The sequence below is a fragment of the Labrus mixtus genome, chromosome 18 (genome assembly GCF_963584025.1).
Source record: "Labrus mixtus chromosome 18, fLabMix1.1, whole genome shotgun sequence".
In the NCBI taxonomy this organism is placed as follows: domain Eukaryota; kingdom Metazoa; phylum Chordata; class Actinopteri; order Labriformes; family Labridae; genus Labrus; species Labrus mixtus.
In genome coordinates this window covers 13,113,091-13,232,435 of record NC_083629.1, presented here as the reverse complement: position 1 = coordinate 13,232,435, position 119,345 = coordinate 13,113,091, and the positions used below count along the sequence as shown (strand labels likewise).

The 119,345-nt window shown below is 42.1% G+C and overlaps 7 protein-coding genes and 1 long non-coding RNA gene across 18 annotated transcripts; 5 read left to right on the top strand and 3 right to left on the bottom strand.

The window, feature by feature from the left end:
* Positions 1-4,099: 4,099 nt before the first annotated feature.
* On the bottom strand, positions 4,100-4,775 carry LOC132993022 (uncharacterized). Its single transcript, XR_009676414.1, has 2 exons — positions 4,719-4,775; positions 4,100-4,571 (listed from the first exon to the last, which is right to left on the bottom strand). It is a non-coding gene; the product is annotated as an uncharacterized LOC132993022 (long non-coding RNA).
* A 554-nt stretch (positions 4,776-5,329) lies between these two features.
* Positions 5,330-19,932, bottom strand: aspg (asparaginase homolog (S. cerevisiae)). Of its 6 annotated transcripts, none has more exons than XR_009676401.1 (19): positions 19,402-19,932; positions 17,854-17,980; positions 17,348-17,383; positions 15,345-15,456; positions 15,032-15,157; positions 14,851-14,934; positions 14,101-14,227; positions 13,869-13,981; positions 12,684-12,869; positions 12,481-12,594; positions 11,882-12,001; positions 11,606-11,701; positions 10,089-10,252; positions 8,615-8,701; positions 8,021-8,120; positions 7,866-7,931; positions 7,672-7,719; positions 6,586-6,666; positions 5,330-6,488 (listed from the first exon to the last, which is right to left on the bottom strand). XR_009676401.1 is itself a non-coding variant. In XM_061062500.1 (18 exons), exons 1-18 carry the CDS (start codon positions 19,649-19,651, stop codon positions 6,444-6,446), a joined length of 2,001 nt encoding a protein of 666 aa, XP_060918483.1. In that variant the 5' UTR covers positions 19,652-19,932; the 3' UTR covers positions 5,330-6,443. The 6 variants fall into 6 exon arrangements, 4 of the variants coding, with proteins under 4 accessions (XP_060918483.1, XP_060918485.1, XP_060918486.1 ...); XR_009676402.1 differs by having other exon boundaries at positions 5,330-6,483; XM_061062500.1 differs by lacking the exon at positions 6,586-6,666.
* Positions 19,933-22,489: 2,557 nt separating this feature from the next.
* arf6b (ADP-ribosylation factor 6b) lies at positions 22,490-25,052 on the top strand. Its single transcript, XM_061062603.1, has 2 exons — positions 22,490-22,644; positions 22,870-25,052. Exon 2 carries the CDS (start codon positions 23,499-23,501, stop codon positions 24,024-24,026), a length of 528 nt encoding a protein of 175 aa, XP_060918586.1. The 5' UTR covers positions 22,490-22,644; positions 22,870-23,498; the 3' UTR covers positions 24,027-25,052.
* Positions 25,053-32,831: 7,779 nt separating this feature from the next.
* Positions 32,832-34,559, bottom strand: vcpkmt (valosin containing protein lysine (K) methyltransferase). Its single transcript, XM_061063311.1, has 5 exons — positions 34,273-34,559; positions 33,885-33,998; positions 33,423-33,495; positions 33,202-33,321; positions 32,832-33,115 (listed from the first exon to the last, which is right to left on the bottom strand). The coding sequence occupies exons 1-5, from the start codon at positions 34,527-34,529 to the stop codon at positions 33,011-33,013; spliced, it is 669 nt and encodes a 222-aa protein (XP_060919294.1). The 5' UTR covers positions 34,530-34,559; the 3' UTR covers positions 32,832-33,010.
* Positions 34,560-35,029: 470 nt separating this feature from the next.
* msh4 (mutS homolog 4) lies at positions 35,030-41,770 on the top strand. The gene is made up of 20 exons (XM_061063255.1): positions 35,030-35,369; positions 35,537-35,692; positions 35,777-35,940; positions 36,030-36,140; positions 36,319-36,434; positions 36,521-36,694; positions 36,794-36,966; positions 37,085-37,152; positions 37,279-37,353; positions 37,504-37,568; positions 37,666-37,835; positions 37,919-38,055; positions 38,556-38,659; positions 39,019-39,143; positions 39,725-39,925; positions 40,008-40,126; positions 40,228-40,356; positions 40,554-40,728; positions 40,828-40,916; positions 41,200-41,770. Exons 1-20 carry the CDS (start codon positions 35,159-35,161, stop codon positions 41,395-41,397), a joined length of 2,760 nt encoding a protein of 919 aa, XP_060919238.1. The 5' UTR covers positions 35,030-35,158; the 3' UTR covers positions 41,398-41,770.
* Positions 41,771-41,894: 124 nt separating this feature from the next.
* On the top strand, positions 41,895-62,172 carry ktn1 (kinectin 1). Of its 4 annotated transcripts, XM_061063252.1 has the most exons (36): positions 41,895-42,026; positions 46,650-47,335; positions 47,580-47,738; positions 47,844-47,960; positions 48,058-48,188; positions 48,347-48,451; positions 48,576-48,716; positions 48,861-48,967; positions 49,302-49,446; positions 50,930-51,026; positions 51,139-51,323; positions 51,511-51,579; positions 51,684-51,721; positions 51,834-51,924; positions 52,156-52,224; positions 52,341-52,378; positions 52,488-52,578; positions 52,733-52,801; positions 52,900-52,937; positions 53,293-53,371; positions 53,491-53,603; positions 53,709-53,805; positions 54,900-54,940; positions 55,045-55,135; positions 55,952-56,038; positions 57,896-57,985; positions 58,113-58,199; positions 58,293-58,382; positions 58,463-58,555; positions 58,667-58,735; positions 58,870-58,953; positions 59,390-59,473; positions 60,558-60,641; positions 60,740-60,835; positions 60,929-61,039; positions 61,169-62,172. In XM_061063252.1, the coding sequence occupies exons 2-36, from the start codon at positions 46,651-46,653 to the stop codon at positions 61,196-61,198; spliced, it is 3,801 nt and encodes a 1,266-aa protein (XP_060919235.1). In that variant the 5' UTR covers positions 41,895-42,026; position 46,650; the 3' UTR covers positions 61,199-62,172. The 4 variants fall into 4 exon arrangements, with proteins under 4 accessions (XP_060919235.1, XP_060919234.1, XP_060919237.1 ...); XM_061063251.1 differs by lacking the exon at positions 41,895-42,026 and having other exon boundaries at positions 54,903-54,940; XM_061063254.1 differs by lacking the exons at positions 41,895-42,026; positions 55,952-56,038.
* A 3,009-nt stretch (positions 62,173-65,181) lies between these two features.
* On the top strand, positions 65,182-80,279 carry peli2 (pellino E3 ubiquitin protein ligase family member 2). Of its 2 annotated transcripts, none has more exons than XM_061062505.1 (6): positions 65,182-65,498; positions 70,758-70,878; positions 72,886-72,987; positions 73,858-74,055; positions 74,240-74,428; positions 74,571-80,279. In XM_061062505.1, the coding sequence occupies exons 1-6, from the start codon at positions 65,422-65,424 to the stop codon at positions 75,147-75,149; spliced, it is 1,266 nt and encodes a 421-aa protein (XP_060918488.1). In that variant the 5' UTR covers positions 65,182-65,421; the 3' UTR covers positions 75,150-80,279. The 2 variants fall into 2 exon arrangements, with proteins under 2 accessions (XP_060918488.1, XP_060918487.1); XM_061062504.1 differs by having other exon boundaries at positions 65,183-65,498; positions 70,758-70,887.
* Positions 80,280-84,738: 4,459 nt separating this feature from the next.
* Positions 84,739-110,148, top strand: tmem260 (transmembrane protein 260). 2 transcript variants are annotated; one of them, XR_009676423.1, is made up of 16 exons: positions 84,739-85,130; positions 87,892-87,923; positions 90,685-90,836; positions 99,569-99,746; positions 99,872-99,985; positions 100,463-100,642; positions 100,762-100,802; positions 102,106-102,192; positions 103,238-103,346; positions 103,579-103,751; positions 104,963-105,134; positions 105,850-105,989; positions 106,563-106,739; positions 107,880-107,938; positions 108,177-108,261; positions 108,437-108,486. XR_009676423.1 is itself a non-coding variant. In XM_061062720.1 (16 exons), exons 1-16 carry the CDS (start codon positions 85,022-85,024, stop codon positions 108,695-108,697), a joined length of 2,064 nt encoding a protein of 687 aa, XP_060918703.1. In that variant the 5' UTR covers positions 84,740-85,021; the 3' UTR covers positions 108,698-110,148. The 2 variants fall into 2 exon arrangements, 1 of the variants encoding a protein (XP_060918703.1); XM_061062720.1 differs by having other exon boundaries at positions 84,740-85,130; positions 107,880-107,933; positions 108,437-110,148.
* Positions 110,149-119,345: the final 9,197 nt, after the last annotated feature.

Sequence of the window (119,345 nt, the reverse complement as noted above, 5' to 3'; positions counted from 1 at the left end):
GAATAATGGATCATTTCTATGATTAGGTTTCTATTTGGGCTGTGATCGCTCAAATTCAGCAAACAGCAGCAACTGTTGCCTCTCCCTCCAGACGCAGGTTTGCCTCTGTGTTGTTGTTGTTGGTGTCTGGCGCCATCCTCAGGTCAAATGGCAGAACAGCATCTTTCAAATTGGCAGGGTGGAGGTGCTTGGATTAAATATTAAATTGGTAAACTTTAAATATTTCATGTGGGTGACGTAAGCGAAAGTGGCCACATGAGCTGCTGTTCTCTGAGTCTGAAACAGTTTGTCTCTTTTTCCTGCCCTCAAACGACCGAGGCTATTTATGGGGACACGGAACCTTTTGTACCCAGGTTTGTTCAACTCTGACCAAATTACGAGGATGTTCAAATGAAAACGTGTAAAGGGTCAAACACATTTTACTTGTCATTAAAAGCCTTTTTTATTGTTGAATTGCAAACATTTGGAGGCTTCAGAACGATATTTGTATGTTGGAAACTGAAAACTAAACTAATTGTTAGTCATAGATCTCAGGATAGTCCACACGTCTGTAAATAGGCTAAATAATCAATTACATTTAAATATTCGGAGTTTTAATCTTTAATCTTATTATCAAACCCTGAATGGGGCATTCTGGTCATTGGCTCTAGGCCGGGATATAGTTTTTCTGTATAAAAGTTCATCTTTGGCAAAGTCACTTGCATGCAGAAATATTGTGCACAAGTGTTCAATAATACAAAATGCGAAGAGGAATAATGTCCAAGGATGAAGTTTTGAGAGAAAAATCGTGGATAAGGATGCTGCGAGGTGCTGTTCAAGGTCCTGACAACCGGACAGGAGCCGTCAAGCGCACATCAACTGCCTGTTCCGTTATCTTTTTTCTTGTATTGTAAACAAACTGAAGAAGACACATTTTAATGTTATGATTCATCATCCATCCAGGGCACTCTTACCTTTGTTTTCCTCTTCAGCAGGTGACTTGTAAAGCCAAAAATGATGTCGGAGTCCACGAAGATCGTCCCCAGATCTATGACGTTGGGGTTGGGCTTCCCGGCTCCGGGAGACCCCGATGAGTTTGGCAGAGCCATGTGGGCTGCGTGTGTAGCCTAGAATGCACTCCACTCCTCGAGAAACCTACTTGATTTGTATATCCATTTAAGTCATTTCTCTCGTACCCTCCAGAAAGATCCACAAGGTGTTTTAATCCGGACATCCAGTGAGTCACGGTGAGCGCTCTCACGTGTGCGTAAAATCACTTCTTAGATTTCCAGTTTTCCGAGAAGATGATAAAGTGATACAATCCATCAGGCATGCAAAAAAAGAAAAAGGTTTACATCCAGTGGGACAAGTTAAAGCCACCCTGAGGCTTCTCGTGCCCTGATCTTTGAGCGCGAGCAGGTCTGAGAGCGAAGGAGCACCTTGCGCGTCTGCAGCTCTCTGTTCTCCAGCGTCTCTCTTCCCCCCTCCTTCCCATTTTCTCTCCCCCCCCCCCTCTCTCTCAGTCACTTACTCGATCATCCCCCTCTCTCTCTCTCTCTCTCCCTCTCCCTCATGATGACCTGCTCTCATACCCAATCTGCCGGTGCGTCGTTGTCAGTCTCACACACGAAGATGTAAAACACAATGACAATCCTGGCCATAACCCCTAATGACATATTTCCTGTAATGTTCCTAATATTCATATAGGTAGTCCGAGTGGCACGCAGTAATGATCTCATCATAGCTCACCTTATATCTACTATATAATGCTCTTGTAGTAGACTGTCTTGTATATATGCTTCTTGTGTTGCTTCAGAATCCTATTACTATATTTCCCACAGTGAAATATCAAAAAGGAGAAACTTATTAACATACTATGACTATACTAAAGATCATCTGTAGCGTCAGTTTTCCAAATAAAATTAACACTGATTTTTCTGATCAGTCTGTATTAAAATCTATAGATATCTGCTTTGCAATAATAATCTTACACTGTATAAAACTCTCATGAGCAACATGATGATTTCAGCCGTTTGTAGCCGCATCTGATGTCGGAAACTCAGTAAGGGCTCCTGATTGCTGATCGACACGCAGTGAATAGCCTTCGCCAACTCTAGGTTGAAGCTAGTTATCTCACAGGTTGAATGGTAGAGGCAAGCAGGCAGTTGCGTTTTTGGGGGAGTCATTACGTGAATGTGTGGGAATATTGTTTTTAATGTTACACCAGACATAACCAGAATCTTCAGAGAACCCAATTGTCATCTTAGTTTTAATGTGGGAATTGGAACTAGTTTCTCCTGCAGCAAAGAGGCATACGACTGCTGTAGTGATGATGTCATCATTCACGCGGGGCTGAGCAGTGGGACAGAACCAGCAGCGTCCATGGTGGATAATGCACATTTTTTTTAAATTCACAGCAGGAAGATGAACTCAAATAAAATTCAAACTGAGTTGTGGCATCTCAAAAATCTGCTTTTTTTGATTAGGCTAAATTTATATTCCAGTAAATAAGACTTATAAACTCTTTCATTATGTTCGAGTACTTCAAAGAGACTGATTTTTAGTTAGGCCTAAATCCAGGCTGTAGAGACTGCATCTCAGACTTTAAACCATAGGACTGACAAAGGCCAAATACACCACATTTCCCATAATGCATGAACTGGCAGTTTCGATAAACTTTCCAGACTATGATAACGATCATCTTTTAAACACCGTGCCCTCAGTGTGCGCACAGGCCGAAGAGAACACAGTCTTCTGATTCAACCAAATCCTGATTACATCACGGTGACGTCATCGCGGTTATGTTTTTAACTCCCCCCAGAGGACATTAAACGACATTTTTCAGGTTGACTTTTAATGATGATTCAGTGGGGAAACAGTGTCGAATAGCTCAATGTAAAATACATTTTAGTGTGTTTTCCTTCAACCACTTGCTGGTCCAGACGAAGTTTGGTGTGGAGCTGAATATCTGATTAAATACAAAAACTAAAAGTTGAAGGTCACTGGGACAGAAAGAAAAAGTTTGAGTGCTTTTGACGAGCTGTTTATTTTTCAACAGGTCAGACATGATTGAATATCTCATGCAACAATGAAGCGTTGACAGCTGAGCAGAGGGGGGGGAGGGGGGGGGGGGGAAACAATAAATATTCTCGAGATGAATAACTTATTTTTAATCCCACAAACACCTCGCAAATCTCTCCACTCATCACCCTAGTACACAGAGGAACACACACGCACACACGTGTTGTGATGGGAGGGGGGAAGGACTTGTCAGCAAACCGATAATTACAATCCATAGTAAAGATGATTTACCACGTGCGTCACCCACCCTGTCCTCCCCACTGGAGGAAGGTCTGGGTTTGGGTCCTTCCCTGGCCGCTGATGAAATTCCGAGGACAGTCGGGGAGGGGAGGTGGTCCCCCGGGACTGCACGTGCTGCTACATCTGCTGCCCTCGCGCACGTATAAGAGAAATCGCTCTGGGCATCTCATTAAAGCCTCTCCAATGTCTTCTCCTCTGCCTGAGACCTCTGCAGCTTCACGGACAGGCTTTGTGAGAAACGTTTAGCAAATATTGATAGTTCTTGGCGCATGGAGGAGATCAAAGGGAAAGGGGAGATGGGGGCTGTCTAAGAGGAGAGGGGGAATAATCGGTGCATAGTGCTTTCATGAATGATTTATGCAGTATAAAGTAGCCTTTACCCATTGGGGGGAAGGAGGACGGATTTTCTTGCTGGAGTCGTGTCAGCTTTTGAGGCTTTAAATCAGGTTTTCCCACGAAACTAGTCATGAAAACAAGAGATGGTAGTGCAAATGCGTGTGTTTAGAATTAATTAAGTCATTTGCAGTCCAACTTAAGCAAGTTCAAGAAGTTTGAATGTAATTAGGTTAAAGGCAGAGGCAAGTAACTCAAACTTATTCGTTTTTTAACACTTACCAACACACGTATTTCGTTTTTTTTCTCTTCATGTTAGGCAGATTGGGATTTTTAAAAAGTTAAGCAGATGCAGTTATTCCGCTAAATTAACCTTTTGCAGCAAGTTTCAGTACTTTGGACAGCGACCATCTCTGCTGATTTATACAGCCCACCGTCGCCCCATACAGGATTCAACAGAGACAAATGGCTTTTTATTGACTTGTTTTAATCAGTACTTCTGAATAGTGACAATAGTAAAGCAGCAAAAAGGTGCAGCAGCAGAGCTATAAAAATCTGTACACGTGCCAGCAGAACGAAAAGACTGAGGCCTGCTGATTTTTACAGCCCCCCCTTCACACACAGAATCTGGCCTGCAGTTGTCATTGTAACACCAGAGGGCACAAGGAGAGCAGAAGACGGAGAGAAACGTCAGCAGGAAATCACACAGTGCTTGTTGAAGTCATTAGAAGTCTTGGGAGATGTTTTCTTTCCTTTATAGATCCATACAACGGGAGCATTTTTGCCTCGACTGGTTGACAGCATTCGTCTGCCTGGTCAAGTGGTCCTAAACATTTCACAATTTTCTCAAAGAACTGTTGAACTGTTGAGAACCACTTAATCAGAGAGACCACACACTCTTTCAGGGCAAAATGCCGTCCATCAAACTCCCGAATGCACTGTTAAGAGGGAGGAAAACAGCCAAAATGAGTTTCCTGAAATGGTGAAGTGGTAGTAAATGCATCACCACGGCAGAGTTCGGCTCCTGTGTTCGAACATGTACAAATACAAGCCAAGAAAGTTATAGTCTATGTAAAGGTTCTCACCTGGAGGAGGTAGGCCTAAGCTCTGTCCTTTCACGATGGTGTTTCCTGTCATCCCTGCTCAGACTGAGTGACTGCAGAGTAAGGAGCTCTTTATATAGTGTTTTAGGGCTAGGTTCATACAAGTTTCTCATTCAGGGAGGAATGAGGCCCATGCTGGTCTGACCGGACGAGCTGGGTTAAGCACGACGCAGCAGCCGCCCCCAAGACACAGATAGCGAATACCAGCAAGTGCAGGCCGGGAAGTCACATGTACTCTATATCATCTTTGTCTTCTAAGTTTGCCTAATTTTCCATGGATTTACTTTGGGGTTTTAATGAAAGGTGTTAAACAAGCTCAGTGTGCGGGTTTGATGTTGAATTTCTCCTTAAGGCCCACAGCAGACGCAGTGAATCCAATTATTATTCAGAGCACATTTCTGCAGAGAACACAAAGGAACTGTGCACACTAAGGGAAATGACCTCTACCAATTGGTAGCTCGTGCACTAATTCATAGAGAAAACCGTGTCAAATCAGAGGGGCACATGAATCTTTAGCCAGGAGCAGTAAATGCAATGTTTCATGCGAGTTTCATGGATTGGTGCAATGTAGGGGCAATCACAGAAGACACTGCTTTGAAACACAAGATTTATTTCTGTTGCTTTTTTTCCATATGAGAAACTGACCAACATGTATCAGTTTTTAAAACACATGACCCTTTAACATTTTTGGATAAGGGAGACAATAACAGCATTGAAAACAAAGAAAAAACATTCCAGTCATTTCAAATGTGTTTACACTTTGAAGTCACGTGTAATCAACGACCATTCTTTACACTTAGTAACATCAAGGTGTAAAAAAAATGACCGACAGTCATTACAGACACTAAATCACACAAGGGCAGCAAAACATTGCACAACAAAGATAAGTAAAGAAAAAAGTAAATAAATGAAGACTTTTAAAAATATGTAAGAAAACAGAAACCGAGGCAGGTTTACTTCTTAATCTCACTCGAACAATAGTCTGGTTTTCCCCTTTCCCATCTAAAAGGGAGAAATGCGACTTTTCAAGCTCGGCAATCAACAGAAGAAACAGGCTGGATGAGTCTGGAAGGTTAGCTGCTGGTTTTTGTTGATTTGTTAATCCTGTTTGAGCAGAATAGATTGAAAAAGGTTGAGGTTTACTGAAAGTTTTACTGAAAGTCGACAAGTGCGACAGTTGTCAAATATCACATATGATTAAAAGGCAAGACAACTTGTTCATTTCAAGTTATGTTCCATTGCCTTTTTTTAAAATCAGTGTAAAAATACAATCAGTGAATGTACCCTGTAGTAACATTTATTGCTATAATAAGATAGCATTTCTTTATAAAGTCATGTAACAGTAGTCAATGTTTGTATCAGCTCAATTCATTTAAAAACAGCTCAGGTGAAGTTCACCTTAAGATCCCTGAAGGGACGTCACAGTCACAGTGTTTATTAAAATAAAATCATTTGATAAACATTCATAAAGACCATATGTTTTCTCATACATATATCACTGTGCAACAATCATACACACGTTCGTCTACTGATTGTCTTTTGGGGGCACACAAAACAATGTTGTGCTTTGAAAGGGTTTTTGAGGGAAACACGAGCAGTGATGCCTTCAAACAGAATTTTAATTTGTGCTGCCATTTAAAGGGACAGTGGACGGTGTGTGGACGGCCTGGTGTGGCGCGGCTCTACACAGAGTACAAGTTGGTTGGCTCAACGTCCTCCTGGTGAAGCGGTGAACTCAATCACTTCACTGTTCTTCAAAGACAAAAAGAGACAGAGTTAATATGGAGTGGGGATGAACATGTGTGAGGGTTCACTTCTTTTTATGCACAACACACAAGCAAATTCACACCAGTCAGCTAGGTGACAAGCAGGCGGCACAGGTTTAACGTTCACAGGCAGGTTACAGATCTGATTTATCTGATTGCTTTTTCTGAAAAACAAACACCTGAGGTATGTTTAGCTAACAATTTCTGATGTTCTGATGTAAAGCACTACAATCAATTCACACTAACAATTGAGAAATTTTCACTTTTTAGATTAATTCAAATTCAAAGGTATTTATCGGTTTAGAACGTCATCAGTCTGGCACATTGTGTCCTTAAAGGGAGAGATCTCTATCTGCGTCCTGACGCCAAGTGTGTGAAAGGTGTTCTAGGTTATTTGCAGTACTTTGTTTGTAGTCCTGTTCAGGGGCTCCAAGTCCAGTCCAATGATTTTACTGCTCAGTTTTTACCAATTTTGTTCAGAGGGGTGAGGTGTACTGTATGTTGCTCATAGAACCAGGCTGATGTATTGAAAATAAGAATTGATTCACTGAAGCACCCGTAAAAGTAAGTAATACTGATTGATGAACCTATAATAACAAAAAAAATAGTAATAAATGTCAATGAATGTTAAAAGTCAGTAAACTAATCGATGGATTTTACGGAGTCAAAAGATCCTCTTGTTCTTAAAAATACCTTCATCTTCTGAAACCTTTCTTATCTGTTTTACTGGGTATTATCTTTGTGTTATTTGAAGTTTTGCACACAGGCCCCATGGGCACCGTCACGCGCAAGGACGTCCTTGGTTTGAACCCCAACAAGGCCGACAGAACCGTCTCTGTGCGGAGTTTGATGTTTTCTCAGTGTCTGCCTGGGTTTTCCTCAGGGAGCCGTGTGAATTGGCAGCACTAGTTTCACTGTAGTTGTGAATGTGTTTGTTGTGTTTACATGTGTGCTTTTGACCAATGACAGACAATGAGCCATCTAATGCATGCTGGGATATACGATTCACAACACCGAGCATATAAAGTGAATGCATATGGGATGGATTGATAACAGGCACAAGGGGATCTGAACAAAGAAGACCTAGAGTCAATGCAACTTACTAGGAGGGATCTCATGCTCAACACTGGAAATATGAGAAACCCACACAATCACAACATCTCATTTACCTCATCGTCATCATATTCATCACACTCATTAAATTCATCAAAAACGGCCTGAAATTAAAGAAGACAAACATGTAGTTGAGAGGCAATTAAAGTCAGAGAATTATGTAGATTGTATAGAAAGTGTAGATAAAAGATAAAGGTTAAGCTGTGAGCAATGGGACGTTAAAGCAGCTTGAAAAGGGAACAACGCTAACCTTGGATTTATTGCTCATCAGCTGCACCAAAAACGCCACAACTTCTTTTTTGCCGACAGCTTGAGCCTGTGACAGATGACGAAGGAGAAACAGAATAAATATGAATATCTATCATTTTAAAAGCGTTATCCAAAAAGGGCCATCCAATAACCCACCACTTGAATGGCATTCTGTCCATCATAGCCTGGTTTATTCAGATTCGCCCCGGCAAGGCTCCAGATTTCCAGGCCCTCCAGGTCACCAATGGCTGCCAGACTTATACACAAGAAACAACAGAGATATTATGGTCAAATGCACAGCTTCACAAAAATCAGTAATATTAACAATATCAAATTATATCAAATTGACACTTGTTGGAGGACAATTGTTGTTTATAGGGACTTTTCTGAAATTGGGGTAGAATGGCAATAATGTTGGGCTTTGTGACGCACAGCATGTTTTGATTTGATCTTAAAAGAGCAATGCTAGTTGTGTCTAAACTAAAGGTGTGTGTCTGAAACTGTAAATGCAATTGTCCTGACAAAACCTGTCGGGTGTTTCAGTTGGATAAATACCAAGGCCCAGCCGGTGTGTGTGGTACACTTGCTGCCACTATAGATGCAGAGGAGATCTGAAGCTATGCTGCCAGGGGGCATTCCTACAGTTTGTGTAACAGTGAGACAACTGGTTGTACCTGCATCAACTATGTAGGATGGGCTGTTGAGAATGGCTGCGATACTGAGAATTTTTTTTTTTTGTGTGTGTCTTACCTGCATAGCTCTGTTCCTGCTTCCTCCAACTCGTCTCTGGAGAAATGTGCTCCCGTCTTTCTCAGCAGCTTCACAACCTCCTTGTGCCTGAGGTAGTAAGAGGACATGCAACAGGACCTTATATTTCTAACTGTATATGTAATGTAAAAACACTATGAGCATATCATGAGTTAAAATCAGCTTTAACTTAAATGAATTATCACAATCAATAAAGAACCAAACTCATACATTGTCCGTATACATTTGGATTTGATGCTATCAATCCTAAACGTTTACATTTGGACTTTCATTCACAGTGTCATTCTGTCAGTGGTTTTGGTTCAGCATGTGGGAACATGTTCCTTATCTCATGCAAAAAAAAACGTCAAGGCAAGAGTCACCTGCAGTGACATTTGTTGAGATAGCGAAATAAATAATTGAAAAGGCAGACAATAGGTGACCAATATGCAGCTACATTTGATAATGGCTGAGCTTGCTATTTAAAAAGGTATAGGTTCCCCAACAGATCAATTAGAAGTTTAATTGTTTGGAGGAATGCAGAGCTGCAGCCAAACAAACTATGACACGGCCCTTCTGGTTGAGGGTGAAGAAGCCAGTATCTCTCATCTGTGAAACTGGGAGCAGGTTGGTAGGACTGGTTCAGAGGACACTCCCCACATTTGTTCTGTAACCCTTCGTTCTCTTTGCTTCCTGCAACACCTTATATGGGCATTCAGGATTGAAGCGCAATAAGAAAGGTTGGTTTGCACGACATTCAAAGTGCGACACACATGCTGACTGCTTCTTAAAACTCCAGTTCTATGAGTAGGTTTTGTCTCATTAAATACAGGTAGGAAGAGAAAATCAGGCCAAGGTGTGGAACACAGGAAGTGTAACGACAGGTGTCTGAGTTCAAGTGCATCCCTCTCGCATCACAAAGGAAACAAGTCCACACTCGCAGTGCCAACCGTTAAAATAGGACAACAGCCATTTGGCAAGGTTTCCACCCGCACAACGTCTTCACCCTGAGGCTCAACATAGCACTAAAACTAAAACATTAAGCGTGGCTGGCTTCTCCCTCATAGACATTTAGCGCAATGTCACTGAAAGACAGAAATTAAAAAAAACTGCTTTGGTAAAAATAAACACAGTCTAAACTGTTGGCTGACAATTAGCCTAATTAGTTTATAATTATTGCCTGGCCTCTAAACTCCATTATGAGCTGCTCCCCTGGTTTAAGCCCCCCCTCTCTGACAGACGCTGCTCCCTTCCTGCCATTTAAGCAAAGCCACATTGCCTTGCTAGCAGCAGCTCATTTAATGAAGTCCCCTCTATAGCAGCCATTAACAACAGATTTTCAGGAACACACAGTTGCTGCAAACAGCCAAAAGGGAACATTTAATGTTCTGATAGAAACGTCATAACCAACATTGTTACATTAAGAGATAAAAACAAACACATAAAATCTTGTTGATGAAATAAAGGCAGGTCTTACCTGAAGCGTACCGCGTTGCATAAAGGTGTGTCACTGTAGCGATCTTTAGCATAGACTGAAGCCCCATGACCAAGTAGATACTGCACCAGTTTGAGGTGGCCCTCGGAGGCGGCAATATGTAGGGGTGTACGTCCATCATAGTCTCCCAGACACAAGTTACTGCCCTATGATGAGCGAAAACATCAAAACATCTGAGTGCTTCACCTTTATTTTATTCTTATTGGCAAAAAATCTGGAATAAATAAAGAATCAAAGGACAAAAATGAATGAATTCTACAAATAAGCATGAACTGTTAAAGCTGTCTCTCCTAACACCGCTCCAAAAACGAATAACAATTCACCAATGAGCCACAACTCTGCAACGCTTGACATTTTTCTTAATTACAATGAAGCATGGCGCTATAGCTTAAGAGGAATCCGCAAAAATACACCATCCTGCTTCTGTACTGTAGTTACCAGGGCAACCAATCTGCAGCTCCAAATAATCCCGAACAGGGATAATACATTCTTCTCGTTATAAAGCTCCAAGTTGTTTAAGGTAATAACTATGTCTCTAATAAAAAGGAATCCGTCTGTGTTAGTGATCTGTTCCAAAGATTTATGTTTTCTACAAGCGCATGTTGGAGTGAGCCAAGGAGAGTTAGTAAAGTATCGACAGCCAGACAAACGCATTATGGTGCTTTTTATTTTATTGTTGATTATAACAGATTGAATATCACCAGCCTAATCTTATTAAACCATCAGAGTACAACAAAGTGTGAGCAAAACAAATGATTCCTGATTAGACCACTGAACTTTGATGACTGTCAATAACTGAGTAACAAAATAAAGATGGTCTGTAGAAGCTGTGGGCTAATCCAAACACAACCGTTCAAGCGACAAACAAACATGTACATGTGACCGCCTGAGTGACTCTAGGCCTGCCTTACCAGTCTGACCTCATGTTTTCTTTGGCCGTAGGTCTGTGCGTTTACAATACCCCTCTCGCTACAGGAGGACTGACCCTGAGAGTTTGTAGTTAAAGGCGAACAATCAGTTTACCCGAGTGCTTTGACCCCACACAATAAGCACCAAAAAGATAAGCAGAGGCAAACGCTTAAATGCTGACGTAAAACTGTTACGCTCAGTGTCACAGCCTCAAGAGGCGAATAAATCTGAGAAACAAAAAAACAGGTTTGGATTTTCAGCCAAACATTCAGTATGTGTGAGAAAAGAGAAACAACAGGAGCGCTTCTGGTATCCCTCAAACAACCTGTGCTTATAGAATACTAAAGGAAAACTTAAGACCAAAACTCATGGTCCCAGATCCAGGCCCTCAGGATGGTTTCTAACTTAGTGATTTACTACACCCTAAAGAAGGCGCAAGTCGATACGCGTTGGTGTATTTTAAATGTTTCTAGCCCTATAAATGAAACCCTTTTATATTTTTCAAACCATCCTGAGTGCCTAGACCTGGATCATTCCTATTTATAATGGTTTTTTTTTGTTTGTGTGGTGGAGATTTCAGGATCACTTACCATGCCGTTTAGGGCTTCCAAAGCCTCCATGTCTCCAATCTTAGCAGCAGCACATGCCAGCGAGGGGGTCAGGGCATCACGGATTGCTTCCAGCTCCTGCAGACATCCCCCAAAACTTTTATCAGAGAGCTGCTTCGCATTTCAAACTTTACCTTTGAGTCATGTATTTGAATTCATTGATTTAATTCATTTTCCCGCATAGAAAGCTTCATGACAAACTTGACAGAAATGTATGTTTGGTGGATTTAAAGGTCAGTGTAGAAGCGGTGCTGTCACCTCTTTGCAGCTGATGCTGAGGCTCTTGGCGATGACCTGGATGAAGCGGCTGTCGCTCAGGGCCAACTTCGCGCCTGCTATGTTGGCTTTCATCTCACCTCTCAGGTTCTGAGCCATCATCTGGACACAAACACACAACTGCTTCACTTGTTTTGCTCATGGATACTATTTTTACAAGAGTTCTTATAAATCATACTATTACTTGAAATGGCTTAAGTACAACTGAAAATGCCCACATCAGAATCGGGGAGTAGAACACTATATCCAATGCCCCCCCCCCTCATAGAAAATGGTTCCTATGAGGCTTTTCATTGGACACATAATGTCAGAAGTGACCACAAGCTGAATTGTAGCTAATGTTAGCTCGGCTTGTTTCAAGGACAAGATTTGTGCAGCACACAGAGCCAGACCATATGGCAATGATGACAATCACATTAAATCTGTACAGAGTAAGTAGTAAACAGCTGGTAAAAAAAAAAGTATATTATTGCACTAGTATAAGAGGGGTACTTGATATCAGTCTGTTTAGATTAGATTAAGATAAGAAACATCTTTGATTATTAGTTATCACAACATGACTTCTGAATGCAGACACAAACCTTCTTCTTGGCATCTAGATCCAGCTCTGTTTTGGCCAATAAATAGGACAGCTTTGAGAGGGCAGCCTCTGGAGTCATGTCTCCACCAGCTATCAGCCCTGCATCCATCAACACCTGAGACGTAACAAGAATATGAGTTTTGTTTATTTTCATGACACAAATGTAGTTAATGTTGTGAGTCAGTAGCAGTTGATTCTATGTACCTTGCCAGTAGCATAGGACGCAGACACAGTCCCCCTGAGACATTGTGTGCAGTTCACGATGATGACACCAGAGTCCGTGGCCTTCTTCAGCTCCTCTAACAGGTCAGGACGGTTATCGGGGGCATTTCCACTGCCGTAGGTCTCCAGGACTACACCCTGCATGGGCGGCTGCAGGAAAGCTCTCACCTGGAAAAAGAAGGATTCACATTATAAACTCCCCAAATTGATGGCCATCTGATCTGGCTGCTCATCTGTGTGGAATCAAATTGAAGAATTAGTATTCCATGTTATTTTTCCTGCAGCCCCTTTCACAAACGCACAAGTCCGTCCACTCTCCTAAAAGCCCATCTGGTGCTTTCTATGCAACCAGTATCTCAGTCACTGGTTGGCTGGCACCAGGAGGTCCTATACCACATCATTAGCCATGGCATATGACTAGAGAGGCAGATGACTGAAATGGCAGGAAGGAGAGCAATTAATCTGAAGGTATTAGCAAGCATAAAGTCACTTGGCACGACCGAGGCAGTTACCGTAAAATGTGAGAAGAAGGTGACATTAAAAGTGCAAGGTTCAGTCAGTATTTTTCTGATGCGATAAGCAGAAATGTTTGATGCAGATTACCAGCGAAGCTCTCGGTGGGCAAACAAGAGCCTAGTGCCCAATCAAAGTGATGCCTCATAAAGGCAGTTAAAGGCTGTAAGGAAGTGTTGATAGTCGGACTGGGCAGTGGGAGCAGATTGAGACAGTAAAGCCGCTCTCCCAGCAGCCTCTGCAGGGGGAGGTGCAGATAAATGTTACAGTATCTATGCCAATCCTCCCTCTTTACAGGGTGATTGGTCATGGCCCATAACTCCTTTTCATCTTTCTCCAGGCTGAGCTTTGATGGCAGTTTACATGACCGGGAGAGTAACAGAAGACGGGTAATAGCACAATTAAATTAAAGTTAACTATTTTATTGCAGTTAGACAAAACAACAGTTTGGCTCAGACAGCTATGTTTGGAAACATAGTCAAGATTTTTGACATAAGTTTTATAGTTTCCTACTCTCATCATTTGATTGAGTTTAATATGACATAAGATTATACTTGTAAAGTATGACGTACAGTATGGCAGATATAGGTAAACATCTTTTGCACCACCATAACAAAAGCAACAATGTAACTCATATTACCCAGAATGACTTACAGTTGCAGAAGTGATTCCTGGGAAGAGCCTGAGCAGGCCTACGTTCCTGTTCAGTTCGGTACTGACATGAAACTTCGCTGTGGTGTTCGCCCTCCACACCGTGTCCCAGTTGACTAAAGAAAGAGATGTGTAAGAACAGATTTTTTTTATTTTCAAAACAGGCTCTTTTGGATTGTACAAACGTGAGATTTATTTTCCACATGAACACAGATGCATTTCACCACAGGCCTACTTGAAATATCCACTTCAGCAGTGGCCAGAGGAGCCAAGTTAGGAGAGGAGAACGCATTAAAACTTCCAGCATCCACCTTGGTCACACGATTTCCCCTGTAGAGTTTATTGTAAAAATACAGACAGACCTGAAGAGAGACAAAGACAAGTTTGATGCACAACAGTTGCTATTCAACAAAGACAAAATCCCTTCAACATCACCTGACTGAACACATACTATAAAACGTGTGTACATACATCGAAAGACTGTATGTAGCTCGTTATGAAATGCCTGCCAATGCAAACATGACACAAAGAGAGAATAAATTACACCTTTGAGTGTTCTTCCTGTTCAGGTAGTTGTTGTTCAGCATTGCGAAACACTATCCTTAGAAAGTATTCTGATCACACAGGTTGTTTAAGAGAGCTTTTGTTACCTATCAGTGCTGACATCTGTCTTTCTAGAACATGGTGTATTTCTCTGAACTAGTAGATCTATTAAATTCAAGATTTCTTCCTTTACATTACCATTTAGAATTCATGAATTGACATCTTTGTAAACTAAACCAGATATAACATTTTGATTACAATAGAGGGAAGTTCACAAAAGAATCCACAACTGCAGATAATGCAGAGCTTCATGTTTTCTTTCCCCCCCTCACATTCACAAATCCACAATTCTGAACTTTACTATGAGGCTACCAAACAACTCCTCTCCTATAATTGTATGTTTTGTAAAAGGGGATCGTGTGTGTAATCTTCTCTTCCCAACCTCAGGGATGACAAACTGGCCAGCAATCAGCAGCGCCCCCAGCAGGTTGTCTCTGCCATCGTTCCTCAACTCATAGATAGGCACCTGAAGATAGAACACATCTTATCACAAAGGGGAGTAAATAATACAGAAAAATGTTATCTCACATTGTTGGTTCGACTGAAATGGCAGCAGCTCTTACCTGTGAGCCAGTTAGGATGATTGGTTTGCCTAAATGTTCACACATGAAGGACAGGGCCGAGGCTGTGTAAGCCATAGTGTCTGTGCCATGAAGGATCACAAAGCCATCGTAGCTTTCATAGTTTTTCTGGAGTCAGACACAAAAAGGATTACATTTATTAGATCATTTTAAATGAAAATATATATCAAATTATCATTTTTCTGGCCATATTAGGTCTTATGGGCTTTATAAATATTATAGGATTATTGGATGTCTAGCATTTTAAGCAGAACTATGTGTTTTTTTTAATCTAAAAATGGAGTCAGTGAAGTACCTCAATGTCCTTTCCAATTCTTCCCCAGTCATCCGTGGTCATATTGGAGGAGTCCAGCAAAGGGCTGTACTCTAAGATATTGTAGATTATCCTTTTACTGTCTTTACTCAACCTGCAAGAGGAAGAGAATTATCTATGAGTTTCAGGAGACAAACCGAACACAGAAACTGGCAAAACAAGCCATGTTCAGTCTTTGTTAGTGTATACACTCACTACAAAAGGAACACAAACACCACATGGTTAAACAAATAATGATTCTCTTCCCTTTGACAAAATATTATTTGTCTTCATTGTGCTTAATTTAAAAGGTTGGAACAAGTTCTGGCTATATTTGAGAAGTGGGTTTAAGGAAGGGGTAGGGAAGTGCTAGAAAATCCAAGCTGATTTATGAAGCGAGACAAAGTCTATTTAGTGGGGCCTTCTGTCTCAGCAGCAGGGTGCCAGAACCTGTTTTAGACACACATACACACGTTTTAAAAGTGTAAAAGGGAGGGGCATGGCAGCGAAATAGAGCACCACGATAAAACGTGTACGTTTTTCTTTCCATAGTGTAGTCCTTCAGTTCTGTGGCGTTTCCACTGTGTAATATAAATAAAGGTAAAGCAGCGGGGACATGAGGCTGATTCGATGAGTCATATTGCTGCTCCACAGTCCCTGCCTGCGACTCTATGTGTAAGGTGTGAATGGCTTAACAGCTATGGAAAGATCTTCTTTTAAATCTCCCTTTTAAGAAACAGAGAGCACCCCCCCCCACACACACACATTACCATAGAGCAGCCTTGTTACATGCAGATCGAAGCTGAATGGAACAGCAGGTGGCCGAGCTCACATGGTCCAGTCCGCCCAACCAGGGGTCCTACAAACACCCCTCGAATTAGCCTTAAGTCCTCACAGGACCCTCCAACATATGTTGTTGATAATCTTAAAGCCAAAGTGCCACAAGAAAACACTATTTAAATCAACAATTATAAACCTATCTGGCAGGGTAGCTTTAGGTGGAGCAAAGCCACAAATTTGCATACCAGCGCTAAGATGCCTCATAGCTAAAGAATAATGAATATCTCTGTGTATGAGGGTGTGTATTATGTCCCTGTATGTGTGTTAGGTAAGGACTCAAAAAGTGGGGAGGAAGGTTTTAGATGGGAGGGGGCAAACGGCCTTGTGGTGCTGCCTCTGAGCCTCACATGAGTAAAGCTTTTCAATAAATCAATAAACTAATTCCCTCCTTCAACACAGGCTGCATACTATCATTAGTGTGCCCATTAGACTTGCATATGAGTCTCCTTCTCATGTTGGCATTAACTATTAACAAATTCAAGGATGAGCTATTATTAAAAAGTAAATCAAACTGAAAAAAAGATAAGGTAATATAAATATGCTCAAATATTAACTAATATCAGTTTTAATATCATTTCTATAGGTCTTACTAACAAATAACAAACTCAAATTATTTCTAAGTTTTTCACTAAACAGTCCTTCACTGCCTGATTATGGATATCAGATCATTACCATACACCCAACTCCAACCAGCACCTCTCACAGTAGCAGTCAATAAGAAGGGGGGGTATGGAAATTAGTGAGTAATGGTATATGTCTGGTAGAGTGCCGCCACTATCACTGACAATTACAACAGTACAGAGGCTGCTGATCAGCTGGTGGGCTCAACTCTCCCTGCTCCACAGCACTCACACCAGACGTCAAGACAACATGTTTCAAACATACAGTGGAGTAGATTATCCTTGCTTTTTTAGTAGGCAGGCAGCAACTTTACACCAACTTAACCTCAAAAAAACTTTAAGCTGTTGGTGACAGGGTTAATAGAGTTAGAGACACAAACTACTTTTGGCATTAGCAGCTCTGTGCTCCTGTAGCCTTCCTGGTATTTTCTCCTATTGACAAAGGCCACGTCGGCATGCATTTCCTGTCAGGCAAACACACCCACACATTCAGCAGAGACTTCAAATCACTTTTGGGCACGCAAAGTGCTAGCAGTGCTACATCACCTATGATATAAATGGTCCATATGGGGCGTTGGCTTCCTGTTAAAGTGACAAAAGCAGTTTAGAGTCATTAAAATTGTTATTGTTCTTAGGCGGAGAATGAGATGAATCCATTCAGTCTATGTAACAGTGGTCTTGCATTGTAAGAAGACTGGAAAACCAACTACACACCTGAGTATGAAATAATACAAGTACAACAAAAAGAACAGCTTCCTCTGTGCTGATCTTACATATTGCTCGTATGGTCATTTTTTTAAACAGTAAGTTTGAAGTGTTTGCAAAGCTAAATAGAAACAATTCAAAGTTTATTTAAGATCAATAAGATGCCCATTGAATGAAAAGTAAAATAGTTTCCAAATCAGCTATAACAGTGTTTATAAGATACTACAGCTATTAGCTGAACAGAAACTGCCAACTCAATGGACAATGAGGAAAATAAATCCTAATCATAGATGAATCACAGATATGTGCTGACAGAGGAAGAAAAAACAAACTGTAGGTGTGCTTACGGCAGGACCAGGCTGTTCTCAGATCCATAGTATTCATACATGCAGGTCTGCTGGGCGTACATCTCATCGTGTAGGATGGGCAACTTGCGCAGGCCATTGACAAAGGCATTGGCTTTCGGGGCAAGTACTGTGACAACAGAAAGATTTGAAAAAAGTTGTACTTGTAAGATTTTAAAGCTTTTTACAGGGGGGCCATGAATAATCACCTCAAGAACATACATCAGTCTCACACTGAACCCTAGTGGTGGTTGTCAGAAATGTAATTGGTGCATGTGCTGGAAGTCCATTATTGTAGCTCATTAATATTTTTTATGCTATTTTACTAGTCACTTTTTCAACATATGACATATATCCACATCAAATACAGCCTCACTTCGGCTGTAGAGCACATGTGGTATACTGTTCCATCTCAATGAACACCAGCAGAAACTCTTCATGTCAGGTTAACAAGTGACAACATGTTACTGCTGACAGTCAAATGAGCATCAGACCTGAAGTCATCTATAAAAGCCATGTTCACAAATCAAATTACTCAATTCATTTAGTCTTTAATTTACAAATTCCATCACAAGGATCTGTATTAAGATATTTCACTGTGAACTTGAAAGACCGTGATGGTAAGCCATATCTAAAGAAAATGATAACACCTTAAAAGTCTTGACAGTGTGAGACAACCCCCAATTAAGCAAACATGTGATTCAGCTCGAGGATTTGCATTGGAAGTGACAGACCTGCAATAATAGCACAATTCCTTAAGAAACATGGTGAAAACAATGACTATGCATTAAGTGTGTAAATAGTACAAAGTAAATATTTAAAAAAAGGTCCTGAACACAGGAAGTAAAATATTGATAGAAAGGACTTGACTGGCGGAACTTTTCTCAACTTGCACCTCCCATGCAAAAATGCATCCCCTGTGTTCACAAAGCAAATATCAGCAGGGACACACAAAGAAGTATAAACAAACGCAGTAAACTCTAAGTAAGACATTTGTGCTAACTTTCTCTAAAGATAATAAGACCTTTGCCTATTTTGCCTCACTCCATGCTCCAGTTGTTTCCCAACAACTCATGTCAACATCTGGTTATCCATTGAAGGAATCTGTTATGTTGTTCCAACTGCATCACATCGTGCATCTAGTACAGGATTGCCTCTCACGGGGGGGTTCACACATTTTGGTTGTCTTTGTCCAGAGTAGGCAAATTCCAAGAAATTGTAGTTTATGATATTTTTTTTTCCTTTCTAAATCTAAATGAGCTGCTGGTTGTCAACCAATGGAAAAGCTATCCATTTGGCATTTAGATTCATAAATATATAAGGACACTTTGGCCATGTGTAAACACACAGTGTGTTATGTTCAGTAGTGTAGGCTGTGTGCGGGACTATTTTAGGATGAACTGGTAGTCACGCGCCGTTTATACTCCCTCACAGTAACATAAAATGACACATGACGAACCTGTCAACACATTGCTACACATGCCGAAATCGCCAGGTCTCCGTTTGGCTGTGGATGAAAAACAACAATAAGTTGAGCTAGCTTGTTGCTACCGTTATCATGAAGTGTCATCCCAATGGTTCCTCCAGTGTTGATAACCAGCACGCGCGCCTCAGCAGTGGTCGGTGAGGTCAGCGGCTCAATGGACTCTATCGAGTTGCAGCTCGATAACTTTCTCCTTCGGGCAGGATGCAGCGCTATGTTCCGTGGAGGACCAACATCTGGCGATTCTAGTAGGTCGAGTTTTGGTTGTGATAAAGCTCGGGCGAGAGATGTCAGGTTGTTAAAGCTGGAGTCCGCCATGACGCCTTACGAGTCAACCTGTGCTGCTCCTTTAAATGCGTGTGTTTAGTGTTCACTGCACGGTGGTCTTCACGGCGCTAAAAACAACCTGAAACACGCTAACGTCGTTTCTTCTCCGTCCTCTTAATAGAAACGCATCTCCCAAAGTAACGATTTGACAAGAACTGGGAGTGAATCCATATTTAAAAATGTGTTTGTGGGAAGCCCACAAATCTTCAGTATTTCTCATCTAGGAGGACCCCTCAATAATTTTGCCCTTGAGTCGCTGATGAAAGAGGAAGACAACTCTGACGTCAGTGTGGGGGTGTGGCCTAAAGTGAAACTAACTTGATGGACACAAAATCAACAAGAAAAAAGGTGCTTTTGGGGAATTTGAATACAATTTTACCAGAACACTAACCACAAAAAACTTAAGATTTGTGTTCAGATTTCTTTATTTTTATTTCTGTATATTTCAGTCATAAAGTTTAATTAAATAAAAGTATAAGTACTTACTAATCAAAAGTTAGAGTAGGCTACTTAATTTATAGAACATCACAGGGCTTCTTCACAGTTTTATATTTTCTAAATTTAAACTTATAGGGAAGGTTTTATCATTTTTTTCTGTATTCAAATGTGGGTTTATATGTAATATAATGTCAAACTTTTGGGTATAAATGTATTACAGTGCATCATTTCAAAGACTTATTCGATTTGTCAGACCTTAATCTGTAGCTTTTGAATAGATAATTCCAGGCGACTAAAATTGACAGGTTTATTTTGAGGCTGATTAATGTATGCACAGATAAAAACATTTTTAGAGCTGAAATTGATTTCTATCAGATTAGCAAGACAACAAGTAGTGTTTGTCTCTGATTGTAGATCTAGGCAGGTATAATGCAAAGTGGGGTTATTATCACAAAATATAACGGCCTGCTGTGGCTGACATACCATTTATTAAAAGTGATGACCTGTAACCATCGATAAAGATATATGCAAGCCCATAGGAGATACAGATTTGGACGACCATTTTCTGCAGCTTCATAACTAAGAGTTTCACACTGTCACATTGTTTATAAAATGTCATTTCCTACAATGCTACAAACCTATAAAAATGTCAGTAATAACCCTTAAAGTTTTGCTTTCAATTTGTATAGAAATGTTATTATGTTATTTAATAAAAGTTAAATAACTTTAAAAACGTGTGGATCTGTATAGGTTCCCAAATGTCTTAATAACTTAACAAAAAAGGCAGTTCCACAGGTTTTCTTTTAATGTTCAATGATTGGCTGGTTAAATCTATTGGCAAAGAAGCAAAAGCCTAGTGATACAACATTAGAAGTTAAACGTGGAAGTCACTTATCTGTCACATGGCATACAGTGGTTAAGGGGTTTAGTCAACTGAAACAATGGGGTGTGAATAAATCATACTTAAATAAACATTTTCACATTATTTTATCTATTATTGCTTGTCCTTTAATTTGGGCAAAACAATCATCTTATAAGCATTCAGTTCAGACTGTATCACTAAAACACTTGTGATATGTTGTAATCTGTATTTTAGAAGGCCTACATGTGGATTGGGAGACCATGAGCCATAGCCTACATAAAGTGTGGATAAGATTTATATATAACATGGTTTATCAGTTAAGTATGAGTGATCATCATCAGTTTCGACTCGGCTCAGTTGTCACTAGGAAGCTGACTTTTCCAAATATTGCACAAATGAGGTCCTGTGTAGGAAAGCTATTGCTATAAGAAGCAAGGACAATTTTTAAATATAGCATGCATGATAAAGGAAGTTATTGGAATCTCTCCTTCAAGCATAGGAAACGAAAGGCTGTGACTTTAAGTTATGGGGTTTTATGTAACTGAATATTGTACATTTGAATCTGTTTGTTTACACAAAGGCCCAACTGGGGACACGAGTTGGAAATTAGCAATAGCTATATACTCTTTATGCAGCACATCAGTTTCATGCTTTGTATTGAAATTATGTTAAATTGCATTTTATATCAGTATTCATACAGTTCTGGTTAATTTATTCCTGTTGTTCTTATCCATCATTGCACTACGGACACTTTATTTATCTAATTTTTACCTTTACAGTTATATTGTATATATTAGTTCTGTTGTTCCATTATTCACCATGCACCTTAATAACTTACAATTTAGTATTTGCCTACTTGCACATAGTTCTGTATATATATATATTTATTTCTCGTTTACTGCACATAGTTCTGGTTACATCTGTTAGTCCGATCACTGTCCACTTATATCTACTCTTTTATATTTTGTATTTTTAAGTTAAGTTTAAGCTTTAAGTTGTATTTGAATTGACACTTTATATTTAGGTTCAAATGTTTCGTTTACTTGCACTGTTGTTAATTTACCTCTGTGTGCCTTTGAATTGCCACCCGGGGACAAATAAAGTTTTTTGAATTGAATTGAATTGAATTGTCCCTATTAAATAAATAAATTCAAATTCAAGTAGTCCAACATTTCCACAAGGGGGTGCTGTTACCCTTTACATAAATAGCAGGTCACTACTACTATAATCACATTAAAACATTCCGTACTCAATATATAATATCATCATGCCAATGTTATGTTTTTTCCTCAGTATCAAGTGACAATATGTTTTCTTATCTATTATGGTGAATAGAAAATAAACCCAGAAGAACATTTTGTTTAGTGGGCAGAGTCTACTCGAGACTAAACATTATGCAGCCTATTATCCAACATTGATGTTTGGTTAAACGTTAAATATGTGTTTTTTTTTAAAACAATGATTTTATTCTAAGTCAATCTGTGTATTTTATTGCTCCTCCGGTGTGTTGTGGATGCCCCAGACAGACAGTGAGAGCTGTATCAGTTGAATGAAGTCGACGGGAGGAAGTGGCGGTGAATGCAGCTCCACACCTTTCCGGTGTAGCAGCACTGCGACCAGCTCGACTTAAAGGAGAAAGGCGAGAGCTGGGTGTAATTATCGAGGCAGGAGGGGGAGATAGGAGGTAAATTACGTCTATTTCAATTAAGCGTTTAACTCATAAATATACAAGATACACATTTTGTCCCTGTCGCGTGTGTTTAATGTCCGGATATGGTTATCATTATCTAGTTAGCTGACGGCTAGGTTGCTAGGTAGCTAATGTTAGCTTGCTAGCCTTCTCTAGCAGCCATGAGCGTTACCTTGCTAATTTGGCATGTCTGACCCTCCTCCCAAAATGTCTTTCCAGGGGGACAAGAGTTGGACTTTTCCTGAGTGGATGTATGTGTTGCTGAGTCACTAAGAGGTTTTTCTTCCTGCACGGTGAAGTTACCCGGCGCGACGGTCCATGGACTGAGTGTTAGCCCGCAGAAAGCTGCTTTTTCTCCCCCCGTGAAAAGAACAAGGGCGCACCCGATGAGGAGGTCCGCCAGACACAAACACCAGGAGGATTTCACAAGAACGACGGATCTGTCTGGGCCTTATAAGCACAACAAAGCGTGTCCTCTGTGCGTGTTTTAATCGCCAAGGCTGGTTCGTATCTCGACAAAATGAACGTCCTGCAACAGCTGCTGCCAACTTGTTAAGTGTTATCGTGCCATGTTGTGTACAGGCCCCGCACACACTGTGATACTCTGAACATCAATGTCCCCGCACTTCACAGGACGCACACAATATCAAGTCAAATGTCAATAAGTACTGTTTGTTAGGATTAACATGAGTGAGCATTTTTGACTTTTTCCTCCACTTGTGCTCTTCACTGAGTCATGTTTTCACAAGTAAGCCTATAGGCAGAAGTTAGTTATATAGAGTACTCATCAGCACAGTGTCAGACATTTTTCTCTGTAGGAACAACGTATTTATGCACAATAGTTCAAAATGGGGAAAATGCTTTCAAAAATATTCGGCAACAAGGAGATGAGAATACTGATGCTTGGACTTGACGCTGCTGGAAAAACAACAATCCTTTACAAACTGAAACTAGGGCAGTCTGTGACCACAATCCCCACGGTGGGCTTCAATGTAGAGACTGTCACCTACAAAAATGTCAAGTTCAACGTCTGGGATGTTGGAGGCCAAGACAAGATTCGTCCTCTGTGGCGACATTACTACACAGGCACCCAGGGCTTGATTTTTGTGGTGGATTGTGCCGACAGGGATCGTATCGACGAGGCCAGACAGGAACTTCACCGCATCATCAATGACCGGGAGATGAGGGATGCCATCATCTTGATATTCGCCAATAAGCAAGACCTTCCAGATGCCATGAAGCCACACGAAATCCAAGAGAAGCTCGGATTGACCCGCATCAGAGATAGGAATTGGTATGTTCAGCCTTCCTGTGCGACCTCAGGTGATGGACTGTATGAGGGCTTGACATGGCTAACCTCAAATTACAAATCTTAATGATTGAGTGCAGACTGTTTTAGGTCAAATCTATAACAACATTGCAAGTAACAAATAACTTCTCAAAATGAGTCTGGGTAAGAAAAAAGTTGATTTATCTCCCATTAATTTTCTTAATACTACGTTTACCCCATGACTAATTTATCTTAAACTGGGTTTGCTGGCTTAAACTTTGCTTGTACTCTGTAGCAGGCCTGTATCACATTCATTATTCTGGGGCTTGCTTGATGAATATTGAAATAATTGGTCCTTATGTTAAAGCCACAGAGATCACCACCTTTGCCTCTTCGTTTCCCTGTTTTGTATAATTTTTCTAATGCAGCTGAAATTTTTATCTTCATTCTTGGATTAAAGCTTGTTTCAAGGCTCTTCAGACTCTCGCATTCAACTTGGACCTTTTTCTTTTCTTCTACGATTTTAACTCCATGTAGCGAAGGTAAAGGACTTTTGAGATTTGTTTTTAACACAGTTCTGTGATGAAAAGTATTTCTTCTCAATGGTATCAACCATTTTCATAGTCACAGGTCTTGCCATCGGGGGGCGGGGAAATATCATCAGACATGTAATTGTAACCCCCTTTGAATCTCCTAATGTGGGCTCTATATTTTACTGATCGACCTATTGTGTCATGTCTTGATACATCATTGTGCTGAACATTCAACAAATAGGCTTTCAGTAACTTTGAAAACATGCTTGTAGGGATGCATTTTTAATTTTTGGGGTAACACACAGTCAGTCGACTCAATCTTTCCAAAGGAATGTCATTCAGCTCTGAGCTCTCTCAATCTGATACCACAGTTGATTAGTCTCAGTATTGGGACATTATATGATAGCCTATATCTGTAGCATGAGTACGAAAGTACAGTAACCCTACATCAGAGTCCATCTGTCATGCAGTCAGAGGGAGCTGTTAACCGGTGAAATGTTGGAGACACCCCGAGGTGCAGCTCTTACTCCTATTTTGACTGGGGGAACCATGTACAGAACAATGTCATTGTAATGTCTTATTAAAAAAGTGATTTTAAATCCGTTATGTCTGGTTTTTCTTTTTCAAGGATTAAAGGCAGTTTGCATTACGTAGTCTGGGTTTGATCAAATCATTTTAGGAAGGAAGTATTAACTGTAAAGAACGGAGCTGAACTTGGAAATGAGAAAGTTTCCAGACAGAAGAAGAAAGTTACATCTTGTGAAAGTTTGGTTTCAGTGCTTTTGGACAGTTTCTTCATAAAGGGTTTCTAGTCATCATAACTCCCTAGCCTCAGCGGTGTCGCCAGTAAAAGAGGGAAATGTAAAAAAAACAGGAAGTCCCAACTGCTGGCCTTTTTGGAACAACAACAGAGCCACATGATAGTTCGCATGGGAGTTAGAGGCGCAGCAGAGATAAAAAGCTGAATTGTGAATTCTTTTTGAATGTGTGTTAGTTGTGAGCCATAGTCGAGTTGCTGCTGAGCTGTCGTCAGATGTAACTCTGAAAGTTGCAGTTTTTATTCGTGGAGAATGTCACTTTCAGGATGAGTAATGCAGGGCTGGTGGCGAGAAATAAGAAGGAAACATGCAATAAAAAAATGTTAATGTATCAGTTAATGTATTTCAGTAAAATAGAATTGGCTCTGAAGTTTTAGGCTGACACCACTGAAACATACAGGAGTAAGGTTTAAGATTTGTTAAAAGCTGATTAACAGGAGTGTTTTCACTCTTGACAAAGACAGTATTGATGGTGACAAATGGTCTGACTGCAGTGTTTGGGGCTACAAAAGATTACTTAGTTTTATTCCACAGACATTCTTCCCCAGGAGTTTCTAACTCTGCATACTGAAGGGCACTGTGGAAGCTGTTCAAAAAGCACAGTTTGGATTTTCTTTCCTTAAGAACTCGAGCAAAGGTTTTGTAGCATCCCACTGACAGTTCAACACTATTCCTATAGGTATACATTTGTCTGCATTTCTACGCTTGTGTAGTGGTGGTGACGTCTGCTGTGTTGAAAATCTGTAGTTACAGCAGTTGCTTCAGAGGCCTCAGGATGTACGCTTTAGCGCCACAGAGGTTTCCGTCCGACAGGTCAGGTGACATCAGCATACAGTATATGACTGCTGCAGCAGAAGATGTTACACAACCCACATTCGTTGACTGAAATGCTCCATTACCAAAAATCACAGGTAAGAGACTGAAACTGTCAGCAAAAACCATGCAAGTCCAGAAGGTGACCGAGCCGATTTCTTTCAATAAGGGCCTCCACGAGACAGTGGTGGCAGTTTAATTGGGCTGTAATGGCCGCTTTGGTTCTCACCACTTCATTACAACCATATGATCCTCACAGCATTATGGGTAACAACGGAGGCCCCTGGAGGCAAGGACAGAGACTGTAAGCAAGGTTTTATGACCTCTCCTCTGTAAAGACGAGACCTCCTGGCCTTTCTGTCAACTCCTCCTGTCCTCCACTGGAATTCCTTACACTTCCTGGGAGGAAAGGGTTTCAGGTCACAGAAAGGAAGCTCATTAAAGATGGGCCCTGTAATGACTCTCATTCTTCTTTTCTAGCAGCGCAAGTGTGAAGCGGAGATGATATTAAGCACTAGGTTCATAACTTCAAGGTGTCGTCATTTTTGTTTAATTTTCTTCCACTGACAGATTTGGTTTGGGTGGCCTGTTTGTTGGGGCTGTTCTCATAACAACGGCCTGACGGGATCCGTGTTGGTGTGGGCCTGGTGGTTTTGGTATTGAAAAAGTTTCCAGTCAGTTCCTCTATTCTACATGGAAAGAGGAAGAGTAAGAAGAAATTGAAAGAACCCAAAGTTCTGCAATATGAGACAACACACCTCCCCCCTTTGTGACATGAATGGCTCACCCTTCGTTACAACCTGACAAAGATTCGAAACAGCTCAGGCAGAACTGTGGTGAACTGTACTATAGCTGTACTCCTTACAAGCCCTACAAACCCCGGCCTTGTGGTTTTCAAGGGTGTGGTTAGTCTTCCTCACTTGTCTCCAGTTCCTGTTAACTCCTGCTGCAGAGAAGCGCATGCACAGGTAGCGCTTATTTCTAACTGGCTTAACGTTGGCCTGCAATCCAACAGCCACACCCGGCTGGATAATCACTGTAGGATTTGTGATGCATGCAGGCACAGATACTGTTGTGCTCACAAACCCACACCGTTATTAAAGCGTGTTATTTATCTGCCCAACGGTAGGAGGGCAACACCTACTCTAAGCCACAGTCCACACAGCTTAGTTCACTTCGCTGCTTGTCTTCAAGGTCATGAAAATGGAATCTTTGGTTTTGAACATTTTCTGGTTTAGTCCACAGCACCTTCTGTGGCGTCTAAAAAAAAATACATAACAGACCCGGAAGTGGCTAGAAGTCGTTGCAGGTTTCCTGCTGAGGTTCTTGAATGCAGGAGTGCATCGAGCAAAGTGATAATGTGGCGGTTGTAACATCACTCAAACACATGGGGTTGTGTTTTGATGATCACTTTTAAATTTGATGTAAGACTGAAGCAACAAAACTGTCTTCCTCCGCTGTTGTTTTCACTTATCTTTTATTGAGTCTCCTTTATTTTCTTTAGAATGCAGGTTTCACAGCCTCACAGTTTGAGACAGAAACAGTCTGTGTTAAATGTCTTCTAAGATCATTGGTGGGAAACAAAGGGATCTAAATTCATGTTGTAACCAGCAGATCCTCCAGAAGGCTGCAAGAATTCAAGTTTCCTCTGGATATATTATGACTCATGTATTGTCTTTGTTGCCGTCAGGTTGTATTTTATTTTACCTTCTCATTAAACTATTATTCAAAGTGGTTCATCCCCTCTGCGATCAGATTACAAATTTCTCAGAAGCATTTTTACATATTATTTGATAGACCTTTCATCCCTTTAGATCATATACATATTTGAGCTCTTATATATAAATCATTATTATCTAAAGGGTGCTGTATTTATGTTTTTTTCTACTAATGTTGTAACTGTGTTTGAGTTTGTTCTGGGTGCGGGGGTGTCAGTGCAGGTTTTGTGGCTAAACAACCTGAATCAGTATTGTGGTTTTAAAAGGGGGTCTTTGCTGACGTGCAGGCCGACTAAATAAGGCTTGAAAATGTGAGGCTGTGAAGTCCAAGGTGCACCCTGGGCATCGGTCCAAAATGCATTCCATTCATATCTGCAACTGAAGGTTACTTGCTGTGGTGAAATTACAGATCCACAGGACCAAAAAATGATTAAGAAGTGCTGGAAGTCTAAATGACACAAGCAATTTGTTTTTTAATGGGTACCTTAAGTGCTCATACAAGCATTAAACACTTAATTAAATCTACAAACTGAACAGTTTCGCCTGATAATCACGTTGTTTTTCCACTTTAAAACCAGCGAATCTAAAACCCATTACTTTAAAGAAAAAAATCTTTCGGCTTTGATTTTTACTTTACTACATGAAAACCTGAAATGTGTCATTGTGAGTCCAACCTAAAAACTGTAGGATTTTTAAAAGAGCAGTGTGAGATGGTGGACCCGTTTGTCCCTGGACTTGTGCGCTGTTTTCCCAGCTGTAACACACAGAGTGTAAAGAGGATCATAGAAGAGTGTTAACCTTCTTGCCTTCAGATGTAAGGAGTATACAGGAGAAGGAGGGAGAGGCAGCATGGATGCTGCTGCAGTCTGATGGCTGCAAGGGACAAAAATGGAATAGCATAAAGTCTGTTTTTGAAGCTTAATCAAATCAATTGATTGTTTTTGAGATTTTGCTGAGCTTTTTTCACAGAGGGCACAGAGCACTGGCCTCTGCAATGTGGCTTTAAAAATTCCTCTAAAAACAAGTGTACAGTAGCAGAGAGAGGAGACTCCACAAATGCAAAACAACCCCAAAGGCCTCAGTCACACTCCATGAGTGACTACATCTGTATCTCTGACAAGATCTGCTGTAATTTCAGAGCAGGGAGTGTTTCCAGTGACACTGTGTCTGTCTGGATTAGACAACTGGCTTGGCTTGGCAGGGAAAAAACTGGGATCTTTGGCAAGTAAGGTGCCGCTGCTTATGCACGTGTGCGCACACACACACACACACACACACAGTCCAGATTCATGCTACTGAGAGGTAATGACTCAGGGAAACGCTACACACTCACACAAGCAGCTCTCCTCCCCTCTGCAATTCTCCCTCTGGTGCTGTGCTGCCACACAATTTAATGATGACAGATACATCAGTGCACTAGAATGCTGTAGGGACATCAGACACGCAAAGGTGTTGCGAGGTGTTTGAAGCACAGGATCGATACACAATTATATTTGAACTGATAAAGGGTTAGATTTAATCCCCCACTGAAACTCTCTAAATACACACACTTTCCTGATGGTTTAAAATCTTTTTCCAATTTTTTTTTTTTTTAAATATCGGCAATCAGTGGTATATCATAGTGTATCAGCTACAGCATTAACAGGAATGTAAGAAGGGGGCAAGTGTGGTGCACACTATTCTCACAGTACTGGATTTGTGTCCCCTCTCAACTGCAGCACAGCTGTCTTAACAGCACCCCCTTCTCTCTGTTCCCCTGCAGGGGGAGTGGGGGTGAGGGGGGCGAAGTCAGCATTGTGTTTCTATAAGCTAGTTGTCCTATGAGGCTTTGCTTCACCAGAACGCTGCCAAAAAAATATGAGTCTCTGCATCTTGTTTGCAAGAAAAATGTGTTTTGGGGGGAGCACAACGGTTTTATGCACATTTTGTAAGCAACAAGACGGACAGGGACTTTGTGTAGGGTGGTGTTGGTGGGGCACTTTTGCAGGATCAGAGATGTCACACAGCCAAGCAGCCTTCTTCTTCTATTTTTAATCAGCCCAGTTTGATGTCTATTCTTGAGCCACTCCCTGATAGTGAGTGAGAAAACGAGTCTTCCTTTCTGGAACAGTCTCTTTTGGCTCCAGGCAGCGTGATGATGGTGACACAAAGGAGCTTCTGTGTCACTTGGCCGTGATGCAGCAGAGTGGAGCGCACCACCGCATGGGCTGCATGGAGTCAAACTCTCCTACACCCATCTGGTTTTGGAGGGGGGGGGGGACGCAGCACTGCTCCCCTTGTGTTGTCTTGTTTGGGAAACAAGCAAGGAGACTGCAAGTGGGTGATAGGGGTCAAATCTCAATTCTTTGTGAAGACAAAACAACACATTACATCATCTTTAAGATAATGACTTTTAGAGCATAGCACTAGTTTGCATATTCAGCTTTGTATGAAGACTATGTCATTTGTAATGCAGATTTTCCACACAGGTAAGTGCTTTTTCTGCTAATAGCACCATCTGTAGGCAGAAAAATGTCCTCATTCTGTCTCTGTGCATGCAGCATGTGCAGCACATGATCCGTAATGAATGTTTACAGTCACCAGAATCCCCTGTAATGTATACATGATATCAGATTAGAGACACCACTGCTTCACAGTGGGCTGTCCTCATTCACTGTGAGACTCCCTGTAGTGCTGGTCTAATTAGCCTATCACCAGAAGACTACAGCATTCATTTCGTGCAAGAAGGTAAGTGGAGATTGTAAAATAAATTATAAATGATTTGACTAAAAGACCTATGGATGGGAAATAGTGAAAGAGGTACATCTTCCTTGCTAATCCTCCAAATCCTCCCCTCTGGGTCATGTTCCATGTCACATTGCGGGGCATGGGTTTGATTCCAGCTGTGAGTCCAATTACTTGGCTGAACATATCCTGGTCAGAGCCAAAGAAGACCTCAATAAGAGGATGATTCTGATGTACAAGTCCAGCTGCTCCCGGGGTAAAGTGAGGGCACAGAGGAGGGCCACAGGGACAGGGTCTTAAATGATCTGCTGGAGTTTTCTTTGTAATAATGTGGAGCAGAAAAGGCAACTAATCTCACTCTATTCCTCTTGTGATTGGCCATGTAGGCGACCAGGCCTATAGGGATTCAGGGGTCTGATTCAATTCACCCACACCTCCACCTTTCTCTTTCATTTCAAACATTTCACAATCACAGTTGTGATATTGGTTCATTATATGAATCTGCTGGTTAGGACAGGAAGGGCTGCGTTTGTACTAGAGTGTGTGATTGTAGATGATCATACCCTTTATTTTAAAGCTCATTTGTGGAACTTTTGGTGTGTGTTGAAATGGTTATGGTGCCCCCTGCGGACATGTGTACATCTTAACTCTTCATCGATCTTGTCCTGTCAGTGCAAATGTAGTATTTTCTGATGATAAATCTCATCCTGCAGTCTTGAAACATAACACTCACTTTGAATCTTTGCTGTAAATAATGTAAATGTAAGTAAAAAGGCTGTGTCACCTCATCTGACACCTACCCAGTGGCAGCTGTTACAGGCAACAATGATAACTATTTTGAAATAATCAATCTAGTTGCCGATTGTTTTTGTTTGATTTTAAAGCTCATACAGATGCAACAATAATTATTTGAGTCTGTTTCATAACTCTCTAAAAACTCCTCACAGAAGCTTTATCCACGATTTAGGATTCATTTCATCTATTCAAACGCTAAAGCATCAGCTGAATGTGATATTTTAGAGATGCATGCTTCTATTTTAGAATAGATCCAACCATTAAATACAAGAATATTCATGGGTGTGGGGCACAGTGCCATGACAGATGTTCCTGTCCTACAGAATCAGCAGATTTCAGGGGAGCGGGTTAGCTCCTGGATCCCCATAGAGAAATGCCAGGATGAGTATGAGCATCTTAATAATGCAGAATCGAATTGAGTCCATTGTATTGTTCTCTAAAGTGATTTATGTTATGAGAGTCATAGTTTTCACACCACCCTGTAAACTTCAGTATTTACATTTTTATTGCGTCTGATTGTATGAGGCCACCCTGCTCATTAGAGGACAGCTCCACTGTGTAAACACAGAGCAGCATGAAAGGTGGTGAGGGGCCCCTGCATGCCTGTGGGAGTACAGGGCGTACTTCATGGTTTATGCAAAAAAAAAAAAAGAGCTGTAATCTTTCAGCTAATCTCGGTCTTGGGGTGGAATTCCCCTTGCATGGAGGGGGAAATCTTTCAGAAGAGTGTGAGTATACTATATTGGATTCAGGATTTAAAATTAGTTCAGCTTTATTAACATATTTAATAAATATGGATTTAGAATTTTAAAGATGATTTATTTTCTCAGCCCTTGTCATGTTTGTAATGCAGCTGCATGGTCCTCACAATTTCTGGCCATTTATATTCCTGAGATAACAAACTTGACCCTCAGATAACTTATCTAAAGGTAAACAGAAACATTTACTCAGTTTTATACTTTAAAATAATATTTGAGGTAACTGCTACCCCCTAGTGCTCAAAATGGGTATTAACTTGTTGTAATTTACAAAACTCATTGACATATTTTGGGGGTTAAGTCCCAGGTGATATATGTGCAATATAAGAATTTCAATTCACCACTTCATTTTGTGTATTATCCTCACACACTAACCCTCTGTTAAGCAGCAAAGAGGGGAGCACTGCTCAAGAGTTCAAAGTTGGTCCATAATGTACTTTTTTTGCAGTTTACCTATCTGTGAACGCTGGACTCACTGTGAATTATATAGAAGCTGAAGGGTTCATAAGCATTGCAAAACAAATACTTTATCTTAGCATTCAAATACACAGAGGAACATTTTCTTGTCTCTTGTTTGGGACCCACCCAGTTAAAACATCTGATTTTACTAAAGATAAACACAGCACGTCAGGTCTGCCATCTAAAACACCAGAAAACAAATCTACTGACCTTTACCAGGTTTATAGTTTATAGAAATATTTTCAAATATTATATATTTTTTAGTACATAAGTATTACAATCACACACCAGGACAGTGTTCAAGTATATTTATCAGAAATATATGTATATATTTTGGAGAAATTGTTCACATAAATGCAGAAAAAAGATAAAACATACAGTCAACACTTGCCATTACAGACTTTAAATATTCTACTGTTCATGTAGCTTGAAGGTTGATTACTAATGTATGCACACATTTCACCATACAAACTCAGACATTTCTTCTGATGTGCAGGATGTGGATGTCTGGACTGCTGAACTCGGGGTCTTGCTTGTCTGCAGGGATCTCCTCACAAATGAAGTTTTGTTGCAGCAGCTGAAATGCAGCACAACATTATTGACTCAGCTGTGTTTTTTTTCCTCCAGTATTTACTAAAACTAAACACAGAGATTGGTTGTCACCTCAAAAAACTGCCTTTCCACTTTTGGGTTGATGCCCTCTGTGCGTTGCTCATAGCAGCAGATGATGCAGGTCTCCGGTCCAGAGAGCAGCTTCAAGCTCTCCACCAGAGGAACAATAGACTGTGTGGGGGAAAATACTGGGTCAAGAAAAAAAAAACCAGTGTGCCACATTTTGTTTTTGTTTTGCAATGGTGACAGTGCAGACAACTACGATTAGTTACCTGCTCATAATAGATGCAATCTGCCATAAGGATATAATGTGGGGGAGGCAAGAAGTCAGACACATCTTCACCCCTTTAAGAGGGAAGAAATGAAACGGTTAGCATTTCAACATTTCGTGACCATCAATTGACATACTGTTTTCTCAAATTCCAACATTTAAATAAAAGTAGAGTTGATTAATTACAATTAAGAGTACAAAGTATCAAAATGAACAGTATGAGACTAAATGGAACAAGATGGCGTAGTGCATTGACGTAGCGGCTCACAGCTACATGAACACTGTGAAATATTAATATTTTTTATATTGTATTGGACCACATGGTTCCTATGCAGTATTCATGGTGTGCAATATTGTGTTAGTTTGTGGCTTTAGTACACTATATCTATCTATCTATTTATGACTCAATTAAAAATTTCAGAATGTGATTAAAAATATAATTAAATAAAGAATAAGTACAAACCATTTCAGTACCTTGGCAGTAATTGATCCACTATCGATAAGTGTCTTGTTTTCCTGAATGTTCAGCCTCAGCAGAGTCTGCAAATCCTCCAGGTCTGTCACAGTAACATCAGCTCTGTTGGTTTTTACACACAGAAATGAAAAACTAAAGTTAACATTTAGTTTTTGTATGTTAATAACAACAATCTTCAATGCATCGATCATATAGAGAAAAGCAGCACAAGTTGCTAAACAGCGAATTAAAACAAACACAATGAAAATTTTAAACAAAAAGGCTGTTGCAAACACTGATAGAGCCATGGGATTGGCATGAGCAGCAAAAACTGAAACACATTAGTGTGAATATCTATAACATGGACAATAATAAACTAACCAGCTAGCTCTCTCACCCCAGTGCTGCTGCCATCAGACCCACAGCTCCCGTCCCAGCTCCGAGCTCCAGCACCCTCCTGTCAGCCCACACGTTCACTCTTGAGGACGGCTCGTAAAATTGTTTCGTCTCTAAATATTTTGCAAGAACGATGGCTGCATCCCAAACAACACAGCCGACGTCTCCCAGGTAACACTGCTTCACCTTCAGGGTACAACCGTCGTTTTTTTCAATTTCCCTCACAAAATAGTCACACTCATCTGCATCAGCCGCCATGTTGGCCGCCGCAGGAACAAGAATAAGACTTCCGGGTACATTTTCCAACATAAAAAGGAGATTAGGATAAAGTTTATATTATTTACAGTCTATGGGCTTCACATACAAAACTTACATTTTCGCTGAAATATTTTTGTTTAAAATTTTCAGCTTTTTCCTTTTCTGTAAAACCTCTGTATGTTTTCAGCAGAAAAGAGTAGCTTTTTAATTATTATTATTTTTTTATTATTAAATTATTTCTGTTATTTATTAATTTATTTGAGTTTTTTTTATTTATTATTGTATCTACGGGTTTTCTCCCCCTGGTATTCTGTTCTCATGGCTGTACCTTGTTTTGGTTCCGAATAAAGTTTTAAAAGTAAGTAAGTAAGTAAGTAAGTAAGTAAGTAAGTAAGTAAGTAAGTAAATAAATAAATAAAGGTAAGTAATGACTCAACATGAATGAAGCATTTAAAGTAAACAATATTTTTTCTCTGCACATGCGCACTGACATGATCGCGCGCATTCACTGTGGCGGGTTTTAGTAGCTAAATGATAAAGTGATATTTGTCCACGAATACTGACTTTTACGGACTTAACAAATCCTTTTGGTACATACGTCCAATCATTTGCCATTTTGAGGTTTTAAAATGTTTCACAGCAGCACAGAAGAGGTGACACCCGGCGGTGACACCCCAGAATGTGGACAAGTCCGCGGTGTGTCCTCCATGGACAGAAGCGGATTCAATGAAACTACCTCGTATGGACCCGCATCGGCTTCATCGGCTTCATCCCACCGCAGTTTAGATGAAGGCAGTACGAGCTCCAGCCATGGTCCATCACTCCCCCGGATACTCTCAGGTGGTTGTGGATATAGTTAAAATAGTTAAGCTAAAATTAACATCTTTAATTAAGCAGAGGTTGGCTTCACAACTTTGGCATTTTGGTAAGATTTTTTAAGAATGCCCCCTTGTGTGTGGGAAGGTCACTGTACTAATAATATCTCCTCATATTCTACATTGACACAGGTCAGTTCCCTCACAACTCCAGGTTAGGCGGGACAAATTCATCCATCCTGGCATCTACTTCAGATGGCACACCCATTTGCACCTATGGAGGAACACCAAGACTAAGGAGGACCCTGGGGTCGCACCCTGCACGGACACCACTGACTGATCATACTGGTGCTGCTGCCCTGTGAAATGTTTGAAGTGGATGTCAACATGGCTGAAGCTGTGTTTCTGATTCTGAGTTCTCTGTTTTTACAGCAACAGCTAGCTCCTCTGCGACGACAACCTCCGGTGCCTCTGAGATAGTGGCTGTGGTTGAAGGGCGCGGTTTGGCCAGAGGAGAGATTGGCATGGCCAGTCTCAACTTGAAATGTCCAGAGCTTGTACTCTCTCAGTTTGCAGACACTGGAACGTATGCCAAGGTAACCTGTGTATTACTAGGTACACATAACATGTATGTGCTATACTTTCCAAAGAAAAGGATGCATAGACACATTTTCCTCTCCCGAAGGTTATAACCAAGATTCACATCTCGGTGCCGCTGGAAATACTGATGCCAGACACAGCCAGTGAGAAGGGGAAAGGGACAAAGCTGTTCAACCTCATCACAGAGAACTTCCCGGTACCAAAGTAGAATAAAACAAACAATGAATTCAAACAAAGGCTTGAAGCTGGGAGGAGCTCATTCACTCCCTTTCTTTAAATGTGCACTACTTTGAACTGTGTATACACTTTCTGTGTTCTTGTTGATTGTTAGTTTGAGGTTTTATCAGCATTTGATTCAGTTGTTTTTTTCTCAGGGAGTAGCTTTCACTGCTATCCAGAGGAAGTATTTCAATGAGAGGAAAGGCCTGGAGTACATTCAACAGCTGTGCGCTCCAGAATTTGGCACTGTCCTCATGGAAGTGCAAGCCAAGTATGCTGCTAAGTTCAATAACATATAGATAGAGATCAACCGTAATGCTCCATGTTTTATGTAACCACATGTCCTGATTTGTTCAGGTATTATTGCCTTGCAGCTGCTGCTGCTTTGCTGAAATATTTAGAGTTCATTCAGAACTCTGTCTATGCGGCCAAGTCCCTCAAAGTGAGCTTTAAAGGAAGTGAACAGACAGCAATGATCGACTCAGCTTCTGCCTGTAACTTAGAGTTGGTAGTGAACAATAGAGACCACAGGTAAGAGCGCAAGACGAGGATGGTATTATGGCATCATGTGTAGTGCTTGCACAGTCACATTGGTGTTCAGTTTGTTTGTCTCTGCTCATCTATATATAGGAGTGAACATAGTCTTTTAGGGGTACTTAATCACACCAAAACATCGGGTGGTGCCAGAAGGTTGCGCTCAAATATTTTGGAGCCTCTGGTTGACGTGGATACCATCAACATCCGCTTGGACACCATACAGGAGCTGCTGCAGGATGAGGGGCTCTTCTTTGGTCTGAAAAATGGTAAGAACCAGGATTAGACCAGTTTATACCACACATTAAATATTGTGCATGATAAAGACGAGAGAGCATGAAGCAGGATTCAAAGGATTGAATGATTCTGTTCTCATGCACTCCTCAGCCATAGGTCATTTCCTTGACATCGACCAGCTGCTCTCTGTTCTTGTCCAAATCCCAAAGCAGGAAACCGTATGTACACTTATGTATAAAATGATTTAATCGCAGAGGAATGGATGTGTGTGCGTGTGTTTAAATGCTCAAATTATTGATGTGAAATTGTGCAGATTTTTCAGTGATATTGCTTTTCTTCTACAGGTTCAGGTTGCTGAAGCAAAAATTACACATGTTATACAGCTGAAGCACACACTGGATCTGGTGCCGAGGTTAAGGGTCTGTGTCTGTTTGAATGTCTGGAATTAAATCACAATCAGCCTTAAGTCATATATAGAATGGACAAAAGATTATCTTTAAATAAAAGTAGTGGACTAATTGTGCAACTTCATAACACTCACATTAAAGAAAAACAAAATTTATGAACAGATGGTGTTGAAGGATTGCAACACAGCTTTGCTTAAAGCATACAGCACTTCTCTGGTGGACAACAGGTAATTAGTCCTTTACAGGTAATATGTCTGAGGTAAATAAACTATTATGCAGGGTCTACAGACCTCCTCTGCTGATTGTGTTTCTTTCATCTCTCAGGTTTGACATGATCCTGGAGCAGATCAAGACAGTGGTAAATGATGACACTACCTTCCTGAAGGGGAGCCTGAATATGCGCACTCAGAAGTGTTACGCTGTCCGCCCCAACATCAATGAGTTCCTTGACATTGCACGAAGAGCTTACACTGAGATAGTGGACGACATTGCAGGTGTTTATTCTGGCTGTTTTGTAATACAAAGCCTTTCTTCTGCAAAACACATTGAATGACATTGTGTTGATGGTGTTGCACAGGGCTAGTGAACCAGATGGGGGAGCGATATGGTTGGCCAATGCGTACCAGCTTCAGCACAGCCCGAGGTTTCTTCATCCAGATGAAGTTTGAAGGAGCAGTGCTGCCAGGAGGGAAACTGCCTGCAGAATTTATCAAGGTAAAGTCCTCTAAAGAAAGAGCTAACAGACAGTAACAGAGAGCTGTAGCCTTTTTCATAGAGCCATTCCGCAACAGTGCTGCTGTAACATTCATATTGATTCCGCAACATTGTAGTGTTGATGTCCCAGTCTGTGAATTCACGATGCGTTACAGTGTTGCGGAAGCACGGCGAAAACAGGAGCTCCACATACACATAGTGACTGGGTCCTCCAATCCTGTCTTGCCTGTGTAACGCCTTTGTTACTACCGCTGAAAGCAGCACAGAATGGGGATCACTTTATCCACCCATTACCCTTCCATGACACTCATATCAGAGTGTTACAGGGACGCACATATCACGCCTTGAAACAGCAGTCTGAAAAGGGCTTATGTAAGAACAGACAAAAAAGATAACTCCCTGTCACTTATGAATGAGAAAGGCTAAGCCACACATATGCTGACAATGAGTTTGAAACATTTATGAACATAAAAATCTGGTGTCGATATCGATCACGGCAGGTAACCAAGCACAAGAACAACTATGGCTTCACTACTGCAGACCTGATGAAGATGAATGACCGCTGTGATGAGGCCTTGAGAGAGATCTTCCACATGTCTTATGTGTGAGGAGATTATGATCCTTTGGATATTAAACATGTACAATGATGTATTGTAGGCACTTATTTACAATGTGCAAGACATTGAAAATATTTTTTTTCTTCGAGGACTATCCTGGACTAAAGACTATCTAGAATAAGATGAGTTATAATAGGATTTTTTGGGGGTAAATTTACAAATCTGTCAAATGGATTCCCTGGAATTCTTTGTTTCTACAAATGAATATAATCATACAGAAGTGAGGAGTCCACAGTTTAGATACATTTCTTGTACAATGTTTTGTCCACTAGAGGGTGCTGTTTGCAAGTTTTTAGTTGCCTGTGTTTTGCCCCTGCTGCAGCTAATCTAACCTGTCTCTATACAGGGTGATATGTCAACTGCTGAGCACTATCCACCAGCACATCCACTGCCTATACAAGCTCTCTGATGCTGTTTCCATGCTGGACATGTTGCTGTCACTGGCCAATGCATGTACTATATCAGACTACGGTATGAATGAATGAGCTGCCGTTCCCATCTCAACTCAGTCAATCTGTCACATTAACCTCGAAAGTAATATGCACATAAGGAAGCACCCAGCCAGTGTCACACATGATGACAGCCAGACAGCGCTCCACTCATCTGGCTGTAGTTCTTTTTTTTGTGTGGGTCGTTAGCGGCACCATCCACGTTGGTGGTGAGCCGCTGCCCCTCAGCTGTCTAAAAGTGTAGCTCCATATACGTGTGCTGAGTGCCTGCCCTCTTCCATCCCCGCCAGCTTGTACTCAGATTACCCTTGTTACGTAAGTGTGCACTGGTGTGCTGTATTTACTGAGACAAATCTCCCCAGCAGAGGAGCTAGCTGGCTGTAAACCACTGCTGCACACGCCTCTTTCAGAAATCTGTTTTATTATGTCATGGCACACCTTTCCATTAACTAACCAACTATAAATCATGTAAGAGATCTCTTCTGTTGATCAATGATATACTCTTTTATTTGAACTGTACAGAGCATTGGTTGTTGGTAAATGCATAAGAGACAGAAAAAACCCCCACAATATTTTTCATTGTTTTGCTGCTGTGTCTGCCAGTGCGTCCAGAGTTCACAGACACTCTGGCAATCAAGCAGGGGCGTCACCCCATTCTGGAGCGAATGGCCGGACAGCAGCCTGTGGCGAACAACAGCTACATCTCCGAGGGCAGCAACTTTGTCATCGTCACCGGCCCCAACATGAGCGGCAAATCCACCTACCTCAAACAGGTGGCGCTGTGCCAGATCATGGCTCAGATAGGTCAGAAGCAAACCTTTCAGCCTCTCACACCTTCCTATACCTTCACTGGAATTGATGTTTGACCCTTGCATTATGATTCCAGGCTCTTTTGTCCCTGCTGAGTATGCCTCTTTTCGTGTTGCTGATCAGATTTTCACCAGAATTGGTGTGGATGATGATTTTGAAACTAACTGTTCCACCTTCATGTTAGAAATGAAGGAGGTATGTTTATTTCTCTTTTAATTAGGCTGGCACACATTTATGACATTTAAAGGATTGAAACAGTCATTACATTCAATTGTCTGCATATTTCTTTCTTAAAGATCTCTTACATTATTCACAACGTAAGTGACCGGTCCCTGATCATCATAGATGAGTTGGGACGTGGTACCAGTGCTGAGGAGGGCATCGGCATTTGTCACTCAGTCTGTGAGTTCCTCCTTAGCCTCAAGGTAGAGTATGCACATTCACAGTCCTGCACTTCAACTTGCTGTAATTAAAACCAGATTGATCAGATTCCTATGTTAAATATTCAGAACTTAACTTGCCTTGGTACACCTCGGTGCACCTCTTAGCAAAGCAGTGAAACAAAAAGGAATGGCATGTCATTTCCATAGTTGTTGTGCGCTTGTTTTCCTTCTGTTTGCAGACGTTCACCCTGTTTGCCACACATTTTCTTGAGCTGTGCCAGCTAGAGTCCCTCTATCCCAACGTGGAGAATCAGCACATGGAGGTTCAGCACACTCGCAGTGCTGACAGTGGTGCAGAGAGTGTGGTGTATACGTTCTTGCTGAATCGAGGGTGCTCTGAAGAAAGACACTATGGTACAGAGTCTGTGAAATCTATGTATGATGCTGTTGGAATTAGGCATGGAAATGATAAGAAAGCTTGCTCTCTCTCTCTCTCTCTCTCTCTCTCTCTAGGTCTGAGAGCAGCAGAAATGACTGCGCTTCCTTCAGACATAATTGAAGAGGCGAAGACAATTGCCTCCAAAGTCAGCAAGCAGCTTTTGGTATGATTTATTAATTTCCAATTCATATTTTCAATTTCCTGTATTTGTAGGCTGTGTGCCTTTTTTCAGGAAATTTTAGAAATACTAAGGGAATTTTAAAGCATTTGTGCAACAGTCGAAACCAATTTTAAATGACAAGAAAACACATATATGACCCAGAGGGAGTCAGATAATCAATCCTAGAGGATGTTTGTGGGGGTTATATATATATATATATACTGTATATAAATAAAGTAATTTTGGTCATAAAGAAACAAGGCCCTTGGTGTGTTTCGACCTCTAGGCCAAACAACGGAGTGATCCAGAAACACAGCGGCAGAGAGTTGTGTACCACCTGGCCACCCGCCTCCTGCTGACTGCCAGGAACTCTAGACTGGACCAAGACAGCTTGCGTATGTATCTGAAGGGCCTGAAGAAGCAGTTTGAGGCAGAGCTGCAGGCTGCAGGGCAGACAGCTTCAACTGACACAGAGGAGGAATGACTGACTCAGCTTTACAGTGGGGAGGGGCAGTGAAGACATGAAGATCTGTGCCTGATGCTTATTACTATTGTACTATTTTTAATGATTATTAATAATTTATTTGATTTAAGTGTTCATGTGTTTCTCTCTGTAAATACTATTAAACATGACAATTGAATGTAGTCATTATATATAATGTTAAATGTGTGAAAATACGTTTATTAAAAATAATAAACAGAAGTACAGTACCGTTTCTGAATTCAACAGATAAACTAGAAGTCCCAATAAACATAGTAAAGTACTTTTTGTACTCGTGTGTCTCATGGACTTGGGGGAAGTGCAAATGACCACTCCCCTATTTTTGTCTTTGTTCATCGCTCGATTAACAAACCGGGGCTGTCTCGAAAAGGCGGGTCTCTTAGCAAAAGCGTCTAATCAGAAAATGACGGCATGCCCCGGATCTCAAAACGAGCCCTCCTAGTAGCTCGACTATGACCCGCCCCCGCGTACCAGAAACAGGAGATAGTCTGACGGATAGCGCAGGAGAAAGCCAGGCTGGAGCTGCCCCGGGAAGTCAGGAGTCTGCTAGAGTCAACGCAGATCAACGCCATTTCACCACCTACTAAAAGAGGGAAACACTGAAGCGACAGGTATGATGTTTTTGGTTTGTAACTGGTTATTTCCTGTCTGTACACGTCGTATACCGGTCTGAGCGCGGCTAAGGTTTTCACCCGGGCCTTGGCTCGGCCCTCAGGACTTGAGCGGAGGACTGAAGCAGCAGACCGGGTCAGAGATTTCAGGAGAGAAGGAGGCTGGGTCACCAGCAAGACGAGGCCCGGGGGGCAGACGTCCACGCCTCCTGGTGGGCTCAGTGTTCGTGAAAGAAACACAAACTGGAGTTTTGCTTCAAATATGTCAAAGCCATTTCTATTTTATGATCACCGAGGACTCCCTCTCTACCAATTATTGGATTTACCGGCCACCGTCAGTCACTGCCTCACGTTAGTTAGCTAATGTTAGCTCGCTCATTCATAGTGCTGTCGAGCCATTTCCTGTAGGCATTTAACTATAGCAGCAACTACTTGTAGCCATGTCCAGGCCACTATTGAGCCTCCTCCTTCAATAAAATAAACATTTACGTGCTAGTCATGTTGTAAAAGTCAGCTTATCGTCCGTGTGTGTGCCTCTTCTTTCTCATTGCATTTCGTTAGATTATAATGTTATCTGGGAGCTAGCTGGGCTAACTTAAAGCAAGGACGACTGACGCTGGATCAGTTCTGCTTTTTCTTTGATTACAAGCTGTATTCACAACCACCCTGTCTTTTTTTTTTTTTCTTCAGACAGCTGCCATTACGTATTTTTGGTTCAGTAGTGTGCACAAGGCCCACGATTAGACATGACTGAGCATGCTGGGACATTTGGTACTCAACCATCGTGATCATCAGCCCTTGTTGAATAGTGAGGTGGACACCAAACTGTCTCAAAAGACAAGTGAGGGTATAGCAACTTGTGTCTGGTACTTCTATTGATCGTCTCTTTTTGTTGGCATCCTCACCACGTCAGCAGTGAGGTGGTGACTGGAGACATGACGATGCATACCTGTCACACAGTGTCCTGGATGATTCAGGATGTTCCCTTTTTTGTTGTTTGATGTACTCATGTGGACTTGTTTGCATCTTTCCCAGTTATACCTGCAGATAATCTCTTTCTTCGAGTGTCTTAAGTTGTATTTAATTTGATATGAACTATGCTTCCTTGTGACAGACTGAACAGAAAGAGGACATTTCAATGGACTCATACCCTTTTTGTTAATGTTTTTCAAGATGCCCTAAATTGTACTTTGGCACTTTCTGTGAAGTTTATCACTGAGATACTGATTACAGTGAATTATCACTTTGTTATCCTTACAGTTTAACTACTTAGGCAGAACTATCTTTCAGTTGTCCTACATAAAACTCTTAACCAGATTTGGTTTAATTACCCGCTATCAGTGCTACTTTCTGGTAGGAGTATTTGTAGTAAATAAATCGGTTGTAGTACCATTACAAAGGGATGTCTTTTATTTTCTTAATTTGTGTGGCATTGTGCTTAAACTTCATCTGCTGTAACTTCAGTTACCGTAACAAACTGCATGTTAAGGAACATTTACACGGCATGGACGAGTACACAACTTCTACAGTTAGTCATACTTATAGTATCACTAAATATGAATAAACAGGGAGCGGGGAACATTTTTCAGTCATTCTTCCTCAAACTAGCACTATCTTAATCCATTCCCAGGACAGGACAGAGCTGGATACATTTCATCTTTATGTCTTGGCCTAATCTACTACAGAAACTGTTCATTCGAATGGCTTCTAGCTTGTGCTTTCCTGAAACCATTAACTTGCTGTTTGTTCTCAAACACGTTACATGTTGAGTGCAGCATGGCCTGCTTTTCAGCACTGTCTGCACTGCTCTTTGGGCTTGATAGATATCAGGAGTCCCCTCTCTCTCCAATCCTGCCAAATCAAGAGCCCCATCCAGCCAAGTGGCCAGATTCCGGGGAGCCAACAGCCCGAGAGGCCTTTGTCCTCCTGGCTCATTTTGATGCTGGGACAAGGCTCTGGCCGCACAAGGAAACACACGCACCTTGCACTCTGTGTAAGGCCTGGAAGTGAAAGAAAGCAAGCAGGTTTCAAACTTTAAGAATGCCTACTCCACCCATACCTAAGAGGCAAAGAAGCAATGTTGCTTTAAGAGTTATTTCACAGCCTAATTTTTTCTGACATGGGAGTTTCCTGGAACATGAAATGAATGCTTAAAAATAATTTCCTGATTTGGTAGCTAGCCACTGAACTGAAAACTTTCTTCAACCATGCTGTGGTAGTACATACTGTACTAAAGCTTCTAATGCCTTTTCTCTGGTTTTATAAAGGGTGAGAGGTGGTCCAGTAAGTTCACAGAATGACTTCATGCTGTTTATTAGCTATAGTATAAGGAGTCCATATTGATATATGTCACAGTCTTTTGTCTCAGTAGCAGACAAGTAGAAACTAAGAAACGCTTAAATAAGAGCTCATATTTTCTCAGTCTGTTCTGAGTTAGCTCTTAAAACCAAGAGCTATTTCAGCTACATATTTTTTAAGAGTTTGCCCCAAGCTTTAGCTTATCGAGTAAGAAGGAATGCACGCTCTTAGACACACATGCAATAAGAGCAGCTCAGAGGAAATGAAATGGAAAGGTATCAAGCCATAAAGCAGACATTCATAATCAAATCATGAATAATAATGCAAACATGTGATATTGTCAGTCAAAGCTATTCTCTAAAAATATTGTATAATGAAAACAGTTTAAAAGTTGTTATATAATGGGTTAACTGCTCATACAGTGCATAAGAACACTCAAATGCTGTACATTATAAACAGGCAGAGTACATTTGGATGTGTTTTTAAAGATATAATGAAACAGGGTCAACATTACACTATAGTGCTAAGCCTTTCAGTCCTCGGGACTCAGACCTACAGTGGAAAGTTATTCTTAAATGTATTATCATGGGTAATCTGCTTAATCCAAATTACTCAAGAGGTCTGCTCTTCGACGCTGACTCCCACGCCACAATACTGGCACAGATCTTTAGAATAGGATGTGATTGGGCTGCACGTCGTCGGTCATTTACTGTCTGTCACCCTAAAAAGCTGCTTTGATTTTGTGCAAGGTACTACAACTAATAAGGTATTGTGATACATGATCTATAATGTTCCATAAATTTTCAGTTTATTTTATGTTCATTTCCCTGATGTTGACTCTCCCCTTCACGTAACTGAATCACCCAAGTTATCGACAAATGTAACATGCGTTTAAGAGTGAAACGTGCTGTAAGTGAAAATACTTTATTCTAAAACATGCCACTGCTGAGAGCAAAGCCCATTCGCACATCTTTGACAGGGTCTGATCGTTGGAATTATCAGATTATGTGGCTGGCAGGCTGCATTCATTAATATTCACATGTGTAAAATGCATGAGCTGTTGCTATTACAAATGAATGCATTGCATCTCTTGCTACCTTGCATTTCATCAGTGTCATGCATGCTAAGGAATGACCGACACGCTTTTAGCTGGTTTAGATTAAGTGAGAAAAAAAAACATAGTTACTGATTTATTTGTATTCATGGACCCAGGTTCATTCTTACTGTGTAGCCTTGAAGCAACAACATAGAGTTCCTAAAGAAATCGTTGGCAGATGTTAAAGTGGTGAAGTCCCAGGACCTCTTGACTTAGTAAACTTTGCCTGTGATTGAAGAAGAGCCCCCTTCTCTCTGTTTGAAGCAGGCCGGGACCGAGCTGCAGCTGCAGCAGCCCTCAGCTGGTGACACTTGCACGTGGGTGTATTTTTGCCTCTTGCAAATCCATCCTAATATGAGTATAGAATACCACCAAGATGTCCTTGTGGGGGCTGAAGGAGGGAAGTGACTAAATGAGACAGTTAGCCATCTTCTTTTTTAGCCAAGTTGTTCATGACCTATTATGCCCCCTTTTTAAGCCTGCGTAAGGGAACTTGATGGCTTTTATTGTCTTTTTGAATATTTCTACCCAGCTGCTAACAAGCCATTATTCAAGTAAGATTTTTTAAAACTAAAACAGAAACCAAGAGAGGAGGGTCAAAAATGGCTGTGGATATAGAGAAATATTGAGATGGAAAGAAATCAAACCTTTTCAGAGTCGATTATGCACTTATATGAAGGTTAAAAGGTTCTGAGACGGCGTCACAAGTATTCTTGCCCCAAACATCTTAACTGTGATGCTCCTCTGCTACGTATGCTACAGACACTGCTTCGAGTACTTTGAACGGGTGAAGTCTGAAAGCTTTCGGTTGCAAAACCCACAAGAGAATACAACCATTAACTCACCTCACGTTTAATTTTTCTGCATTATACGTTGTGTTTCTGTTTCTATGATAGGCCCTTCGAGGCAAATCCATAAATCTTATAGGATCTATTCAAACTTTTACAAGAGCAAGGACTGGAGGGTGTCAAGCTGGTGTAGTTTAATCTAATTGGATCATATCATTAAGAGAGAGGACAAGGTGTTAGTAAGAATCACCTCTCTCGCTCTCTCAGCAATGTGGATGATTAACACCGCCTTTACTGCCTCTGCCAGTTACCATGATGTCATACATGCAGTCTGTGAAAATGAATAGCAGATACATTGAATGGTATGCCTTGAAACTGTTGATATCCACTCAGTGCTACTACACCCTTCATTTCATGTTGTGTCTTTCTCCTTCTCTTCAGAATGGCGGTGGATATCTACGACTCTCAGTACCTCCTCATCCTGGCCCCTTCCCTGGTCATCGCCCTCATGTTCCTCTTCTTCTGGCTGTTCATGAAGGAGACCTCGTATGACGAGGTGCTGGCCCGGCAGAAACGGGACCTCAAGCTACCACCATCCAAGCCAGACACCCGCAAGAGGAATGAGAAGAAGAAGAGCAAGAAGAAGGAGAGTTCCAGCGGAGGAGGCGGTGGAGGTGGAGGAGACTCAGAGGAGGATGTGAGGGATTTTGATATGGCTGATGGCGCCAACAGTTCCACTCCGGAGCTCGAGGAAGAACCTGCTCCAGTGGCCACACCAGACCTGGATCCACCAACACCTACTCCCTATGTGCCTGTTTCAGTGTCTACAGAAGCTCCTGTCAGTCTGAGGGAGAGGAAGAAGAAGGAAAAAAAGGCTGCCAAAGCTGCAGCAGCTGCTGCTGCCGCGGCGGCTGCTGCAGCTTCCTCCTCTGAGGAGCCAGAAGTGAACGGCTCGAAGCCCATCAGCAAGAAAATAGAACCAGCGCTGGCTGCGAGCAAACAGTCCAGCCCTCCCTCACCCAAGCTGGAGGCCCAGGTCCAGCTCACACAGGCTCCTGTTCAGGCTCAGACACCGCCCCAGAGCTCTGGGAAGAAGAAGAAGGAGAAGAAACCAAAAGTAGAGCCTGGTGAGTAGCAAAAAGGATGTTTAGTGGGAGTGTCACTTTTGGGAATTGGAGAAGTGTATTGGAAGAGTTAGCAAAGTTACAGAAGAAACTGGTACAGGGATGTGGAATTTAAAGTTAGCCACAGTTGCAACATCCTCAATTAATGTTATATTATAATTTCCCTTCATCATTAGTCTCAAGGTAGACTGAGATTGACAGAATTCTCTCCTTATCCCCCCCCCCCCCCCCCCCCCCCCCCCCGCAGTGGACGACCAGCAGCCAGAGATTAAGGCAGAGCAGGCTCCAGCTCCAGCCAAGAAGGAGGCTCCCATCTTGGCTGAATCCAAAGTTCTGGATAGTGCAACTCCGAGTGCTCCCAGTGGCAAAAAGAAGAACTCTGCCAAGAAGCAGAAGACAGAACATGGTAATGATTGTACAATGGCTTTATTAGTTTTTGTTTTTAACATGCGCTGAAACTACAGCCTGAATATTTCACCTCATATTTATTATCTCTTATTTGCTCATCAAGTGGATGATGCTCATGTCCTGGCTGACTCAGCAGCTTCTGCCAACCACCAGACAGCCCATAACGACGACGTACCATCCAAAGGCGGCAACAAGAAACAAAAGAATGAGACGGACAAAGGTGAGAGGAAGAAAAAAAAGTTGATCCACCACGTTCTTCTTGGTTACCCCCATATCTTCATGCTCAACGTCATCCCGTATATCATGTGTTTTAACAGAGAACACAGAGGTGAAGCTGAAGGAACTGTTGTCTGGTCTGTCCAGCCTGGCTCTGTCAGAGGCCGAGGCCGTCAGCGTGATCGCTCTGCTCCGAGAGAAGAGCCCTAATGCCTTGGACGCCTGGAACAAAGTAAGATGTGAATAAGTCATACTGTACAGTTGAGTTATGTGTTGTGACAAGTGACACTTATTTGTATTCAACAGGAGAGCTTGTGTAAGTAGTTGAACTTGCTTTGCAGACTTTGAAAAAGAAAAAAAAAAAAATGATGTTACTTGTCTCGCCACCAGACTGCCGCAAGGACCGACCCGGCTGCACAGGAACGAGAGAGATTCCTCACAACTCTGCAGGAGGAGGCCTCCATTGCCAAGGACAAAGTGAAACAGCTCAGCCAGGTCTACATTCTTAAATTCTAAGTGATGATTTACTTGCTTATGCTAATGTTCCTTCATATTGCTGAAGTGATTTCCATGAGTTTCAGTAAGGAGCTTTATATACCCGCTTGCTTCAATGCTTTAGGAGCTTCAGGTGGAGAAGCAAAAGACGGGCCGTGTGGAGGCCATGTTGAGAGAGCAGCGTGGCGCCATGGAGAAAGAACTTGGGGGAATGCAGGCCAAAGCTCAGGGCAGCTTCCAGGAGCTCCAGACCATGCAGATAAAGGTGAGGTTCTTTCTGATCCAGGTTCATTTTCCTCTGATAGTAGACAGCCATCTGTATCACAGTTACTGTTGGACAAAGACAGTCTTCTTGAAGCCTTACAGCAACTGAATCCTATAGTCTGACGTCCTTTTTCTTTATGTGTAGTTCCAGCAGGCGAGGGAGCAGATGGAAAGCCAGATTACTCGACTGCAGCAGGAGAACGGTATCCTGAGGGATGCAGTGAGCTCCGCCACCAACCAGATGGAGAGCAAGTCAGTATTTCAATACAACTGTTAACACTGGACATACCTCTGTACTGGTCACACTCCCTCGAGTTTCAAACATGTCTCATCTGCTCAGCATTGACTCCTAGTTATCTCATTTAAATAAGAATGTTATATTTTTCATCTGCATTTTAATTCCTACTTTGTGTCAATATCCTTCCTATTTTTTCTACTATATAGGGAAAATTCATCTGCATGCATAGTTGCACCATGAAAATGCACAGCATAGGCTATTTCCAGATTGATACTTCATCAACACCCTTCAATAATGCCTCGTATCACTGATCCGTGCATGTGTCTGTGTGCCTGCGTTTCTTGATAGGAATTCAGCCGAGCTGAACAAGCTGCGATCTGAGTATGCCGCTATGATGAAAGAGCTGGCAGAAAACAACGGCAAGCTGCAGCAGGAGGAGCACCAGAGGAAGTCACTGGAGGTCAGCTACAAGCAGAACGTGTCCCAGCTGGAGGTACACTCATCCAGATGCACAATGTGTTTATTTAGCCTGTGCTTCAGTTTCCCTGGCCGAGACAAAAAAAAAAATGAAATGAGCTGCAAAAAAGAAAACAGATCTTGGCACACAGCACAGCTTCAAATAGGGGTAGTGGGTGTGGTAGCTTTATCAGGGAAATGGGAGGAGGGTTGTAGCTGAAGTCCTGGGAAGGGGTGTGGGAAAAAGAACCTGGGTTGGGAGAAGTGTGTTGGCTTTAGAAGCTGGAATGTTTGAGGCTTTGTGCTGTGTATAAACAACACTTTCCTGCGAGACACTCAGAACAGCGTTTCCTGTCTTTTCATTGACCACCATCAAAGATGAACTATTTAAGGTGCTTGCTCAACACAGACGAGCCTGAGCTTGAGATTATTGCCCGGAATTGAGGCTTTCATGACAGAAAACTTCTTATCTTTATCTTTAGAGGTTTCCAGCACTAATATAAGTATTAGAAATGCCGCTGACACTGCTTCAAATCTGGTACAGTGTATCGAAGAGGTAGAAAAAGTCAACGCACTTCTCTCTAAAAAAGATGATATCTAAAATAGAAAACAAAAACTGATCTCTAAAATTGTAGCCTATACAGCAACTTAAAGATGTTTTATGATTGCCACTTGCACATTAGGTAAACTATTATTACCTGCTCTTTTGTAAAGCATCTCGAGATAACACTCGTTATGAATTTGCGCTGTACAAATAATGATTCATCGGTTGACTGATTTTATGTGACGATGGCAATCTGTAGGGATGTCCAATTCAACAATTTGCAGTTGTCAATGCTAATAAATATCAGCAATGAGTAATTTCCAATCACACATTTCAAGGCTGTATGTTTGTTCATTCAAAGATAATTTAATTCAAAGAGGTCAACACAATGGTCATGGTCAAGCTGCTGCTAATTTTAGCTTTCTTTCTAGGTACCACAGGTTTCTGTTTGAGGTTATTATTACTTAGAACACAAAGCCAGGCCATTGAAAAGGATGTCCATCACAGCACATCCATACAGAATAAGCAGTACACAGCTTTTCAGTAATAAGGATATACATGTTTTTGAATTGTAACTGTACTGGATATGTACTTGGTATCAAAGAGGGGGAAATGGTATGAGAACATTTCTATTCTTTATTTCTGGTCTACAGGATCCGTTGTTTTTCCATTTACTTTGTTTGACTTGTTCAGAGCTGTAGTTTAATTCTTTATCGGACTGAATAATCCCCAGCATGTAGAAATTCAAGCAGTAATGCATACCATCCTCCATCATTGCCCTTACAGTAATGATAGTGACAGTGAGAGGAAGATGGATGTTTTACATTTGTTGTCTTACCCTGTGCTGTGTGGCGTTACGCTCCAAACACTTCGAAGCGTAGGATCTTGACTCCCACTCAAGCCGCCCCTGATAACATTTTGTAGGCTCTTGTTTTCTTGTGTTCACCCAAAATTGGCTACATCTCTTCATCCCCAGGCCCAACTGCAGGAGGCGAAGCGACGGTGGGAAGACCTGCAGAATTTCTGCCACGGTGTCAACGCTGACAGAGAGAAACTGCAGACCTCTAAGCAAGGTGATGAAATATAATGTGACAAAAACAAACCAATCGCTTCTGACTCATGTTGTTTTTTGCAAGTGAACTGTTGTTATATTCAGCAGCTGAATGTGTGTGTTTGTGGGTGCAGAGCTCCACAGCCAGCTGCTGGCAGCAGAGACAGAGATGAACAACAAGAACAAGGAGATCCAGACCCTGCACAGCAGCCTGACTGAAGCCATGGTGTCCAAGGAGCGGCAGGAGGAGACGGTGATGAAGCTGATGGAGATGTCGCAGCACAGCATGCCGGATGACTCTCTGCAGGCTAGGGTCCAGGTGAACAACATTTCAAACACAAAATCAATGTTATGAACTTCCTTTTTGCTTTAGTTGCTCTATCATATCAGATTGTAAGAAGTTTTGTCCCATTATAGTCCATAAATAGATTGAAAAAGTTGCATTTTGGTGCCCTGAAGAAGCAAAGCACCCACATGATGAAGCTAACACAGTCTCTGTTTAATAGGAACTTATGAATGAAAACAAAGGTCTCCAGGTCCAGAATGAGAACATGCAAGCCCAATTGTCTTCACAGGTATATATTTCAACCTCATTTGCATATTTCATTACAAAAAGGATACCCATCTGAATATCTGTGCTCATATGTAGGCCAATAACATTTATTTTCCTCGTATTTAGGCCACCCATGTCTCCCATATTGAAGAGCTACAGAAGCTGTAAGAATTTCATTTTAGTTTTTACCTTTAGTTTTTACCTGCTGATGGCTGATTGCTACTGGCGTGCTTCATCTGAAAACCTTACCCTTCCGTCTCCCTTCCTTCTGTTCAGACTGGCTGAAAAAGAGCTGCAGAGGAAGAGTCTGGAGGATTCCCTGAATGCTGAGAGGAGCAGCGGGGCCGGTAGAGAAACGAACATGCAGGTACAGTCACATGAGAGCTTCATCTCCAGCCTCTTATGCTAACACCGCCGCGGGTTCATTAATCTGCAGGAATTTGGTAAACGAGGCCTCACGTTGTGTCCAGAAGGCAGAAAGAAGTTCACAGTTGCAGTTGTTTTTAGGTTTCAGATGCCAAATAGATTACATTGAATCCAGACAGAATTATAAGTGCTATGATTATTAACTTTTAGTTCTTTGTCTTTCACCTCGCAGGCCTTGCACAATGAGAACATGTCACTGAAGGCAGATCTTCAGAATCTGCAGGCACTGATTTCAGATCAGGTTATTTATTTACCTTTTTAACTGTTCTTTCATATTTAAAACAACAACTACTACATGATTTCTTCTTTTTGACACACCCTCTCTCACCATTTGCCTTACCCTGTCTCCCCATACAGACTGCCTCTCAGTTGGCGTTGGACCAGTTCCAGCAGAGGTGTGTTTGTGTGAAAACTGGAACATATTTTAAACATCATTAGCTGGTTAGGCTTGTTTCTGACAATGGAAATAATATGCCATAATAATTAACTGAATGCCTCTTTCAGTGTCCGGGAGAAGGAGGAGAACATGAAAACGGTGGAGGACTTGCTGGAGAAGGGGCTGATTGAGGTGGCCAACAAGGAGGAACAACTGAACGTATGTCTGTCGTCGCATGTTTCTAAAGAAAAATGCTGTTAAGAGCCCAAATCAGACTCACATCCACATGCTTCAAATGACTTCAGTGCATGCCTTGAAATCACAATCCCTTATGGGCAGGAAATAATTTAGGTAACCTCTTTCTTTCACGCAGACTGTAAGAGAAGAGAACGAGGCTTTGAAACAAGAAATTGAGGCCATTAAGAGACAGGCAGCAGATCAGGTGAAATCTTAATCTTAACATTGTGATCAAAAGCGGTTGCTGTGTGTTTTTCATCATTATCCTGATTTGTTTTAAACTGTCATTTACCCTTATCACAGGCATCATCAGAGTCCATAGTGGAAGAACTCCAGAGCAAGTAAGAATCAACAGTCTTACTGTGTGCACCCACCTTTATCCCCAACAAACACAGACACACGGATAGATGAAAACATGGAACTTTAGTTTCACTTACACTTGTTGAGCAGTGGCAGTGGCTTTGATCGGCCTGCTTGGATGAAGAGCAGCTGATCATAATTACAAGTTATGTAACCAAATGACACCACTTATTTTAAATAGGCTCACTGTAGACTAAAACACATCCCTGACAGCGACTTTTAACACCTGGTTTCCTCTTCTAAGTGATGTTGTGTATTGTTAAATATCCTCTTGTTGCAGAAATCATTCTATTAATGTTATTTTAAAATGCAGCTTTGTTTCACTTTTCCTTTTAGGATCCAAGAGAGAGACGTGAAGCTCAAATCAGTGGAGGAGAGTTTGCAAGCAGCACAGGACAGAGAGAAGACAGCAGAGGTGCTGGATTTTTTTTTTTTTTGTACCAATGGCACACATTTTAAATGGCCTCCCGTCTGTTGTACATTATGTGCTGGCCTAGTTTGAGCTTTCCTCTGAAGCAGTTTTGTGTCTTGCAGGCTCTGGAACAGCAGTTGGCTGCCCTGCAGGCAGAGATGGAACAGCTGAGACAGAAGGAGATGCCAGGAGTGCAGAGCAGCTCTGGTACCGAGATCCAAGAACTCCAGGCTCAGTAAGTTCACTTCTGAACTACAAGCACGCACTCACACACACACACTTTGATACACAATTCCTCCTAGCCCTGACAAATGACACTAATAACACATCTGACCTGCAGGCTGGCAGCAAAGGACCAGGAGCTTCAGAAGCTGCAGGCTGAGCTGGAGGCGAGGAGTATGGAGCTGAGTGAGAAGGTGGAGCAGGTACATCAGCAGGTGAGGGGCGACCACTAAATAAACTGCTTCGCAAAAGTATATGGTGACATTCTACGGTTAAACACTGAAAGTTTTGTTTAACAAGTGATTCTGTGATTCTCAGTGTCCTACAGTACTGTAACACCACATGGTACATTTGACGATTCACTACTCTAAAGTCTAAACTGCTCCACCAATTAGATCTGCTCAATGATTGTAGGCTAACTACTCCAGAGATGATGAATCGGTCTACTATAAAAACATTTTATGGCTGGCTAACAACATGGTCTATGACCCTCACGACACGCTGAACAGTGAACGTTGAGGAAATGTGTAGAAACTTAACTTCACACAAGAAAGATTCAGGAGTCAGATGGCTTCAGTTGAAGTAGTTTATCTATGACTCGCGAGGAGAAAAGACATTAACAACACAAATTTGATACAGAGTCTTGCCAAGCCAGTTCTGTCAGACCGTCCCATAGGCTTCGTATTTATCCTCAAGATGGTGCTAAAGTCAAGGCCATAAACTTGAATGCGACATTTAAGATAAAGGAGAGCAGCAACTAAGTCTACCAAACAATTCAGATATGAGGGGAGATGCAAAGTGACCTTGGTTGGCATAGTTACGGCTAACCCTATCAGCTGTGACTGTCATCATGGGCAGGGAATAAGATGTCTGTCTACAGAGATACAGAAATTCCATCACAGTGAATTTGAAATATTACCTTCAAACCTGAGGTACAGGGACCCGAATTTTAAGGTTAGACTGAAGCACTCTTTTGTACACCAGTCAAATCCTAAAAGTGAATATGGAGCTGAATCCGTGATCAAAGCACATTGAATGCCTCTGAATATGTATTTTGTGTTCTGATGTATTGTCTTGGTGTCTTTTACATTTTTTTTGTTAGACACATTTCAGGTCCCATCAATCAATCAAAGTGCAAACCTTAAGGATTGAGCTTTGTTACTTGGATGTTGACTCAAAGCTCAGTGTTGTTATATGCATAGTTTTTCAACTTGTATTAATCTGTCATAAGAGAGTCATAAAATGCAACATTAACTTTCAATTTTAGTTTTAATTTCCTTTTTTTTTTTTTCACTCTCTCCTCAAACAGCAGGCCCAAACAGCAGTCCCAAGCCAGGAGCTTCTTACAGAGTGAGTAATGCAAACCGACACAGACACATCACTCACCTGTGTATCGTTTTAAAGGATTCTTAACTATCATCATCTTCTCATCGACTGCTTGTGTCTTCTTTTAGGTTGTCAGAGAAGGACAAGCAGGTCTCAGATCTGCAAGCTGAGCTGGCTGAGCTGAAGGACTCTGTGGAGCTTCACAGGAAGAAGAACAATGTGAGTGTCCTGCAGTGATTACCTGAACTATGTAACCTGCTGCAAACCCCCCCCCCCCCCCCCCCCCCCCCCTTCCCTACTGTCTCCTACCTGTGTGGTACCCCCAAACCCCTCCCCTCACACTGGGGCTGCGCACTTCATACATCCATACCTACCTCCTGTTGTCCACTGCCACTAAGTCTCACTACTTTATAAACCGTTTTGTTTTTAAAACCAAATAGAAAACGTTCTTTATCTCAGGTTCGTTGTCAACATGACTTTTACACATCAGTACAGATGTCTATTTTGATTTGGATTGCTTAAGCTGAGCATTGCATAACAGAGCTTCCAGCCTACTCTTGTTATGCTCGCCGGTGGCTATGACTATGTCAGCTAGCTTGTCTGTGCTTGTGGAGGATTCAAGGCATTAGAAACTTGCCTCACTATCATTTTTAAGACTAGTAGAGCATGTTTCAGTTGAGAAGTATGTGTTTTCGCACATTTAAAAAAAAAAAGGTTTGTGCTTATCTTTTCTACCTCTATCCACATTATTTCTTTAAGATAGTAGAAGTCCCACAGAGCATAGTTACTGCCTTGCGTACTCTGCATGCTGCTTTTAACCAACACAAGGTGCTAGACTGGGCCTCTTGAGGCTCTTCGTTCATACTTATTTTTAGCGGTTGGAGCCTGGGTGAAGAGCAGAGCGTAGTAATCTGAAAATGAGCAATGCCTTCAGTGTTTCTGTTACTCTTACAAGTCTTTATTTGAGGGTCACTGAATGCATTTAACCCTGAGGCTAAACTGAAAGTGGTATCTCTCTGGAACTGACCAAAACAGGAGCTTCGGGAGAAAAACTGGAGTGCAATGGAAGCTCTCTCAGCCACCGAGTCCATACTTCAAGGGAAACTCAGCAAAGCTGTCAAGGTTCGACACTACTCCCCCCCGCCATCTCAGTCTGCTTCACTCTAGTTCCAATCTGATGCATCCAACCCATCCTCCCCCTGAAAAATGCTTTGTTTTGCCATGATTGACCAAGTGAAATTATTATTTATTTTTTTCCCACCGTCATTTATTACAGAACTGCATACTCATTTACCTCCCTCTCCCCCTCTCCCCTCTGTTGTTTGGCCTCAAGTTTTCAATTGGCTGTTTTGAGCTCTTGACCTATGCTACTACTTTTGAGAAAATCCGACTTTAATCACAGAAATATTGGTTTCTTTTGTGGATCTATTGTGCTTTAAGCTCTGAAATCTGAATCTGAAAATATCCCTCTTTGCCCAAAACTGCGACTGATGCTTGGAAATGAGTGTGCAGTGTCCTAGAAATGATGTCACTAGATTTCATTACAGTGAGTTTCATTGGAATCATCCTCGCAGCTTTCTGTCTTCTATCATTTGGCTCATTTCTAGCATGTTGAAAGCATTCCATTTTGTCACATTCATACAGACAGTATAATGAATGAGTGTTGGGGCCACATTAAAGGAAACAAAACTGAAATTTGAAGCAGTAACTTCATCAGAATAAAGTCGTAATATTACATTAACAAAGATGTCATAATACGACATTCAAGTTGTAATATTATGTGAATGAAGTCGTGAGCTTTATGACTAGAAAGTCAAGAATGAACTCTTACAGTATGCTTAGACTGTGGTGTTATTTTGATTATAGTCTGAAGAGCAGCCAGCCGCCCACTTTGACATGATGAACAAACATTTTGTAAAGTTAAATTTCAGTTTAGGTTTCACAGAAACTGAAACTGTTCCTCCTCAGTCTATGCTGAAGAAGGGCGGTCTTATAGGAAGCTTTATTCTTGTCATCTTATAGCTATATATTGTCAATGACTTTATTCACGTTGTATCACAACTTTTCTCAGAGTTTATTTTCTTAAATGTGGCTCGGATACTTTGTTAATATAAACAATTATTCAGTAAAAAAACAAAAACCTGTGCAATCAAAATAAATTCAATGCAGAAAGTGTGATTACTAAAAAGCAGATCTGCTGTATGATTTTTGGAGCTGCAGGTTCCTTCACAGAGATAGCTGGTCTATTAACGGTTCCACTGATGTGTGTGTGTATTTTTGCCGTCCTCCACCTACATTATGGAAGGGTACATGCTGAACCATCAGCACAGCAGCTGCTCCTTTTGCCATCCGAGTACAGTAGAAAGCTCCTTCTCAGAGCTGAGCCAGGGAGTTCCTTGGCAGCTGTTGCGTACTGTCAGTGCACGCCGGTCGCATTCACTTGTCTCAGAGCTGCCTAGTGACACAGTATGTTAATGTGAATGCTGGTTACAGCGCCAGCTGGCTAGTGCTCAGCGTACGTTCTCCCTCCAGGCCTCAGAGTGACAGTGCATGATGCAGGCCTATTGTGGGAGGACTGATAGCTACCTTTATATTTATTGAGGAGTTTCAAGGTACTTTGTACAATTTCATGAAAGCCGATTGATGTATCTGTGGTTTCAGGAGGACTGAAACATGATATGCACTGAATTGCAGATTGCTGACACTTTGTGTAGGTGTGGCCCGCTAAGATGTTTTCTCAGGGTAATTGGAAGCAGGAGCGAGACTGTGTTTATCCTCCTGCTCTTCTCTAAAATGATGCTTTTGATGCTGAATCATTCCTGTGTAATTGTTTGGAGTGGCTCAGTTGATGGCTTCAAATTTCTCTTCAACAACCAAGCCTCTAAGATAACAAAACTTTTGAAACAATTGGTGCTCAATCACCTCTCCTTTCTTTTTTTTTTGGTCCTTTTCTTTCTTTGCCCTTCCCATCGTCTGTAGGAGAACCAGACAGCCCTGGCAGCGGTTCAGGCCGAGTGTCGAGATGTTCTGCACAGACTTCTGCCCCATGTGCCTCTGCCCAGTGAGCAGGTATGGCTATTATTGGGTGTCGCACCCCCCTGAAAATTGTTAGAATAATCTTCTTACACTATTGTACCTGTGCTCCTGTGTCATTTCTCTGCTTGTTCTTCACTCTTCATCTCCTTTTTTCTATTAGAACCATCAGGAGTGGCTGCAGAGATTTGAGGGGGCAGCAGCGGAAAACGTGGCCACACAATCCACCCCTGCATCAGGAGAATCTAAGGTGAATGAAATGGTAAAAGAAAAAGAAAAAAGAATACTTACTCTTAATGTGAATGTGTTTTCAGCAACAAATACTCCCCCTGTCTTTCGCTAGGGACTGGCTGAGAAGCTGAGAGAAGCCGAGGAAAGCCAAAAGATTCTACAGAAAGACTGCGAGACATACAAGAAGGTTTTGGCAGAGACGGTGAGTTTTTGTTTTAATATTTGTGGCTTCATAGTGACATCTCTTGCCACACTGAGCTGTCATTCCTGCTGCATCCACAGGAGGGCATCCTGCAGCGCCTCCAGAGCAGCGTGGAGCAGGAGGAGTCTCGTTGGAAGGTGAAGCTGGAGCTATCACAGGGAGAGCTCAGAGAGGTAAGTAGTGTGGGTTAGACAACTCCCAGATTTAATACCAAATCACTTGAGGGATAAATGATTACACCATGTGCGCTTTTCATTGCATCACTCCTTTGTGTTTCACCACAGATGGGCCAGAAAGTTACAACTCTGGAGCAAGAGATCGACAGATTAGGTGATGGAGCGGAGCTGGAAAATGTAAGTAGTCTTGTGAAAACACGCATTTTCAAGCTCACGCTCCCATTTTGCTTGTTTGAATTCAAACCGTAATCCTTTTCTGACGTTTTACATTCTGTTCGTGTGTTTCTCCGAACCCTCTGACATCTCTTCAGCTGAGAAGAGAAAAGCAGCATTTGGAGTCTGATTTGGAGAGGGCAGAGCGTGAGAGTGCCACATACGTGACGGAGGTCAGAGAGGTGAGCAGAAACACGGCTGCTTCCCCCATTCTCGAGATCCTCCGAGAGCTTCGTTGTGTGTTACTTCCATGTTCATGATGTGTTTTTATGTTTTTGTCACATCCTGCACTCGCTGTATTCGGGACATACAGAGTTCACAAAACACAGGATTTATAAATGTAGAAATGAAAGTTAAAGGCTTCACATAGACATCTCTAGCTCTAACTTAGTTAAACCACTCATATGGCTAACTTAATGAACTGTTTTGTTGATTTACAGTCATGCACAACAATGTCCTGTGCTTTTTCTTAGCCCTACACAGCTCTGCTAAATACAGAGCATGTCTTAAAACCCCAATCAGCTCGTGTCTCTGCATAGAACGTGTGCTAGTCGTGCTTTCCTGGACCAACTCCCCCACAGACACTCATTAAACAAATCATCTCAAACTTAATTTCAGCTCAAAGATCTGTTGACTGAATTGCAGACCAGGCTTGATGGCTCATATACAGAGGCTATCAGACAGAATGAGGAGCTGAATTTGGTAAGCGTTGCTCACCCTCTAGCTAGAGCTCTTTTTTTTTTGCAACAAAAAAAACCAACAACCTCTCCCTTGTTGCACTCGGCAGCAGTGGCCTTTAACTGGACCGGGTTCTCACTTCCTCTGCAACTGTGGGTCATCAGTCCATAACCTCTGTGAACATGCTCACCTAAACCTCATCCTGAAGAATACTTTCTTCTGAAGTTGCACAGATTTCAGAGGTTGAGAATGATGACTCACCTTCACACTAAGTAATACTTGCAAGACTACACTTCATCTCTTTTCTCTACTGGCATTCCACTTCATCTCACTTCAGGCATCTAACAAATGGCTTAGTCAAAGTACTCCATCTTGTCCATAACTAGCTACATTTTAACACTTCAGCTTCAACTTCACACTATTATTCTCTCACATTAACCTCCTCTTCTAGTGTTTTCGTCTTATTCTTGTTTTTCCCCGAACATGTTTCTGTTGTCTTTGTCAATTGTTCCCTTTAGTACTTTTTAACAGTACGTGTTCAAGCCAACACGGACTGAAAAAATGTAGCCTCTTGAATAATTACAATGTGGACTTCGGAAACAAAAAAGAATTGCCAGACTTTTGTTGAGAAACAACGCATTGGCCAATGTGGTTTGTACATTTCCATATTCCTTGTTGGCTACTTAGCCAGGTAAAAAAAACAGCAATTATATGGTGATACAGGAAATGACTGCAGCAGTTGTAACCTTCCAGAGTTGCTCTGAAGTGTTATGGCCTCTGTTAAGGCTTTAAAATAAAGCTTATCATCAAACTGGACTTTACAGTTCGTGATACATCTTCCCACGAGTATCTGTAACAACCTGCCCACACCAACACGGTCCCAAAACGCTGCAGTTTTTGCTTGAATGAGGCCAAAGTAAAAACTGAAAAACCTTTGTAAATGTTGAGCCTTCAAACTAAATGTTGGAAGGGTTGGAACTTGACGTGAGGCTCTTACTGAATGCTTTTCTGTGTACAGAGTACAGACTAGACTAAATTATAAATGGGACTCCTGCAAATCATTAGGATGTGCTGTGATCATGTGCTGAGTGTCTTGTTTTGATTCCAGCTGAAAACCCAGCTCACCCAGACTCTGTCCAAGCTGGAGACAGAAGAGAACGAGAGGCAAAAGGTGGCTGGTGATCTCTTTAAGGTAAGAATGCTTGTTTGTATTTTTTCAAGCTGCTGATATTGGTCAATCTTTGGACCAGGATGTTTAAAAAAAGTGGATTTATTTGGTCTTTAATCCAGGCCCAGCAGTCTCTCGATCTGATCCAGGGGGAACTTTCAAACGTGATGGACAACGCTGACGACCTGATAGAGAACAGCAGTCTGACGTCACAGAGAGTAAGAGTCTGAGGCAGTGTAGATGCTGTTTAGTGGTGTACTTCTTGGCCTATGGTAATGAGGTTGTTACATTGCATCTTCTGTCTCTGGCAGGAAGAGATTGACAGAAAGGAGAAAATGACTGCAGGACTGAACCAAACAGTCAGAGAACTGCAGCAGCTGCTACAAGCTGTCAGCCGGCAACTCGCCAAGGGACAGGAAGGGGTGAGTCCTGTTATTCTGCTGTCCTTACAACCTAATGAAAAGATTTAATCTCACTAATCTTACTCTCCTGTCTATCCACTTGCAATAGTATTTGACTGTGACACTATCTGCATGTATTATTTTTTACAGGAGGGGGAAAAAGACCTGCCCAAGGTATAGTAGGAGGACAAGTGAAGCCCCCACGCAGCCACCTTGACTGCACTACAGAGACCACCTTTGACCTTCGGTCTCATCACTACCACCATCACACCATACTGTCAGGCCCAGCCACCCACCCTTCCTCAAACTCTTTCTATTACCTCACCTGTACTGAAGGCTGCCTCTGCCTGACTGTGGAAAACCACTCCCAGTCCCACAGTTGGCCATAAGGGAGCAGGCAATGGTTACTGTTAACTCCAAACACTCCACACACTGTACCAAAACACACTACTCTGCTCCCACCACATTCCTCTTTTTCAGCAGTATCGCCAGTTCATTTTTATTCTGACATCCAGCATAATTTAATCTGTGTGGCATCCATTCCTCTGTTTAAAAACACCTGTATTTTTCAATGAAATCCTTTTGAAAACTGCTGTAGTTTGTTGTTTATTTGTAAAGAGAGGGCAGGCATACAAATTTCCACCTTGATGAGAACAAATTTTAGGTTTTCTGTCCTTTTTTTTTTCTTAACTTCAAAACGTGTATTGTTAAATGTAACAGATAGGACCTGCTGAAATACACCATGTTGTAGATCTGTTTGCCTCCTGACCAGAAAAACGATCAAACTGTGCATTCACGAATTCATAGCTCCATGCATACCATGGCTCAGTATTGGATGGGAGAACGGGGTCAGAAGGGGTCTCAGCATATCAGAAGGGTCACTAAGTGACTGTAACTATGGAGATGCATGGACGAATTAAAGTCGAGTCTATACTGCAGCTCCAGAGGGAAGGGAGTCTGTGACCCTGGCTGTGGAAGTAGAAGGCCAGGTCAACAGTGTTAGGTTTTTAATCCAACTGCAACTACTCTAGGAATAAGCGTCCCATATCATCTGTAATCAACACTTGCTATATTGTTGCAAAGTTCATTAACACTGAACATTTTGTTCTTTTTGTAACAGGTGATGTTAATAAAAGGGATGCTAGATAAATCTGCCCAGTGTCTTGTGTTGATTATTTTTATTCTCTGCACTTCTTTGTCTTGACCACTGGGAGGCAGTGCATGACTTTGTGGGAATTTAAATGGAACCAGATTGTGCACTGATAAATAAAGCTTTTGTTGGCAGGTGAATGTTTTTGAGAAAAATATTCATGTGACTGCCTTGTACGCCAACATGTTTGTCATGCAGAGGTTTATTTTATGTATGGGTTTTGTACGATGGAAGACAAAAGCGGGCAGCTTGTATGATGGAAGCTCTAGGGTTTGATGCTATTGCCTCCTCTCCTGCATGACAATAAACAATATTTTCCCATTGGCAGGAAGACATGAAGGGAAGTGAGGATGCAGCTGCTGAAGTACATCAAAAGCTTACCAAGTACAAATCTTACATGCCAGTAATGTTTGAAAAATAATCACTGATGTGGTTACTTGTTAATGATGCGCGCACTTAAAGTGAATGTTTAACTATCACTACCACCTTTCTATGTTATTGAAATGATAAATACAGGTTTTTTTTTGTAATTCTCTTGTTCATTTTTGCACTTTAAAAGGCCTTTTAAACAACAGGACTGTTGTGTTGGCTTGGTTGGGGTAGGGCGGGGGTCAGGTCAGGGGTGCGGGCAACATGGGATCAGCACATTCCGCAAATTCTCCCACACTGTCATGCTGCAGTCAGCTGATTGGAGATCTGGCTTTTACCTTCATGGAAACCTCGCGGCGAAACAGGCGCCACTATATCTTCAACATACTCGTCAGAAGCTCGATGACAGAGGGAAACGCCTTTTGTAGCTTCCTGCTGGAGGCTGCAGTCGTACCTTATGTACATAGTTCACCGATATGTTGTGATTTCTGATATTCCGTCACGGGTGTAAATGTAATATGCTGCTTACAATACATTTTATAATATGGTGATTTTTTTAAACTGACAGATGTATAAGGAGGAATATCCTGCAGTTCTGTCACATTTATCCCATAGAGTTGCCTGATGTGTCATCTTTTGTGGGATGAACAACAAAAGCCTGAAATTAGAGGGAGAAACTGGCCTGAGGTAACACTTTTTCAGACATTTACTGATAGTCTCATGACTTCCATTTAAAAGTCTGACGTGTAAAGCCTGCGAGGAAGTTAATGAGGGCTTTGTCTTTCCTATGTCATCATTGCTCACAGTGTTTAGTCTCAGTTGCGCAATTTAGCTTGTTGCAGTAGGCCTCTGCTCTGCATGCTTCTTGCCTGGTAACATTTGACTCCTCCTCCTAAACATAGATTTGCACTCACAATACGCCAGCGCAACTTTAGCAAAGCAACCCACTCCCTGCATCTGCTCTCCATCAGTGTGGTATGTGCCACGGAGCCTTTGATCCCCACCACCCCCCGAATCTAGTGTGTGTGTGTGCATGCAGGAGGGTGAGTCAGAGAAACACTGAAAAGACTGTAGTGCTCTTTTACACAGACAATGCCCAATGGATGAAAGCAAATGGAAAGAGACAGTGGCACAAAAGAGCTGTAAACATTCATTATCCCAACAGCTTTAAGGCCAGCCCCCAGGCCTGTAGTTACAGGCCTAATGCAGCCTGATCCTTGTGCACAAATGCTGAAGAAGCTGAAGTTCACTTAACTGTACTATTAATGGACAAGTATGTGCAGCTTAGAACAGAAACAACAAATGCCTTGGTTAATCTGACTTGTATTGCTCACAAATACAAAAACAGTACACTGTTTTTTTTGTACTGCAAAGTTCTTTTTTTTAAGGGCAGGAGGCTGGAATCTTCATGGGCCCCATTGAAACCCCCACTACCTTTTGTTTTCGTGTTGTTGCAGTTTGAAACTTAACACTAGTTCAAACAGAAGGCCATAATTGCAGAGGCAATAGGATCACTGAAGGGGGCACCCCCAGCTACGGTGGTCCTTGTAAAAACAAGACAGAGGCAATAAAATGTTGATGAGACTGCCAGATGAAGGTGAAGAAGGGACACATTTACCAGAAAGACGTGAGAACAACTGGACATGTGGGATAGGGAAAGGGGTTACATTTGAGGTTGAGAAGTTCTGGATATCCTCACATGAAGTGTAGACATTTGGTGACAGTCTGTGAGGCATTCTCAGAAAAAGCAATTAAGCAAATGACTAGGCCTTGGTGGCATTATTAGATGGATTCGCATAATCTCACGTGGACCAGGGGACTTATAGGATATTACAGAAATAAATCAGCATAGACCTGTAGGCCTGCAACCAAAGAAAGAGGAAATAAGGAGCAGGTCAACAAAATCAAACAATGTTATTGTGGAAATAAGATTTCCATGCATGCTGATATAGCGTGATGTAGTTAAGTTATATAATCAGTCACATGCAGTTGTTCACTACATTAAGGTCAAAATCAAATACATTTGTTTAGAGGGCCAAGGGGGTGGCAATAAAATAAGTAAATCTGATTTCACCATCCTCTCATTCCTTGCTTCTTATCTCAGTCGGAACATTTACCGGAATGATTACGTCCACCATGGGAGTCCCCTTTTTGCTGATAAACCCATGCCCACCTAGGCCTCTGCAACTTTACAAAAAGTAGTCAAAGTTATATATCCTCGCAAGAAATAAGACGTTTTGACACTACGTTGTGTAACTCCCAAAGACTATAAACGATAGGGTAAACCCTTATTTCTGTAAGGTGTGGTGGACACTGGAAACTTTGCAAACACATCAGGAAAAGTATTATCCCTTTAAGAATCCCCAGATTGTACTCTTTGTTTACATAACACAGGATGCGATCAATGGACCTTGTGAGGGGACAAACATAGGTAGTTTTGCTTTAATTACGATATTTTTATTTTGAGAATAAAGCCAATGCAAAATCATTTTTACTTTTAAAAATAGATATAAATCTTTACTAGTATATTAAAAAAAATTAGCGCAAAAACTGTAGTTTAAACACAGCAATGTTATTGAGTACCCCCTTCACAAAGTAGCGGAACAAGAGAATGGTACATTCCGGCCCTGCTGCTCGCTGTTTTTGTATCTGCTTCAGAGCGGATTCAACCGCCAAGTAAGTTACGGTTTGCTATGTCACGGTAAAGAAGTTTGAAACCACTTTATTTATAGAAAACTGGATAGGTCTGGGCACAGATATATATACCGCTGGACAAATGATATGCAATTAAAGCCTTTCGTGTGTTTTGAAGGCAGCTTCTGGTTATTTTTGAGCCGTTGTTATTACTGTATAGCTAACGTTACACAGTGAAGCCAGAAGCCTCATGTTTTCGTCGAGCCAAGAGGAGCACTGCGCCCCGTCTAAAGACCCAGTGAAATACGGGGAACTGGTGGTGCTCGGGTAAGTTCAGCCCTGCTTATATATAATTTAAGAATACATTAGTTTATAGGCTATTACACGTTGACTTAAAGCGAGTAGTCATCTTGAGGAAGTTTCCCCAAGAAGGCTCCCACTGAGCTAACTTGGCGACGTGACTGTACTTCATGTTAAGTGTTAAAAATAGATGATGGACCTTTTAGATGACCGTGTTTGACAACGACTTCTACTCTGCCAAATCTCTTGATATTACCTGGAAAAATAACGTCAAGCTAAGATGAGATTCACGCGCTCACGTTACTGCTCTAATCAGACACGTGCGCAGTCAGAAATGTGTACGTTTTAGTTTTTCTGAGGTGTTGGTGTTGTTTTATTCCATCATGACCAGAGAAATAAACCATAGTCATATTTGTTTATAGGAACCGATGTCCACCTCATAAATACGTCCAGGACAACTCAAAAACTCAGCGGAAATAAATGCTACTCTGACCAAAGCCCTCGTTCCTACCTTAAGGTGGGATTCATGGGGTTTTAGGAATTCGGAAGTGGTTATGGTCCCCTCCCCCAGTCCCTAGGGTTCCTTTTATTTTCAATACTATCTCAAGCTACACAACTTTACTTCCGTAGTCACGCACAGAACCGTAAGGCCATGTTTTCTATTGTTTCCAAGATGCATAAACTATTTGTTGCATACAGCCAGCCTATCCCATCACGCATGGTCGACTTCTTTGTATTCTTTAAATCCCTTTTTTCCATGTTCAGGTAGGGGGCCTTCACAGTGACCCGGCTTGTGGGGACACATCAAAACGTTTTGTAACGCGATTTCTACCTGTATCGTGATATAATACATGTTTCAATCGGTTTCAATGACAGAAGATGCTGCTGGCTAGTCTATCAAATCACACACTTGAAAGTTCAAGGTACTTAATCAAAGATGCTAAAACACCATTTAAATACTGCTTAATCGATTCAAACCAACTTATTTACAACATTTCAAACAATGACATGTCACATGCAACCATTAGAAAAGAAAAGGAACCCCAGATAAGACTGCATGGAAAGGTCTTATCACAGTTTTATACTATAACTTTTTACATTATATTCACATGGTACACATTTTTAAACATGGCTACATCAACCTTTAGTAGTAATCCTAGATCACTGTTAGCGTCTTCCAATCACTTTTATGTCAAAGAACCTTCTTTGTTGGCAGTGTTTCAATACCAAAAAACTTAGTAACTAAATTTTTGATAAATACAAGAAATGTTCATGGTCCATAATGATGAATAAAGTTCATTAGGGCTGTAATGGAGGCAGATGCCTACTGCAACTGTAGAAACCTACATACAAAAATCCAAGGATATTCATTTTGCAATAAACTGTAACACGGAGAAAGCCGAAAACTCTATTAACTTACACCATTGACCTTACCATATTCAGCAGCAGACATTATGTAAAAAGTGAATAGCTGACTTTCTATGAACACATCAGTTCATGAATTGTTGGTTTCAGATCTACTCTCAGGTGATGAAAGTCGGCATCAAATAAAAAATGTATCGAAATGATTTTCACAGTTGTATTAAGTCAAAGTTCATGAATTATGTTATGTATTACAACTTTTAACATTCAAGTGCATTGGTTTCCTTTATTAAAGATGAAAAGGCTGTTGTAGACCTGAATACTTCTTTTCATTCACGTTTCAAAATTTCAAACAATAGCCACCTTAATCTGTTAAGGAACAACCCTAGGCAGTTAACATGTTTTATCCTGTCAGTCAGTTAAACCTGGTTGCTGTTTGTATTTTTTTTATGTTAGAACTATTGAAGAAGCACTCTGTGTTTTCCAAGACAATCTGCAGCCAATTATTGTTCTATATGTTTATATTTATTAAGGGCAAAAGCTTCTACCCATAATGAAAACCACCTGCTGTGTCATCAGTTATTGAAGTCTGGCCAGTACTGCGGCTCATATGGAAGTTATTTTAGCCTGAAATGAAACATATCGAGGTGTTAGTGCAGTGAGAATTTCATATAGAGTGTTGTTTTGTCCCTTGCCCTCCACCCATCCACTCACTGCCATACTGCTTATTATAAGGGACAAAAAGTGCTGACTGCTTATTACCCTGGGCTGAACATGTGGCGTGTTTGAAGCTGACACTTTTGTTCTCTCTCCTGACATAAAGACACATATTTGAATCAGATGTGACGGGTGTATAATCACTACCATGACATCACATCCCATTGATAAAACTGATGGTAGACAAGATAGCTGACAGCACGGAACAAAGCTTGTTTGAGCAGCAGTTCCCTCCGTGGTTTGTTGTCATGACCGTGGTGGCTCTTATTACTTGCATGGCTGCCCCCCATCTCTGCTCCCTGCCTGGGTGTGTTGGCTTGGTGCTGGTCAGTGAGGGGGGGAAGGGGAAGGAGGAGGAGGGATGCTTGGGGATCCTGGAAATGAAAGGAGGGATTGATCAGGACCCAGCCTTTGCTTCTCCTCAGCTTCCTCTGTCCATTGTGGCACAGAGACTAGGCCTATTGACTGAACTCTGTACATTTCTCCATGAAGAACCACTCTGGAAAGGAAGTGTACAAATCAACTTGGGAAAATCTTTGGTACAAACTGACACTGATTCTTGAGATGTGATGCAAGAAGAAGAGATATCCTTTTGTGTTCCTCAACTGCACAACAAGGTCAGGGTGGAGCTGGTGCGATGTCTTGTGCAAGGTTATGTTAGTCGGATAAATACTTGGAACCATGGCAGCTTGAATCTGAGTGAGCTGACTTGCGTATGGTGATAATAATTGTGTCTCAATTCAGGGGAAGCGTCCTACAAAGGATCCAACCTTGGTTTCCTGTTTAGACCACTCAGGCTGAACTGAAATACGATAGTATGGTCTAGAACTTCCCGTTTGCATGCCGACTTTCTCTGCCCTGACCCTTTAGTGTCTAGGCCCCGCCCTGTCATCTAGCAACATTGATAGCTGCATTTGAATTGGTGCGCAATGATTAATATGAAGGATACACTTGATGGATCCATCATTGGCGGTGGAAATGTGAGGGATTTGCGACTGCTGGAGCCCTCAAAATGGGATAGCCTTCCTCGTCGTTGTTGTGAGTGTGACGTAATCTATATATATATAACAGTGTCAGAGTGTAGGCAGAGCCGGTGTACTGTCTTGTGCAAGGTTATATCAGACAGTTGAATTCTTGGAGCCATGACAGCTTGAATCTGAGTCAGCGGACTGATAGCTGCTGTGTGTGTAGTGAATATAGCCTGTAGTTTTACTTTGCAGCATCTGTAACCTCTGTGACCCTTTAAGGCCACCATGCCTCTGTGTCATGCTAATGTTGGTAATAACAACTCAGCATATCACCTCGGCATTCTGAGAACACTAGCCTTTCATGTTAACAGGAGAGGTAGGAGGTTCTGTTGGCTGCTGAGTGCAGCCCTGGAATAGGTTATCTGCCACAGTCTTTTAGTTCTTGCTTGTAAGTATTAAGGTAAATGTGCTGTTGGTCTGGCACAGGTCAAAAGGGAAAGTTATCACAATTAGTTGGAGAGAGGCTTTACAGAGCCTGTCCTAACTAAGGGGATGTTCAGGGCTCAGAGGACCCACAAAATATTGGTTCTTAACCTATTGACGGACTAAATATGCCATTAGTGCTGGTCACTTCATCGAGTTTCAATTATGATTTTGGCCTCCCACGATCATGAAAACAAGATGATCAAGATTAGACGAGAACTGTGCCGCATGCCGTGTTGTGCTAGTTTTGTCTATAGTTTTTGTCATGTGTGGTAAAGTGTTAGAGAGTACATTACCTCAAGCTCAAAAACATTGTACATGTATTTATTAGTTTTATCTGTTTGTATTTTTTCACTTATTTATTTTCATTTATTGCTTGTTTTTCAAAGTGTTCAGACTGTTTAAGTTTGATAAATGCATGTGATGGAGAGTTTGTAAGGTCGATGAGTAATTATGTTTAATAATTATTATCTCTTAAAAATAATGGTGATGATGATTTTTGCCATAATCGAGCAGCCCTATGAGACATGTGTGGCATTATTTTGAAACTGTGAGGGTTATATTTTGCATCTAGACTGCATGTTGGCATGGTACTAAGCTGCATATCATCTCATATTTAGAAATCTGAACAGAATATGGGCCTAGCTTCTCTTTTTTTTTGGGGGGGGGGGGGAGAGAGTTTCCAGGACAGATTAAATTTGAGGATAGTCATCTCACTCTTTTATTATCTTAAAATAGTGAGGTTTTTTTCTAATTTAATCCCATCAATACCTTAAAACAAATATACAGTATATCCACAATTATTTGTAAAATATTTCCTCCTGCTGTCAGTGGATTAGTTGTAGTTTTGTCCAATATATCCTCTCGCGCCTCTCTAGCTCTCTATGGGTGGCTTGTCCTACAGGCCAGCTTTGTCCACTGTGCTGACTGGGACCATGTGTTTTCATGCCTGGCCGACCGTGTGGAGACATGGGACAGGTGGAATAGCTTTGGATGGTGGTAGAGAGGAGCAGAAAGAGCTTCTTGTTGCTACTGTTTAATTTGTGCTGCACCTAAGAGAAGAATTGTGAGATTTTGCAGTGGTTTGTGGTTGCTCGTGATGTGCAGTGTTATGCAAAGTCGTGAAGCTGCTGATGGAGTTATTTCCGCTGTGCTAAGTGTCTGCTCAGCACACCGCGGTTACATGGAAGTGGGTGACAGAAGGTCTATGTGTTGGATGGGAGTAGAGCATGGGGTGTCCCAGCTGTAGGAACCAGCTGGTGGACAGGGAGCGGACCAGTCCTACCGGAAGGGGTTTCTTCATTCACAAGGAGCTGCACAGACCACGTCCCTCACAGACTGTTATCTCAATCCCCTGAGAGTGTGAACGCGCCTCTGCTTTTGCTAGGCTTTAAATATTTTATCTTAGAACTTTGTGTATCGATGTACAAAAATCAGCCATGAGAGGAGAATGTGCTCGAGTCATGTGAGCCAAACCTGACGTGCATCTTAAAATCTGCTCTTGCCTAGGACACTGAGCAAAAGAACAGCTGCAGTTTACACAGACTTTGTTCACTGAAATCACAAGGCAACACTAACATTGCTTATGTTGTGCATTAGATTGCTAGCAATGTAATGTAGACAAAGCTCCTTTACAAAAACGAATGTACTTGTTATGTGATAGAAATAATGTCCTTTTAATCTCATCCGACACATCTGACTGCAGCTACAAAACAAGTTTGCCTTTTCGTTAAAATGTTTTTTCTCTCTTTGACAGGTACAATGGCTCTCTGCCCAACGGAGATAGGGGTAGAAGGAAAAGCAGGTTTGCGCTATACAGGAGGACCAAAGCCAATGGCGTCAAACCAAGCACTGTGCATATCCTCAACACACCACAGGCAAGCAAGGTAATGTATATTAAATGTAAAAAATATACAATACATATAAACGTTAGTGAATAAATAGGGCAGAGCTCGGTGAATAATAATGTCAATAATCTTTAGCATTTTTGAATGAACTCAACTTGAAATTATTGAAAGGAAAATCTTTCTCAGACTAGAAGAATGTTATTTCCCCCAGTGCTTTCAGTAGCTTATGGAGTGTGCAGTTAACTCCTTTACATTGCTTTTGGCAGGCCCAAATGTTGACTTTCCAGTACAGTTACTGTAGCCGGCCTCATAGCTTTTCTTTGCACAGGAGTGCCTGCCAGAAAGTGCCCTTTCGAGTGTAACATGTCTGCCTTCCTGCATTCCTGCCTTTGGTTCCTAAGCAAAACTGCTAAACAAGCTAAAGGACTTACTGCTTACTGCTGCACCTCTTTGAGGCCAATATTTCTGACTTTTGTCAAGAGTTTAGTTCAATTGGCCAGAAGGCCCTCTGGTTCAAGTTACTCTCACCTTATGGAACTTGATTCCTGATATCTGCTTGGAGGCTCTTCCGCAAAAGAGGCTTTTCCTTTGCAGAGATTTTGCATCTTTGTAGCTTACATTTGAGTTTAATTTTGTGCAGCATGGGTCTGTGAACTATGGCAAAATGTTTCTGTTGAATTAAACTACAGGCTGTTTCTCAAATAGTTTGATCAGAAGCATTAGACATGGCTTTTTTACTGCACAGCTCAGCTGGGCACAGTATGCCATTTTAAAAATGAGTCAGAGGCTGTTTCAGAAATGGGAACTTTTGTTGTCTTCTTCCCCTTTCTCCTCTCTGCCATCCAATAACCAGGCTTTGGATTAGGAGGGTAAACTGAGGAAGACGTTGTTCCAGTTGCCTGACCCTTACTCCCAGCCGTAAACAAGGTCAAAAATAGCCATTCCTTAGAGACGAGCAGTGTAGTGATCTTAATTTAAAGGGAGCCATCTTTTTTAGTAAGCAGTAAAGTGAGCCCAGCCACTTACGCCTTTTTCTCTAGTATTTTTCTTTTCAGCCTGCTCCATCTCCCTCACAGTGTAACAGTGTCGTACAGATGAACTGAGACTGCTCTGTGGCTCAGATGCTGAGCGGGGAGGCTCACGTGTCTGTGCACACTCTGGTGTTCATGACAGATAATGTAAAGCTCCCATGATGCCACTGCTTACCTTCTATTGAAATCATGCGTCTGCTTTCTCATGTCCTTGCTTGATCTCAATCATTGCATGTGTTCATGTGTTATGGTTAACACTGACCTTCCGTACAAAGGGGGGGGGGGGGGGTCAGATGGATTTATTTTTATTTCCTGCAAGTGAAGGGAGGGGTTTGTGGCATTTTGGGTGTGTGTGGTTCTGCTTATAATAAAACATGTTCATGTTTTTGAGCGTGTATGAAGTTCTATAGCGGTTGAACAGGTGGAGCGCCATTTGTTTGTAGCGGCGCAGTCGAGACAAGACTGCATGTGATGATGACATTTGTCCCCGTCTGTCTGAGGTTACAGCAGAGTGTGGCAGTGCTGATGACCCACTTTCTCTCCCCCTCTCGCACGTGACAAAGGGAGAGGAGTGGGGGGCATGTTTGGGAAATGGAATTCGCAGATTAGAGCCGGATGATAGTGGCATGTGGTAAAATGTTGATGGGAGCTGGGTCTGACTGGCTTTAACCCATCGTCTCTCACTGCACTGACTGAGGCAGTTCAGCTGGTGGGCGAGCTCGTGTTAACTGCGGCCAGCGGGCAATTTATGGTCACTTGTCATGGGACTGTGAATTAAAATGCTGCTCCTCTACCACTTATTCCTGCCACAGATCTTTTAAGGTAGTGTAGAAGAAATATTCTTACTTAAATTTCTGCTGTGAAAAAGTATCTATGTAATTAAAAAATTACAGAAATTTTTTTGTGTTGTTTGTTTGTATCCTTCCACAGCTATGCATTAGTTCTGTTCAAAATGCTATCACAACGTGAAGTGTGTGTTAATGGCTTGTTTATGTGTATATTTCAGGCTGTGAACTGTAAGGGCCAACACAGTATATCCTACACACTGTCCCGGAACCAGACAGTAGTGGTGGAGTACTGCCATGATAAAGACACAGACATGTTTCAGGTAAAAAACAAAAAAGCTTTCAGTTTAATTTTTTTTTAGGAATCTATGTTTAATGGTTTTAAGCCAGCTGTTGTATTCCTTTCTTATGATTAGGGCTAGAACTATTTCCTAACAAACTACTTTTATTATTCATCCATTTAAACAACTGGAGTGCAATTATTTTTGCTTGAGATAATATGTACATTCTTCTGGTGCTTCGAAGAAGAATATCAAAACATTTTAATAAGCTGAAGGAAGCAAGTGTTTGGTGTTTTCCTTGAAATATAACTTCTTACACTCCATCAAAGAGTTGTGGTCTGTTTACTGTTCTGTCTTTTACATAAATATTATTGGTAGATTATGACCATAGGAAATTTAGAATCACACATTTAACACAATATTGTGTCTGTTTGTCTGAGAACAGAACAACTGCACAAACATACAGAGAAATGGAAACCATCCAAAAAACAGGACTTTTGGACAATCTGAGCCAAAATAAAGAGGAACTGAAAAAGGGAAATGCTTATTTTTACCTCTGTTTGTTCAGCTTGAGAGCAGCTTGGACATTTTTAGCATGATCTCTATGGACTGCTTAATAATAAATCAGAAGTTTTATTTTTTTATTTTTTATTTTTTTAGACTTTTTGCAGGAAAATGTGTTGTGCCTCAGCATTGTTACCACACACAAATGCAGACAAACACACATAGACACACACTGCTAAATGTCAAACTGCCCCAAACTTGAAACAGGCCAAACTGGCTGGGAAACAAAACACTCAAAGGTTTAAATATCTGCAGGGATTTCTAAAGTGCCAGAGGGTTGTCAATACATTCCAAGAAATTGTAAAATAATGTAGCAGGAAATTGATTAATAACTGATTTGTTTTGTAGATTGGGCGGTCCACTGAGAGTCCCATAGACTTTGTGGTGACGGACACTATAGCAGGAGGCCAGGACGGAGAGGAGACTCCCATCACACAGAGTACCATCTCCCGTTTCGCCTGCAGAGTCGTCTGTGAGCGTACCCCGCCCTTCACTGCTCGCATCTACGCAGCTGGTTTCGACTCTTCCAAAAACATCTTCCTTGGGGTAATTACTATTTAACGGACCATGGTAGACAAACACTATCTTTGGTTAACCTGCTATCTCACACAGGATATCCAGCTTATGTCTTAACATCTATAAGTTGGATAGACAAATACAAATTCTTGTATGACCAGTGTTGTTTAAAAATTCACTTTGCATCATCATCCACATACTGTTTCGCCTACAGGAAAAAGCAGCTAAATGGAAGAACCCTGATGGTCACATGGACGGACTTACAACTAATGGTGTGCTGGTAATGCATCCTAGAGGTGGCTTCACGGAAGAGTCAAAGCCTGGTGTCTGGAGAGAGATCTCTGTATGTGGGGATGTTTACACACTGAGAGAGACGCGCTCAGCACAGTGCCCCGGAAAACTGGTCAGTAGCTTCATACAAACAATAGCAAATGTGTCAGAGGGATACTAGTTTTTGCTTGTTTTCTAAATATGGACACACGGGTAATATTGTTACATCAATTGCATTAGCAAAGAAGCTAAATGTGCGTCTGCTTCATTTGCAGGTTGAGAATGAGAATAACATACTGCTGGATGGCTCACTGGTGGATCTATGCGGAGCCACTTTGCTGTGGCGCACTGCTGAAGGCCTCTTCCACACTCCCACCCAAAAGCATCTGGAGGCTCTCAGACAGGAGATAAACGCAGCACGGCCTCAGTGCCCTGTAGGTCTCAACACCCTCGCCTTCCCCAGCATGCAACGCAGCCGTGCCCTTTCCTCTCTGGAAGACAAGCAGCCTTGGGTCTACCTGGCCTGCGGTCATGTGCACGGCTACCACAACTGGGGCCACCGCTCAGAGCAGGAGGCCAACGCCCAGCGAGAGTGTCCCATGTGTCGGGTGGTCGGGCCATATGTGCCGCTGTGGCTGGGTTGTGAGGCGGCCTTTTACGTGGACACCGGAGCACCCACACACGCCTTTGTGCCATGTGGACACGTGTGTTCGGAAAAGTCGGTCAAGTACTGGGCGGAGATCCCCCTGCCCCACGGCACCCACGCCTTCCACGCTGCCTGCCCTTTCTGTGCCACGCAGCTCAGTCTGACTCAGGGCTGTTCCAAGTTGATCTTCCAAGGCCCGGTGGACTGAGCTGAAGGATCTCGCTCCAGCAGATCAGACAGGAATGCCAACACGCTGTGAAACTGTTTGGATTATTTTGTGATTTATTTTGTTCATGTGAGTCAGCTGTGGACAGGAGTAAGTTCTGTTCATATACTGTGGATTCTGCACAACAGGGAGACATTACAGGTTGTTCAGGGCCAATTGTGGCTGTTTGATGGCCTCTGTGGGTTACAGAGATGTTGGACACACAGGACCAAAGAAACCTGGCTCCTCTGGAATGAAATACTATTTTATTCTGTTTTGCCACCCTACTGCTTTTAACAAGGCTGCAGCGCTGGGATGTTTTGAACTACAATGGCTGCTTGGTTTGCATCACAACTCTGCAGAAAAGGAATTCATTGTTTGTTCCCCTGAATCAGACGGAAACAGAAAACATTGAGCCGGTTTTGTTGGTTCTGTTCGGAATGAAAAGGGGACGGAGGGTTTGTTGTTCAAATACTGGTTGGCCTGAGTCTTTGCAGAGCCAGACAGCTGGACTGTTGGCTGGGAGAAAGGACAGGAGAAACTCGGGGTCAAAGTGTTCCCCCTTCACCCTCCCACTGTGAAACCCTGATAACTCCTGGTTTGTGCAGCTCTCTGGTTTTGGCTTCAATTTTTTGAACAAACTCTGAGGAGGGTCAAAGACTTCTAGAGATGTGTATAGAGATACAAAGAGATATTATCCAGTGCCTCAAATCCCATTAAACTGTGGGAGTATTTCCTTAAATGAGTCAAGATATTTTGTCGAAAGGCAAAGGGAGAGATAGTTTTGCATCCTTAAGACATCCCACACAGATTCTTCACATTTTTTACCCAACAGAAGACATATTTTACTACAGTGAGGCCCTTGTACTGTTTTGTAATGCAAATGTTAATATATTTTTCTCCTGAAAACACAATATGTAAGGATGTTTAGGAGTGTGTGCATTATTGTATGATTGTGTGTGTGTATGTGTGTGGGGTGGATTTTGTTGGTGCCCTCAGGCTTTGTTAAAATTGCCCTGCATCATTTCACCCTAAACACCTTTTTATGATCACGCCACCCACCAAAAAGAAACAGCTACCAGGGAGAACACAGAAATCAAAGCGACCTTGTAGGGTTTGACAGTGAATGTGCTGATACACATTGGCTCTCCTTACTGGTGGTGCTTCAGTTATACAACTTTCTTTCTAAATGGCTGTGCTGTTAAAGAACACTTTGGAAACTGTGTTATGAGTCAACTGCACCTGCGTGCTAGTTCAGAGGCTAGCTGTGTCCCTTCCCCACACACATGTACTGTTTTAAATCTGCACTGCTGTTAGCTTTATCCCACGCTGGGTCTGATCCAATGATTTCTCTGCTGTCGGACCTGGGCACAGTCTCACAAGCATCCAGAGATTATACCAAATATAAGGAGGGAGCAGTTTTCTCTCCACACAAGAGATGTAAGGTCCACTTTTTCCGATCCAAAGTGTTTCTGTAAACAATCCTAAACCCAAACTGCTGCTACGGTGGAATGGTGACAGCTCTGGATTACGGACGAGGCTGATTGCAGCATGGGAATAATGACATTTTTGCACGCCATGCCAAATTTAGTAAATTCTATTGTGTGTGGATGAGTCAAGTTGTCCAAAACAAAGCAGCAGATGAACTGAAACTAAAGAATCTGGGACGAATCTGTGCATTCTTCTGTGATGTTAGCTTAGCAGGCTGTGCCCATATGTAAGGGGTAGTTGAAGGCATTAATCCTGCCACTAGCTTTTGAAATATATTGAGCATTAAATTATGGGATGTTGAGGCTATTGTTTTTAAGATGTTCAAATTTTCTTCAGGGTTGCATTAATATTATTACATTTGAGGGGAAAGATCACCTTGATTTAAGGCTCCTCGACTGTCGGAGCATTTTTCTGATTCAGTTCCTTCCTAAGAGAAACATACCTAGCATTCTTACAGGCGTCAGCAGCATTATGCTTCACTCCAAACACAGTGCATTTCTGAATGGCTTGTTTTCTTCAAGTTTTATGTAACTGCCAAGCAGGGTCAAGTACTAAGCCACATAATGTACAGTAGCATTCCTCCTAAACACTATGAGCTCCAACACTGTGCCCGTTTGCTTTAGACCATGTTCTGTAACAGCTGCGGAGTAGCTGCCTCAAACATTCCTCCTCGGTAAACATGGGTGGGGCCCTCAGTTCACCCAAGGGCTTGTTCTATGATTTTTGTCTCTTACAGGCACTCTGTACACAAGCCATAGAATGCACTGATGCTCCCAATGTCTCCTTTGCAAAGAATAAAAATATTTTTTAAAAATAAACAACTGAGTAGGTTGTCTCTCTGATTTTAGGCCTTCGTAAAATGTGACAGCCATGAAAAGTTTAAGATTTTGTCCTTTTTGTGAGGCTCTTCCTTTTGAACTCAAGATGTTTCAGCTGTGTACACACCACTCAGCAGTCATGTTAAGTTACATGTGTGTTTCATCATTCCTCAGTCTGCTTGATCGCCAAACTTGCTCTTTGTTTTGATAGCTCTATCAAACACACTATTTCACAAGATAAGGAACACATTTTTCTTGAAGTCTTATTTTACATGCATTTCATGTTGTGTCTTATCAGTTACATCCTAATATTTACCATAGAAAATGTAATAGCATGAGCCGCTATACTCGGTGTAGTTCCCTCTGAAGCCACAAGAGGGAACTGTTTCCCTGACAATAGATATGTTGGCATGAAGGCCTTAAACCACTGAGCCTGCAGCATCAATAGTCAGAACCAAAGCAATGATATATAAGTTTGATGTTTCTTATAAAAAAAAAGGCTCAGTGTTAATACATCACATATGTATTTGATACAAGACAAATTAAATTGCATAAATTAACATGCCTATTGATGCCTGGAAATCCTCTATTTTTGTAATTACACTGCCAAAGGGAATGTACATTTCCTATATTTTTAAGGTTGTACATTCATTGATTAATCTTTAACATCCACATTTGTTTACGTTACATTTCTACAAATTAATTATTAATTTTTTTAGATTTATTTTAGATTTAAATCCCGGCATCAAACAGGGCTGACAAATAATCACAGTTGTGAGCAGTTTTTAGCTTTTATTTTTGTGTGCGTGCAAAAATATTGTACAATACTGATGATGATGACATTTTCCATCACTCTCATGTGACTTCTTCTCTTCTATAATAAGGGCACATGAAAGGGATTTAAATACATAACATGTCAGTTAGGCGTTTTGAGAGGAATGGAGCCGTGGGATGCCTTGCTTCCTAATTAACATTTCTGCTGTAGATGTGCGCTGGGTTCATATGTCTGCACACTTGCCTGTTTTTCTGAATGACAGAAGAGACACTGAAGGTGACAGCATGCTAATTTTAAGATCACTCAGTGGCTCCCCTGCCTTAAGCAGGGCAGGGTTATGCAAATAGAAGTGGAATGATACAATATTTTTTTTCTTGAGCCAGCTTCCTGGATGAGGAAGTGAGGTTCATGTGTTATATTGACGCAGGACTCTGTTAAAAGATTGACACAAACCTTGGTATTCTAGCATAACCTTTTTGAAACATAATTAACTTCTACCACTTCTCACAGCCATGTGCCTCATATTACAGGAACGTCATTTCCAGTTGTATATAATGTACAAAATGTTCCTCTATGGAAAGCTAATACACTTTATACATTAACTAAAACTTCACATGTTATTCATTTCATCAGAATGGATTTGAAAAATGGTGCAGAAGACACATTATTAGTCTAACAAGTCTAACAGTGTTGAGAGAGAAGGTATGTCTATGATTACAGCAAATAAAACAATGATGATGAGATACTTAAATGCAATGTAATATTGCATCTCTCTAAAGTTGGAGGAACCCAGAAAAGACAGATTCTGAGATATCCTTATTTTTCCTCTAGACTGGTTACATCTCACAAGCACCAGATCCTTCATTTCCTTTCATTAGATTGTCTTGGATGATGACAATCATCACTTTTATTTTGAAATAACCTCCACCCAGAGCCTCACAATACAATATAGAAGCTGGGATGATCTCCATCAGAAGAGTAAACTTGTGTGAACTAGTAGAATGACCTTTAAGGGAAAGTGTGTCTTTCATAAAACCACAAAAGAGGAAGAGAAAACAGCTCAATGCATATCTTTATTTACAAAGCAATGGTTTCAATATTGTTGCTTTCTCCAGTTTGATACTGCTTATATATCCTCCATCACAGCTCATCAAATTCAGTCCACTCTTTAGGTTCTTTTTAACCTTGAAAACTAACATTTGAACTGCATAATCTTAAAGAGATATCAAGCATTTTTTGTTAGCACATTTGACACAAGAGTGTTTCATCTGACTACAGCTAGAAATGACAGAAACCTACTGAAACAGAGCAGAATGTTTCCTAGTAAGTTTTAAAGTTCTTCGTCTGTGACGTTTCTCCACAAAGAGACCTCACATATAAAATGCCACAGGTGGCTGCAGGCTGTGCGCCAAGCGATCAGCAGGACACAATAACTCACAAGTTAGAGGATGTACCAAAGACCTTATTAACCCAGTATACTGAGTGAATGATATGCAAAGTACTATTCCCCTTGTGTTAATTAAGTAACAACACCTACATCCCTCAGATGCAAACATGGGACACATACAGTATGTCTTACAGTACACCTGGCAGACATGGTTTTTTATTTTTAATAAATCTTAAGAGAACTTGGAGTACCATTGCCGTTTTGATGCCTTACTATTTCTGTCCTGTGAGGTTATTTGGCAGAGATGAACATTTATTTTAATTATTTTTTTTAACCTTCCTTTGTCCCAAGGTCCAACATCTCACACAAGACGCTCACTCTGTCTTCATTTTGGCTAAAAAGATCTCATCAAACACATGACCTGTTTTGTATTTTCTTTGCTTTAGCTTTCCATTAGCGATATAATGGTAATGTTATTCAGTTGTAGATATATCTAATGCAGTTTGAGGAGGATTATGATGAGATCATCAGGCCTATTTGCTGTTTCATGTGTTTCATGTATCTTGATGATACTTTGCACTCTACCTACTCAGCTTATTACTTTCCCATGAATAACAAATGTGTTCTTGAATGAAAGGCAAATAAAAATACGCTAAAGAGAAGCCGATACAAATATTTTATTGGAACCTATGAAGGAAAAGTAGGTTTGAAAAATCAAGCATTAAACGCAAACATTATGAGTGCACCTCTTTGAGCCTCTGATGCCCTCTTTTCCTCATACTGAGGCCCATGTTGCGCCTTGCCTACTCATCCAAACGGGGGGACAAATGACTTTAATTATGGAGTAATTGCAGAGTCTTGTGTTAATTAAATCTTTATCAGTTCAAGTAAGTGGATTTCTCCCACATGGAAACCATGCAGAGAAGTGCTGTCTTGCCCCTAACGCCTCCCTCCTTACTGCTCTGTCTCAATTTTTCTCCAACAACACAGTGAGACCATCTTTCAACACCCCCCCCCCCCCCCCCCCTCTCTCACCCCTGGGTGTCACACTAAAATGATTAGGATTAAAGTCACTCATGGACGGGGCTTGTTTAACTAACTCTGTCAGTAGCCAGCTGTTTCCTTAAAAATACCATAACAAACGTGATAGCAGCGGCATAAGGGGAGTGTCCTCCACTGGAAAATGAGATACCAGATTTATCTCAGGTTCCTGGTGTTTGACAAAATTGAATCCTCTCATTTTAATTGCTCTCGACGAGGTGTGCTGCTGCAGGCCATGCAAACAGCAGCTCTGTATGTTGTCCCCTTGTTCTCCTCAGACTATTATGTTCCATTGTGCAAAATGCCGATTATGACTTTCTTTATCCTTGTCATCTATCTTATTTAGGATCATTTAGGTAGCCACATGTTACAAAGGAACAGCGGTCGGCCCTGTTATTATGTGTGTTTGAGTCCCCTGCTTCCTGTAATGAGAACAGGATCACAGAGGAGCATTAATCGCTCTGAAGACTTGTCCACTGCATGGTTCAAGGCCTCACAACACTTTATGGAAAATGGACTCGTTTTGTTGACTTTATATCTCAGGTTTGGAATAATGAAACAAACATACAACAAAACATCATGTGCAGGATTTTTATTTTAAATTATGACTACAAAACCACAACATGTTAGGATACCATCTAATCCCTTTCTATTGCAAGATAGGGATTAAAGGCTATCTAGTTTTGCTATGAATATGTCGATGATAACCAACTTACTTTATTATCTACCATACATTTACCATTACGCTAAAAAGACCAAATGGTCATTATGCAAATGAGGTTAAATGATAACCTTTAACATGTACAACATTATATTTGGCCTAAGTGTGTGATGTGTTTAGAGTAATTAAATACCAGAATCAGAATTGCCTCTGTTACCGCCTCAAATACACTAACAGGCATAGGCTTGTGAACAAGTGAATGCACCATTCCAGCAACGTAATTTTTAGCTCCTACTCTAAAAATAAGCCTAATTGTTGCTTTTACTCTAAAGCAGAAACATAAACTGGAATTTGATTTATTATGAATATCATTTAGCAACTGAGCTGCAAAAAATAAACGTTTCATGCTTGCAAGCCGTAGTGTTTGAAAAGTTGGAAAATGTCTGCTATAACTGTTTCCAATCATTTCAAGGCTGTATTTATTTTAAATTTAAGTCAAGTACACCTGGTGTTGAAAAGATAACGCACACATGACATCAGCAGGGGCTATATCCAAGCTGGGGGCTAATGTTAGCATAGCTCTTTCCTGGTGCTTAGCTTGTTTTAAGGCAAGGATCCCTTCAGTGTGCTTAGCCAGGCCGTACAACAACTGTCAATGTTGCAGGTAATACATAATGTGAACAAATGAAAAACAATAATAGGTATGTTTTCTTTTTGGCTTTAGAATCAGAAGGCTACTCTGTGTTGGCTACTATTTCAAAGTGTACTGGAATCAGTATCTGGAAGGAAGAAACTGTATCTGAACTTCTCTAATATTGCAAGTAGTAGTTGATTTTTTAGTTGGTGGACCCTCTCAGTGAGCTGCTGTTTTGTGAGAATGTTTATGGGACCATGAATGGGTGTAATATGTCTGTGCAGCAGATTGAAAAGGGGCTTAACTGGATTACACCTCATTTCAAGGATGCTTAAGGTAAGATTAAAACAGATATGGTGAATGAGGAAAATACAAAATCATACAGATTGAATTTCACTCAGTGGTCTTAAAAGCCACTTGCTCATGCATGACACTTCTCTGTGTGTGTTTGTGTAAAGACACTGAGGTTAAATCAGAAACAATCACATGGGCCTCATATGAGACAGTATGTAGATGGTGTTTAATAAAAAAGGTTAAGCAGAGGAAACATGTGCACAGTTCAAAAAAAATGTTTTGCTCTGTTGGACCGTCACAATTCACCATTAATGCCCTTTCTTATCTCGTGCTACAAAATCCCCAGAGCTGGAACATTAGATGTCTCTAATCACACACATTGGCATACAATTGAGTGTGTGAATATGCACTCTAGCACCCAACACACACACACCCACACACACACATATGCATTGAAAGAAAATCACATAAACAAGTAGAATCTGTAAAGATAATACATTTAATACCACTGCTATTAAAGTCAACTAATGTCTGTTAATAGCATGTTGCCATATGGAACTACATATGGATAACTCCACTGTTTGGACAAGCTGCCAGTAAAAGGCCTTGCATTTTGGGGCAAAGGGTGGGGTGCGGGTGGGGGTGGGGGGAAGAAGTTAACCCACCAGAATGATTCTCCTGCCTCCAAATTGGGAGATACAGGCCTCCGCAGACATGTTTTATCCTTCCAATCAGAGGTGAAATGTGTTTATATACAGTATATGGAAAGGAAGTGGTGGTTTCAACAGAAAATATTTTATGACGTGCCCGATTACCCCCCATCCTCCCCAAATTTACTCCATCTTCCCCCCAAACATCCCCCTCTGGCAGCACTGCAGCCCAGCGGATAACCAAGCGTGGATTAGCGATGACATCACACTGAAGAGATGGCTGAGCCCGAGAGTGAGGAAGGGTGAGTACTTGGGTGTGTGTGTGTGTGTGTGTGTGTGTGTGTGTCGGATGGGTGTGAGCGTTATGTGTGTGTTCAGGACTGATTAGACGATGAGGGTGGTGGTGAGAGGGAAGCGAGGATTAGAGAGCCATCCGAGAGTTGCCTAGGTGCTGACACCACTCCACCTCACCGAGGGCTCAATTTACTGAGGGATCAGACTCATTTATGGTTGGGCTGGGATTATTATCAGTTCAATAGGGCAATTTCTTTTTAACAGTCACCCCTTAACCTGCGAAATATGGACACTTGTGAGACATTTATGGGTACATTTATCTTGTTTCAGGTATAATCTGGTGCTTTTGTTCGACAATTAAATGTGTATTAGCAGCTTTAAGAAGCATGATAATGATTGAAAAAGTACTACAAGACTCTTTAACAAATAACTGCCTTTTTTTGATTTTGGAAAAGGCTGGTCATATCTCACCTGCATATATGGCATATGCTCAACGACTCTATCTACCTGGACCTATACTTTTATTTTGTATCCACTCAAAGAAATGCTACAAATATATTTTTAATAACTAGATTTTTTTCTAGTTTTGGCTGCTCTTTGTTTATCGATATCAATTTAAGAAAGAAATGTGGGCGATGTGTCATATTTCAATTATAATAAAACCCTATTTAAAAATAAAAAGAAGAGGCTTGTCACAATATAAGATCCATTAAAACGTCTTAGAATTAAAACTCAACTCCAGGGAGTTTATATAGTTATTATATAATAAAATAAGTATGGTGTGGAGATTTTTTAAAGGACTCCAAATGGCATAAAACAGTCAATGTTACCACTCTTAAGAGGACCCGTATTCCCCCCTGAAATGCATTGATAACACTTGGTCAGTGCAGGAAGCTGAGAAAACAGGTTTAGGCTGCATCTACAATCAGGGAAAAGAAATGAACAGAAAACATAAAGGAAGTGTATGTTTGACTCATCTTTGTCTTGTGAGAGAACTATTGTGCAATGGTTGAAGACTGCAAAGCTGTTCACAATTTACACAGCCTATAGGCCTACACATATGAGCAAATACGTATCCAAGATGAAACACATAGCCTACATTTTTTATTTCGATTAAGAGGGATTTCTTGATCTTGAAAAAAGCTTTTTTAAACAAAAGACAAGATTTTAATCTCAAGAAGGCTGACTGTCCATATTAAACCACACACGAAAAACAAACACAGACATGTTTCAGAAAAATTACAGGAGACAAATAAACTGGCTGAATTGTTTATAATTCCAACATATACAGCACATACAGGTGTTTGTGCAGACAAAATAGGTTCTGACACTCCCTCTGTGAACCTTTCATTGTAAAGGCTCTGAGTAACAGAGGCCTAGACAACACAGCTACAACAACAACAACAACAACAACAAAAAGTAAACACCGCAGCAACTAAATAAAAGTTATTACCACACAACACACAACTACTGTAGGACATAATGTAACGTGTATGGTATGAATCAGTGCCTCTCTACAGCACTGGTATGAATGGTACGTCGGGAAATATCGCGAGATTTGTAGATCGGCGAGAACAGGCTGTTTCTTCCCGGGAACAGGGACGTTTCAAATTGTCTGCCCACTTTTTTCAAAGCAAAGTGTTCACTTCGTGTCGTTTCAATCCAATTGTAGCTCTGGACTTTCTTCGGTTTTCAGGAAACTGGAAGCTAAACGTTTACACTCAACTCGCGGTCCCCAGCGCCTGAGGTCTACGGATGCTAACGGGAGCTAGCTTGCTGCTGAATTAGCAGTTGTTTGAAAACTATCGGATTTTTTGTCCAGAAAGAAGAATGTCGGAGGAGCAGAGGACAAGCTGGATACTGACATGCGCTACGGTCACTTGTGTCGTCGCTTTATATGTCCCCTGTGTGCAGAAGACTGTTCCCGGTGGAGACTCAGGTTGGTGCTAGCTCGCTAGCTAATGCTTCTCTTCTGGTCATGTGACTTTGTTGTGTTACAGGTCAGCCAATCAGAGAGCGCCTTGTTTCTGCTGCAGCTGAACTGTTGCTGTCAGAAGTGCTGCAGGTACAGGTGCATAAACCAAAACATGTGCCAACTTCTGAAACTTCTTTTTTTTAGGGTTTATAAAGGTAAATCTTTAATAGCTTTCAATTGTAAACACAGAAAACAATTGAGATAATGTCTTCTAAACAAACATATCTTGATAAGTAAAAGATATAAGGGAATTGTTGGATCAGGTTCAATCAGAATAATGTGGATACCACACCAAAATACCCTTGTTCCACGATATTTCAATTTTAGGGAGCTCTTAAATTTATAAGTTTGGTGTTATTTTGGATCCTGGTCCATTGTCTTCATTTGTTAAATGTCCTAAACTACTAGGATATTTATTATGAATGTTATACTGCAGATTAGATTTGAAGGTCTAAACTCATTAGTTAGGTCTTCAGTGCATTTGATCTGATCGCGGTTATTTCTTTTTGGGAGGAATTCTGTGTTAATTTTGACACATTACAGGGAAAAAATAGTGATGCTTGTTTGTGCTTAATGGACTACATGGTGGGAAATATACACACTGTTTCTAAAAAGCCACAGACAAAATGTCACAAGGCTTAACATCGGACCCAAATGGGTTCTATCAGCACGTGCCTATAATGTTGAGCAAAGTGTTTTCCAAACACTTGTAATGCAGTGTATGAAGGGACTGCCTTGCACAATTACAAACAGTGTTTCAAAGTGATAGCTGGGTTACAAACTTGTAAATGTGGACTTTAGGGCATGAAGGCTCTGCTTGTTAGCTTTGCTCTGCTTTGGCATACAAGCTGCTGTGCAGGGAGAAATGCACATTTCGTAAAATGAAAGCGTATGAAAAGCTCGTCCAGATATGAGCGCGAAGAGACGGGGTGAGAGAAGGGAATTGGAGTAGCTGAGTAGCCCTGCTGGTTGTGCTCCTGCCTAGCGAATGCAGACCTTTGAAAAAATGGCCAGCCCCTTCTCCACAGTGTTTAGGGACGGTGCAGGATGCCCGCACTGATAGTGCCAGCTGAACACCCTTCCGAATTCTCCAGGTCTCCATCTCTGTGTCCTAATCTCTTTAGGTGTGATGTGCCCTGGAGAGGCTCGAGCACAGCCCTGCGGGTACACTGTTGTCTAGGAATGTGGAGTGTGGAAATGATGGGGATTATGGGAAGACTGGTGTGGGTGCCCATGCTCCACTATCACAAAGACTCTTGGCACCCGAGCTGCTACCCCGTTGAGTCAATATTTTCTTTTTTTAGCAATGGGGCTGCAAAACTGCATCTCTGTGGCTCTGAGATGGATGTTTTGGCTCAATATTAGTGCAAGTTTTTCTCTGTTGAATGGTGTAAAAGTGTGCTGCTACCGAGGGGAAATAAGTGAAATTGAGAAACTGATGAGGGCTGAGAAAGTGTGATGTAAAAATGATGGCAGGTAGCTGGCGGCTCATGCCAGGTGAAATGGAGCTGTGAAAACATTTAAGCTGTGCAGGTGGAGGAGTTCTGACTTCATGGTCCATTAGACTGATAAGAGTTGGGGCTCCTCATGTGGCAGAAATTTAGGCATAATAATTCACTGTATCGGCAAGGTTGCAGAATATGTGATGCAGCCAATGCCATCTGAAATTCAGCCGTTCTGTTCTATAATTGTTGGGGCTGAATCTGGGCCCAAGTTTTTGCTCCAGAAAATGTTTATTTTGAGTTTTAAATATTTTGCATATGTAAGGACAGACTTTAAAGCTATAGACTGGTATTTTTTTGATAACTCCATAGGCTCTGTTTTTTTAATTCACTAGGCAATCCATATATATTTAAAACAGGATAGGTCATAGACTGACTATCTTGTCATTGCTGATGCAGAAAACAAGGGCACTATTTTGTATTGTATTGACTACCATCTAGCACCAGTAGAGGGAGCTGTCTTGAACCTAACATTTATCAATGTCATTTAATCTGAACCAAATTTCAATTTTCATGTGTGGGAGATGCAAACATTGGGTGAGAAATCAGTCTAATTTGAAACGCTCTGGGTGTATTCTGGCACAAATGGGTTTGTGCCCAGATACATTGAAGCTTCCTCAAATAGCTTTTAGGGGTTTTCTTTTCACTTGCGCTGCGCCTCACACAGAGCTTGTCAAGAAATTGTGCAACCAGCTCTTATTTTTACAGCTTACCTCATTCTGTGACTGTCACCAGCGTTGCCTTTCTGTTTGTGCCCAACGGACTAAAGGAGACATTGAGACACTGGGAGTGTGGGAGCAACAGAGAGGCACGTAGAGCGGCAGAAGAAAGGGGAAAGGAAAGGACCCTGATGCATTGGGGAGGATGGGACTGAAGGCATTATTCTCAGATCAGCATATGTGTGTGTCTTTGTGTGACAGAGAAGAAGTCTAATTGTGTGTGTGTGTATGTGTGTGTGTGTGTGTGTGTGTGTGTGTGTGTGTGTTTATATCTATGTGTGCTGGAGAGAGGGAGGGAGGCATCAGGGGAGAAGCGAGAGATGAAGAGAATGAGCGTGCCGCTTAGGAAATGTCACACTGGGAAGATTTGTAGGTTTTGATCCTGGCAAATTAATGCAAAACCCCAGTGCAAGTATTTGATTTGGGAAAACTTTGGGAGCAGACTTGTCTCTTAATAATAATTATTGGGTTTACATTAATTTCCTCCCCTATTCTCTTCCACAGGAGAGCTGATCACCACTGCTTGTGAGCTGGGGGTAAGTATTAGCTGTATTGTTTAATCAATTCACTCATTAACTCTTATAAGCATTAAGGAAGTTTAATTAAGCATGGGCAGAAAGCAGATTAATTTACTTTCAGTCCACAGGTTTTTCTCCTTCTTTTCTATGCACTTATTTTACTAAGTTGCAAGTAGAGAATGCTATAATTTGCAACCCGTTTTTCAAATCCAATTAAAGTCAATGGTAAGGCGATGGCTTTTGTAGGCTTTGCCTTATGTACGGTATAAGGCTTATTATATCCACCCCTCTTTTTTTGTGTGTGTGTAAGCCGCGAAGAATGAACTAAATCGGGTTAACAGTTATAATAAGTTTTATTATTTAATAAAGTTTATTACGCCGCTGTGATCCTTTTAGGGAGGCTGTGTCGGTGTCACTATGCCAGTAATCCTGCCGTTAGTGCTGCAGTCCGTGTGGCCTGCCTGTCTGCTTTTCAGGCCTCCCCAGGGCCTGTCAGGCCGTCCCAGGGTCCCAGGCTGCTGGGCCCCCCTTTTCTGATCCCCAGAGTTTTAGAAACCAGCTTCCCTGTTCTCCCTGTTGCCTCTGTCCCCTTAGCTGTCCTTTTGCTGCGTATCTTTCCATTCCTGTCGGCCACACACTCTCTTAACTGATGTCCCTTTTGACGCTAACACTTCGGCTGTCTGCTGAGTTACTATCTTTTCCTCTACATAACTTGTTCCTCATTGCTCTGTGACTTCTCCTGACCTACATGCTCTATCTGCAACCCATCCCTCTGTTTTTGGTCAAGTGTTTTTGTAAGTAACCAAGCCTTTGCTGTGTGTGATGTGACCAGTGATGTAGCCACACTGTCACCATTCACAGCTCTGTGTTCTTCATAAGAACTGCCCCTTCTCCCTGCCTGCGCGGCTCATGTTATCAGGGCCAGCGAATGAGCCTGTGTTTAATGACTGAGCCCTTATCTGGGTGGAGGAGACTTAGTAGCTAATTGCTGTGATTGCTTAGATCCCCCAGGCGAGAATGACTGCGGCTCAGAGGTGGTTTGGGCTGAGGCTGGCGAGCACCACGTGCTCCAGCAGGGGCTCTAGGGAGCGGCACTGTCCTTGGGAAGAGGCCAGAGGAAAAGAAGAGGGAGGAAGAGAGGGAGTCAGTTTGCGGTCATGCTACTGAAAATCTACAGCATACCAGTGCTGTCATTTACTAGGGGGTGAAGAGCAGCTATATTTGCCACTAAGTACACTTGGGCTAAGAAAAATCACAATTCCTTTCTGCCACTTAACAATGTCTGCATCACTCTTGCCTTTATTAAATCTCCTCTCTTTTTAATCTGGCACCTGTTTTCTTGCTTACACCTGCACTTTCATTCAACCCAACTGCTTCTCTTGAAACTGTGAGTTATTTCTAGTTGAGTCTCTCGATGTGCGTCTTAAACGTCCCTGTAAAGCAAGATCAGAAATTGTTATCTAAACACAATATACTGTATTTGTCTGAAAAAGTAGCTGTAAATATGTGGAAATACTGAGAATCATGTTTGACTGAATGATGGATTTACAGCGTTAGAAAATGTTTCATTACTTTTAGGTTCAGGTTTTTTTTGGCAGTTCCAAATGGCGGGCTTGATGATGCGCATGGATTCCTTAGCATCCCCCCCCCCCCACCTAGTACTAGGACAAAATATAAAAGCAATACCTGTTTTGCATCCTCAGTTCACCCCTTTGGTTGTGAGTTACTATTAGTTTCAACATTACAATCTGCAGTTTTGCTATTTAGCTATAACGGTAACGAACGGTGAGGTCAGTGACAGGGTAAGTTGTAGCCAAAATAACAGCTAGGTTGCGTTATGAAACCAAATTATTGTCGTATTTCAAACACAATTGATGTGACGGATCCTAGATGACCTGTTATGAAATCTACTTAGTACCTGTACCTGCTTAACCGGCTGTGTACCACTGATTTAAAAAATGTCCTCATTCATAACTCCTCTTATTTATACTTGATTTTAACATAAGAACAGCAAGCTTTAATCACACTCGCAAATAAAACTCAATCTTTAGCAGATATGACATGAATCACATTCAACAGCTGCACATAAAGATAATATAAACAGACAAACTAATACCCACCAGCAGTCCATATTTAGTAACAGACAGCAACAATCTTTATCCTTTATCACCGTACAACAACCGACAACACTAAAACTATTCAATTCAGACTTAACATTTCAAAAGTCTTCAATGATCCACCAGTCTGTAGATGGAGGCTACTTGTAAATATAAATCAATTCTTTGATATCTACTTTTAAATACACATGTACAGCTCGTCCCTACAGACCTTCAGTTTACTTTGCTTTCCAGCAATATCCAAATGTGCATGTGTGATGATGACTTTTCATACACAGCTAAAGCTCTGGAGGGGTTGTTCATATTGCGGTTGCTTTGACCTCAGAGTGGCTCGTTAACAAAACACTGACAAAGACAGCAGTACAGTCGCTGACTTTTAGCACAGCCACGTAGCATAGTTAGCCTTTTCTCTGCCAGTTCTGTTTTGAATCACAGTAAACTTTTCGGTCCCTTCGTTTATGCAGGGTTTTTTTTTTTTTAAGTCTGGGTTAGTCCTTTTTCTTGCTACGCCAATAGATTCCTCCACAGCATCCCAGAGTAGAGATTTGTACTTAATTTTTCACGATTTGGAAACTTCATTTTATATAAGTATGGATTTTTTTCACAACTGAACTCTGGTCTGGTGGTGATTAACACAGTCTTCTTGAACATTTTGTTCTCAGGTGGCCCATCCTCCAGGGTATCCTGTCTTCACCTTACTAGCTCGTCTGGCTATCTTTCTCCTGCCCAACCTGTCTCCAGCTCACAGTGTCAACCTGATGAGCAGTCTGCTGGGGGCTGCAGCAAGTGGTGCCCTCTGCATGTCTATTAGCAGGTAGGCACAGAAGAATTATTTTGAGTTAAAGGGGTCTTTCAAAAAGATTTCCTTACTCACTTTTTGCATCCCTGTGCTGTCTGTAGCAGAGAGTGGTATTTCTGGTCCTGACAGACTGGTAGTGTGTCCCTGATCCTCTGTTCAGTATTCAAGAGCAGAGCCCAGCCGGCCTCCTCCCTCCCTCCACCCTGCCCTGCCTGTTTACCCATCAGCCACCCGTTGTGAGAGTGCGTGTGTATGTATATCACAATTATCCCACCCTCCAACCCCCACGCTGTCCATGTCCCCCTTCCCTCCACCAACACCACTGCCCAGCATGTTCCCAATCCTGACATGGCACGATTTCTTATCTCTTCCTCATGCGCCTGAGAGGGACAAGATCACTACCTCTGCTCCTCCCTTTCTCCTTTCTTCTACATCTCTCCCCTCGCTCAATCCCAAGTTCAGTGTACGGTCTCTTCATGGCATCTACCACCCTGCAGTTTTGCATGCTGCTGACCCTGTCATGAAAGAAAGTATTTCACCATTCCCTCTTTGTGTGATTATCTCTCATGGTTGGCTGCACTACCTTACATCACCCTATTGCTGATCCAAGTAATTTCCCACATTGCATTGTTGGTGGCAGCTTAGTGTCAACATTTTTCCCTTTTGTCCCTCTAAATGCATACTAGGGCATTTAAGAGCATGTCGTATACTTCTAATTTACTCACATGATGTCATTTCTGTCCTATGTACACCTCTGTAGGCTGTGAGGACTCAGTACTAGTGGGGGAAAAAAGCAGGTGAAAATGAAGTTGTGTGTTCCCAAGTGCTCAACAATGGGCCTACTTCTGACAGTTGCACTTCTTTGTGCTTGGCCACAGTTTGTGGCAGGCAGTCTGGGGAAGGTCAGGGGACAGGGTCAGTCCTGATGCAGTAGGGCAGAGGCTGGGGAGGAAGTGCAACTCAGGGGACTGGATCTAAGCCCAGACTGCATCAGCCTAAAACAAGAAGCCTTGGTACTTCTCTGAGGTGAATCAGAATCTACCACGGGATAGGTCATGGAAAAGGAAGACAGGGCGAAAAACTGGGAGAAACACTATGCTTCTTTTTTAGCTTTTTGGCTTTGTATCCCACTTCCCCCATAGTCCTAATGCATTTGATGAGTTATTAGTAAATTGGACTCGGCTTTGGCCAGACATTTGCAGACAGTTATTTTGTGGCCAGAGAATATCCATGCAGTCTGGGTGATATTTGGCTCACAGTGTTCATGTTAACTGCAGCCCTGTTTGTAATCTCTGCGGATTTAGATCCAATTTTGGATTATGGTCAAGTAAAAAGTCATTATGAGGACCTCCAACCCCCCCAACAAGGGATGATGGGTAGTAAGGACTTCAGCCAGAGCACACAGTCACACCATTTAAGCCCTTAAGTATAAACGTATAATCTACGCTTTCAATTTGAAAAATAAGCATAAAAGGTTTTAGTCATTATCTGCTCTGGGTTTTAGCTTTTGGCTGTGAATCAGCTGGCAAACGTTTCCTAGTAAGGGGTTACTGGAGAGGGCAAAAGATGAGGAGGGCGAAGCGGCGCAAGGGAATTCTGGATGGTCAAGACCCCCCCTTTCAGGTCCAAGTATGGAGGTATGTCATACCATGTAACTGCAGGGACTCTCGGGACCGGCCTTTCCCTCAGATGAAATGCTAGAACTGAGCTTTTGTTCATTCCTGCTCCATGAGTTTGGTATGTCTTTTGCTAACGTAATTTAGTCACAACATTTTCTTTTTTTTTCTTTTTTTTAACCCACGTGGGGGTCAAAACGCTCTTCTTTCTTTTCATTTTTAGGTTTGTATCAGCTGAGTGCAAGGGACTTTTTCCACTCCGAACAAATCATTTCTTTGTGTGATCATTTTCAGATGGAAAATATATTGCAGTTAATACAGATACTTGAAGGCAGTTTCTCTCAAATAGTAAATTGTAAGACCTTGAAATTCATCTGGAGTATACCCAACATGGCAAGCCTTTGATGTATCAATTTAAATTAGTCGGCCAGATTGCAGTGTTTAATGTGGGGGAATGTAAGTTGATAGGCTTGGAAGCCACTTCTCTCTCTTGCATAAGTTAAAATGTAGCACTTAGCCTCCCTTTGAATTGTCAATTACACTTCTCTTGGCTTGATCATTTGGTTTGATGGCCAAATTGCACGTCTTGTTATGTTTTCACACCATGGCCTGACAAGCCTTTGAGGATGGTGGACGTAATGATAATTTCTATCGATTGCACTCAGAGGTTCAGAGACGGAAACATTTGGCCTGCTGAATGCTGAAGGCCTCGGCAGTGAGTCTCTGGAGGAATGCACCCTTCATAGCGGGATTATCCAGACAGCTTGGTATTCTGCGCTCTCTCGTTTCGCAGTTTATCTGCTAAAGCTGCTCTGAATCTCTGCTACCTGCGAGGAATCTCTCTCTCCATTCCAGAGCTTATCCTGAGAAACCAGGAGCAGACACGGCAGCCTGCTGACAGCCATCAGAGCAGAAAAACAACCTCACAGTTGCTCTGTCATCAGCACTTTTTGTTTGATCACATGATTACATAACAAGACTGTTGAAGCACACCAAACATGTCTGGCCTCTCTTGTCGGTGACAGTCCTTATATTTAACGCACACCTGTGAGAGGCTCCCCCACCAAGAGCTGGCCCATGATGCACAGCTGATACCTCAGAGGACCGGTGGATGGGCCTGGTGCCATCCCCAGCTCCTTATAAGGACCTTCACCATATGGTCCTGATGGCGCTTTTCCCTCCTCGCTCAGGTGGGTTGTTTTTCCACACAGGTGGGGCTGCTTGTATTTTGTTGGGGGTCATGTCAGGTGTGTCGGTATTGTTTTTTTTTAGCTGCTTTTTGCAAAGTTCTGTTTTTTAAGAGACATCCCCATTGTGAGTTGTGGAGTCAGGGAAACAGCTGAATAGAGTTGTTTTGTTAGATGGTGTCCTCACCTCTCCCTGCAGGTGGCAAGTCCACCCCTCCCTCTCACATCTGATGTGGTTGGATAAAATCTTCCTCCCAAGTAGGCACAGAGAAAAGAGCCATTCCTGTTTTCTGCTGAAAAGCAGAGGACAACTTTAGGTTTGATTATTTAAAAGGCCCCAATCTGTAGACCTTTTGTTCAATTTTTGCAGTATCTCATTCGTCATATTGTAGTCCAACAGACCTCCTTCACTCCCCCCCATCCTCAGCATGACCAATGGTTCCCCCAGGACTCATCCTCTAATACAGTTAAACAGATGTCTAATGAAGATGTTATTTCCTCATTACTGGCTATGGGATGGGGATAGAGCGGAGGAGGGAGGAGGGCGAGATAGACAGCAGAATACAGTAGCAGTTTAATATTCCTTTCGCCCGTGGGCCCGAGATTGTGTCTGCCTCGGACGTCAATATTACATTCCTCACCCACCACAGGCGGTCTTAATAAGGCACCAGGCACGAAGACGGATCAGACTCGGCAATTACAATTCACCCAGAATTAGTTAATGGAATCTTTACAGCAACATTTATGTATCACTGGTGTGTGCCTAATGACTTTGTTGGAAAAGGCAGCAATAAAAATGGCATTCAGAGCATTGCGTAAACACAGGATTTTTCTCAATTGTTTTTTTTCCCTCTTCCTGTAATTTTTGTGTGTTGGGTGGAGATTAAGATGGCATTCTGGGAGAAATTGTCATGTCAGTGGCTGCATTGTTTGTGCAGAATTGTGGTGATTAATTTTACACGCACTTGGAGCACTGCAGCGCTCTCCTGGAGGAGGGGTGTCTGAGCTGCAGAGCTGGGACCCTTATTCACCCTCCTTTCTGTTTGAGCAGACAGCATCCTTGTCACACTCTGGAGGAGGCAGGAAAGATGGAGGAATGCCTGGTTTGGTGTCTGGCTGGAAAAAAAATAGGCTGTTGTCACGTACAAGATTCAAATCTGGTACTGTCTGTAACAGCAAAATAAAAGAAGGAAGTGGGCATTTTTACCTCAATGTCAATAACAGGCATTGTTGTTATGGGTAATTTTTTTGTAACGGAAATGTTTGGAATTGAACATTTCTGATATTAAGTCATGAATATATAGCCTATAATGCAGCGTGTTTGATTATATTGAATTCACTTTAAAAAAAACTAAACATCATAAATAGAAACTGCAAATGTAGTTTTTATTTAGCATTGTGGTGATGCAGTCTAGCAATTATGAAGCAATGGGTGTTACAAGAGAACGTTTTGATTTCCTGACATGAAGGTACTGTAGACTGCTTCACTTTGACCGTCAGTTACCCACAAGCCCTGAGTGCACACAATGCTGACTAAGACTGTGGAAGCAAGATAAATATGTCTTTTTCTAGCAGGATCCTGGACTTTTGAATGTTGTATCTACTGTAGTGATACATTTCCCTTCAAGTAGCATTGACTCCTTTGCCAGAGATGAAGAGGGGAACAACAATAGCGACAGAGTTGGCTACAGGAACTATAAACATGTCTGAAAAACCACAGAAGTATCCAACAAGGTTATTGAGGCCCCATTTAAAAAAGAAAAATCAGGAAAGATGATTGTAAACATTTTTTTTATTTTACAGTGTTGGTACTGATCAGGATAAGTGCACTTATCGGTAGGTATAGTTTTAGACATGTGGCAGTCCTGTGTAATCATCTCACTGTCATCAGGATGAGACAAGTCTACTTCCAGATCTAAAACACTATATAGCACATTTCCTATTGTGGGCTTATAAGCATCTTTTCTTTAAGTCTCCCTGCCTGCTAAATGTCCTATCTTTCCAACTCCATGCATCACATATGTTACAAGGTTTTTTGCTAAAAACTTTTAGTCTTCAATCCCAGATGATGTCATGAAGGTTACTCTACAGCCACAGACGCCATCATCTGTTTGTAGAAATTGGAGAGCCAATGTAAAAACAAAACAAAGATTTATATAATACAAAATGGGCAAATTATGATGATTCAATTCCAATGCTAGGTAATAATAAAATATATAATGAAGGTGTTGTCCAGCCCTAATCCTTACATAGACTTGCTTTTGAACACTTGGCATTGTTATTTACTAGTGTGTTTGAATTCCTGACGTGTATACACGCAATTTAATTTAAAAGCTTAGATTTGTGCATCAGTTGATGCTTAGTTTTGGAATTTCAAAGCAGTGCATCTGACACTTACCAGTGTAATATAATAACTACTAAGTACCCTGCTCGGTGTCCTGGCCAGAGGAGAGCCCCAGGGTGTCATCGGGGGCCAGCTGGAAACCTCGGCTTCAGCCCGAGCAGGCCACTTGGTCTCTTGGGCTCTCTACCCTCTTCAGGAATGTGTGATTCTTTTCCAGCGATGCTTCCCCAAACCACCACTCGGTTAGAGAACAGTGCAACGCTGATCCGCGATGGCACAGCTGTGGTATTGTGTGTTCCCCAGGGTGGTGTGTGACAGTGGCTCCCTCGGCCAGCTTCCATTGTGAAGCCTCAATCAGTGCAGAGAGCTGGTGTTGGCTTTTTGTGTGCTGTTATTTAGCACAGACGACTGGTGCTGGCACGTCTCTTTCACATACTGTAGAACTGAGGCAGGTCCCATTTTGACACTTCAAAGGTTTTTTTTTTCTGAGCTTTTGTTGTGTCCTTGAAGGGGACATTGCTTACCAAAGCCATTGTCATTTATTCAATTTAATTTACCTTTGATCTTTCCTATTGAAGGTGATTTGTTTGCATTTTAATGTTCCCATTTGTCTACATTATGTGTCAAGTTGCTTAATTGGTAATTTTCTTTTCTAGCCACCTACATTAAACCAAGTTTTCTTAATTCTAGGTTAAACGCATATTATTTGTCATTCCGTTAATTTCCCAAGTGCTGACACCGACATTTTGGCAGGGCCTTGCAGTTCAGGGTAGAATGGTCTCGTTGTCAGCTGAGTTATTCTCCTGCCACGTCTCAACCAGGCCATTGTCACTGAGCCACAACATTTCAGCACAGCGGCATCCTGCACCGCATTGAGGGGTGATAACAGGGAACACGGCAACTACGGTGTCAAAATGTGTCCCGCTTTATCCGCACGCCCTGGGAGCAGCCGACCCGGAGAATGATCTGTGGAGCGGCTGAGAGGCTGACTGGGACCCAGGTGGTCTGCGCAGACAGACAGGTCATTTACAGCCCGCACTGAACACACATCACTGGGCTCTCTTGGACTGACAAGCTCTAACAGAGAGATTTGTCAGCCACTCAGGGAGAATAAAGAAGCAGGGGGGACAGGAGTGTGGGTGTGTGTGTCTGAGTGCTGCCTGGCTGCAAATTGCAGGAAACTTGGTGTAATAATAACCCTGTCTGTGGACCCCCACGACTGTACTGCACCCAGTGTAACCCCAAAAGCAGCCCCCCTGCTCTGTGTAAGCTATGGGTTAATTGTCATGCAGGGACGTAAAATTAAGGGTGCGGGGGGTCTCTGCACCTCAACAAAAGTCCTCATCTGCCCCCCCCCCCACCCGCCATCCTCCACCACCCAGCCCATCCTTCTTCATCCCTTCCTTCAAGTTATAGCTAATTCCTGGAGCGTTCAGTGAGAAAGACGCTGCTATCTCTTATTAAGACCCACTGGTAGACGCCCCATCAACACAGTCCGCCCCCCCCCCATCTCTAATGTGCACACACATATACACACACACACACATGCATATTCATTCACCAAGCACACCTTACAGAGAACACAGGAAAAATAGTGGCGAGAAGCAGAGAAAAAAAAAAACATGAAAAAAATGGGAAGTAGTCAGCAAGCAAGAGTTTTTTTTTCTTTTCTACCATCCTCTCGCTCTCCCTCTCCTTTTTTCCCTGATTTACCGCGCTTTCCTCAGAAAGCTCCATTGTTCCCCTAGCCTAAGTCTCATCAGGCCTTTTGTGGCTGACTATCACAGCGGCAGGCAGAGAGCTGGAAATGTATAAATGGTATCATGCCTTGTGATTAATGGCGGTGCTTATGAGTCAGGTCTGATAACGGGCCTGCTCTCTACTCAATTTCAGATACCGTTAATGGAATCTGTCTTCTGCGATTGTAATGTGAGAGCGCCTAATTTGCTATGGAGCTTGAAGCTGTCACCGGCAAGGGATTGTGGGGTCATAAGGGACCTGGCAGCCGTTTGGCCTGCAGCTTGTATCTGCGGTGCTGAATAGAGCAGCTCTCTGCCTGTCAGTTAGCTGATAGGCTGATGAGGACTCTAAGCCACTCCACACAATGGCGGAAAGGGCCATACTGCCTGACTTCCCTAATTGTTGAGCCTGCTCATATTTCAGAGCCAGCATGCCGGGGACTGGGCTATGTTTTTTTTTTTCCTTTTTTCTTTTTTCCCCCTCTCTCTTCTTGAACTTTTTTCTTCCTTTTTCTTTATTTCATCCTTTATCCCGCACACTGTCTCACCCTTATACCGCACACTTCTCTGCACTACCACTCCCCCATCACCACCACCACCACCACCACCCCACCATCATTTGTCGCCTCTCTCTCTCTCCCCCTATGTCTCTCATTTTAGTAAGTGGTGGGTCTTAGCGTATGACAGATTATCCCAAGTTTGCTTCAATTACGGCAAAGGAGATGGAGACAGTACAGGAGAGGAGGTAGGGGGAAACTTTTGTGAACACATTATATTTAAGAAGCTGAGGATAAAGTGCTATCTCTACCATGGTGGTTTCTTTGCCAGTCTCCTCCAGATCAACCGGCTGCTGCTGCTGCTGCTGCTGCTGAGGGACTCATGATGATATTTGAATGGCCCAATTCAGAGTGTTTTTCAAGGTCTTGTCTGCAAAGCAAACTTGGGTTGGGGGAAGATTAAGTGGGTCCCCAAACGAGTCTGGGGGAAGTGGTGGCTGTTTTGGGTGCAAACTTTAATTTATTTTTAAAATGCTGACTTTGTTTTTCTGCTGTTTTGTATCGCTGCAGTGCAAGTTAGGTAAAAAATGTCAACACTTGAAGTTCCGTAGACGGACTAGGAACAGAACGTTAGGCTGGAATGCAGATATTTGGGATTTTTTTGGGCACACTCACACTAGGCCCAATTGCCCTGTACCATGCCAAAGGACAAAAGTCTTCCCTTGCCAAACCAGGCCTGAGCAAGGTTACCCATTGTACACGTCATCACGTCTTAATACGACACATGCATAGCTTTACGTCATTGTGGTTTACAAGAAGTGCGGTCTCAGAGTCAGCACAGTGTGGAACAATACAGAGAACATTTCTGCAACTTCACTGACTTTGTGGCTAATTTCTGACTTTTTTGTCAGTTACAGCCCCCTCCTGGAATTCTCTATTATACAAGGCGACAATTTTATTATACATCATCAGCGTACCCATGCTTGTGCCAAAGCCCTCCTCTTCCAACCGAGCCAGGGCAAAGGAAGCATACTGTGCTTGAGCATGATATGTAGCACTCACACTAGTCAGACAAACTGGACTTTGGGGGTCAAATGTTGTGAGGCACAGTTTGGATTGCCTAGTGTGAGGGTACCCTAAAACTGACTTGGAACAAAAAGTTGGAATCGAATACAAATATACTCGACCTTTAAGGGGTTTTCAGATTTATTTAAGTCTGAAAAACTTTGCTGCAACTCAATGAAAAACTGAAATTTCCCCACAAGTGGCTTGAAACACACATACAATCTTTCAGGGATAGCGTGAAAAACAGATCCATCTAAGATTCTGTATCATAATAAAGGCCTCTCATCTTCCGGTTTCAGACTGACAGGTCCTGGTCCTGGAGCCGTGCTGGCTGGAGGGCTGTTCGCTGTGTCCAGGCTGAGCTGGCAGTGGTCTATGGGCGCAGAGGTCTTCACTCTCAACAACTTTTTTGTTGGTCTGCTCTTTTTCCTGATCACCAGCTTCCACTGTGCAGAAAAAGCCACTCAGAGGAGGAAGGTAACTCACTACGTCACATCCTTATGTTAGACGTTAGCCTTTTCCTTTTCATGGATCATTTCTTTGATGCCTTGTTAAGATATCGTCAACATGAACTCACAGTGCTAAATGCTTGACCTTGTCAGATGGCATATTGGGGAGCACTCTGCTGTGGCTTGGGGCTCTGCAACCAGCACACCCTGGTTCTGTATGTGCTGGTCATCATTCCCTGGGTCTTTTACAGACTTTACTCGCACAAGGTAAGTATTAAGACATTTTTTAAGAAAAAGAAAGAAAGAATTAAAAAAAAAAAAAAGGTCAAGGAGCACAAATGATTAATGTGCATTAAAAAAGCCCAAAAAATAATGTATATTGTTATATTGTGTTCACAGACGTATGCTGTCCTTTGATTTTCAGTGAAAAAAAGTTATATTTCTATGATTTTTTTTCTGTTTCTTTATAAACCAATTTGGAAATCATAGCCTAACTTTTCAGCAGGGTCCTGTCAAACTTTAGAATATTTCAATGTTAGCCTTATTAAGGATTTGTATTAAGGATCCCCCAGGCTTGTTGCCGTCCCTTTTGAAGTGTAGGTACATGCCATACTGTATATTCAATGTGAAATAAAGTTGAATTGGAGTTTTTTGGATTAAAGCTTTTCTGAATCTGAGTCAGTTTCACATACATTTAGAGAACTGTAATTTAAGAAGCTCTCTGTCTCTGAATCATCTCAACAGGAGCTGTCTCTGCGTGTCCTCGCGTCTCTGGGCGTGTGTTTCCTCGCTGGTTTTCTGCCATACATCTACCTTCCAGTGTCCTCCTACCTGAACACAGCCCGCTGGAGCTGGGGGGATCAGACCACCCTGACAGGCCTGCTGACCCACCTGCTGAGAGCTGAATATGGCACCTTCAGTCTCGTATGCATTTTTGCACTACTGTTATTATTAGCTATTCGACAACAGTCAATAAGTGTGAACTGATAATATTTGTAACTTTTACATTCATGGTTTTCGTCGTATTCTTTTTGTGTTTGCAGGCGAAGACTGAGATCTCTGTAAACTTGACTACAATGCTGAAGTGAGTCTGTCTTTTATCAACTCAACTGTTCACACATTAAGATTATTAATCAGAAGTATTTATACAGTTCATTAAATTGAACTGTTTTGTTATGAGTTCATAAATTGTATTTGTCAATCACAACTCTTTAAAACATCTTTTTGTTTTATGTGCTATTTACACTGTCTAACTTAAAGTTTGATATACTATAATATGCTAACTATATGATTAACTTCCAGAGCAGATTCTAAGATTGGGTACAGAGAAACAATTGAAAACAGAGAGTTTCATCAGAGGTACAGTGAGGGCACATGGTTCTAGACATGGAGGACGATTCCCCCCCCCCCCCCCCCCGGTGTTTTACACACATTTAACCACAGAAACTCCTATCTGTTCTGAGAGCCCCTTCTCATTTCTGCAGGCCGACCCTCTCTCCCTCTCTTGTCCCCAGCAGCTTTTGTTCTTCCCCTACCACTCTCTCCCATCAAAGCAGAACTGAACCTGCTTAGAGGGCCAAATCGCTGTGTTCTGTTTCTCCAGCAGTTTGAAATGATCACTCAGCTCTGGTGTTTAAGCGTGACAAGCTGTGATGACAGACACTGCAATAGAGCTGGAGAAATTGTATTTTTCCACTCCAGCAAACCCCCCATACCTCCTCCACTGGATCTCCTCCTCTACTCCCTGCTACATCACCACCACCACCACTGCAGTCATCCCACTCCTGATATCGCTCTCCAACTGACGGGATGGGGGTGCATGTGCGTCTTAAGACCCCCCACTACTAGCCCTCCCTACCCTACCAGGCGCCCACCCCTTCCCATCATCCCTGCTGCTTGATGGACAAGCACACCTTCAAGATGGGGAAGAGAGGCGAACATGACAGGCATGTCGCACTGGAGACGTAAAACCCGTTGGAGAAGCTGACACACACACACACCCACAAACACACGCTTTTCAGCACATTCACACATAGTGTACATTGGGAGATATAGAGACTCAATAAGCTGTCAAATAGAGATGGGTATTAAGGAAGAGGCAGGAAACTATCTCTCTGCTCTGAGCAAACGCTCACTGACTGACAGGCGCTGTGAAGAGAGGATGGGGCAGCGGGGGGGTGGATGACACAGTCATTCGTATCCGTCAATCCGATTGAAAGGAGGAGCACAGAGTCCAAGGAGTTTGTTTTGATAGAGGATGGAGGGCATTTAATAATTGCTGTCCTTGAGTTCAGTAGCAGGGAGGGTAATTGAGCTTGTCTTTGGTGTCCGTCATAAAGTCTGTTATACTTGTGTGCGTCTGTGTGTCCGTGTCTGTGTGTGTTCAGGGCCCAGTTGGACCACTGCCTGGCAGACCTTTCGCTTCCCGTTATGGCTCTTGCAGGAGTGGGCCTTCTCCTCTCCTCGTGGGACAGGTAGGATGAGCGAGAAACGGGCATACAAAACACCAAACTCTGTCACACACATCTCCACAGCCACTTCAACCAAAAATCTAATCCCCTGCAGTAAGAGACGGGGAACAAAACCACTGACAAAACGCTGATCTCGGGAAAAAAGAATACAAAAAAACACTGAGCCACCTAACTGTCAAGCTGTCGCGACGCTCCACATTCAAATCAAGACAGGTTGATGTGTGTTTTTAAATTTTCACAAACATGTTTGTGTGTGCAAGTAAACCACTGCTTGTATGTATCTGTTTGTGGCAGTGTGGCGGTTTGATCCAGTTATTCATTACAGCAGAGCCTTTCTTGGGGGTCTGTGGGGCAGAGCTTATAGAGCTGAGGGATGCCTCAGGGCTCCGTAGGGCAATGATCACGACCTGCTCCCCCCTGCACTTTTATACACTTGATTACTTGAACATGTGAAATATAGGATGCCCCAAAAGAAACCATAAAAAGGCCACTATAATACTGTAAAAATCTGCTTTCATTTTTCACACATTGTGCCTCATTTGAAGAAAAAAACAAAAACAGAATCTTGACAGTACGAGTTCGTGGCCAGTCAGCTGAGCACATCAGATCAATTCGTTGGCAGAAAAGCAAGTCATTTTGCTTTGGCTTGGAAGTGTCTCTTCAGGTTCAGATGATGATTTGTTATTGCCATAAGGCTAGTGTGTTTTCCTTTTTAGTGTATAAGTACATTTTACAGCTGTACTGTAATGAGTTTGTGATTCAGAGCTTGGCAGCAGCTCATTATGACTCAGTCTGCATTAGAAAATCAATCATGCACCTCTTAGCTGGCTGGCGTATACATTTGCCCTCGGGCTTGTGATCTCCATCCCTGCATTAATATTTTACGGACTTATTCAAAACAAGTATATTTTTACAGAGAAAATAGACAACATAATACTTTCAACTTGATATGTGGAAACTGGGGTATACAGAGCAATGTTAAAATGAGTTTTAATGAAAAAGAGAAGAATATTGATATACAAAATATATATTGTCTTCTCTGTCATAGGATGTGTCGCTCAGTGGCCTGGTTGCTCACTGCCATGCTTGTGGTGTACTCGCTGTTTTTTGCTTGGAGAGCCAACCTTGACATCAGCAGACCCCTTCTCCTTGGAGTCGTGAGTTATGAGACTTAAATTCACTTTGTCAATCACCCTGTCGGTTCCTGTTATCTTTATTGAAACGCAGCTGGATATTTTCTCTGTCTATGGGAGATCATATCAGTGCTGTTCCTGGCATGGATCTATAAGTACATTCAGGACTGCATGGAGGAAAAGAAAACACTTGAGGAAACAGTGGCGTGTGTTTCTGTGCTTGTTTGTGTACACCTCTACACTCCTTTCCCTGCAGGTTGAGCGATTCTGGCTCCAGAGCGATGCTGCAGTGTGTGTGCTGGCAGGCCTCGGCTTGAGCCGGACACACATAGAGCTGGAGAGGAGGCTGGGATGTGGGGGGCTGTGGAGGAACTCAGGCTGGGTGCTCACCATGGGTCTATTGGCACATATGGTGCACACCAATCACAGGTAAGCATTGCACTGTGTTCCAATAACAAACTCCCTCACTGGTGTATTGAAGACACAGTGTAGTCCTTGGGTTTAATATTGATGAAGACATTGTTTGATTATTGTTTCGATCTGTTACAACATTTTAAATACAACACTGCCTGTAAGATTACAAACTTGACTTTTAGGTTTTAGATTGATATTAACCTGGGATTTTGGATGAACATGCAGGACTCCTGGTTTTATGGCCTTGAATTATTGGGATGCAATCACTTACAATTAAAATCTTCCACCTTATTCTTTTCAATAGAGAGTGGAACTACTTCTGTGGCAGATAAAAGCCCAAACGTTTCTTTAGGGCTAAGACATGAAGTTAGTTTTGTAGCATACATTTTGCTGAAGTAATTCTTCAAGAACTATATCTTGTACCTGATACCATCAGTGAAGCTTTACCTCCATAATTATTATGGCTGCATCTTCTTGCTCTGCAGGCAATTCATGATTCCAACCTCTGATAGTGGTTGTCCTGATCTCAAAAGCAGTGAATCTACGTGCATTTATCTTTGGAGTCGTTTTACTGTGCAGTATTTTTATTGCAGGAACTACGCCGGACACAAATGTTACTTTGTGTTAGCTTTGTTGAGTAAAGTTGAAGTGAGGTTAAAAACTCCCTTCTCATTCTGCTTCCTTCTAAAATCCCCATACAGAAGTTTTCCCTGAGTCAACCTGATTTGTTTCTCCTCTGCGCTTCATACTGCAGGTCTGAACTTCACATGTCAGGTATTTCTCTCCTCACCCCATGGTAGGTGCTGAAGAGAGGCACGGTTAGCACATAGATTCCACTCACAGAGCTCAGTGTGAGATGTTAGCTGTCCGAGAAGGCAGATTACACCGTAGTGCTGGGGAGTGCCAGACAGCCATCACTGAGCAGCTTTGATCAAGGGGAGAGCATGGCCTGTGCTGTCAGACCCATCACACCTGTCTCCCCACGATTAGATAGGCAGCCACAGCGCTCTGCAGAGGGGAAGGGGCGGGGGCACTGACAACTTACCCTCAGAGCACCTTGAAAGCGTACCTACAAGCAGCGACTCACTTTCATCCACAGTTTTACAGATCACACACAATTCTAAGTAGGGTGAAGATGCACTGAAGCCCTTTTAAAATTCAAGTAAACACAACGTGTGTTTTGATGATGGTGTACAATGTGGTGATGTTTGTGCTATTGATCCTAGGGAGTGTGATCTGAGCAGAAACAGTGTAGTGGAGAGGTTCGGCAGGGAGCTTCTGGCTTCCGTCCCAAATGACTCGATCATCCTGACCAGAGGAGATCTGCCTGGAAACTCGCTGCGCTACTTATACTACTGTGAGGGGGTTCGTCCCGATGTCCGTCTCGTCGACCAGGAGGTCAGAGCTTTACATTCTCCACGCTCTTGTCTGTTGAGTCCTAAACTTTTCTCTTGAAGTTTAATCCTCACACACACTAAAAGTTTGATTAAAGATGTTTAATTATAGAAACAACAAACTGCTTAGGGTGAGTTTCCTTGTTTTACTTAGTGGCTGAACAGAGGACTGCAAAGTTCAACATCACTGCATGATTTTGTGAAGCAACAAATGATGCGTTTGATTCACAAAATTTAGCTTTAGCGTCTTATTGATTTTTAAAATAAAGATATGATTGAAAACATAGGATTTATTTATTTTTAAAATGAAGATTTATGAACAAGGGGAAGATTATTTTTCATGCTCATAACAGTTTTAGGAAATTAGCAATGTACCTTAGTTGTGTAAAACAGAATAAAATGAATACTAAATACAGTCTAGTGACTGGATGATCCTCTAGCTTCCTTAATTGGGCACATTATCAATGTCCCCATCCTGTTTCAAGTTTGTACATCTCTCTATATATTATCTAATCTAATTAAAAATCAAGAAGTGAAAACAAGAACCTTCCATTAACGACCAACAAACTTGGATAAAAGGAAATAGAAGCCATTTAAAAATTGTATTTAAGGAGCAAAAGCCACCGACAGTCAATAAATCCATGTGTTGAAATGATTAGTACACTGGCTGCTAATTTGGTCATCATAATTGATTGAGTTTTTATGGTACTTCTTTCTAGATGATGACATACAGTTGGTATGTTGCCAAGCTGGCACAGCACCACCCAGGGGTCCACTTTCCTGGCCGCTGGTGGGACCCAGTCCACCCTGAGGGGAAAGACACCTTCAATCTGGAGCAGTTTCTTCTGCACAACACGCAGTAAGTCACCGAGACAGAATGAAATGGAGGTCTGAGCTGATGAATAGCAGGCTGTAAAAAAAGGAGAGAGAATGAGTCGGGAGGGCAACAATGGTCCAAATTAACAAGTGGGTGATCTAAAAAGGCATAGATCAGGGGGGTGGTCCACACAGCTGTAAATGCAGGGAGAAGATAATCTCATAGAAGTGTTGGGGCCATAAAAGGAGATTGATGAAGTACACGAGCCGTTTAATCTACTTGATTGGGTTAAACAGTCTCTGGTGGAGTCAGTGCTGCTCCCTGCTCTCACATCTCTCACTCTTACAAGAAGAACTGAGACTCAGAAAGTGGCTGGGGACCTGTTAATGCCAAGCCCACCAGGGGGCAGTGTTTGCCAGGCCAACATGCCCGTCTCTCCGTGGGGCACACTGACCTGTGGGATTAACCTCCAGGGCCCAAAAGCTAGAAGGTGTTGCGGTGTGAGGAAATATTTTTGGACATGGTGTTGGTGTTTGTCTCATCATCAGAAGTCAGCCTCGTGGAGAAAGAACGAATAAATCGAGGATGTGAGCAAGCCTCTTCATTTTTCCACAGGAGGGATGTTGTCGCCTGCATTGGGCTGTCTGAAGGAGACCCTAGCTGGGAGCATAGTTTCTCCCGTTGGCCGTGGGGTGTGTGTGACGTCTTGGTGCCAGCTCAGAGGCAGTTTCACCCTGAAAGGTGGGCGAAGAGGACTCGGAACATGTACAACTGGACGGAACCACATGAAAGGTGCTTACAAACACATTCAGAACATTCACATCTCTAGAGAGGTATTTGACCTTTAAACATACAGTTTCTTATTTTCCTTCTTTTAAGGAGCTTTTGGGTTTAATAAATTGTCTTAATTGTTGGACAATAATGTGTGTACTCCGCTCTCTCACCTCTTCTAAAGCTTTATGATGATTACACCGAGTTAAATCTTTACAGCAGGACAAAATGTATCAAATAAAAATGTTCACATCTTGTGCATCAGTTTATACACATTGACAGAATTATTACCTTTGGATACTTTGGAATCTTGACTTTAATTTAAATTAAGGTCTTGTAGGATGAACAATGTTTTATCTCCACAGTATGAGATTGTAGAGACTGGCACAGTCTGTAAATTCAGGGAGTCCTGAGGAAAATCAGCGCAGCATTTTGGAAAAAACAGGTCGTGATCTTATGTTAAAAAAATAATTCCCTCATAAAGATACAAATAATGAATCCTCACCACGTATTTCTTCATCAACATCTCTTTGCCCCTCGTCTCTGTGGAGTCTGATGGAGGACGACTGAAGACCACAGAGCTTCCCTCAGTGAGGTTGTGCTCTGTGCTCTTTGTGAATTTAACCAGAGCAGACATCAGGCCCTCAGCCATTTGAAATGAGACTGAAGATGGGAAATAATGAGTTTCTTATTGCATTTTGTCAATAACTGTGTCAAAAGTGGAATTAGTCAAAGCTCCATATTCTGTTGCTGTTGCCAGCAGCCCTTCATTCACTCTGCTATCCACGGCTGAATACTGTGACATTATTTCCCGCACTCTCACGACAAGCGTGTCCGTCGATGCCCACAAGCCAAATATTAGTTGGGAGCTCTGCTTAAATATTCTTTTGAAGAAGAGGTCAAGTGTTTACAGCCAACAAAGTGAAAAAAAGGGAAGATGTGGTTTTATTGCGTGTCTAATGTGTTTGCTGGTATTGTTGCTCAGTCATTTAATGTTTATGCAGAAAACATCCATGTTTAGTGTATCAAAACCTGCACAGTCCAGTTGAACAATACATATTCACATAAATATCATTTTCAGTTAGAGGAATTCTGCATGAAAAGCCTGAAGCTGTTTAGATAAAGAAATGTTTTTTTTTTTTTTTTTTTACGTGTGAACAGTTTCCATCCTGCGTCCTGGGAGCATGTCGCTAATGAGGAGATGTGGCAAGCCAGGTACAGTAAGTTAAAGTTCTTTTTACAGAAGACACTACAGATAAAAAAGCTGCGTCACATTGCATACTTTACCACGAGAACATCTCCATAAACCAGTCTTGTGTGATAGAGCATCTACATGTACATTCTATTTGGTATCGGCATCTACATAAATCACTCCATTGGAGTGGTGCGTCTGTGAGTGTGGATCTGCATGGCTCATCCATCCAGCACTTAGCCCTGAGCCTGCGTGCTTTGTTTCAGGATGAAGACGGCTTTCTTTCTGTTTGACCTGGCTGAAAGGATTCAGGGAGAGGGGAGCGCTCGCCTCTTTGAGCTGTCTTACACTGTGAGTCTGACCCTAACAAACACTGCCACAACACTGTCATTTACCATAATGGAGCAGATTTAAGTGCTAAAACAAGGCAAAGAATGACATATTCAGGGGCTTTTACTTTGTTATTTGTGGTAACATCTGCTCTTATGTGTGTGTCTTTGTGTGTTTATGTGTTTGTGTTGGACAGCTGTATAAGGAGATTGTTGAGGCCCACTCGGACTACCCTCCTAACTGGGACAAGAACTTGGCTCTGGCCTGCGAGAGGCTGCTCCACTCCGGTCAAAGGGGGCACAGTCCAGACAGCCTGCTGACCTGCAGCACCGAGCACTTTAGCCTCTACTTGGAGAAGGAAGCTACAGATCCCCAGGCACCCGCCATTCGCTCAGCCATTACTCACCTGGTCAAAGAGAGAGACAGACTCCGCCAGAGCCAGAGGCCAGCCCCTTAACAATATCCAGAGAGACCTCCACAGAGCTGGAACACTGAAAGCAGGAGCCTAGCTGAAATGCTAGACACCAGGGATGAGTCTGAATGTGCCTCCTCCCAGGAATAATAATAATAATAATAATAGGTGGCAGTCCAGTTCTGTGCTGAAGTTTTGGCCAAATGTAAATGGTCAAATTGGAATTATGAGTTGCTGCTGCAGAATAACTGGTTTCTAGAAATTCAACACAACTCTGCACAAAGGACAAAAAACTTCCCCTCAGCCATGCTTCATTTAACAAAGTTTGACCAGAGACAGAGCTTGACTTTAGGTAGCCTTGGCTGACCCCAATCAAGCTATGCGTGCTCCCCTTTAACTCAACCTTTCGATTGCTTTATCGTTGCATCTTTCCTTTTTTCCTTTCCTCCTCTGCTCTCACAGCTTTTAATGTGCTGATTATTCTGCCTCCGCCACTGCTCTAGTTCTCTTTTTCTCACATTAGGACGGCAGGGCCGAGATTGAGGGAAAACCAATTTGGGGGCAGAAATGGGGGATTAGAGCGGCTGTTTAATCTAGGACAGACTTGTGCAGTGCCACACAGTCCCCACTCCGCATAACCAGCACTACCCACCCACCCACTCACCCACCCCTCTATCCTTCCATCAGTCCATCTAAGATGGTCCTTTAAATGTTTAAAACTAATGGATTTCATGAGTTTTTTTCCCTCTCTTCCTTCCTAACAGGAGGGCTGTAATCCTTCATGGATTTAAATGAAATGTGAAATGTCACAATGCCAGGGACCCTTTTAGAGGTGCGTTTTTGTGTGTGATGATTTGTGTTTGTGTGTGAACATACTTAAATCTCCACCCAGGCCCTTTCACTGCCCGAATGGCACATAAGCATTGTCGATAAACAGATCGGCACGCGGAAAAGCAGAGTGCTTTGATCGTCATAGAGGCACAAAGTCATGCAAACTCCAGGGACACAAGTAGACACGCAAGACCATCCGCCTCCCAGCTCGCAGGAAAATGGACTTTTATCCCTGTGAGGGCTGCTGAAGAGACAACATAGCACGCAAACACATAGAGCAGAGCCTCTCGTCTTTGACGTGTTCTCAGGGTCCAAAACTTTAATTACACACCGTTTTTGTTGATATTTGTGATGATGTTAATGAACCTTCTGCCGTGGAAGCTATTATGCAGAAGTTGTATGTTCCATAAGCTTTCTTAAAACTCTGCTCAATGAGCCGGCTCTCTGAGATACTTCTAGAAAGCGAAGGACAGTTTTTGCACGTGGAGTTTTCTCAGAATGTAATCTGCCCTCTCTGTTCGCAGGAATGGTTAGCGGCTGTCAGCTGGCTGGATGATGAGATTCGACCTGCTGTAGCACAGATGGTCTGGTTTCACATAAAAAGGGACAACTTTCCCTCTGCTTTCTACTGATAAATATGTCAATAAAGATGATGTTTATTTTAACACGTTTCTACCTTTTTCTAACGTTGACTTGTTTGGCCTCAAATGTAGAACGTATTTGTCTAATTTGTTTTCTGTTGTGTTTGAATAACAATAATTTCCCGTCATTTTTCATGCCCTCTTTATTATTTGCCACTTTACTTTCTACCCTCTCCGTTGCCATCCCTCTCTTGTCCCCCATCCTGTCATCCCCCTCTCGCCCTGTCTTCCCCTAACCCCTCTGTTCCTTTCCTCTTCCCTGTCTCTGAGTCAGTTGCCCACCCTAAATCAGCAAGCTGCCGAGGATTGTGGGAACCCATGGAATCGCCGTGACCAGGGATGCAGGCAGGGAGCCACGGCAACGCTGGAATGTGGGGCGTCTGAGGAGATAAGAGCTGTGAGCCCAGCCAGGGAAGAGGGGAGGGATGCAGCAAGAGAGGAGCGAGGAGGAGGGGGGGGGGGGGGGGGAGACGAGGGTGAGACGGAAACAGGGAGAGCACCAAGTCTGTGAATGGGGAGACAGAAACACAACACCATAAACAGCCCAGAGAGCAAGACAGAGAAAGAGGGGCGGAGGACTTAGGGGGGCACACTCTGGAGATGGGAAGCCAGCCTTATTCCTCTTTGCATTTCATTTACATCCCTGGCCGTATCGACCAATCGGATTGGGAGCAAAGCCCAGGGCTTAGGAGGGGAATAAAAAGACAAAATGCCTTTGCTGCTCTCATCCCTCCCTGATAATACCCCTTCTGTTTTTCTTTTCTCTTTTTCTCCCGTCTATAAGTAGATACTGTCCGAAATGCCAGCGGAAAAGCGACACCTCCGCTTGCTGTGTATCTCAGATAGACCGAGCGGGAGCAGGGGCTGAAAAGACAGCTTTAGCAACTGGGCCTATCTCCTCTCCTCTCCACTCCTCTCTCTGGCTGGATGGAAGCTGGAGTGGAGGGAGGCGGAGGGCTGGGTGTGTTGGTTAGTGTTTGGGAAGAGAATAGAGGGTGTGAGAGGCTTGATATACTGAGCTGGCCACAGATTTTGCAGAATCTCACTCTCTGTAAAACTTTGCCTGCAGATCCCTTTTCCTAAGCATGAGAAACCTGTTTAGAGGATGTTTATGAGGTGCCACCCATCTTTGTGAAGGTTGCCAATGCCTGCTAACAAACTCCATAGCATTTGTAGCTCTCAATTGAAGTTATTCTAGAGAACTAAGTTGTAGGTTTATGTGAAATGGTAAATCTTGTTATAAGTCTTTCACTGCATATTTTCAGGAGTTTTAAACATCTCGAATCAAATTAGATTTTTCCTCTCAGCTCACGGGTGTGTATTGGGTAGAATTAGGCCCATTAGTGTCAGTCTGTGTTGACTTGATGTCCTGATTGACTTGTCTTAGGTTTTTGTTTGCTATCACTCTAGATGTGTGTGTTTCTCAGTGTGTGGCAGCTTCTGTTTGTTTGCATGTTTACTGAGTTTATTTGTCCAGATGTTTGTAGTATTCTCTGTTGTGTTCCTGTTTGTATTTGGGTCGATTTTTGTGTCTATTCTGTCAAAATGGTTGGCCAGAAGTGTTTTTTGTGGTTTCTAGTTTTTTTTTTTTTCTCCTGAATTTAAGACTGAGCTATTGTTGCTCGTGTCTTTGTGTAGGCGCACCCAGACGATTGTGCGAACACTGGACCCAGTGCTGGCACGACTGCTGATACAGAGCTTATTGAAAGTGATTGTTGTTGCACAGATGAAAGTTCATCTCAATAGGGGTCTTCAGTAAAGCATTCAGACATAGAAAGGGTCCTTCACCTGAGCAGCCAGACGCATGAGATAGATAAGGTCACCTTAGAACCCTGTGTGGACCCCCTCCACCTCCACAGCATCCTCACCCTCCTCAGACGGGACAACCTCAACCATGCAGAAAAACAAAGCAAACAATGGAGGCAGATATGTAAGGGATTAGAGGTCAGAGGGATGGGAAATGCAACATCTCCATTTCCAGGATCAATCTTCAATCACTTGTTAATCTCCGGCCCCAGGCCCTGCATACCTCCAGTGGTCTCTCTGGCTGAGGTTTGGCATTGCCAGGCTGTGTGAGCTGGTGCTCCTGCTGGGTGTGGGGTGTTGACAGGATAGTGGGGGGTGGGGCTATAACCTGATTGTGGGGATAAATGAAGAAGCAAAGGGATGGGAGTCCTTGCTGTTCTGCCCAAACCTCTCCTAAATCTTCACTGATATATTTCTAAAGTCATTTGTGATAAAGGTTGTCTCTGTAATGTGAATGCAAAAATGTGTAAAGTTTGTAATAATCTGTAAATTTGTAAACGCGGAATAACTTTTTTTTAGTCCTTCTGAGCAAGCGGAACATTATCCCCAAGTTCCTGTTGTTATCTTGTGTACACACATTTGTTTATTTGATACAGCCCCTCTCCACTAGCGCTCTTCAGTATATCAAAGACAGCAGTACAGAGCGCAAATTGAAAATGGCTACCATGGAGAAAGGTCTCTCTCTGCTTTTACTGGGAAGAGGCAGAAAAGGGCCCATTCTCCGCTCTCTTCTTAGATCTATTTAAATAATTGAGGAGTAAACTGACAAATTAGGCACCTTTATGGATGCCCCTGGGCTTTCTCTGGGGTATTTCAGTTCTCCCCCCCCCCCCATACAAGAGAGTGCCACCAGCCACAGGATAATATCTCTGTGTGCTTTGAGGGGGGAGGGGGGAGGGGGGGAGGGGGTGGACCAGGAGGAGTTTCGCCAATCAAGCGGGCCACACTTCCTCCCCCAGGTTCTAATTTTGTGCCACATTAAAAAGCTCGGCCTCCATTTAGGACACAGAGAAGCATTTTCATAATTTGCCGGGTCTCTCGACTAGCTCGGGGTGCCTTTTTTCCTCTCTCCTCCCTCTCTCGCTCCCGTTCCGTGTCTGAATGGAAGGCCTGGGGAGGGAGATGGGTAATTCATTCGCCTCCTTTCAACCAACCAGCTTCAGTTCTGCATAATGTTGCTGCTAGGTGTGTATAGCCGCTAATATTTATCTCCCTAATAATTCTCTATTAGACCTGAATATTATTTGCCATATAAAAGCTAACACTGCTCATTGTCAGCTCCATAAAAATTGTGTCATTCACATTTTTGTTGTCACATTAAATCTAATTCATATGTATGTATATAGCCTTTTTATAGTGGATCTAATCTTTGACCATGCAGCTATACATCTGTGATGCTTACATTGATACAATCTGAGATGTAGTATACACTACATAATCTAGGTTGAAGTTGTTTCCTCTCCTATTGCTGACACCCTCCATTTGTTCACTGCAGCATGCGTAAGCATCGATTCATATGTGATTGGTCACATAATTCACAGTCTCAGGGGGCATTTCATCGCTGACAGACGAGCTAATCTAAAATCCCCCAATTTACAAACGAAAATCCCACCATCCAATTGAGCTAATAGAGGGACTTGAATGGGATAATAAGATGTGGTGTAATACTGTGTAAAAAGCCTGTAATGTTGTGTTGGTGTAAGAGCCTGTGTGACTTGATGTTTGACTGTTTGCAGTGATTACAGAGGCCTGCGGGCCTGGCGGCGGCTCCGTGGCTGGGACAGGGAGCTTCTCCCTGGGCAAGGAGATACGCCTGTCTGCCCCTTCTGCTGGAGCTACGGGAACCAGGATGTCAGGAGGGAGAGTGCTCCCTGTGAGCTCTCTCTTTCTCTCTCTTTCACTCTGTCTGTCTCTCGTTCCCGCTCTCGCTGTGTCTGTACTATTGCAGTGCTTGCAGATGTGCACAAACAAGGGAGGATTAAAGCAAAACGAATCTAAACAGACAAATGGAATTAGAGTGATGGGTGTCGGTGGGCTGGTTCACAGTGATAAACATAATGACACTGTATGTGTGTGCGAGTGTGTTCCTGTGTCTAGGGGATTATCAGTGGTTAGGTGTGTGGTGTGTATGGCTGGGTGACTGCTTCTGGGTGTCTTTGTGTGTTTGCCTATCTGTCTATGTTTTTGTAATTATGTGTGTGTATATTTACTCGCTCTACTTGTGTGTGTGATAAATGTGTTATTTTCCCTTTCCTCACAAAAACAAGTTTCTGCGCCCTCTGCATGCGTGTGGATATGTTTCTCTGTTTTCCTGTTGGTTCGGGTCACAGTTTCTTCCTGTCATTCATGGTGTTTGTTTGTATACCGTGTGTACCAGAGCTGTTCCCTAAGCCGGTATGTCTCTACCGGACACACAAAAAAAAAACTCTCCCTCAAATATTGACATATGCCCAGAAAAATGAGAGGTTTGTGGAATAGGAATATAATCCTTCATGGAGCTGTGCAGTTTATGTGTGGATACTGACTGTAGACTTGTTTTCTTGTGGTAGGGGTCTGTGTGTTTGTGTGCTGAGGAGGTTAGGAGTGTAGAGGAGCCAGCAGGGGGGCGAGTGATCAACAGTCTGGGGCTCCCCTGCCGAGGGGCTCTGAGATTATGGCTAAACCCTGCCCTGCCAGATGGGCAGCACACATCCCGAACATCGCACACCAGCACCTTTAGGACTGCAAATCGCCCTGCCCCCCTTCTTCTGTGGAACCATGGACTCACTGGTACGCTTCTAAACAGACTAATAGGTCAATAAAACATGACCAACTACAACTCTGAAGTCCACAGCCTCATGCATTTGAAAGAGACCCGTAATTGTTATATTAAAAACTCCCCTAACACATCCAAACCTTAGCTTGAAATGTACCATGACATTTTTCTTCATAACATCCATGTTGGTGAATGTATCATCAATCATGTCTTCTCAGGACCACAGAAGATGGCGGCCAGAGACGCAACATGTGATGAGGTACTCTTCAAAGTGTCAGCTAGTGCACAGAATGGCCAGTCAGCAGGTTCAAGGGTATCGGTAATGAAAGTTTTACAGGTTGTTTTGATGTGCTGTATTTCAGAGCCACAGGCAAGACTGAAATGATAGTGTGTGAGTGTGTGTTTGCAGGAATGTGTGTGTGGGTATACTGGTGGCTCAGGAATCAGCAGTGTGTTGATTGCCTCCTGCTCAACTTTAATCACAAACATTTGCCCCTAAATTGTCTTCAGTTGAGATAATAATTGACTATATTTGTGTTTGTATTACTTCGTTTGTTTATGCACACATTTATGATCTGTGTGATTAATCCAGTTTAATCATATTGAAGGGTTGTTATTACAGATGTGTAAACTGGGATTTTATTGTGCAAGAATGTCTGATATAGTCGCCGTGTTAGCCTAAAATGCCACGAACTGGCATTAGTTTAACGAGTAAACTAAAGGTCTAAAATCCCCAACAACATCCCATAGGTGCTGTTCGTCCTCTCGTACATGACAAATGGTTTAAAGTAATCAGCATCCTTGTTTTGAGTTCTACCGTCTTGCCAGAAGAAAATGTGAACATGTTAAAGTCAGTAGTGTGCAGCCTCAACCTGCTACACTTCTTTGTGATGTTACCTGGATTTTTCCCCCGACATGACTTAGGAAATGGTCGATGTGTAAGTAGGAAGCAGATTACATTAGTAAAGTGTGCAAACAAATGACAGATTACAGGCCGTGAACATGTTTCAGTCTAATGCCCTTTCAACAAGCACTGCTCAGCACAATGCTTTTCTCTCCCCGAGCTAAACTTGGATTTCCCCCCTCTGATGTGAGGGCCTGCTGGCCAGCTGCGTCTTCCACCAAGAGCACAACCTCTGTAACGACACTGTTCCACAGGACTGGCCTGTCTCCTCCGCCAGTATTACTTAGGCTTTGGAGTTCAAGTGACTACTGGGTTTAAACACGGATTTAAAAAAAAAAAACGAGGGGAAGAAAGACTCGCTGTTGTTCTTGAAAAGCTGTGTTTATCCAGGATTAGAGACACCAACATGTTAATAATTGTTTCTCACAGAACTGCAAAGAAGCACTTTCCTGTAATCCCCTAATCAGGCATTACACCTCTGAGCGAAGCCACAACGCAGGCGCGTGGTCTGTGTGACGCAGCACGCCTACACTGTGTAATACACCCACGTCTTCCACAACACCACACCCACAATGTACAAAAGCACCTGCACAATTCAGTTCATTTTAAATCCACCTTTCTGCACACACTAAATCCATTCAGCCCCACGGAGGAAAACAAGAGAATGATATTTATTTCTGTAGTGCCGTTTTTAGATAATGCAAGTGGCAAGCATGCAGATTGGTCATACATTTTCAATATACTGCAACATGTTAGTGTGTGTAAATTAGAGAATTTTGTCTGCTAAACAATTTTGTTGCTAAATTATTCGATTGGTGAGAAGCAAATGAAGCGTTCCTACCTCCTGGGGGTAGAAACGTGATTCTAAGACCAGTTTTTAGAGCAGTTTGCTTCCCCTGCTTGTGCAATATGGGGAGTAGGTGAATGTATCACCTCTTCTGATGTTATTAAGGTCACATAGTTGCTGGTTGTTGGTCAGTGTGTCAGCTGTCCTCTGTAGTACAGTGGCACAGGGTCAGACATGAGGCCACTGTACATGCTGAGATGATGACAGGTCTGAGGCTGCTGCTTGGAATGTGAGGCCACAGTTGAACAAGTTGTCAGCACGAGAGTTAGCTGTTGGTTTAATAAGTCAATCTGAAAAAAAAAAACCTAAATAAACAGACTACATTAATCCAGAGTATGTTTTTATATCATATTTAGGGATGACAGGACAGCTTAGATGAAGATAATTGTCCAAATGTTTGTTGCCAATATTTCTTCACAAAGTTGCTGTTTGTCCACATATTTGCCTTTTTTTTTTTTTTAACTGCCCCTCCACCCTTTGCAGTCCGCCTGTCTTCAAATATTCAAATTGTTTTATGTTTTCTGAATTTTTCAAGCACATTGTTGAGTTTGAGTATTTGTTTGTTGTCCCTCGGTCTCTGCCCCCTGTCTCCTTGCAGAGCCTGGTGGGAGAGTGCGATGAGGGGATCGGCAGGGATTAACCTGGGGAATTTAATTAGTGAAGCTGTCGTCCCTGCCCTTAACATTTCAATCTCCCTGGGCTGGCTGGCGGTGCTGGAGCTGGAGCTGAAGCTGGACCTGTGATGGCAAGCAGCTGGGGAGGGGAGGGGAGGGGAGGAGGGATGTTGGGTGCACAGGCAAGACACGTTTTGACAAACAGATTAGTCTAGCACCCTGATGGAGAAGGATGGAGTAGGGAAGGGCTGAAAAACAGACTGCACTTTTGCTTAAACACACCATATAAGCATACATCTTTACTTTAAAATACAATAATAACCAGTTATAGACATTAGAGGGAGAATATTGTGTTTTTCAAATCTCCTAGTTAGACTCAGCAACCGAAAAATGATAGCAAACGTACAACATACATTCACAAATGTAATAAAATACACTGGATGTAATACACTTTTGGCTAGATCAGTATGTTTCTGGTTTGAAATTATCCAATTCACCAGTGAAATTATAATATTGCTGAAAATGTTGTGGTAATATTGGTCAATACAAAGGTAGTATCTTATATTTTTGTATGTCTTACAGTAACACGTGACAGTGGTGTTTGTATGCAGTTGAAAGGGGAAGCTAGTGTGAGCTGGGGGTAATAACCACTCAATCTGAATCCAGAAAGTTGCATTGTAATCCTGATGCTAAACTCCCCATTAACCCATCTGGGACCCTACAACAGCCCACACCCCCTGCCCCCACCTGCCCAGCAAAAACACACACACTCGCACACTCGGGGGACCATGTCTGTATGTTTGAAGTGCTGTCTGTCCTGTTAGTGCTCGCTAGCCAGGGGTCATGTCAAGCAAATTAAAAAAGCTGCTGTAGGAATGTCGCCAAGTCCCACAGGAGCACCCAGCACCCGACCCTCTCCCAGGCAGCTGACCCCGTTGGTCACCAGTGAATCCCCTGTTTGTATTCCACACACACCCCCGGCTCTGGGGAGCGGGTCCCAGAAGCCCCCTGTGGGACTGCTGATAATTTAAGTCAAACATTATGTCCCTGCTTGTTTGACACCCATTTAAAGCTTTTCAATCACATGTGTTTGTTACAGTCCATCGCCTCGCCGCAGAACTCTATCCATGTCACACCCTCTCAGACACTGAATCAATTCTGTTTGATCAAGTTCCTCATGTCAAAAATATTGATTTTCTGTAGGAATCCAATTGGTGGCTGATAATTCAAAATAAGCAAGATGCCCTTTTAATGAAATAGAAAAGATATATTAAAGGAACAGTAATGCCAATGAGATAAACTCCCCTCCCCCAGTGCACCTCTCAGTCTTCCCAGCATGCCCCTCCTGCTGCATGGCGGTTCCAATGTCACTGTGCCACTAATTAAGGACTCTTAAAGAGCTATGGAGCATACTCATTAATGAACTGTAGCATCCTTACTGTCCATGGAGTGAGAGAAAAGGAGAGGGAGGGGCTGATTCACTGTGACAGTCTGAACTGGTGGCTCGTGGTTCAGTTGGTGCCCAGAAGGTCAGGGCAGATCCACTCAGGTGAAAAATAAAGAAACAAATGAATATTTTTCCTGCTGATTGTTGTTAAAAACAAGTTAGGTTATTCTAAGTGTAGCATTGAGTAATCCATTAGGATATATATGTTTTTTTTCAATTTAACATTTTTTTTCCCCAGGAAACATTTAGCAAGAAAAATGAAATGGGTGTTATGTGCTTTTTCAGCTTTCTTGAAATTAAATATATACTGTATATATTTTTGATTTAATGGTCAGAAGTTGCTCTTCCAAGATGTTAATTCCCCCAACGAGCCAGCTGACTCACACACGCAGTTTGCTCCAACTAAACCCCCACCGCTGCCATTTGTTTATCCATTTTCATGGAAATTCAAAACAAAACAAATGGCTGTATTTGTCCTTATGAAAGTAGGCCAAACAACCTCTGACAAACAAGAGGGGGAGTTGTAGGTCAGGGCGCCACAAGCCATGTGTAACCGTGCCTGACGAGAGAGCATGACACGATGGAGTAAGCATCAATAGACACAATAACATACAAACACCCCTGCCAGGATGATGTAACATAGTCTAGACTGAACAAAAACACACATGATTAAATGAGTTTCAGAGCGGGCCAAAATACACCATGTTATAAAATGAAATGTCATAAATGAAATGCAGCTATTACGGTCAATCTACAACAGCTTAGTGCTGGTAAATGTGTTTGTCTTAACAAAAGTTTAATAATAAACAGTTTTTTAAGGAATAATTAATCACCATCAGGCATCTAAT

Coding starts and splice junctions, on each gene's coding strand:
- aspg (XM_061062500.1), bottom strand. CDS start 19,651: ATGGCGGACTCCAGCTTTAACAACCTGACATCTCTCGCCCGAGCTTTA. Junction 15,158..15,344: donor GAATTGGAAAGGACATTGAG/GTACTTCACTGA, acceptor GTCTGACTCCAG/AAAAACTATGAAAGCTACGA. Junction 14,935..15,031: donor TCATCCTAACTGGCTCACAG/GTAAGAGCTGCT, acceptor TTCTATCTTCAG/GTGCCTATCTATGAGTTGAG.
- tmem260 (XM_061062720.1), top strand. CDS start 85,022: ATGTCGGAGGAGCAGAGGACAAGCTGGATACTGACATGCGCTACGGTC. Junction 99,747..99,871: donor AAGCCACTCAGAGGAGGAAG/GTAACTCACTAC, acceptor TGACCTTGTCAG/ATGGCATATTGGGGAGCACT. Junction 107,934..108,176: donor GAGGAGATGTGGCAAGCCAG/GTACAGTAAGTT, acceptor GCTTTGTTTCAG/GATGAAGACGGCTTTCTTTC.
- peli2 (XM_061062504.1), top strand. CDS start 65,422: ATGTTTTCGTCGAGCCAAGAGGAGCACTGCGCCCCGTCTAAAGACCCA. Junction 65,499..70,757: donor GGGGAACTGGTGGTGCTCGG/GTAAGTTCAGCC, acceptor TCTCTTTGACAG/GTACAATGGCTCTCTGCCCA. Junction 70,888..72,885: donor ACACACCACAGGCAAGCAAG/GTAATGTATATT, acceptor TGTATATTTCAG/GCTGTGAACTGTAAGGGCCA.
- ktn1 (XM_061063252.1), top strand. CDS start 46,651: ATGGCGGTGGATATCTACGACTCTCAGTACCTCCTCATCCTGGCCCCT. Junction 52,579..52,732: donor ACAAGGAGGAACAACTGAAC/GTATGTCTGTCG, acceptor TCTTTCACGCAG/ACTGTAAGAGAAGAGAACGA. Junction 56,039..57,895: donor AACTCAGCAAAGCTGTCAAG/GTTCGACACTAC, acceptor CATCGTCTGTAG/GAGAACCAGACAGCCCTGGC.
- arf6b (XM_061062603.1), top strand. CDS start 23,499: ATGGGGAAAATGCTTTCAAAAATATTCGGCAACAAGGAGATGAGAATA.
- msh4 (XM_061063255.1), top strand. CDS start 35,159: ATGTTTCACAGCAGCACAGAAGAGGTGACACCCGGCGGTGACACCCCA. Junction 36,967..37,084: donor CTTCTTTGGTCTGAAAAATG/GTAAGAACCAGG, acceptor TGCACTCCTCAG/CCATAGGTCATTTCCTTGAC. Junction 40,729..40,827: donor CTCTGAAGAAAGACACTATG/GTACAGAGTCTG, acceptor CTCTCTCTCTAG/GTCTGAGAGCAGCAGAAATG.
- vcpkmt (XM_061063311.1), bottom strand. CDS start 34,529: ATGGCGGCTGATGCAGATGAGTGTGACTATTTTGTGAGGGAAATTGAA. Junction 33,999..34,272: donor CTGATGGCAGCAGCACTGGG/GTGAGAGAGCTA, acceptor AAAAACCAACAG/AGCTGATGTTACTGTGACAG. Junction 33,116..33,201: donor TGGAAAGGCAGTTTTTTGAG/GTGACAACCAAT, acceptor GCTGCATTTCAG/CTGCTGCAACAAAACTTCAT.